At 43.1% G+C, this 143,433-nt stretch overlaps 8 protein-coding genes and 1 pseudogene across 15 annotated transcripts in view; 3 read left to right on the top strand and 6 right to left on the bottom strand.

The window, feature by feature from the left end:
• Positions 1-3,512, top strand: part of LOC148659688 (transmembrane protease serine 9-like) — a 19,791-nt gene extending 16,279 nt beyond the window's left edge. The window contains exon 9 of the mRNA XM_088637417.1: positions 1,008-3,512. Coding sequence (XP_088493543.1) covers positions 1,008-1,316 — 309 coding nt within the window. The 3' untranslated portion in view covers positions 1,317-3,512. The remainder of the gene's footprint in view (positions 1-1,007) is intronic.
• A 9,706-nt stretch (positions 3,513-13,218) lies between these two features.
• Positions 13,219-33,325, top strand: LOC148659687 (uncharacterized). Of its 2 annotated transcripts, none has more exons than XM_088637413.1 (9): positions 13,219-13,310; positions 19,952-20,114; positions 20,360-20,622; positions 24,292-24,452; positions 24,962-25,955; positions 29,358-29,526; positions 30,399-30,655; positions 31,284-31,381; positions 31,918-33,325. In XM_088637413.1, exons 1-9 carry the CDS (start codon positions 13,256-13,258, stop codon positions 32,209-32,211), a joined length of 2,454 nt encoding a protein of 817 aa, XP_088493539.1. In that variant the 5' UTR covers positions 13,219-13,255; the 3' UTR covers positions 32,212-33,325. The 2 variants fall into 2 exon arrangements, with proteins under 2 accessions (XP_088493539.1, XP_088493540.1); XM_088637414.1 differs by lacking the exon at positions 13,219-13,310 and adding an exon at positions 15,612-16,629.
• A 3,487-nt stretch (positions 33,326-36,812) lies between these two features.
• On the bottom strand, positions 36,813-41,766 carry LOC148659686 (serine protease 27-like). The gene is made up of 5 exons (XM_088637518.1): positions 40,489-41,766; positions 38,647-38,830; positions 38,188-38,474; positions 37,726-37,874; positions 36,813-37,249 (listed from the first exon to the last, which is right to left on the bottom strand). The coding sequence occupies exons 1-5, from the start codon at positions 40,538-40,540 to the stop codon at positions 37,085-37,087; spliced, it is 837 nt and encodes a 278-aa protein (XP_088493644.1). The 5' UTR covers positions 40,541-41,766; the 3' UTR covers positions 36,813-37,084.
• Positions 41,767-51,517: 9,751 nt separating this feature from the next.
• Positions 51,518-61,706, bottom strand: LOC148659685 (E3 ubiquitin-protein ligase TRIM39-like). Of its 2 annotated transcripts, XM_088637493.1 has the most exons (8): positions 61,504-61,706; positions 58,141-58,236; positions 57,767-58,000; positions 57,481-57,640; positions 56,880-56,939; positions 55,637-55,669; positions 55,296-55,322; positions 51,518-52,396 (listed from the first exon to the last, which is right to left on the bottom strand). In XM_088637493.1, exons 1-8 carry the CDS (start codon positions 61,561-61,563, stop codon positions 51,813-51,815), a joined length of 1,254 nt encoding a protein of 417 aa, XP_088493619.1. In that variant the 5' UTR covers positions 61,564-61,706; the 3' UTR covers positions 51,518-51,812. The 2 variants fall into 2 exon arrangements, with proteins under 2 accessions (XP_088493619.1, XP_088493620.1); XM_088637494.1 differs by lacking the exons at positions 55,296-55,322; positions 55,637-55,669.
• A 9,039-nt stretch (positions 61,707-70,745) lies between these two features.
• Positions 70,746-75,388, bottom strand: LOC148659684 (mast cell tryptase-like). The gene is made up of 5 exons (XM_088637547.1): positions 75,151-75,388; positions 74,330-74,495; positions 73,430-73,686; positions 72,572-72,714; positions 70,746-71,224 (listed from the first exon to the last, which is right to left on the bottom strand). The coding sequence occupies exons 1-5, from the start codon at positions 75,200-75,202 to the stop codon at positions 71,066-71,068; spliced, it is 777 nt and encodes a 258-aa protein (XP_088493673.1). The 5' UTR covers positions 75,203-75,388; the 3' UTR covers positions 70,746-71,065.
• A 3,587-nt stretch (positions 75,389-78,975) lies between these two features.
• Positions 78,976-90,319, bottom strand: LOC148659683 (E3 ubiquitin/ISG15 ligase TRIM25-like). The gene is made up of 8 exons (XM_088637419.1): positions 89,402-90,319; positions 86,497-86,592; positions 86,118-86,351; positions 85,832-85,991; positions 85,315-85,374; positions 83,503-83,535; positions 83,038-83,064; positions 78,976-79,855 (listed from the first exon to the last, which is right to left on the bottom strand). The coding sequence occupies exons 1-8, from the start codon at positions 89,990-89,992 to the stop codon at positions 79,272-79,274; spliced, it is 1,785 nt and encodes a 594-aa protein (XP_088493545.1). The 5' UTR covers positions 89,993-90,319; the 3' UTR covers positions 78,976-79,271.
• Positions 90,320-97,238: 6,919 nt separating this feature from the next.
• LOC148659682 (E3 ubiquitin-protein ligase TRIM39-like) lies at positions 97,239-108,678 on the bottom strand. Of its 3 annotated transcripts, XM_088637420.1 has the most exons (8): positions 107,992-108,678; positions 104,275-104,370; positions 103,896-104,129; positions 103,610-103,769; positions 103,093-103,152; positions 101,758-101,790; positions 100,743-100,769; positions 97,239-98,069 (listed from the first exon to the last, which is right to left on the bottom strand). In XM_088637420.1, exons 1-8 carry the CDS (start codon positions 108,580-108,582, stop codon positions 97,522-97,524), a joined length of 1,749 nt encoding a protein of 582 aa, XP_088493546.1. In that variant the 5' UTR covers positions 108,583-108,678; the 3' UTR covers positions 97,239-97,521. The 3 variants fall into 3 exon arrangements, with proteins under 3 accessions (XP_088493546.1, XP_088493548.1, XP_088493549.1); XM_088637422.1 differs by lacking the exons at positions 100,743-100,769; positions 101,758-101,790; XM_088637423.1 differs by lacking the exons at positions 100,743-100,769; positions 101,758-101,790; positions 103,093-103,152.
• Positions 108,679-115,855: 7,177 nt separating this feature from the next.
• Positions 115,856-121,837, bottom strand: LOC148659681 (E3 ubiquitin-protein ligase TRIM39-like; annotated as a pseudogene). The gene is made up of 5 exons (XR_015939742.1): positions 121,165-121,837; positions 118,397-118,492; positions 118,030-118,263; positions 117,744-117,903; positions 115,856-116,687 (listed from the first exon to the last, which is right to left on the bottom strand). The product of XR_015939742.1 is annotated as an E3 ubiquitin-protein ligase TRIM39-like (transcript).
• Positions 121,838-125,428: 3,591 nt separating this feature from the next.
• LOC148659680 (butyrophilin subfamily 1 member A1-like) overlaps positions 125,429-143,433 on the top strand; it is a 22,736-nt gene continuing 4,731 nt past the window's right edge. The window contains exons 1-9 of one of the 3 annotated variants that reach the window (XM_088637497.1): positions 125,429-125,572; positions 126,141-126,213; positions 132,641-132,919; positions 135,176-135,283; positions 136,402-136,419; positions 136,662-136,688; positions 137,485-137,517; positions 138,856-138,882; positions 139,828-139,854. In XM_088637497.1, the coding sequence (XP_088493623.1) occupies positions 126,141-126,213; positions 132,641-132,919; positions 135,176-135,283; positions 136,402-136,419; positions 136,662-136,688; positions 137,485-137,517; positions 138,856-138,882; positions 139,828-139,854 (592 nt within the window). In that variant the 5' untranslated portion in view covers positions 125,429-125,572. Of the gene's footprint in view, positions 125,573-125,796; positions 125,930-126,140; positions 126,214-132,640; positions 132,920-135,175; positions 135,284-136,401; positions 136,420-136,661; positions 136,689-137,484; positions 137,518-138,855; positions 138,883-139,827; positions 139,855-143,433 lie in introns of those variants that run through there. The other 2 variants (XM_088637496.1, XM_088637498.1) reach the window with 2 other exon arrangements.

The raw sequence follows: 143,433 nt of genomic DNA, 5'->3' as shown, positions 1-143,433 counted from the left end.
ACAACTGAAGGTGTGGGATAGCGGAGGGCTTTCAGAAATCTAAATCCCTAAGTGTTTAATTTGTAAATATTTTATATACATACTATATTGTATTGTATTGGGTTAAAACCATATTGTACCATAACATATTTAAAAGCAAATAAACATATACAGTAAAACAAATGGAGTAATAAGTTTTGATTTGAATGATTTTGTTCATCATGTACTGTACAGTAAGTTGCATTCCAGCTAATACAAGTCTGCAGTGCAATCAGATCATTATACTAACATTTTTTAAATCACATTTTACCACTGAGGTACTGTACGGTAAAATATTTATGCAATTCTAACAATCACTTGGAAAACAGTGGTGCCAGTTACAGCATATAGATGAAGGCATTCTGCAAAAACCATGATAACCAGTACTTTACTGTGGCTGATGTGCTGTACTGCTTGGATATCTGTAGATAAGACTCCCTGAGTGTGGCACATTGGGAATTGTAGTTTTTTTCTTATGTGTCTCATGTGGCTGGATTTTTAAAACTACAGTACATGGTGTGAAGGAAATGCTTCCTGTTATGTTTTAAATAGACTAAATCAAAATAGACAGAAAGAGTTGGAACACCTTTAATATTCTTTCATTGCACAAACAATGGGCTCCATATTGGCTGGTATGTGCCGCTAAAAGTCACATATGTACTGCTTCCAATCCTGACATATAGCACCCTTTTTTTAGGGGGTGTGTTTACCTCAGTGCCGTGAGAGCAGCACAGGAACCGAACCAGACTCATTCACTTGTGCTCCATTGGTGGTGGTTTGTACTATTGAAAGAAGCTTCCAAGCTGCTTTCCTTTCCGAGTAATAACCCCATTATTTTGTTAGTATTCAGGTGACTGTCTAAAAGTAACTTTGCCATTTGTAGCAGTCTGAATAGTTTAGTTAATGTACCTAATTACTAGATGTTTTAGCCTTACTCTGTCTCTCTCAGTGCAGTGTAGTTACTCATCTCTCTGTTTCTCTCTGTCCAGGGAGACTCAGGGGATCCCCTGGTGTGTCAACAGGACTCTCTCTGGATTCAGGCCAGCGTTGTTGCAGTGGACAACACTGTCCAACTAAAGGGGCGTGTGGCCCGAGCCCTACAGCAGGGGGTGTTCCCCAAGGTGTCCAGATACCAGAGCTTCCTGCAGAGCAACGTGGGCCCCACCCTGCCCCTCATCAACCCCAACACCGTGGTCACCACCACCCCCACCCCCAGCAGTGCCCCCTCCCTGGGACACACTGTCCTGCTGCTGGCTGTCCTGTCCCTCCTGCTGACTGCCTGGACCTCCGCACCCTGAGCCCTGTCCACTCACTGGACACTTCTAGAGCCTGGTATAAGGATGTGTCTCTCCCTACTGCAGGCTGGACTTTAGGGCTGACTGTCTTCTTTTTCTACTATTCATGGGTCTGCCACTTGTGTGAAACACATACAGGCCAGTAAAAATACTGTTTTGTTCTGAAATTGGGATTTTGATGTTTTTTGTTAAATTGTGCTGAAACCACAATTGTGCTGAGACAAGACTATCTCAGATGGCATTGCTTTTTGGTGACCAATTTTTATTTTTTCTTAAATTTTCCAAAAATTGAGCAAAAATCCCAATTTGTGACAAATTATACATACATGTAAGTAGACAACTCTACTATGCACACACATCATCAGGTTCATTCAGCTCATTCATTCAATCAATCAGCTCAGGTTTCTGAGTAGCAATGAAATGATTCTGAAAGTGTTTTGCTTCTTTTGCAGCTTTAAGCACTGCTGGGACTCTGCTGCACCACCGAGACAGGTTGCATCAGATGTCTCAGTATGTTTTCTTGATTTATTAGGAATTTTCTCTTCAGAATTATTTTTTTTTCATTTCCCTCCATTACAAATTAGGGGTTGGAGCAGTGGCACTGTGGCTAAGGATCTGGGCTTGTGGGTGGAAGGGTGTCGATTCTTACTCTGCAGCCAGCAGTGTGTCAGAGTAATGCGACAGGAAGAGCCTCTGCAGAAGATGGCCACTAGGGGGCATTCACCCCTGAAATGACTCTGACACCGATTCAGAAATCAGGAGAGGATAATAATAATAATTGCTTACACTTATATAGTGCTTTTTCTGGACACTCCACTCAAAGCGCTTTACAGGTAATGGGGGCTCCCCTCCACCCCCACCAGTGTGCAGCCCCACCTGGATGATGCGACGGCAGCCATAGTGCGCCAGAACACTCCACACACACCAGCTCTCAGTGGGGAGGAGAGCAGAGTGATGAAGCCAGTTCATAGAGGGGGATTGTGAGGAGGCCATGATGGGTAAAGGCTGATGATAAAGGCCGATGTTGGCTTTGTTTCAGCATTTGTGCAAAATTACAAAGAAACGCATTTAAATGATTTCTGCAGCACGACTACACCCTCGAACACAATCACTTCATTACATCAGAGGTGGCTGGTTAGCTCACTTGGACAGAACATGGTCCCAATAGTGCCAAGGGCGTGGGTCCGCTCCCTATATGGGCTGGTTGTTTAATTTAAAGGGAGGAGTGGTGGCACTGTGGTTAAGGATTTGCACCACTGGGTGGAAGGTTGCTGATTCAAATCCTGTGTTGGCAGAGGAATCCTACTCTGTTGGGCCTCTGAGCAAGGCCCTTAACCCCAACTGATCCAGGGGTGCTGTATAAATGGCTGACCCTGTGCACTGACCCCAAGCTTCTCTCCCTGGCTGTGTGTCTCATGGAAAGCAAGGTAGGGTGTGTGAAAAGACAAGATCCTAATACAAGAAATTGTATATGGCTAATAAAGTGATCTTATCTTCTAAAAAACAGTTTTATCACTTTTGTTATTTTTTAATATACTGTATATATTAAAAGGTCTAGCTACTGTTCGTACACATTTTTTTTTAATTTTTCGATCTGCAGCGTACAGAACTCGTGTTACCATACACACCATCACCATTGGCTAAACAATAAAATAGGGAAAAAATACATTCCCAAACCACTGTCCCACTGCTCCCATCATTGAACTCTTCTTTAATATCACACCACAGCTGCACATCCAGACAAGAACTTTATAACAGTTCTGAACTCAGCACAGATCTAATGCCTTCCTGCTGGGAAACTAAGTAACTAAATCAAGTTGCACTTCTACATAAACATTTTAACTTATTGTTATCATGTTACGTCTTGACCACTTGTCCCACATCATGCTTTGTACCAGTGGACTCAGCTCTGGTCTGTTCTCTGTCATGGGTATCCACGGTGATGAAGGCTCCTTCTTTACTGCATTGGGCTACTTTCTGTTTCTCTGTGCTCTGTAGAAGAAATGTAACTGAATAAACTTCTTTGATTGATGCATCAGACACCTGTTCTTGTTTCTTGTTCAGGGGACACATCAGTGGGGCACATGGGGGACCCCAAACCTCAAACCCCACCCCATTTCCAAGCTGCCTGGGAAGATCATCTATTGAAATGTAACGCATAGGTGACTATTCATTGTTATTAAAATGACTTAAATTCGATCATGTTGTGATATTTAGAAATATAAATTTGTTTGGTGCGAGTGAGGTTTTATTTATTCTCTGAGCCAGGGAAACGTTTATTTTTTCAAGGAAATGTTTGTTAAAACCAAAGTCACAGCTCCAGCAGGATTCAAACACCCGGCATGTGACATGGGAGTCAGGAACCTAACCCACAGCACCACCAGCAAGGTCACGTGAGGAGTGTTGAAAAAGCCCTACAAAACATTATCAACAGACATCGTACAGCGTGTACAATTTTTGTGTTGCGGTACATGAATATAATTATATCATTATTAATTTCTTTAGATATGTGATTCCATATTAAATTTCCTTTTAATCAAATTCTAAAAGTATGCTTGTTGACTCCGGTATCACGTTAGTTAAAGACTTCGATGCTTAAAATATTTAGGGAGAAATGGAATACTGGTGTGTGTTTTCTTTAAAGTACCGAGACCAGCCATATACTGTATGTTTATGTTCCAAAATTAATATCGTTTATGGCCTTAACATGCGTTACAGTATGCTCCTATTCTTTTTATGCTCAGCTACTAAGATTTCCCTTCAGTGGTAAAATTCCATATAAATATTCAATACTAAAACAGGCAGAGAGAGAGACACACCAAGGGGTGCGGAACCAGGGAACTATTTACATGGAAAATGGGCGATCTCCCCAGACTGTACGCCCGTTTCACTGTTACCTGGCTACAATACATTATTTTTAATATTTATGTGGTAAGAGGGAACAAAACATCAGTATTTACTGCTAGTAATTAGTGTACGATCTATAGTTGAAATTTGAGCCTAAATAAAAAGAAAAAGCATTTTCAGAGAGCAATTATGCTGTGTTTATGTAGAATAAGTGATTAGGTTTATGAGCAATCTAATTACTTCTTCATTTAAAACGCTATATAAAATAAAGTTTATTATTAATTTGCTGGACAGAGTGGTGAACATTATTATGCATAAGACAAAGATAACGATTTACATTAAAAGACATTTAATTAAACATGGGTTTGTGATTTAAATGGGAATGGGGGTGACAGGAACTCTTAATCTAAATAAAAATAAAATAAATAAAACAGGTTTCGATAGTTAATAACCACTTTTTATGCACGAAACACAGGAGATTTTTCTTCCTCCTGATTAGTTTAGAAATCTGTGTACGCTGTAAGGTTTTTACTTCTTAATTAAACTTTTAAAATACACGTTTCGAATAGAAAGAAATCCTCTTCCTGGTACAGTATGTATAGCAGACCAGCACGTCTTTTTTCTCCAATCAGAGGGATGTCAGATGATGTCAGCCAATTACCATTCTGAAGCCCTAACGTAATCTCTGGTATGGGGAGACCCCATAATTCTGTCCCATAGTTTAGACAGATGATAGATACTTTTATTGATCCTGTGAGGGAAATAAAGTAAATCATTTTCATTTTAGGAAATTATTAAACGCTCGGTTAAAAGCAAAGGAGATTGTCTGTTATAGTGGATGTAAAAACAAGAGTTTGCTGCGGCATTATTGGAGACCCAAATTTAACAAGAGTTCACTGGCATTATATCCTAGAAGACACAGACCGGCGCCAGACCGGGAGAATGCCCGCAGCGTAAAAGAAAATGCCTGATGAACTAGAGATTGGACAGTTTCCAAGTGCTTGTACAATCGATGGAAATGTTCAAATAAATTTGCAAAAGAAATAAACAAAATAATCATTTATTTCTTTATCATATTGGCTACCTAATGTCCTCTCTTTGCTAGTTAGTGGCTTTGTTTCTGCGTTGGGTAGCAACGGGTGACTGTTCTCAGGCGGAAGATGTAAACAGCTTAATTTTCGTGTTAAATAATTTTTTAAAATTAAAATTCATTCTATACAGCAATCACATATTTGGGTACCGTTTCATAAAACTTTCATGCTTAAAATGTTTAGGGAGAAATGGAAGACTGGTGTGTATTTTTTCTTTAAACTATCAAGACCAGCCATACACAGTACAGTTTACGTACATACAGTAATGTTTATGTTCCTAAATTAATATCGTTTATGACATTCAGATGCGTTATGCTCCTCTTCTTTTTATGCTCAGCTACTAAAATTCCCCTTTAGTGGTAAAATTCCATATATTCAATACTAAACGGATTAAAACGTGCACAGTAAAGAGATTAAATGATTAAATCTTTTCACTACCAACCAATACACCACGAGTGCCCCTGTCGGTCACTTACCGCGGTGCCCTGCGGTGGCTTGTGGGTAGTTTACCATACCGCGGGTTTGTACCATGCAATTTGAATGGCTGCATCTGTAGATGATGTTTTGTTTTCATTTTGATCCAACAGAATCAGGTTTGTGATACAATTTCCAAATGATGCATCCAGGCAGCCAAGAGTTTCCGAAAAAACAGTTTTCAAAAAATGACCAATAAATATACTTGTCCTAAAGCTGTCTTGGGCCCCAAAATCTGGTGCTGAGTGTTTAAAGTGTCTAAGTAGAGTTTGAACACTAATCCTAACCCAACCTGGGGCTTCAACTGAGCAATTTTACAATCCGTCTATGAAGCCCTCCTGTCATTGGATTTTGAGATATTCCTCAAAACAAACTGTATGAGTGAGAAACAGTTGAAGCCATTGAGAAAAACTTTTCCAAATGTATTAGATTTGATAAAGTTCTGTTCCCATTTTTGATCAGTCTCAGTTTTGTGATTCAGTTTTCGAAAGGGGCACCGTGCTATCCAGGCAGGCAAGAGTTTCCAAAAAAACATGTTTTAAAAACGACCAAAAAAACACTGGTCCTAAAGTTGTCTTGGGCCCCAAAACCCGGCACTAAGAATAAAAATTGTCAAAGTAGTGTTTGAATGCTAACCGTAACCCTGGCTGGGGCTTCACCTGAGCAGTTTCACAATCTGTCTATGAAGTCATCGGATTTTGATATATTCCCCAAAGCAAACTGTATGAGTGAGAGACAATCATAGCCATTGGGAAAAGCTGTTCCAAATTTACTAGATTCGATAATGTTTTGTTCCACTTTTTGAACTGAAAGATTCATTTTAGCGCTACAATTTCTGAATGATGCACCAGACAGACAGCCAAGAGTTTCAGAAGGTTTTTTTTTAAAAAATGACCAATAAAAGCACTCATCCTAAAGAAGTCCTGGGCCCCAGAATCAGGCACTGAGAGTTAAAATTGTCTAAGGAGTGTCTGAATGCTAAGCCTAACTCTAGCTGGGGCTTCAACTGAGCAGTTTCACAATCTGTCTATGACACCCTCCAGTCATTGGATTTGACGTGATGTTCCCACACTTTACTGCTGTTTCAAGAAGTGATGAGAGGAGGGTGCAGGAAAGATCCAGGTGAGGCACAAAGACAAACCTCTCAGGGGTCCCAGTTCTCATGAAGATGACAGTGTGGTTTTCATTCTTCTCAAACCTCACAAACCCCACACGCCAATTCTCAGAAGCAATCAAAGGTATGATTTTGAGATGAAGCATGTGTTGTTTATACAGTAGCAAACCTATTTTTTGTTTTGAATGCTCCAGCCCAGACACACGCACACCTGAGGACTCCTGTCCCTCCTGTTGTCACACACACACCTGAGGACTCCTGTCTCTCCTGTTGTCACACACACACACCTGAGGAATCCTGTCTCTCCTGTTGTCACACACACACACCTGAGGACTCCTGTCTCTCCTGTTGTCACACACACACACTTGAAGACTCCTGTCTCTCCTGTTGGTATACACGCACCCCTGAGGACTCCTGTCTCTCCTGTTGTTACACACACCTGAGGACTCCTGTCTCTCCTGTTGTCACAGTAGAAACTCCTGCTCCTCTTCCCTCAGGCCTGAAATGCTGAGTCTTTTCCTTCTGCTCTTCATGCTCAACCTCTCCTTGAGCAGCCCAAGAGTGACAAAGTCCCCCTCGAACCTCCAGCTGAGTCTTCCCTTATATGGTTTAATCTCAGGAGCGACCCTGTTTCTACATCACTGTTGGGTTTCCTGACTCAGAAACAGGTTCACTGCTTGCAGGAGACAGAGGCAAGTCACTATCACTCCTAAAGAGATAAAATTAACAAACTTACTCTTTAAAACTCACAGTCCAGTTTTTGTGGTTTCTACATTTATTTTTTTCTAATAACTATTTTATATTCTAGAGGCAAAAGCGGTTTCTGATGGTGTGGAGTGTTGTAAGTAGGTGTGGCTAGTGACAGAGATTCTCCAGTGGCTGTGACTTTGTCTCTGGTGGGAACATTCTTCTCAGCCACAGACTGGCTGTTAATCTGAGAGAGAAGAGAAGGAGAAGAGGGGGGAAAAAGAGAAAGAGAGAAAGAAAGGGAGTAAGGGAAGGAGCAGAAGTGGGAGGGGGGTTAAAATATTGTCAGTTTTTCTACTCATTAAGTACAGTGTGTCAGAGCATCAGCGGGTCAGTGGGTCAGTCAGTGTGTCAAGCAGTGTGTCAGTCTCTCACTGTATCAGTGCATCAGTGGGTCAGTACGTCAGTCAGTGTGTCAAGCAGTGTGTCAGTCTCTCACTGTATCAGTGCATCAGTGGGTCAGTGGGTCAGTACGTCAGTCAGTGTGTCAGGCAGTGTGTCAGTCTGTCACTGTATCAGTCCATCAGTACCGTTGCTCTCTTGCTGTCACCTCCTGAGAGGCCTTGGTGTTCTCCTTCGTGTCAGCCTGTCAGAGTGTAGAGCACATAGAGTTACAACAGATGCTCGTTAGAAGAGCAACGGGATAAATTCAGAGAGAAATTGCATCCCTGTTCAGGTAGAGTGGAGGGAACTCCAGCTCACTATAATTAATTCAGTGAGAAACAGCGCCCCTCTCCCTGTACAGGTCAACATGGAGAACTGCAGCTCACTTTAATTAATACAGTAAGAAACAGTACCCCTCTCACTGTACAGGCCCAGATGGAGAATTCCAGCTCACTTTAATTAATACAGTGAGAAACAGCGCCACTCTCACTGTACCGGCCAAGATGGAGAACTGCAACTCACTATAATAAGCTCAGAAATTAGCAAAAAAAGTAATTCCTTTATCGTACTGGCTAGCTAATGTCCTGTCCTCGGTTAGAAAGAATGTGGACCAGCGTAATACTTTGAGTTTACAGCTTGTCCAAAGTCATTCATTATTAATACTATCAGTAATATCTTCGGTAAAGGCTTTGATGCATAAAATATTTCTGCATAATTAAAATATTTCTGATAAAGGTAGGTTGTGTACTTTTGTCCATCTGAGCAATCTTGCTTTCATAAAATATACCAACTTTTTAATGACTGATGATTAACATGCTGTAATACACAGTTTAAATTTAAAAGCTCAAATGCTGTACATGAGAGGTTAAGCTTTATTGGCTCCTCCTGGCAGTTTTACAAGGTGATTCTGGATACTTTCCGGCATGACGTCAAATGAAGCGATACACTGCGTGATACTGCATTTTCATGCGACACGCCCACCGCGGTGTACTGCGAAATACCCCACGTGTTTTGAATGGCTGCATCTGTATAAAATAATGATTAACCTTTTAGTAGTGTACTGTATATTAAGCAATTTCAATAGAGATATAATGCACAAGATATATAAGACAAGTAAATGATCTGTATCTTTTTATTTAAGATGGCAGATGATAATTTCTAGCGACTTCATGAATATTTGTCCCATAATAGACAGTTTTGAGGAAAAAAAATCTCCTATCATGTGATCTCTTGCTCTTCAGATGGAAAGAGATGGCAATTGGTATTTTGTGTAATTAGATGGTAATTCTTTTATTTGTTCTGTCCTCTTGTTAAGTTGTGTTATATTAGGGAAACAAAGTATATGCTCGGTAGAGGGCGTCTAGTATCTTGTCTGTTAATCAAACATAATCAGCAATTATGAACTACCATTTTTTGCCAAGGTTGTGAATATTATAATGCCTCTGAAGTCACATCCAAACTTCCTGTAGAATTAGAAAACTAAGAAATACAAGCGGGCACTGGTTTGTATCCAGGATACTCTAAAGTAACAAATCCTGCCCCAGAAAGTATCACTTCTGCCCTTTTGAACCACTGCCCACCAAAAGGTCCCTGCCCATCTCTGTTCCCCATCCTTCTACACAGGAGTTATGAAAACATGGTTGTGGATGAGTATAACTCAATATCCATCATTACTCATCATTACTGCCCGTGGGAATTCACTCCTTTTAACACAAACTGATACCAATTCAATTCTTTTAAGTAACAGTTGTGAGTTATGAGCACCTGAATGTTGATTATGTTAATGAGACTGATAAGTGAGTTAGTGTAACTGATCTTATACTAAACATATTATTCTTCTTTTATGTATCGCTTCTTCATACTCACTATAACTTGATCATTCTCGTGGAACGAGCTGCTATCTGCATCCAGGCAGACTTTCATGTGGAAGTATCTACCCCACATGCTTTTATGTACACAGCAAACTATTCTGAAAAGCGATGCTGCCCACTGCACCAACATACAGGCACAAACCCCTAAAAGAAATTAATGTAAAGGGTAAGGAAAATAAGAACTGGGCAGACAAACTGCATCACGAAACATTGCAAAGAGTGAAGGAGTATAACTACAGTATATCCAACTGCTGTACAGGACACTCACTGACATGAATTTTGCAAACCCTGCTATTGACCCTGAGACCACACTCAAGAACAAACAACAGACCAACAGACAGATATAGAACAGAAGGCTGAGACTGACACTAGAAAGACACCGCGAAGAAGGAACTGTCTATATCACAAAAAACATCAGCAGACTGATTTACAATGTGACAGAGCCACTGATCTGCACATATTAGCCCCTGGGAAAAGTCACCCCTCTCTGGACGTACATTTCTCAACAATCACGTGATAGTGGGTGAGGCAATGGCCACAGCAAGCTAATAGAGAAAGAGGTGTTACTGCAGCCTGCTGATGTGCACAAAAACCAAAGACCTGCTGAAATCCCCTGGTTGTGCATTTGCAGTAACTGTAGATTGCACACAGGTAAAAGAACAGAGTTTTGCACAGTTTTACCCAGACAATCAAAGCCCTGTGCACTGACAGCAATTTTATCAGCTACAGGTTTGAATGTCTGCTAGTAGCTCAGATCATAATGAAGAGATTAAACACATTTGAGGTAGGATTTAGGAAGGTGAATATATTTGTCTCACAAGAGTGCCAGTTACATGGTCAAGGCATACAATGGGATTTTTGAGGTTTTTTGCCAAACAGTACATCTGACATGTATTTCAACTTCATACATGCTTCTATAATGACAGGCTCTACAAGCCCTGAGCCATGTGGCAGGAGAAAGGTTCCCACAGTCCCATGAATGTGATCAAGGACTCAGATCACAGATTCCAGGCTGACACGACCTTTGCAAATGCCATCGTCCCAGGTCATCTGCATTTCTCCTCATGGTGAGAGAGGGTGTGGCACAGCCAAAAGCAAGTTACTCGAGAAAGAACTATAGCCGGCTGCTTATGTGCACAAAAAACTGCATGAAAGACCCTTGGCCATACATCTGCAGTTACTGCTGGTTGTATAGGCTTCTCACTCATATTAAAAATAGTTTTTAGGAAAGACAGGACTGACATTAACTTCAGTGTTGTTTAGCCCAGCATTTCTCAACCGTGGTGACTTCAGACACTCACAGGTCAGTCTTTGAGTTTTGGAGATTTCACGTGGAGAGGTAGATCACACCCGACCCAGAATGAGACATCAGGCCAGAGCTGATCCTGGTCTCTATAGTGTGAAGTGAACAGGATGTAACGAACAGTTCTTTCTGGACCCTATGCGGACGACACAATCCGACGAAGTGGGGGAACACTGGGGAAACGTCATGCAGGAATACAGGGCTGAAGACAGGGGGGCGTGTCCAAGGTGCGCTGGTGCACGGGGGAGGTGTGGCCGAGGCGAACAATCCCAAAGAGTAGTCCTTAGGGAATATCCAAAACACAAGGGTAAGTCCAAAACCAGGAGATCCATCAGAACAAGGAATTAAAAACACGAAGGGAACAGGAACGGGAACCGAGATTAAAACCTTAACAGGACCAGGCGCTTCCAGGTCCTGGACTCGCACGATACGGAAATCAGATGCAGAGCCCGGATGAGCGTCAATGCCTGGCTTTTAAGGTGGGCTGGGAATAGGAATCAGGTGCGCAGAATAAAGTCTTAAGTGAAAGGGCTGGAGCACCCTTAAGGAGGGGGGACTATAATCGGGACACAGGAGTGAACAAGAGATCAGGACACCAGGCCATCACAGAGCCAAACCCTCAATACAATGGTCTCCATGCAGCTAGGTGAACTGGAGCCACGAGGCTGAAGTACCTCACTCATGTTACAGTGTCTGCAGCAGGAACTTGAACCCACAGCCTTCAGTCACAAGTCCAGAAACCTGACTCGTCCAGAGACTGGCCCACTATACTGTACATGTGCCACCTGGAAAAGGCACATAACAGAATGAAATGAATAATTCAGATATTGTTCATTTGTGTAGTAATCAAAGTGTAGTGTTGCACATTCCAGACAGACTATTCACTAGGAAAGGGCATGGAGGGACAATTCAGTGTTTTAAGATCCCTGGACATAAAATGCTGGAAGATCTTCATCATGTTCATATAAATTGCTATAGGCTGGAAAAAGACCTGGGAGACACATTTTGTGGCCTAACAGCCTGAAGTCAAGACACATTGAATCTGAATTTGTTTTTCCTTTATTTACACATTGTAGCAAAACATCTCCATGTGAAAGACAAACAATCATTCTGAGATTTAATTCCAAATGGGAATCTAGAAAAATAGCTTGGAGAAGTGTTCACACACCTTAGAGAGCAACACGAAATTAGTGTCTCTACTACTACTTTACTCTCGTGTGTAAAGTAGTGTAACCACTTGCCTTCTGAATCGCACAACAAGCTAACTAATCTCCAGCTGTGTTCACCTGTTGTGATTGTGATGATTTCAGAATAAACTCAGCTGGTCTTGTGGGTCTCCTCTGCTGGGCAGTGGATCTCCAAGTAAAGAGACAACTATGGGCAACAGGAAGTGATCAAAACACCTCCAGGATACAGCTGTGGAAAGACACAGAGCTGGAGATGGATATAAAACACTCCCTGTATAAATAATGGAAAAAATAATTCAGGCTGTTAAGTGACAAGATGTGTTACTTTAGAAAGAGTGTGTGGATTCTCTGTAGGCACTGTACCTGCAGAACTACAGGTGAACACTGAAACACACATTCCTCTGAACACACCACAGCATACAGTATAAGAGCTTCATGATCGTCTGTGCCATTAGACAACATTGTTATGCAGAAGTACTTTTGAGCAGTCCTACAGCTAACTCCCAGACTGGAATTACTGTGCTTGAATAAATAAGTACAGAATTTCTGCAAATTGTATTTGAATCTATAGATTGTGGAACAGTGAGATCAAGGTAAAAGAGAAGTGTAGTAAAACTGTGCAAATATTTAAAAATCAACACTCCTCTCTCTCACTGTGTTTCCTACCCTGTCCCGAGTGTTTATTTCTGATTGGTTCTTTGTTATAAATTCATTGAGCTGCAGTTTTACTGAACTCAACAGGGCATACCCAGTGAACCCCTGAGGGAGAGGAGGACAGAGAGACAGACAGAGAGAACAGAGGAGGGAGAGAGGGAGGGACAGGAGGTGTGTCTCTCCAGGTGTGTATATCAGAGCAGGAGACAGACAGAGGGAGAGAGGAGAGAAAGGAGAAGCTGGAGACAGGACACTGACACACTAGCAGTCATGGCGGTGGGCATCAGTCTCTGCGTGTTGGCAGCTCTGGTCCTGACAGTGAGAGGTAGGTGGTGTCTGTCTGGCCATTAAAACACTCTATTCTCTCAAGTAGGACATTATTTCTTAAATGAATCTGTCAATTGTCTATTTGTGCTCAAAAGTGCTTAAAATTTAGTAACACGTCCTTTGTGATTTTTTTCAAAATTAAAAATCACTCTGTTCTCTCAGGACACTAAATCTAAGAGCTTTTCTTCCACAAAAGTTCTTTATATAATAAGCTACAAGCCAGGTTTAGAGAAAACTCAAATTTTACTGAACATAATTATTCATAATAAATTTAGTAAATTGTAATAGGAGATACAAGATAATTATTTTAAATGATTAAATTCCTGAAATGTCTGCAACGTACAGGAATGTATTGATTTAATAAGAATCAATACATTTCCATAATAATAGGGGCCAGGACATGAAAACCTAAGTCTACAGTACTGTTCACATCCATTTTCTGTGTGATTACTGAGCGTTTAAGTTGAGAAATGCAATCCAAAGTACTTTTATCCCCAGGGGGGCAGTTCAAACAGCAGGTTTTTCCAACATTCAATACATTCCTAATAACATTTAGAAAAAAAGTATCACAATTCTTTGAAAACAATGAACAGTCAAACCTAAAACAGCAAAAGGTCCATAAAATGATTATGAAAGGATTAGAGTGGCTGTGCATTGTAGAATGAGTCTCAGTCCATTTGATATGTCAAAAAGTGTTAAAGTACATATAGAAGGGGGTCTTTCCAAGAGAGATCATATTGATAAAACTGCTTTATACTCATTGTCTGCAAGCTTGCTGGCCTCTGGAACAAGGCTACATAATTCAATATCCATCATTCCTTGTCATTACTGCCCGTGGGAATTAAGATGACACCAATTAAATTCATTTAAGTAACAGTTGTGAGTTATGAGCACCTGAATGTTGATTATGTCAATGAGACTGATAAGCGAGTTAGTGTAACTGATCTTATACTAAACATATTATCCTTGTTTTATGTATCACTTCTTCATACTCGTGTAGAAGTATTTACCCCATATGCTTTCATGTACAGATGCAGCCATTCAAAACGAGTGGGGTACGCCGCGGTACAACACGGTTGTTGTGGCGCATCTAAACACGTCATACCGCATCATTTTGCATCATACCGCACTTTAACACCACAGCATTTCGTTGATCTGATCACGTATTCGTTTCCAAACATACAAAGTAAGTTTTGAGATTCTCTCACGTTTTGGCGTGAGATTCTCAAGTTTTGAGATTCACCATGCCTTTCACATGCTCTTAAATGATATTAATTTAGGAACATAAACATATTAAGTAAACTGTGCTGTATATGGCTGGTCTTGGTAGTTTAAAGAAAAAATACACACCAGTATTCCATTTCTTCCTAAACATTTTAAGCATCAGTCTTACATGTGGTTATTTGGAAACGTTTTTACGTGCTCCTTCTGAGCATATTACTGTACGTTTATATACTTTGTGAGAAAAATGATAGCTTTAAGATTTTCTGCGAATACGCTCATCATAAGAGTAAACAAAAACATACTTTTAGACTTTGATTAATGTTTACTAGTTGTGTTTTTTTTATGATTAGCCATATGTTGATTTCAATATTGTATATAATGTGTAATTTGAACTACATATTTTTCAGGTGTAAATGATTGTATATTTTCAGAATAAAATTTTTAAGCCAAATCATTGGCTTTATTTACTAGTTTCCACGCCTATTAAACCTATCTTTGATGTATAATAGAACTTTAACCATATATGTATAATAGTCCTCTAAAGTTATCCATATAATAGAACTCCAACCATATATGTATAATGGACATATAATTATAGATGTATAATTGACGTATATCGATATACGTATATTGGAATTTCATTCTAGAAAATTTACGCACCACATTTATATGTCTAAGGTATGTGTTTAATAGACATATATTCTACATCTTTTGCCCACTGGGGTAGGTTCATAGTAAACCCCCACTTCTCACTGAGGGTGTCTCCTGTGCTGTTATGTGTGCTCATTACTGAGGGATTCACTGTGAAGAGCAGAATGGAGACACAGTGGTTGCCTCATAGCGCAATGTACACATTTCAGACAGGTGCAGCCCACACTGCAGGACTTTTCACTCAGGAATCACATGGAATGGCACTTTAATGTTTCAAGGTCCCTTGACGTAAAGCTGGATTTAAGTGTATCGTAGGAAGGAAAAGGATGCTGAGAAAGACTGGATTAACAGGTACTCTCTAGTAGTTTTGTGCTGCACTGTTTATGATGTGCAAATGTAAAATGTCCAGTTGTAAAACTCTTCCAACTCTTTTTGACTCTGTGAATCCATCTCTTCTTCATACAACTTAGTGGTCATCAACTCCAGGTTTTCTCATAAGGCTGGTCGTGAGGAAGCAGAGTTCTGATGTTTCCACTGGGTATTTCTAATCTATCAACGTCTTAGAGTAATCCAGTGAGGCCTGAAAGGGGACTAACTAGTCTCCACCTGTGTTCTCCTGTTGTTATTGTGATGATTTCAGAATAAACTCAGCTGTTCCTGTGGGTCTCCTCTGCTGGGCAGTGGATCTCCAAGGAAAGAGACAACTATGGGCAACAAGAAGTGATCAAAACACCCAGATAAAGTTGTGGAAAGGCGCAGACCAGGAGATGGATAGAAAAGATTTCACTTTGTAAAGGAAGAATCAATTATGACTTAATGTATCTTCATTGTTATTTTAGAAAGAGTGTGTGAACTCTGTAGGCACTGTACCTGATGAACTGCAAGTGAACACTGAAACATACATTCCTCTGAAGCACCACAGCGAATGAGAGCTTCCTGATTGTCTGTGCTGTTAGACCACATTTTTGCACAGATAATACATTTGAGCTGTCCTACAGCTAACTCACGCACTGTAATTACTGTTGTTGACTAAAAATGTACAGAATTTATTCAGTTTTTACTTGATGGAATGTGGAAGAGTGAGATCAAGGTAAAAGGGAAGTGAGGTACATCCCAGTGCAAATATAGTAAAAGTACACTCCTCTCTCAGTGTCTGCTGTCCTCTTCTGAATGTTTGACTGATTGTTTATGTGTTATAAAGAGGAGGGAGGGAGACAAGGCGTGTCTCTCCAGGTGTGTAGAGAGACTGGAAGAAAGAGAGAACAGATGAGGGAGGGAGGGACAGGAGGCATGTCTCTCCAGGTGTGTATATCAGAGCAGGAGACCGACAGAGGGAGAGAGGAGAGAAAGGAGAAGCTGCAGACAGGACTCTGACACACTAGCAGTCATGGCGGTGGGCATCAGTCTCTGCGTGTTGGCGGCTCTGATCCTGACAGTGAGAGGTAGGTGGTGTCTGTCTGGCCAGTGGCTGACCTGTGTCTCTCAGGGCTCTGACGAGCTCTACTGTCCTCATTTATCAGCACAGTTTATCCACAGGAGAGCTGAGTAACTGACGAGCTCTGAAAATATTGATATTATTTGTAAAATAAACTTTTGTCAATGGTGTATTTTTGCTCAAGTAGTCACACATCTTTTGTAATTATTAAAATAAAAAACTCTTTTCTCTCATGACACTAAATCTATGAGCTTCTCTTCCACAACTGTTCTTCACACAACAAGTAATTCTCAGCTGCAGATTAGGATTCTGTTACTAAGCACTCACAGTAGAACAAATACTTTTATTTCACTGAAGAAAATTCACTAGAGAAGATACTTTTTAAAAAAAGTATTAAATGTGTGGAATCTATGCTAGCCTTCTCAGTCATTTTACAAATTAATTTGACATCTAATTTTTAAACTCTTAAGCTATCAACAATGTAATTTCACAAAGTAATAGGTCTTGGATGAATTAAAAATACAAAATAGAAAGGTATATTCAAATGTAAATAAACCACTATAGTGCAACTCTACTGGTTTACAGATGCAGACATTCAAAATGCACGGTACAATCCTGCGCGAAATTACCCAAAGTTCACCGCATCGTACCGCGATACGTGATTTGGCCAAAATGATGGACAGGGGCACTCATGGTGCATTGGTTGTTATTGAAACAATTTAATCATTTAATCTCTTTTCTATGCATGTTTTAATTCGCTTAATATTTAATTTGAATATTTATATGGAATTTTACAACTAAAGGGAAATTTTAGAAGCTGAGCTTAAAAGGAAGAGGAGCATAACGCGTCTTAAGGTCATAAACGATATTAATTAAGGAACATAAATGTATTATGTAAAACATATTATGTATTATGTAAAAAATGCATACTTTTTAGAATGTAATTAATAAGCAATATAATATGGAATCACGTATCTAAAGAAATTGATAACAATATAATTATATTCATATACTGGAGCTCAAATTATCACAGTAGTACACTTTCTTTGGAAATGTCTGCATCACTTTAACTCCTTCCTCTGTGATTACATGTGTGATGTAATGGCTTAGGCTTGTGTCTTGTGTGTTAGAGGTTGGGGGTTTGAAACCGGCTGTCAACATGAATTATCTTTTAACAAATTAAAATATGTTTGGAAAAATAAAATTTCAAATATTATGGACATTATATTGACATTTTTTTTATATTTCTAAATATCATAACATGTTCAAAGCTAAGTCATTTTTTTAATAACAATGAATAGTTTTAAACTGCTACTATGCTGTCACTACTTTCATAATTACTGATAATAAATATTATTGACACTATATTGAATTTGTTGGTATTTCTAAATATAACAAAATGTTCAAAGTTAAGTGAGTTAACCTTTTCCATGAATACTTGCACTCGTTATCGCAGTTAAATAAACACATACTTGATAGAATTTAATTCTTAGGGAATATAATATGGAATCGCGTATCTAAAGAAATTAATAACAATATTAATTTAAGGATCTAAATATATGTATTTATACTGTATAGCTGGTAGTATTACTGTAATACACTTTCTTTGTAAACACATTTTATTTTTAATTTGACTCATTCGCGCATGATTCAATTCAATTCAACTATTTGTCATTATACTTACAGGGGTGCATAGTATAGTGAAAAGTGTTTCTCAGGTGCAGTATATAAATAGAACAGAAGACAAGACAATAGACAGTAACACAATAACAATGACAGTGTAATCAAAAACTGTGCAAATACGCAAACAGAGAAAAGTATACAAACAGGACAAAAACAGTGCAAAAGTAATTCAGCGAACCATGCAAAAATAATATGGTGATTAATACATTACAACTAGTACAGTTTTAAGTACCATTTCTTTCTGCTTACATTCAGTTGTCATGTATCTAGTGGTGTAGGAGCACAGTCATTGGGGGTATAGGAAGAAGTGAGGAGAGATCATAGTATGATGGGAGGGAGTGGGGGCATAACCAGCTTGAGTCTAGTTGTGTGCGACTGGAGCGTTTGGAACCTTCTGCCAGAAGGTAGGGAGACAAACAAGTTATGACTGGGATGAGTGGGGTCAGACATAATTTTGGTGGCTTTTTTCAGACTCCTGGCGTTGTAGATTTCCTGGATGGGTGGTAAGGCACTGCTGATGATGTTTGTGAGTGCCTTTGTGAAATTTGCCTGCGGCAGAATATACGCCACTGTGAGAACTGCGGATGTGAACTCCCTTGGGAGATAGAAAGGGCGACATTTTATTGTCAGATGTTCAAGATGTGTAGAGCATGATGTTGAAATAATCTCCACGTCTGTGCACCAGGAGTTGTTTAAGCATACCCCGCTGCCTTTGCTCTTACCCAAATCCGTTGTTCTGTCCTGACGGTGAATAGAAAATCCTCCCAGGAGGATAGCAGAGTTTGGAACAGACGGGTCAAGCCAGGTTTCAGTGAATGCCAGCACGTTGCAGTTCTTGATGTCCCATTGGAAAGCAAGCCTTGCTCTCAGTTCATCCAGTTTATTGTCCAGTGACTGAACATTAGCAAGAAGTATACTCGGGAGCGGGGCACGATTGCTGCGCTGCCTCAATCTTACCAGAACGCCTGCCCGTTTACCCCTCTTCCTACGACCCTTCTTCCCAGTACAGGTACAGGTGAGACACCACAGTCCAGATAGCTGTCAGTAATTATTGGTGTAGATTTAACTGTGCCAATATTCGATCTTATGTCTATAAGTGTTGCTCATATCTAATCACCGAGCGAACAGTACGTGCAGTTAGCAGTATGAAAAACAACAAAAAATTAAGAAATAGACAAGGACTGTCGGCGCCATCTTATGTCTTGCTTTTCTGAAATATACAGAATTTTTTATGTTTAGTGATTAACATGCTGTAATACACAGTTTTAAATTATTAAAAGTTGAAAGAGTATACAACTTAAATTCTTAATTGGAAAAAGCCTGTCCCTCAGCAGTGACCGGGATTTGAAACCGGTCGTTTTCAGGTGATAGCTCAAATACTGTACATGAGACCTTAAGCTTTATTAGCTCCACCTGACAGTTTTCCAAGGTGATTCTGGATACTATTATCATAAATTGCAGTGAATGCATTTGGATAATAATAATAATAATAATAATAATAATAATTATTATTATTATTATTATTATTATCATCATCATCTACAATGTTCAATCGAGTGAAGGTGCAAAACAAAAAAACAGACAAGATTTTCAAAAAGTCAAAGAACAGCTCACCCTCAGTCTTTCTCTCTGTTGTGTCTCTCCAGCCTGCGGCCAGGCGCCCCTGAGTCCCAGTGTTCTGCAGGGAAACTCTGCCAAGGAGGGGTCCTGGCCCTGGCAGGCCAGCCTGCACTGGAAAGGTCAATACTTGTGTGGAGGCTCACTGATCAACAGCAACTGGGTGCTGACAGCTGCAATTTGCTTCAATGGGTAAAGAACTAGAAGACATCTTCTCTATATCCACTCAGAGATACATCTGATGAATGAATTTCATTGCCTCTCAGTATTTTATGTTAAGTTTGATGTACAAGTGGCTGAGAATCATTGATTACAGGAAGTGCCACAGCAATGACAAATCCAATGAAAAAGAAATAACAGTAATGACCAATGAACCAGTTTACACATTATAACATGTGTCTTTGACACTAATGACCCCTCTCTCTTTGCAAGAGCAGTACCATTGCCAGTCAGTGGACAGTGTACCTGGGAAGACAGACACAGCTGGGCATGAATCCTCACGAAGTGACCAGAGGGGTCCAGACGATCATTCTTTACCCCTACACTTCCTATATTTTTTATGATAACATCGCCCTGCTGAAGCTGAGCAGCCCTGTGAACTTCACTGACTACATCCAGCCCATCTGTTTGGCCGATGTCAACAGCTCCTTCCACAACTGCACCAGCTGCTGGGTCACTGGCTGGGCCAACATGACAGACAGTAGGTTAATCTCCTCTCTCTGATTGTCCAGGATGAGCCTCGGTTCAATCCCCTTCAGTAGACCCCGTCTCTGCCTTTGCCTCTGCCTCTGCCTCCTGTGGACACTGATCTTAGGGCGCCGGAAAGATGGCGACGGTTTACAGAAAGCTCTCTCGTTGTGTGTCTGTTTTAATGTTTATTTATACGTTAATACTCTTGTTTTGTGTTGGACGCTCAATGTCTGTCATTACTTATGATAGACAAACGCTTTTAAACCTGAGGACAGACTCCTTAATGTCATCAAACAACTTTTTTCACGTACCGGACCCCACCTGCTGGATCGGACAAAGATGCGGCGAACAACAACAACAGGAGGGCAGCAGACGCCGGGGAAGACGAGGCGGCGTGCTGGTGCGACTACGAAGGTGTCCGCACAGACCACCACTGCCGTCTATTTTGTTAGCTAATGTTCAGTCACTGGACAATAAGATAGATGAGCTACATTGTCGGATCAACGCGGAAAGGGACCTGAGGGACTGCTGTGTTTATGCCTTCACTGAAACCTGGCTGAATGCAGGACACCGCCATCCAGCCAAAGGGGTTCACCGTTTACCGCATGGACAGAAACCACCAAGCAACTGGCAAACACAAAGGCGGAGGCGTTTGCTTCCTGGCCAACAGCAAGTGGTGCACCGACGTGAAGGTAATCTCTAAATCCTGCTCGCCGAATCTAGAACACCTGACCATAAAATGTCGACCCTTTTATTTGCCGAGGGAGTTTTCCGCCACTATTATCACAATCGTTTACATTCAACCTCAAGCCTGCGTGGAAGCAGCACATAGCGAACTCCACGACATCATCAACAAGCATGAAAACTCCCACCCAGAAGCCGTCTCAATTGTAGTTGGGGACTTCAACCACTGCAATCTGAGGAAAGTTCTGCAAAAATACATTCAGCATGTCACTGTACCGAGAAGAGGAGGCAATATTTTGGACCACTGCTACACAACAATAAAAGGGGCATACAAAGCGCTTCCCAAACCGAGTTTCGGTAAGTCGGACCACATCGCTCTCCTGTTGCTTCCTGAGTACAAACAGAAGCTGAAGACCTCCCCCATTGCGAACAGGTCAGTGCGTTGTTGGTCTGAGGAGGCGGAAAGCAAGTTAATAGACTGCTTTGATAGTACAGACTGGGACGCATTCAGAGCTACCGACACAGATTTAAATGAGTATACGGACGCGGTCACCAGCTATATTAAATACTGCACCGACGTTTGTGTACCAGAAATGAAAATTAGGTCATTTCCCAATCAGAAACCGTGGTTCAACCACGACATTCGCAATAAAATAAAAGATAGATCCACCGCGTTCCAATCGGGGGACAAAGAGCTGTACAAGAAATCACGGTATGCATTAGAAGAAGCCATAAAACGCGCCAAACGGAGCTACAGAGTGCGGCTTGAAATGCAGTGCGCTGACACCCGGAGGCTGTGGCAGGGATTACAGTCAATCACAGGCTACAAGGGCTGCAGCCAGGAGATTGACACGAACAGCGCACCCCTGCCTGACGAGCTGAACCACTTCTATGCCCGCTTTGATGCTCTGAACACGGGCACTGCTGAGAAGACCCCAAGTGTGCAGGGCGAGTTTGTTCTGAAACTCTCAGAGCAGGACGTGCAGAAGACTCTGAGCAGGGTGAAAATCCGTAAGGCTGCAGGGCCTGATGGGATACCACCTCGCGTCCTGAGGACATGTGCAGCCCAGCTGACCACAGTGTTTACAGACATCTTTAACTCCTCCCTGTCACAGTCCATGGTCCCCACCTGCTTTAAAAAAAACACTATTGTTCCAACCCCCAAAAAGACAAAAGTGACATGCCTGAATGATTACCGCCCAGTAGCATTAACATCTGTGGTGATGAAATGCCTGGAGAAGCTGGTGTTGTCACACATCAACTCCTCCATCACAGAGTCCCTGGACCCCCTGCAGTTCGCCTACCAGAACAACAGATCAGTGGATGATGCTGTCTCCCTGGCTCTGCATACAGCCTTGGAACACCTGGACACTAAGAACTCGTATGTGAGAATGCTGTTTGTGGACTACAGTTCAGCATTCAATTCCATCATACCCTGTCAACTGGTGACAAAGCTCAGGGGATTAGGTCTGTGCAACTCTGTCTGCAACTGGCTGCTGGACTTTCTTATCGAGAGACCACAGGTGGTGCGGATAGGCAATAAAACATCAACACCACTCACCCTGAGCACTGGAACCCCACAAGGCTGCTGTCTGAGTCCAAGGTTGTACTCCCTATTTACTCACGACTGCACAGCAAGACACAGCAATAACCGCATCATCAAGTTTGCCGATGACACCACTATAATAGGACTGATCAGTGATGATGACGAGTCCACTTACAGGGATGAAGTTGTACAGCTGCTTAGGTGGTGTCATAGCAATAACCTGGACTTGAACATAAAGAAAACGAAAGAGCTAATAGTGGACTTTCGGAGACACAGGCCACACACTCACAGCCCACTCAGTATTGATGGAACGGAAGTGGAAACAGTCACCAGCTTTAGGTTTTTGGGAATTCACATCTCTAAAGATCTAACCTGGACTGTGAACACTGACTCTATCATGAAGAAGGCTCAGCAGCGCCTTTATTTCTTGAGGTGCCTCAAGCGATGGGGGATGCCAATACATGTGTTGGTGAACTTCTACCGCTGCACCATCGAGAGCGTCCTCACCAACGGGATCACTGTGTGGTATGGCAACACCTCTTCGCGAGAAAGAAAGGCACTGCAGAGAATGGTCAATATGGCCCAGAAGATCATCGGCTGCGGTCTCACCGAGATTAAACAGCTCTATGAGGACCGCTGCCGTGGTAGAATTCTGGCCATCACAGAGGACAGTCACCACCCCGGGCATGAGCTCTTCACCCCACTGCCCTCAGGCAAGAGATATAAGAGCATACGGACACTTACCACTAGATTCTTCAATAGCTTCTATCCACAAGCAGTGAGACTGGCGAACACATTTAGCCATCCCCCTCGGACCACACCTACACCATCACCATCTACCTCATTGTAATTTATTTATTGTACGTCTCCAGTCATTGTTTACACGTCTGTATTGTTTACATTCAAACTGTCTGCATGTTTACTTGCACATTGTCTATTGTTTGTTTGTACATTGTCTTGATGCACTGTTTGTACTTTGTTTTGTTTTTTTTACACTTGTTTTACAATCGAGAGACTTTCTGTAAGTAAGAATTCCATTGTACCAGTACAGGTTACATATGGGAATAAAGTTCAAGTTCAAGTTCAAAAGTTCAAATCTCTGCCAGCAGACAGGGGGTCAGAGGTGACACAAGTCACTCTTGTCGTCTGTCTCCTGGTCACTTTCCATCAGCTCCCACACAGCTCACTGCTGCAGCACACTCTCACTCCACAGCTGTACCACTGGGTCCTTTAGGGCTCTACTGCAGGTCTCCACCTGTCCCTGCGTCACACACCTGTGAGCCCATGAGCCCATGGTCATCCTGCTGAGTGTCTGAGACCCTGAGGAGAGGGGGGGGTGTGGCTCTGAAGCAGGAGGTGTGAGACCTCAGGATCTCCACACTGTAGAGCTGCTGGGAGAGTCTGTCACTGACTGAGGGAAGGACACTGACCACCTGTCTTGTCTTTCAGACACGGCCTTGTCAGGGAACAAGACCCTACAGCAGGTCCAGCTGCCCATCATTGAGAACACAGACTGTGTTGATCAGATATACAAAATCTACAATTTTCCATATGTAACAGACAAAATGATCTGTGCTGGTGTGATTCAGAACAACATCTCATCTTGCAGGGTAACTGAAGTAGTTGTTTCTTTCCAACACCTGACACCAAACTACACAAACAAAATAAATAAAAAAAACAAAGCCTTATGATGTTATATAACTATACTATACATTAAAGGGAATATACAGGGAATTAGATGATCTTGACTGTGTGTCTGTATTTACCCATCTCTCTCAGTGCAGTGTTAATGTACTGGAGTGTCCAGCCAGTGTGTCTGTATTAACCCCTCTCTCTCAGTGCAGTGTTAATGTACTGGAGTGTCCAGTCATTGTGTCTGTATAATCCCCCCTCTCTCTCTCAGTGCAGTGTTAATGTACTGGAATGTACAGTCAGTGTGTCTGTATTAACCTCTCTCTTTTTCTGCATTAATTCCTTGTGGTATCTAGTCAATATGTCTGATTCTCATTTCTTAGGTAATGTACTATATTCTCCAGAGAGTCAGTTTGTCAATTAACCCTATTGTCAATGTACAGTAGTATCAAGGTTTGAATTAATATTTTTTTCCTTCTCATTTTAGGATCTATATTATCATTTTGCTGGAATCCTAGGGAGTCCACTGGTGTGTAAACAGGAGTCTTCCTGGATTCAGGCTGGAGTTGTAAATTTTAGAAACTTTTGTCCCACATATTTATTGGTTCAAGCAGGAGTGCCCAATTACAAATCCTGGATTATAGAACGAGTTGGTTCAAACAGTTCAAACTTTGTGCAATACAGTGTGAATTCCACATGTTATGCATCAGCTGTCTTACCAGTAACCACTACTCAGTTCAGTACCTTTAGTGGACCAGTGACCACTTCTTTCACTACAGGATCCACTGAAATAGTGACCACTGCCTCCTCTACTACTACAACACCAGTGTCCACTGCCTCCTCTACTACTACAACACCAGAGACCACTGCCTCCTCTACTACTACAGCACCAGTGTCCACTGCCTCCTCTACTACTACAACACCAGAGACCACTGCCTCCTCTACTACTACAGCACCAGTGTCCACTGCCTCCTCTACTACTACAACACCAGTGTCCACTGCCTCCTCTACTACTACAGCACCAGTGTCCACTGCCTCCTCTACTACTACAACACCAGTGTCCACTGCCTCCTCTACTACTACAGCACCAGTGTCCACTGCCTCCTCTACTACTACAGCACCAGTGTCCACTGCCTCCTCTCCTACTACAACACCAGTGTCCACTGCCTCCTCTGCAACCACAAGACCAGTGACCACTGCCTCCTCTACTACTACAGCACCAGTGTCCACTGCCTCCTCTACTACTACAACACCAGAGACCACTGCCTCCTCTACTACTACAGCACCAGTGTCCACTGCCTCCTCTACTACTACAGCACCAGTGTCCACTGCCTCCTCTACTACTACAACACCAGAGGCCACTGCCTCCTCTCCTACTACAACACCAGTGTCCACTGCCTCCTCTGCAACCACAAGACCAGTGACCACTGCTTCCTTTACTCCTAATATAGCTACATCTACCACTTCTGCTGCACTTCCTAGTGAGTTAATTTCTGGACCTATCTGTGAATGAGGCAGCTGTGTCTAGTGTTAATGTCAAAGAAGTGAATTGTTTGAAATGAAATGATTGAAGTCATATGCATATAGTGCATGTTATTTGTAGATTTATAAATTTTGTAGATGTGCCAGTGGCCATACACCCTGCAACTCACAACTGGCTAGCCACTGAAGGTGTGAGCCTGGTCAGCATATGAATGGGAAACACAAGGTTGCTGCTGGAAGAGGTATTTGAGGAGCAAATAGGGGACACTCACATTGAAGTCTACGTGGGTCTTGATGGCCTAGTATAGTGATGGGGACACTCTACTGCAAAAAGGCACCGTCCTTCGGATGAGACAAAAACCAAGGGTGTTTCTTGAAAATTATAGGGGTGTGACCCCGGCATCCTGGCCAAATATCCCCCCTGTCTTTACCAGTCATGGCTTCGCAATAATCGCCATCTCTGAACTGGCTTCATCACTCTGTTCTCCTCCCCACTGAGAGCTGGTGTGTGGGGAGAGTTCTGGCACACTATGGCTGTCGTTGCATCTATGGGGAAAACTTCACACTGGTGGTGGTGGAAGGGAGTTCCCATTACCTGTACAATGAATTCAGTGGAGTTGCAAGAAAAGTGCTATATCAGTGTAAAGGATTATTATGAAGACATTCACTAGTAAGGCATTCAATGTCTGACCCCTAAAATTGAATACTTCTAGATCTAAAGAATGATTTGAGAAAATAACAACATATACTGATTGATTATTCACACCCCTCATTCACACTCAGTGTTATGTGGAAGCCCCTTTGGCATACATACATAAATGAAATGTTTGTAATATGTATCATCAATCATCCACTGCATTCTAGGTCTGGCCTTGTGCTTTGGGTAATTACTTTACTAATTACTAGGTTTTCTTTTAAGCTTTGCCAGTATTTTACTTCATCTCTGTTCCTATCAGTCTCAAAAACCTTCCCAGTCCCTGCTGGGACTGATAAGAAGCAGAATTCAGTCATACAGCGGCCACCACTGGGCTAGACAGTAGGGTTGAATTGTGCTCTGTGATGAATCAGTTGATCAGGTAGATCTTTTGTTACCAACTCCTTGGGTGATGTGAGATAGGTTTTCCTCTGCTATACAGGCCAGATTGGTAAAGTGACAAATACAGCAGGGTCTCATAAACAGGAAATTTTAATTAATGATTTTGCTTATCTGTGATTCAGTCTCACCAGTATTCTGTTCTACGGCAAAAGAGTTGTTTATTTAAATGTTAAGACCCAGAGCCGAGAGGTGCTAACTGCAACTTTCAACATAGAGGCCCAACAGACTAGGACCGCGAGATGAATCGAGCTTCTCCCTGGCCCCTGCCTCATTACCCACGACCCAGCACCTGCATCTCAGCTGTCTGGTCTTTCTTCCAGTTCTCCCTGGACGTCTGGAACACCCACTGCTGTCTCCTGCCCTCTTTCACTCTTCTGCTTTCCACGTTATGACTGCAGCTCTGTTGTATCTCTGGGCCCATCGTTGCCCTGGAAGACTGAACATTGTCATAAGGATTCACGGATTTCCTGGGTTTGCCACTCTGACTCTTCATCCTCTTCACCTGATCCCATCTAATGATCTATTAGCACATAAACCTAAATTATTTTCTCTTTAATTTATATTCCTGAGGCACCTCTCTTGCAATGCTTCCTCGTGATTCTTCTCCCTCCCTCCCTGGCAGTACTGTCCCATCACAGTCTGTTCCCTCATTCCAAGATCTTTCTTCTGCCCTGGCACCCTGGACTCTTCGCCCCTGGGCCCAGAAGCTGAAAGAGAGCTAGAGGACTGGCATTAGTGAAACCATTCTAGGCAGATATGTCCCCTGGTTGTTCCAAGGGGGGCACTTGGTATGCCTACTGCACCCAGATTAATTCTGTCAGGGTTTCCTTGGTTGACAGCAAATAACCAGGCAGGTCTTAGGAAGAGATCCCCCACTAGGGCATTTGCCTTGAATCTACCAGCTTCTGGGTCCACCGACTGCACCTGTTTGTTGGAGTTCCATGACCCAACATCGCTGATCTGACCCCTCCATTCAGTGAGCCTTGAGGGTGTAGCACAGCTGTGGATCCTTCCCCTCCAGTGTGTCAATCTGTCAGTCTGTATGCATGCACCCCAGGCTAATCAGGTGGCCTGTGCCCTGGACCTTGTGACTCCCTTTATTCATGAACCTAACCATAGGGAACTGCTATAAAACTGAGAGAGCAACACCCCAAATGGCCTGACTGCTTGATTTTGGTCAGTCCCTGCCAGCCCTTCTCTTCCCCACCTGTGATGCAGTGGGCCTGCATCCCTCAAGACCATTGTGTCCGTTCCCCTCTTCTCTTCTTCCTCACCTGCCAGGGCTGCTCAACTCCACCACCCCATGTTGTCTATTTCTTTAATACCCCTGAAACACGAATACAGTCATGTTGTCACAGCTCAGTCTGCTCTCTCCTTCCGAAATCTTGGTGTCCAGCTGGAGGGGTGTTGGCCCTCGCCAAGTTTCAACCTGCTAATGAAGCAGATATTTCTTTGTCTTTTGGGGATTCAGCTTTGAATCTGTTCTTATGCATTCAGTTCCAGCAATTAAGTCTTGAGTAAGTTTATACATGATGGTTGAACTGCCTCCAGTTCACTGACTTGAGCCGACCATCACCTGCATCACATGTGCTTCTCCCTCCCTTGCTTATCCATCAGTGTTCCACTGAAACACTACGTGTCTGTATCTACCAATTCAAATAAATCTCACTCCCGCATCATTCACACTTAATATTCACTCCACTCATTCATTCTGAACTTTAAAAGGGCTGTCCTCAGTTAGCTGTCCTCATTTCCTCAGTTAGGCCAGTTAACACCAAATTCAAATTATAAGGTAGCTTTATATCTACCAGCTTATTTTGTCATAATCAGAATTACAGTTCTGGAAAAGGTGTTGTTAAACAACAGAAGATGAAGTATAATAAATACAGCTTTGCCGATTGATGAACAAATAAGAAATATTAATCCCTACTTCCAAGTGCCATAAACTGCAAGCTTTGGAGCAATGCATTGAAAATTAAAGCTGTACAAGATCTGAATACCTTTGTAAGGCACTGTACTCACCTAATCGGGTCTGTTTCAGTCAAAGTATTTTGCTGAGCTCAATTATATCCCAGTCTGCAATTTTACAAACTCACTGTAATCCCTTCCTCCCCTCTAATGGGTCCATTTGTCTTGCTAATTGGGCTCCCTAAGCCAGAATGTTTTTATCTTTATTTGGAATATGATTTCCCTGTGTCTTCTACACTGATTTGTAAGTGAATGTAAAAATCATGTTGTGCAGGGCTGCATGTGGGAAATGTGTCCAGTCCTCCAGGTGACTCTGCTGTCCCACTGTCTCTTTCAGTACAAGCCTGTGGGAGGCCCAAACTCAACACACCCCTCCTTGCTGGTCAGCCAGCTGCAGAGGGGTCCTGGCCATGGATGGCCAGCCTGCAGAGGAATGGAAGTCATGTGTGTGGAGGGACCCTTGTTACTGGTGACTGGGTGATGACAGCTGCACAGTGCTTACCCAGGTACAGACCAACCTCACCTGTCCCTCTCATCCAGGTACAAACCAACCCCACCTGTCCCTCTCACCCAGGTACAGACCAACCTCACCTGTCCCTCTCACCCAGGTACAGACCAACCCCACCTGTCCCTCTCATCCAGGTACAAACCAACCCCACCTGTCCCTCTCACCCAGGTACAGACCAACCTCACCTGTCCCTCTCACCCAGGTACAGACCAACCCCACCTGTCCCTCTCATCCAGGTACAGACCAACCCCACCTGTCCCTCTCACCCAGGTACAGACCAACCTCACCTGTCCCTCTCACCCAGGTACAGACCAACCTCACCTGTCCCTCTCACCCAGATACAACCCAACCCCACCTGTCTCTATCTGGGTGAGATGGACAACAAGACTCCAATTTACAGCAGGTTTTGAAATAGTCTTGAAGGAACCACAGTAATACATGAATATTAATAGAGAGTCTCAGGATCATAGTAATTTTCAGATACTGATACATTTGTGATTGGACACACCTTGAGACCAGGTCAGGAACATGACCAGAGCCAAAACGACAGGAATAATGTTACACAACAGAACAACCCCTTCAGAGAGCAACAATGATGACTTACCAAAGTAAGAGTCATGAGTTTTACTTTTAATTCACACACTTACAGTACACACTAGCTGATAAAATTCAGACCCAGAGAGATGGATTTAATTGGAACAGAGTCACATCAATGTGGTTCTTTTAAACAGTCTAACAGGAATCCAGAAAATGTTAGAAGTCTTTAGACTGAGTGACAATGAGGTCAACGTCACTTTTGTGTGTCTATGAGTTTCTCTTCACTATTGTGCAGTCCAGTGTATCTGTACTCCATCCTCTATATCCCTCCAGTCCAGTGATTGTCCAGGAGTGGACAGTAATCCTGGGAAGACTGAAGCAGAACGGCTCAAACCCCTTCGATAGATCCCTGGGGGTCCAGAGTGTCCAAACCAGCCAGCTTGGTGGCACCAACATCGCCCTCCTGAAACTGGACACCAAGGTCTCCTTCACTGACTACATCCAGCCCATCTGCCTGGCTGGGGAGATAGTCTCATTCCCCACTGGAGCCCAGTGTTGGGTCACTGGCTGGGGCAACGCAACTGGGACAGGTGAGTCTGGGATACGAGGTCAAGTTCTGAGGTCACAGAGTGGAACACAGATCCCCCAGTGTGGACAGTGCTTTTATCAAGGTTCTTCATACAAAATTATGCCTGGGGTTGGGGTTCCCAGTTCCCCAGTGTAGATGGCGCCGTTACTTTTGATAAATGTTTTTCACACAGACTGGCCTGGCTTGCACAACTGCCTGGATATAAATGTTCTTTGGCCTGGGGTTCCCCTGTACCCCAATGTGGAGAGTGGTGTTTCATTGTTTTATTTATTTACACTATTACATGTGTTTCTCTGTTTACTTATTGCAATTTACATTGAAGGACTAGATGACACTACAGCTTCCTTAATCCTTCATTTCCATCACTATGTCTCATTCTGAACTACACGGCTCACCCTTTGAATAATGTGCAGAACCTCAGCAGATAAAATTGCTCTTTTCTGAGTACTGGTAATATCAAATATCAAAACACGTTCCTTTCTTACACCTCTATCCTGGAGGCGGGGTGACAGGACCAAGATTTCTCCACACTCATTGCCAGGTAGATGAGTCAGGAAGTGGGAGAGGTTACATTGTCCCTCCACTTTCTCTTGAAAGCTAAGATCTCCCATGTGTCCCCATGCTGTCAGGTGAGAACACTCTCCAGCAAGTGTCCACAGCGATCACCGCGTGTGTGAACGTCTCTTCAGCTGACAACCTCTGTACCGGATCGCTGGACCTACAGCAGGTACCCAGACCTCCAGACACTGAAATCTCCTGCTTCTTCTTTAAAACACAATATTCAGGCAACAAAGCAAAACACAGTAACGGTCATTGAGGTGCTCTAGTGTCTTCATTCTGAGATACAGATCCCTGATCCTCATGAAGGATGGAACTGGGTCAGTGTTAATGTGCTGGAGTTTTCAGTCACTGTGTCTGTATTAACCCCTCTGTCTCTCAGTGCAGTGTTAATGTACTGGAGTGTCCAGTCAATGTGTCTGTATTAACCCCTCTGTCTCTCAGTGCAGTCTTAATGTACTGGAGTGTCCAGTCAGTGTGTCTGTATGAACCCCTCTGTCTCTCAGCGCAGTGTTTATGTACTGGAGTGTCCAGTCAGTGTGTCCGTATTAACCCCTCTCTCTCTCAGTGCAGTGTTCATGTACTGGAGTGTCCAGTCAGTGTGTCTGTATTAACCCCTCTCTCTCTCAGTGCAGTGTTCATGTACTGGAGTGTCCAGTCAGTGTGTCTGTATTAATTCTTGTCTCTCTGTTTCTCTCTGTGCAGGGAGACTCAGGGGATCCCCTGGTGTGTCAACAGGACTCTCTCTGGATTCAGGCCGGCATTGTTGCAGTGGACAACACTGTCCAACGAAAGGGGCGTGTGGGCCGAGCCCTGCAGCAGGGGGTGTTCTCCAAGGTGTCCAGATACCAGAGTTTCCTGCAGAGCAACGTGGGCCCCACCCTGCCCCTCATCAACCCCAACACCGTGGTCACCACCACCCCCACCCCCAGCAGTGCCCCCTCCCTGGGACACACTGTCCTGCTGCTGGCTGTCCTGTCCCTGCTGCTGACCACCTAAACCTCCACGCCCTGAGCCCTGTCCATTCACTGGACACCTGTAGAGCCTGGAGCAAGGACGTGTCTCTCTCCCTGCTGCAGGCTGGACTTCAGGACTGATATTCTGTCTTCTTTTCATACCTTTCATGATATTGTCTCTTGTGTGAACACGGACACAGGCTATAAAAATTACTGACTTTGATACCAGCACGATTCAGACAAGCTGCCCCAGAAGGCTTTGTTTTTCAGATATCCATTTCATCATGTCAGATTTTTAAGTTTTGCTTATTTTCCTAGCACTGGGAAAAAAATCCTAATGTGTGACAAAACTATACTCACACCATGATCAAGTCGGTCAACCAACCAACCACCAACCAATCAATCCAGGTTTCTCACCAGTAGTGAAATTATTTTGAAAGTCTTCTTGTTTTATCAGCTTTGAATCCTGTTGGGACTGTGTTCGCTGTCTGACAGTGTTTTGGTTCTTGGTTATTAATTTTCTCTTAGGAATTCTTTCATAGATTTTTTTCAATTTCCCTGCACTAAAAACTGGAGACAAAAAACAAACCTTCTCACAACCCACCACCTCACCTCTATAATACGTCTACATAATGTTCCCAACATCATACGTAAATCTATAATATTCCCATCAATTTTCCCAATCCACATCCCCTTCAAGCACTCGACTATTCAGTCTGTTATTTCATCCTGATAGCTAGTGAGATACATGAGAGGACAGAAGTTCTGTGAGACCAGCGGTATGGATCCCTTTCCGTTTTGAGAGCCCTTGATCCGAACTATTCGGGAGGGCAGATTGCGCGGAACTGAAGGTTTTCTTCCTTCTGAGGTCTAATCCGCAGTGGGGAATATCATCATGTTGAAGGGGGTGAAGTGGGTTGCAAACGTGAATATATATTTAAGCATTTTTAATCCTTTGGAAGACCGTGTTCAAATCTTTTACTCTGCTTTTTCGCAAAGGGTATTATGTCACACACAGCGTCAATTTGGGGCTCACGATGCTGTCGCGCTTAGGGTTTTGGGGGTTACTGCTTTATGGATCTTGGGTGCCTTGGAAGGGTTTTGCCATTTTGTGTCAGTTCTGACTTCTGCACAATAAAGAGCAGGCGTCTGTGAAATCTGTCCGCCTCAGTCCCTAGTCTTCCTCACTGTAACAGTCGTCATCTTCACCACCCTTCAACATGGGGCGTTAGAGTGTAGGAGACATGAGAGTGGCTCCAGGAAACTGGGCGCCGCCCCGTGACAGACGGGTGTCTGACAGGAGCCTCCTCAGCTCACACACACACACACACACACACACACACACACACACACACGCACCAGAGCCGCGACTTCAACTTGTGACACAGCAGGAGGAATGTTACCTTGCTCACCACTAGAGGGGCCCCTACCCCCTCCCCCAAGGCAGCCCTCTGACTGATCGCGTGAGAACGTCTCTTCAGCACCACCTGTAATGCTCATTCAGAGTGCTGCATCACAGTCTCACACCGTCGTTTGTCCTAGAATCACGCTGTCGGCTTCTGGCTCATGGCTCTCTTTCCATGTTTAAAACCCTTGAAGACATATCCATTCATTTTTCTCTCGAGTCTTATGGCTCCCTGCTTTTCTCATCTTGGAGTTTGACTCCCCTTCTCTACCTCCCAGTTTGTGTCCAGGTGACACGAGTGCATTTTCTCCTCAGGATCAGTTCTTAGTTCAGCCTAAGGAAACAAGGACGACTCGGTCAGGAGGGGCAGGTAGGGGATAAAGCCACCAGCTGTAACTGGTCTCCCTGGATTGTAGCCCATTGCAATATTCAATAGTCCCCCACATTAACACCCTGCCACAAGCATATGCAGGCGGCTTCCAAACTGCTATTTGTAACCTAGTTTTAGCACCGGAGTGATGTCATGATGGGAAGTAGCAACAGATTCCCTCACCCGGTCGATTCCTCTTATCAGAAAATACATTCACCCCTGTGAATGGGTCATGTTCCTCATCCCTCCATTAGAGGGCGCTCCAACACTTTTGTATTTTAGCTTTGTTCCGTACACTTGTCCCTGGTTTTTCCCTGCATTAATTCAATACGTGTCTCCGAAGCTCTGCTCTCAGCACTGGAAGACGGAGAGACCCGACAGCATAGGCTTCAGAACGGCATCCTGACCATCCGAGTCTGGGGCTCGGATCGCCTGGCTCCATTATGATATTATCTGCTGTGTTCCTGGATTCCTATTCCCTGTGTTTGTCTTTGAATCTCCCGGTATCGGATTTTGGACTGCGCCCTGTTTTTACCCAACTGGACTCCCCCCGGATCACTGCCGTCACCTCCCTGTCTGTCATCCCGTCCTTTTCCAGCTGTGTTTTCCCTGTTGTCCTTCTCCAGTCACTCTTGGATTATACTGTCTGCATAGGGTCCTAAACAACACACTTTCTGGGAGTCAGGACCGGCTCCCGTGACACAATGGTTGTGTTAAGAGGGCAGTGGAGATCACTTTCCTCTGCAAGACTTTGACAAACCATAAAAGTTGTCTTTGGCAATGATACGTGAAGCATTAGAAGTGAATATACATGTGTCATCAAATATGACTCTTGTTACGACCCCCTAATTTCGCTCACTCAGTCACTTGGGGATGAAGAATCCATGAACATAAAACATTAAGAAATAAAATTGATTTAAACACCAGGACCTGTTTCCCGGGAGGAGACATACGGTGACAAGATAACTGGGGGTGACACAGGTATTGGTTCATTTCTGTCCGTCATTAATACCAAAACAGCAAACACCAATTTAAAGGTGTATGAGATCTAATAGTGAGTCCCTGAAAAGAAAAACAAGAAAAGAAACTACACTGTCATAAAGACAAAGCAACTAACCTAACTGACTCCAGCCCAGAAAATAAAAGTGGCAGAGCCAAAGAAAGGTCTTCCGCAATCTAACTCACTCCCCTACTCTAAACTATCTCCCATCAATTACAACACAGGGACACCACCACACTGACTGACAGAAGGGCATCTAATGAACCCCAAGAGAACATGAAGACAACACAAGAACACCCAGTAAACAAGACAAACCACTGGAGCACATAAGCAGTAGCTGCCTAACAAAAGCCCACACTCACATCTGCATTAATTGGTTACAAGTGAGCAAGAACATACCCCAAACTCCACACAACAAGGCCAAGAGAGACGCTCCGCTTCTACATGGTTGTAAAGTGGGAGAGAAGCTCCGACGTCAAGGCAGAGGAAACTGGAATGTATTTAGAGATGAGAGCTGGGGCCAGCACCTCAATATCCAATAGCAAAAGGGGAAGTGCTTTCCACCCAGATTAATCCAATTAATCAAACAAACTATGGCTCGAAACACAATCCTGATGTAGAGAGAGAGAGAGAAAAGGAAAAAATAAACATGGCCAACCTAGGGCCGTGACGCTCTCATAGACTAAAGAGTGTCAAGTGTCTTCCCCACACGGAGAGGGCCTGTCCCAGCCTGCTTTGTCCCAGTGGACTCAGCTCTGGTCTGTTCTCTCTCATGGGGATCCTGTCTTTGTCACGATGATTAAGGCTCCTCCTGTTCTGCTCTGGGCTGCTCTCTGTTTCACTGTCTTCTGAACACTTCATTGATTGTTGCATCAGACATCTGTTCTCTCTCCACAGCAGTGGGACACATGGGGGACCCCAAACCTCAAACCTCACCCCACCCCCAAGTTGCCTGGGAAGATCTATTAAAATGTTCACCTTCTAGAACCCCTGGTCTTGTAGGGGCTGTGGGGGCGTCTCCTGTTTGTTTCCACATGAGGCTGAACTGACTGGAACTCCTTCCCCTCACATGTGATCAAGGGGTCCCCCTGTCTCTGAGTCGCCAGCAAAGAGCAGGGCAGCTCCAGACACAGTGAGGGGATCAGGAACAGGGGCTCCCAGCACTGGTCCTGGGGGACCCCTGTGTCTTCTGTTCCTCCTGTTCCACTGATGGTCTTCCTTGTAAGGTCATTGATTTCAGTTCTTTTTTACTGCATCCTGGGCAATGTTGCCACCGCATTCCCCCCAGCGTCCGCCCCGTTAACCGCCTGGCCGGGCGTCACGGGGGTCAGCTCTGGCACGCTCGCCCCGACACCCGCGGCTCCGACAGGCCCCGGCGACACCCGCCGTTGCCGCCTCCGCTTCCCGCTCCAGTCAAACCGCAAGCCCTGGACACCTCCAACCCCACCCGCCGCGAGACTGATTCGTTCCCCCTGCCCCAACAACTCTCGCCGGCCCAAGTCAAGGCAACCAGCCACCTGCTGCAACCAGTCCAACCCCAGGATACAGTCCTCGCGGACTGGGGCACGGTACTGTAGAAGGGGTGTTTCACCCTCGCAGCCCCAAACCGCACGGTGAGCACCCGCTTGCTGAGGACCTCTGCGTACTGCCCCGTCACCGTCCTCAGGGGCAGGCAGGTGGTTTCCCATCCACAGCAGGGTGATGGTCGAACCGGTGTCGACGAGGGCCTGGCAGGGTCTGCCTCGATGAGATTTAAAAACTCCATCGAAGTCCCTTCCGAATGTAAAACTTGGGAGAGTCAGTTGAGAGACGGAAAAACCTACAAACAGACCTGGACCACAAGACCAATAAAATCACTGCGGACAGGAGTGTGAATGACTGGAGCTTTATTGAGTGTCAGTACAAGTGATCTCTTACAGCAGGCAGAGCAGAGCCAAGAGTCTCACCAGAGTGAGGACAGGAGACGCAGTGAGAGAGGAGATCACAGAGAATCGCTCAGTGATCAACACACACAACAGGACAGGAGGCACACATAGATAGGAGATAGCACAGCGTGGTAATATGGTTACATTAGAGCACAGCAAAGCCTGCAATTATTCAGGAAGACACCAGGGGGCGCTCCCCTAGCCTTAGGAGAAGTCTCAGACTTTGGTGTGTTTTTTTATCCAGGCCCTGTAGCTGGAGACCTGGATGTAGATTCCAGGGGAGTCACGTAGCCCACAGCCCCAGCCGAAACTCACTATCCCAGCTTGGATCCAAGGACTCTTCTTGTCTTTCCGACAGACCAGGGGACCCCCAGAGTCTCCCTAACAAGAGAGAGACAGAGTGAGTGTTCAGCATGTTAATAGTTCTTTGGAACCACTGAGCCTCTGACTGGCTCTGAGACCAGACATCAGAGCAGGGTTAAGAGCTTTGAGACTGTAGCTCACTGGACATCACAGCAGGGTTAAGAGCTTTGAGACTGCAGCTCACTGGACATCACAGCAGGGTTAAGAACTTTGAGACTGCAGCTCACTGGACATCACAGCAGGGTTAAGAGCTTTGAGACTGCAGCTCACTGGACATCACAGCAGGGTTAAGAGCTTTGAGACTGTAGCTCATTGGACATCACAGCAGGGTTAAGAGCTTTGAGACTGCAGCTCACTGGACATCACAGCAGGGTTAAGAGCTTTGAGACTGTAGATCTGTAGCTCACTGGACTGGACATTACAACAGGGTTATGGGCTCTGAGACTGTAGATCTTTGGTTGGCCCCTGATCGAAAGGGGCACAGGCAGACTCACCTGGCAGGCGTCCTTTCCTCCCTCTGTGTACCCAGCGCACAGCATGTCTGATTGGATTCTGTAGCGGTTCTTGTAGATGTCCTGACAACGCTTGTTCTCTATGATGGACAGCAGGACTTTCTGTAGTGTGCCAGGAAAAGGCAGTCTGACTGGGGGCACAGAAAGAGAGAGTAGATACTGTCAAACATTTACGCCCTCCCTGAGATGAGCAACACAAGACAGTTCCTCTTCCTGGCTCTCTCTGGAACTCAGGTGAGCCAAGCTAAGGCAGCCTGGGGACACACTGCTGCTGGGACAGCTCTGAGCTGCCTCTGAGTGGGCTGACCTTCAGGCCAGATCAGTGTTATCCTACACCAGGTGCTGAGGGGGCACAGAGTCAGCCCACAGCCCTTGACATCAAGTACAAACCCAGTCTTGTCCTCCTCCACCCCAGCCTTCAGAAAGACAGACATTGTCTCTTACCTCCGTTGTCAATGTCCCCCCAGCCTGTACCCCAGCACTCCCATTTGACAGTGAAGCGGTCAGAGCTCTGCCCCAGGATCACAGGCTGGATGTACGCGTTGCCACTTGTTGACACTGGCCTGTCCAGCTCCACCAGGGCGACATCAGACCCTTGAAGGACGCTGTGGGTTTTCTGGAAGTTCTTATGTATGATAAAGTTCTTCATCCGGCGTGTCACATTGTGTTTATTAGATATGTCCAGCTTGTACAGTCCCAGGACCACCTCAGATTCCCACCACTTAAAGGCACTGAGAAGAAAAGCTGCTGGTTATTATTATTAATACTGCAGATTTGATACTAATAGTGACAGGGTTATCACTATTAAATGAGGAGCTTTCATGTACGTCTTTCTCTTTCCAGAAGGCAGAGAGATTAACAGCTTTCATCATCTAAACTCTAAACTGTTCTGCCCATACTCACTCTTCCAGGCAGTGTGCAGCTGTAAGAACCCAGTGATTACTGATCAGAGAGCCGCCACATTTAAAATACTCTCCAGGTCTTCCATTGACAGGAATGATCTTGAGATAAGCCATCCAGGGCCACTCTCCCTCTGATGCATTCTGACCACCCACTATAGAGCTCCTGGACAGAGGAGAGCTGGACACTGGAGAGACACAGAGGGATTCATACAGAACAGGCTTGAGATCAGTCATCCAGGACCACTGTCCCTCCTTCACACCCTGACTGACCACTACAGAGCTCCTGGACAGAGGGGAGCTAGACACTGGAGAGACACAGAGGAGAGTCAGTAACTTGGAGGGGAGAACTGCTGAAAGGATCAGCTGTCTGAAGTGTGGACTAATAGTAGAGAAAAGAAAAATATATCCTAAATAGTCACATTTATGGCATCTTGAATTGTGAAATTCTGTAGCTATGAGGACACAGATAATATGAAGTAGAGACAACAGGTTTCAAGTGTCAACTGATACAGATCAAAAGAAGACAAGAGATCATTTACCAGTGCTGGGTTAAGCATACAGGGCCAAACATTTAAAACGGAAAATGTCTTTACACAGAGGGGGGTGAGGGTTTGGAACAAGCTGCCCATCCACATTGTAGAAGCCATATACCCTGACTTCTCCCAACACACAGCTGGATGAGACACCAGTCAGAACAGTAGGCTTGTCTTTACACACAGGGTGGATGGGGTGTGGAACAAGCTGCCCAGCTGTGTTGTTGAAAAGCTGAAGCTCTTCTTTACACACAGAAATTAGGCCACAGCATCAGCTACACAGGCCAGATGAGCAGAATACTAATTATTCAGCCATTAATTTTAAAGACAAATTGGTTGTTTTAATAATGATGGATTATTTTAAGAAAATAGTATAATTGATCATGATATATTATATCTGTTAACGATATATCATATCTGATCATTATATATATTATATGTTAACTCAAATTTAAAATAAAAAATTGTCCCAATATCTTCTAATGGTAAAACAGATATTGTAAGTTGTGACAGCAAATTACCACTTGAACGTTTGGAATCAGGTCAGTTTTCTTTTGGACTGAATTTTGAAGCAAATCAGGCAATTGCTTTAACAAAGACTGCAGTTTTATTGTGCTCTCTGTCAATACATACACAATTACACATCATCTCCTTCTGTAGCCAGGACAATGCTAAAAAAAGAGAATCACTAGAGAGAGAAGAGATCACAGAGAATCCCTCTGTAATAAACACACTGTCACGGATGTCGGAAGGGACAAACCGTGGAGAGGCAGGAGAGCGAAAAAGACCCAATGAGAAGCGGCAGAACTGGGGGGTTAGTGCAAAGAGTTCTGGAGTGCTGTATAGAAAACTGTGCCCTCAGGCCAGGGACGGAGCGGCGACCTGGTGCTAGGCGGGTCTCAGGACATCCGAACGTCAAGGCGTTATATCCCCAGAAAGAGAGACACCAGAAGGCAGCAAAGCACAGGAAACTAGGGACAGGACAGAGTAGGAGCTCCCTCTGGCTACCGAGGGCGTGACACACACACAACAGGACAGGAGACACAGTGAGAGAGAGAGGAGATCACAGAGAATCCCTCAGTGATAAACACACACAACAGGACAGGAGACACAGTGAGAGAGAGAGGAGATCACAGAGAATCCCTCAGTGATAAACACACACAACAGGACAGGAGACACAGTGTGATGCAAAAAAGTTCACAGGTATTCCTCAAAAGGAAACAATATAATAGGTCAGAAGACAGTAATATTATTGATATTCCCTTGCTGTTTTGCTACAAAGTTTCCAAATCGTGCTCAAACTCATTTACCTTCAGATACATTCATGACCAGAAGCCCAAACAGCAACGGCAGGAAAGTCATTTTCACCTCCTGGTTTTCTCAGAATGGGTCTTGATCTGTAAAGTCTTTATCTCAGTGTGTGATGGAACAGGTCTCTGGAATGATCAGTCCAGAGCTCTTCAGATGTCGGTGTTGGTCAGTCCAGAGTCTCAGTGTGTGATGGAGCAGGTCTCTGGGATGGTCAGTCCAGAGCTCTTCAGAAACTCAGATGTTGATCTGTACAGAATCTTAATCTGTCTAATCAGGTAGCACTTATTTAGACAAACAGTCACCCGCTGTCTCAACAGGAAGTGATCTGGAAAGGACCATATATAGCTAATCTCTCTACTTCAGCAGTCTCATAACGGGATCAGTGTGGTTTTTATTCTTCTCAAACCCCCAAAGCCACACAAATGCTGATTCTCAGAAGCACGCAGGGGCCAATATGATTTAGAAAAGAAGCGCATGCATTTTTAATCTAGGGCAGATTTATTCCTGTTGTTAAACCTGAGGACTCCTGTCTCTCCTGTTGTCACACACACCTGTAGATTCCTGTCCTTTTAAGAAAATAGTACAACTGACCTAATTTTTCCCTATGAAATCTGTAAATTCAACTTCAAAATGTCCCTTCATTTGTGACAGCAGAGATCCACTTGAAGCAGATTTTACATAAAAGTAGCCAATAACTGTATCAGTAGGTCAGTAAATACCTTAAAACTCCTGATGATTGGAGTTTTATTATTCTGCCTGCAAATACAAACTAAATTACATCATCTCTCTTACAGCAGACAGGGCAAAGCTAAGAAAAAAGATTCACCAGATATAGAGGAGAAAACAGAGATATCCTCAGTAATAAACACACACCAAAGGACAGAAGACACAGGGAGAGACAGGAGGAGGAAACAGAGAATCCCTCAATACAAAGCAATAATAAGTCTGGAAAATCAGTACTGTAAGTGCTATTCTTTCAAAGATTTATGAAACCCTACAGAATATTTGTACTTATTCATTACCTTTAGGCACATTTAGGTTAAACCTGAAGATAAATGAGAGCAGGTCTCTGGGACGGTCAGTCCAGAGCTCTTCAAATGTTGGTGTTGGTCAGTCCAGAGTCTCAGTGTGTAACGGAGCAGGTCTCTGGAATGGTCAGTCCAGAGCTCTTCAAATGTTGCTGTTGGTCAGTCCAGAGTCTCAGTGTGTGATGGAGCAGGTCTCTGGGATGTTGGTCAGTCCAGAGCTCTTCAGAAGTTGTCTGGTGGTGTCTGTGGAATCATGTCAGCTCTTATTTAGACATAGTTTCCTGTTGACTTAAGATAAGATGAGACTGTTTCTGACATGAAGCCGTTCCTCTCTATATCAGTGGTCTCAGTTCTCATATAGGTATCAGTGTGGTTTTTATTCATCTCGAACCCCCCAAAACCACAGGGGCTGATTCTCAGAAGAACACAAGAGCCGCATGACTTTGAGCAGAAGCTTGTTGTACTTAGAGAAATTTTATTTTAGTGTTTAAATCAGATTTGCCCAATGTTTTTTAATGCAAGATCTACTTTTTCATTTGCCAGTCCAGCACGATCTACAAGTGTGATTTTGAAGCTCTGATATAGGAAAATCAGACTGTGGGCACATCAGTACAAGAACAATACCCATTACTAAAATGACAGCAAATAAAAGCAAGTGACTCAGGCTACAGTGAACAACTCATATTCCCCATTTTAGAAAAAAGAATATCCTACCTTAATGCGAGCATTGGCACTGAGAAGCTTACTTGAGAACACTTGTAATTTTTCTTTAACGTGTTGACACTGCTGATCATGTCGATGACATTTTTATTGTGTCCCTGCAGCTCGACATTCAGCTCATTCAGCAGTTCAGTCAGGTCTGTGAGGAAGGCTAAATCCAGAAGACACTGGTCATATCGGGCGTATTCACCATGTTTAGACAACTTGAGAAACTCTTTGATTTCAGGCAACAGCTGTCTGAACCTCGACAAAAATGTTTGTTTTGAAATCTCCAAACAGCAAGTCAGCAGCCTCAGCAAACATTTTTTTTATTACTTCTGGATCCCTGAATGACTTTGTGTTGAGCCAGGACGTGGCTCGCGTGGAGCGATGCGATGAGTGCCGCTTTCTCTCTTGTATGAGGCCTCATGAAAACCGACTGCTGCTAGTTGAGATTAAATTTTTCCACTTTTCTTTTCCGTAACTTACTTTTAGCGGGAAAGTCCACCTCATCCGTTTTGTGTGCAGTTTTGAAATGTTGTTCTATATTTCCCTTTTTCGCGTAGATGCTAGCATTGCAGATTCGAATGCGAAAGTACAAAAAAATAATCATGCTCCCATTCCTTGTGGTAATGGTAAGTTTTCAGTCTCTTTGCTTCATCATTTTCACTCATGACGAAGCTATCAATAGGCAATCAAACTTATCAAACTGTTGGCAAATTTGTCACAGCCAATCTGTTTTGCTCCATTATGCGCTGTAGCGAATTTCGGGGTTTGTGCAGCAATAACCAGAGAAAGTTATTGGGTAGAAATCTGTATTTACGGAGCTCCGGTAGCCTTTTTCCGGTGTCACCCAGCATTCAGGGAAGAGACTTTTTCAACACATTTGACAAGGGTTAAACACACACAAGGGCAGTAAAATTTATGACATTACATGCTCAGATCTAAATACATTTTTAGACTAACAAAAAAAGTAAATAGTCAAATAGGCCATTTATTTTTTATTTATTTTTTGCGATTGATTGACTGGTAGATTGCAATCGATTCATTTGGCACCCCTGTTTTATATGATTTTAGCTGGAAAAATAAATGTCACAATTTGAAAAAAAAAACAACTCTTACTCATAAACAGGATCGAGGTGGCCTACATATTCTTTTAAAACTTCAAAATTATGTTTTTTAAATTAATTGGATTAAAATTATCTTTAAAAAGGCATAATCCCTAAATTTGTTATTGAGAGGGTGGGTGGACTTGAGTTTTTACTAAATTAGACTAAATTACTAAATGAGAATGACATATAATTAAATGTTTCAGAATTTTTGGAGACCTTTAAGGTTCCTGTTACACCCCAAGAATATGCAATAGTGTTTGATGCTGTTCCTAGAGGTGTTATTACTCTCATTAGGGGCAATAATGGCTCATGTAATTACTTCACCAATCACTTTACATCTATTGTCTTATTGGGTGGTGTTAACAGTTTAGAAAATAAATGTAATAATAATTATATAAAGAACATATGTTTACCAAAATATAATCCACCTGCAAAGACTTACTGGAATTCTAAATTTAATAATATTAATTGCCAGAAAGTATGTAAAATGGCGAACATATATTGTCTTATCAATAAAATTACAGTCATATATTATTATTCATAAAATGTATCTTGTTAAACAAACATTATCCAGATTTAAAATCAACTTAAATGATCAATGTGAATATTGTAACATGAATAAGAAAACCAGGTCATTTGTTTTATCAATGTGTTCAAACCAAAAAGTTCTGAAGTGATTTGGAATATTTCTTATTAAAATCTTTACATATTCAGGTTTCTTTTAATGGGTTTGACACCTTACTTTATTTTACACACCCGGACATTGATCAAAGACTTATATTTACAATAAATCTATTACTAATTATGGGGAGATACCATATCTATAAGATGAAATGGACAAAGTCCACTCTAAATATTAACATCTTTAAAATAGAAATGGAATTTGGGTTTGTTGAGGACGAACACAGAGACTCAAACTTGTGGAGTTAAAAACTGCGCTTTATTTCTTCTCCGTCACCACCCGCCAGCACCACTCCTACGCCCAGACGAGAGAGAGACACAAGACAAGCCCGTCAAGAAAGAGAGAGAGAGAGAGAGAGAGACAAGACAAGCCCGCCAAGAGCGCGGGCCAGAGAGAGAGAGAGAGAGAGACAGGAGAGAGACAGATAGAGAGAGAGAGAGAGAGACCAAGAACCAGGGAACTATTTACATGGAAAACGGGCGATCTCCCCAGACTGTACGCCCGTTTCACTGTTACCTGGATACCTCTTGGGGGATTTCCTCTATATCCTCTTGGGGGATATTCTAACAGCAAGTGATTATAAGACGATCTGTCAAAGTGCAATGAAAATACAATATGCTGGACAGTATTCTTCTCAAAGCGCTTTACAGGATAACAACAATAACAACAACAATTTTACAAGTCCTGGGAGGAAGAATATCATCAATATTAATAATAATAATAAACTTTATTTTATATAGCGCCTTTGAAGGTGGCTTCTTAAAGCGCTTTACAGGATAACAACTGATGAAACAACAGTGGCTGGGGGTTGAAAATACCTGTGAAACCAGTTTGTTTACAAACAGTGTAGACACAGAGACTCAGACGGTAGAAATAGCAATTGGCAATAGCAAAATATCAATATTATGGACACTCAATTGATTTAAAAAAAAAACGTTTTTTGACAGCTGGTACAGCACCCCACCGCGCCCGCGCGCCAGCATTATATTCTCATGTACGGGTAGAATATGTTCATTGTCTTCCAATGAAAGACGGGTTCTGAAGTCGCCTTTTGCCGAAGTCGGGAGACATTAGAAGCTTGCCACACCCGGACTGTTACACCAACGCATTAGCAAGTTAAAGCAATTCCATTGAGGAGCCGAGCACGATAATTGTTTTGTTCCTTGAATTTCTGATCTGCAAGGCCATTTGGCTGCAGGGAATGTTAATTCTGTCTGGCATTGCCAGATTCTGAAAAAATAAAAGTATTTTAATCAAGATCGGGGTAAGGGAGTCGTCTCTATGACACTCTCCCTTATAAAATTAACGTGAAACAAAAATAAAACTAAAAATAAGATACAATCTTCAGACATTTACAACATAAACATATCTTAAAACATTTACATATATTGTTAAATTATTACTTTAAATATATACTTTAAGTTACTGAAACAGCCAGTTAATAAAATTGTTGCAGTTTTGTTCTTATTTGGAGGTGGGAATATTCTGTGAATAACAATTGATTTAAAGACAATCTGTCAAAGTGCAATGAAATACAATATGGTTGTCATTGTTTTTATCCTGTAAAGCACTTTGAGAAGCCACCTTTAAAGGCGCTATATAAAATAAAGTTTAGAATTAATTTGCTGGACAGAGAGGTGAACATTATTATGCAGAAGACAAAGATAACGATTTACGTTGCATTGTCAGACATTTAATTAAACACAGGTTTGCGATTTAAATGGAAATAGGGGTGACAGGAACTCTTAATCTAAATAAAAATCAAATAAATAAAACAGGTTTCAATAGTTAATAACCACTTTTTATGCGCGAAACACGAGTGATTTTTTGTCCTCCTGAGCAGTTTAGAAATCTGTGTACGCTGTAAGGTTTTTACTTCTTAATTAAACATTTAAAATACACGTTTCGAATAGAAAAAATAATCTTCTGTTGTCTTCCTGGTATGTAGGACAGATTAGCAGGTCTTTTTTCCCCAATGAGAGGGTGTCAGATGGTGTCAGCCAATCACCATTCTGAAGCCTACCATAATCTCTGGTATAGGGACACCCCAGAATTCTGTCACATGGTTTAAATCATTTTTATTTGAGGAAATTATGAAATGCTCGGTTAAAAGCAAGGGAGATTGTCTGTTATAGTGAACATAAAAACAAGAGTTTGCTGCGGCGTTATTGGAAACCCAATTTTAACAAAAAATTGCCGGCATTATATCCTAGAAGACACAGACCAGCGCCGGATCGGGAGCATGCCCGGAGGATAAAAGAAAATGCCTGACGAACTAGGGATTGGACAGTATCCAAGTGCTTGTACAATCAATGGAAATGTTCAAATAAATGTGCAAAAGAAATAAACAAAAAAATCATTTATTTCTTTATCATATTGGCTAGCTAATGTCCTCTCTATGTTAGTTAGTGGCTGTGTTTCTGCGTTGGGTAGCAACGAGTGACTATATTCTCAGGGAGAGGAACGTAAACAGCTTAATTTTCGTGTTAATTTTAAAAAAAATTAAAATTCATTCTATACAGCAATCGCATATTTGGGGACTGTTTCATAAAAGTAGTCACTGACTACATAAACTTCTGTGTTGACAGTGCAGTGCCCACCAGGAAAGTGCGCTGCTTCCCTGGGTCAAATAGGAAAAGAGGGCTTTCCAGGCAGGTGACAAGGAGGAGCTGAGGAGAGTGCAGAAAGAGCTGAAGGTGAGAGTTAGGGAGGAGAATGGAGGACAGGCTGATGGAGAGCAATGTGAGAGAAGTGTGGAATGGCGTGAGGAAGATCTCCGGATACAAGTTGTTCGGCGGCCAACAAAGTGAGGGAGGCCTGGAGAGGGCCAATGAGCTGAATCTTTTCTTTAACAGATTCGATACAGGGCCCACTGTCCATTCACCCCAGACACCCTCTTCATGTCCTCAGTCACCCCATCATGTGATCCCTCCTACTCCTACTCCATCTTCCCCTGCCCTCCTCGGCCTATCCATCACAGCTGACCAGGTCAGAAGGGAGCTGAGGAGACTCCATGCAGGGAAGGCAGCAGGTTCTGACGGTGTCAGCTCCAGGGTGCTAAAGATTGTTTTCCCACCGACAGGGAGAAGGTAGCTTACCTGGTCTCTTACCTCACTGGACGAGCCCTGGACTGGACAGCCGACTTCGTCGCCCGGGACCTCCCTGTGACCGGCGATGTCAGCTCTGCAGTCCGTCTTCGGTCAGTTTCCTTCTCACCACCTGGCTGTCTCACAGCTCACTTCCCTCACTCAAGGAGCCCCTTCTTTTCAGGAATACGCTTTAAATTCCGTCCCCTGGCCTCCCAAGTTTCCTGGAATCACGACGCTCTTATCCAGCAGTTCCGGCGAGGATTATCCAACGAGCTAAAGGATCAGGTCACACACCTGCCCTTTGATTTTCCTTCATCTCGCGTATCTTCAAACTGGATATTAGACTCCGAATATCAATCCCTCCCTTTCCAGCCCTGTTCAGGCAGACAGGACCCCTCACTCTCTGTGTCGGCGCCACCCGCCTGGAGGTCATTCAATTCCGACTTCCAATCACCTTCGCACCCATTGGTTCTTGGTTACCCCTGGTTACAGAAGCACAATCCTCGCATTTCCTGGCCTCAGAACGAACTCACAGCCCTGATGAGACATTTCTCTGTGTGTCTCCCCAGTGACTGAAGTCTACAGTCTGCTGACTCCAGAGCCCGGGTCCAGAGCGCAGCTTTTACACTGTGAGTCTGTTTTCACAACACTTCCCCTCTGAAATATACCTTCAGCTCAAACACACAGGAGGAACAGTGATACATAAACTGGTACACACTCTGACACACACACTGATACACACTCTGACACACACACTGATTCACACTCTGATACATGCTGATACACGTCTGAATTCAGAAAGTCAAGCTTGCAGACTGTCACTCTGTGTGGATCAGAGACACAGTGTAAGAAACATACAGATGAACACAGACAGAAAACCCAGTGGGGGTCATTATTTTTAGAAAATGCACTTTATTACAACGGTGTGTAATGCACAGTTCTTACAAATAATACAATTCTAACTTCACTCTTCAACATTTTGCAATCATCAGCTTCAGTCCTGACCTGACTGTTCACTCACACACTGCTGGATCTGACTGATCTCACTGTCACTCCAGCACACAGCAGCTTCAGTCCTGACCTGACTGTTCACTCACACACTGCTGGATCTGACTGATCTCACTGTCACTCCAGCACACAGCAGCTTCAGTCCTGACCTGACTGTTCACTCACACACTGCTGTACCTGACTGATCTCACTGTCACTCCAGCACACAGCAGCTTCAGTCCTGACCTGACTGTTCACTCACACACTGCTGGACCTGACTGATCTCACTGTCACTCCAGCACACAGCAGCTTCAGTCCTGACCTGACTGTTCACTCACACACTGCTGTACCTGACTGATCTCACTGTCACTCCAGCACACAGCAGCTTCAGTCCTGACCTGACTGTTCACTCACACACTGCTGTACCTGACTGATCTCACTGTCACTCCAGCACACAGCAGCTTCAGTCCTGACCTGACTGTTCACTCACACACTGCTGTACCTGACTGATCTCACTGTCACTCCAGCACACAGCAGCTTCAGTCCTGACCTGACTGTTCACTCACACACTGCTGGACCTGACTGATCTCACTGTCACTCCAGCACACAGCAGCTTCAGTCCTGACCTGACTGTTCACTCACACACTGCTGGATCTATCTGATCTCACTGTCACTCCAGCACACAGGACTGTTCACTCACACACTGCTGTACCTGACTGATCTCACTGTCACTCCAGCACACAGCAGCTTCAGTCCTGACCTGACTGTTCACTCACACACTGCTGGACCTGACTGATCTCACTGTCACTCCAGCACACAGCAGCTACTACTCTGACTCTACCCATGCACTATAAAGAAAGGAACAGCACTTTATTTGACAATACAATGTGTGGAAATATAGCAGGGTTTCCTCTTCACCCTCTATACTTCGGACTTTAAGTACAACTCAAAGTCATGCCACCTGCAGTAGTTCTCAGATGACTCTGCAATTGTGGGATGTATCAAGGGTGAGCAGGAGGAGGAGTACAGAGGACTGGTCAGCAGCTTTGTGGAGTGGTGTGGGGTGAACCACTTGGAACTGAATGTTACAAAGACAAAGGAACTGGTGGTAGATTTCAGGAGGAAAAAGGTCAAACCTACTCCTGTCTACATCCATGGGAGTGGCGTGGAGATGGTGGACTCGTACAAGTACCTGGGAGTGCACATCGACGATAGACTGGAATGGTCTAAGAACATCAAGGCCATCTATAAGAAGGGACAGAGCCGACTTTACTTCTTGAGGAGGCTCAGGTCCTTCAATGTGTGTAGTAAGATGCTACACATGTTCTATCAGTCGGTGGTTGCGAGTGCCATTTTCTACGCAGTGGTGTGCTGGGGCTCTGGGATTAGAGCAGTGGATTCTAAAAGGCTGAACAAGCCCTCTATGACAGGCTTGCAGGAATGAAGAGCACGTTCAGCAATAGACTGATTCATCCAGGGTGCGACAGGGAGCGCTACAGGAGGTCATTCTTGCCGTCTGCCATAAGACTGTACAACTCATTCACTGTGTGTCTGGGCAGAGGCAACATCGACAGTGACCTGTTTCTGGACTAAATGCATCTACACATCTACTGCTACATCTGTTCTCTTTCTTTTTCTATTCTTTTTCCCGTTTACAACCATTTTTTGTGCAACATATGCCAGGGACCTGTGCAATACATTTATATTTATATCTATAGTTACATCTATATTTATATTCATATGTGTGATACGATTTTCTGTGTACTGTTCTGTTCTAGTTTGTTCTTGTGTGTCCGGAGTGTGAGTAACTCTTGTATTGTATTGTATGTATTGTACTATTATTATATAATTCGTTACACTGTGGCTGTGTTGTGTGTGTTAAGCTGCCGTTGCACTGCAATTTCCCTCACGGGATCAATAAAGTATCTATCTATCTCCTTTTACAGATGGACGATAACACTTACGTTCACCTTTTTCTATACATACATTGTCATTGATCTCTGCAGTACTAAACACATCATACTGAATTAAACCTACAAGTTTCAGAAATATATATTTCTTGTCTTCTTACACAGCTAGACAATAAAAAAGCAGATTTACACTCACCTGTTTTTAAACAAACAGGATGTTTACAGTGTTAATTACAGTCCAGATTCAGAGCGAATTTTTACACACCGATATTTTACACAGAAGACTGACACAGCTTTGCGTTGTGAATCTCTTTCTCTCGTGGTTTTATTGAAAGTGGCACTATTAGACAGGCAATGCACTGGGATAGGGGGATGCTGTTCACGAGCCAATAGCATTTAAACACCCACACTGCTGCAGCTAAGTGTTTTACACACCAGGGTTTGTGCGGCAATAACCCAGAGAGCGATCTTGGGTAGCACACACACAACTCCTCACTTACAGAGCTCCTGCAGCCTTTCTTCAGTGTCAGCCAGCACTCAGGGAAGAGACTTGTACAACCCTTTCGACAAGGGTGAAACACACACAAGGGCAGTAAAGTGTATGACATGACATGGACTGATCTGAATGAAATTTTTGGCTATCGAAAAAAGTAAATAAATAGCCCATTTATTTTTTGCCAAACATTCTTGCGATCGATTGACTGGCAAGCACTCCGTGATCGATTGATTAGGCACCCTGGTTTATATAAATTAAACGTTAAAGGTTAAACAAAACACCAGGAATGCGTTTAACTTCACTTCTTACATGAACAGTTATGAAGCAGCTCAGCCATCTTCTAACTCGCCTGCTCTAGGGAGTGTCTCCCAATAACCACACTAACCAGCGCACAAGGGAGTGTGTTAAAACTACCTCACTGCCACCAAACAGATATAAAATCCAGGGTTCGGTTTAGGGTTTTGGGCTTTCATATGAAGGAAAACAGAGCTTTCAACGGGCGGTTATCTCAATTTATTGGGAACTAAAATAAAGAAAAGAGCAGGAAAAAGTAGTAACGGGCACAGCACGTCCACACCACACTTTCCCCTAAGACACATGTCAAATAAAACAGATTTTATTTAAATGTTAAACATAACTCTAAGGGGAGCCATGTACTAGACTGTCAGGGTCTGTAGCTGCTCACACACGCAGTGCTGGTTGTAAACTACAGCTCCCATAAACACCCTGAGCCACTTCCTGTCTGCGTCACAGTCCCTATTCCTCCTGGAGAACACAACGTTTCGGCCGTGGAGCCTTCTTCCACACCTGAAGAAGGCTCCACGGCTGAAACGTTGTGTTCTCTTTCTTCTATTTTTTCAGCATGGAATAAACCTATTACTTGTTCCTTTGCAGCCTACGCATGCTGACGCAGCTACCCACCTGAACTACAACCTGTTCCTCCTGGCTGTGGTGACGTCAGCGGGTCCCTCTCCGTTCTGGCAGCTTCACAGTCACCGGCGCGTGCAGGAGAGACTCACACGGGATTTCATTTTTAAAAGTTTATTTTCTCAAAATTAGAAAAAAAACACGGGAGGGTTTCCAGAGATATTTACAAGTCAGGAGTACAGCAGGCTGGTAGCGCGTTATCTCGCCCTCTCTCGTACATGTTATTTTCCCCCGTTTAAACATTTTGCTGTAATATAACATATTTAAACACGACACAACATCGTCATCATCTAAAATTACTATTATATTGATGACATCATTTCACTACCTGTCAGTAAACCCGTCTCCCAGTGTGAACAGTGGACAGAGAGCTGGGAGAGAGTCAGCCTGTGTTCATGAGTCAGTGACGGGTTTAATCTCCACACTGACAGCAGGCAGCAGCTCAAGGTCTTTATCTGAATCCCAGGTCCAGAAGACAGGATAGATCTTCTCCCCCTGAGTGAAGACCATGTCAGTGAAAGTGTAGAGATGAGCTCTGGACTCCACTGTGTAAAAGGAGACCTTCCTCTCCTCAATATCCACACACACCCCCAGCTTCCTGGGCCGCTGACTGAGGGGGAGACGGGTCACAGGGTCAGTGAGAGCAGAGAAAACAGAAGAGTAAGAGTACAGACACCAGTAACCCTGCTGGGGAGAGAGGCTTAACCTCCCTTTCCTCTTTGCAGACTCTCTGGTCACTCCTATTCTCCAGCTGTCATTCACCTCCACCTCCCAGTAGTGTCTCCCTGAGGTGAAGGCCTCCCTGCTCACGACACATGTATAAAGATCAAATCTGTGAGGATTGTCAGAGAGACTCTGTTCCTCCTTATCACCATCATCACAGTCATCGCTATCCTCCTCTCTCTGTTTCACTCTCTTCCCATCCTCAGACAGGCTGAGCTCACAGTGAGCTGTATCAGGGTCCAGAGTCACAGCAGCTGGGGAATAAAACACAAACATCACAACAGGCTCCTGCTGATTACAGTCCAACTCAACTCCATTAGACTGTGAAATGTCTTTGTCCCCAAACACACCGAGAGTGAAAAACAAGTCAATTACTAATGACTTCTCTTCCCTCCCAGAGAAACGACATCTTCTGTCATTGTATCACTAGTATTACACATGCAAGTGATCCCCAATATCCTCTAAATACAAACATTAAACATTTGTTTTTCACAGCGATGAAAGTTTATTTTTTTAAATGACATTATTTATAAACACAGGACCGACCGGACTGCAGGAGAAACTACAGCCCGACCACTCGCTTTCAAACACTTCACAACCCAACACAACGACCTGTATACTGTAAGAAACTGGACAGCCTGTCTGTTAAACCGGTTTATTTCAAATCCCAGTTCAGCAGCTTGTTCATCTTCTCTAAGACCATTTTCCTGACGACGCAGAATAAAAAAGTGCTGAATTCAAAGACTGCATAATGCAAGTTTTTACAGAAAAAATATAATAGAAACAGAAAAAACGTTCTGAAATATAAGAATACTATCACACTTAATTTGAAAATGCCAAGCAATATCCAAAGTGTTCAATTGAAAGCAGAAATAACACATCCAGAAACCCGGAGAGAAAGACGAGAGAAACAGAGGCGCTCATACTGACTTCAGACTGCTCGCGCTCAGCTGTCCACCTCTCTGGTAGGAGACACCAGCTGTCAATCAGTGAGCTCTGACCACTGAGAGACGGGAGGCGGGGCTTATACATGTTTAGAGCGAATGGGGGTTTTAATCAATTCAATTCAAGAAGCTTTATTCGCATTACAAATGTATACTGACTTAATACTCTTCTGATACTTCATACTTAAGTATAAACTCTTAATACTTAATACTGAATTCATACTCTCCTTCGTTTGTCTGCCTGACAATCTAGTGAAAAACAAGATTCTTAGTTCTCAGTTTTTTTTTTATCTAGCATAGAAAGGCTGTAGCTCAATTCCACTAATAATGAAGTAGCAGATATACTGGACATGGCCTGGAAATAATGGGTATCTACATGTGCTACAACTTGAAAAAATTATATTTGAAAAAAATGTTACTCTTTTTTTGGGGGGGGGGGTTTAGGGGGTGGGGGGTGGATATTTCTTCCTAGTGTGTGTACTGAGTAAGATATATAAAAATAATGAGAAAAATCTTTGTTTCAAACTTGCTGTCATGGCGGTTGCCAGGCCTGTACACTCTATATAAGATGTTCAGGACACAAACAGTCTAGGTTCAAATGACCTTTGAGGGGCTGTTTTTTGGAGGGGTGGATATTTCTTCCTTGTGTGTGTACTGAGTAAGATATATAGAAATCTGATGCTCCAGACTTGATGTCCAGGTGGTTCCTTGAATTCAGACCCTGAACCAGGCCTGGACTCTCTACAGTGTCCAATATATTGCAAGATGTTCAGGACACAAACACTCCAGGTTCAAATGACCTTTGAGGGGCTGGAGGTTAAAGAGGTTTAGCTCCCCAAACTTTAAAACAAGTAAATCCTGACTGAATCACAATTTTAAACACAAAAAGCAACAACATGAGCTGTTTAGCAATAAAGTTTATCTGCCTGATAATATTTATTATTCCCACAGTCTAAATGTACTCTTTATAGAAGCACAACCTGCCTGTACTGTGTTTGTATGAACATCCTATTAACACAGAGGAAAGAGGGAAACAGAAGAAGAAAAGGTGATTTTATAATATTTCTTCCTGCTGACCCATCAGCCTGGTTGACATGTGAAGAGAAGCAGCCATTTCTCAGACAAGAGAGAGGCCTACAGGCCCCAGAGGAGCCCCTGTACCAGAGTCACACTGCTGCCTCTCACAAGAGGCTGTGTGTCTGTGAAACTGCAGGGGAAGAGTACTCTGATTATACCATCCTTTAACAGTGTTTCTCCTTAGGATTTGAATGGCTTGTTATTATGAGACTGGCTCTGCCCCTGATTCCTCCTATATTCCCAAATCCAGGGTCACTGGCTCTGCCACATTCAGCCTGTAGACCCTCAGTCAGGAGTGAGCAGAGACCAGAGCACATGGCCTTCAGGGAAAATGAGTTTTCCACACTGTCAGCCCCTCCAGGAGAGACTCATACTGGCCATTAGACTGAAATACATGTGACAGTGTGGGACAGAAGTACCGTGTGAGTATGAGGTGAGCAGGGACCACAAATAACACAAACACAAATAGAAAGTCAACAAAAAGTCGTAAAGAAAGTATACCGCTGTACTGCGTTACCTCCAGACTGGGCTGACCCTATTTAGAGGGGTCCAGTCTGGTAGAGCCGAGCGTGTAAGAAAAAAACAAAACAACAACTTTGTGTATGAAAAAAGGTGTGTGTGTGTGTGTCTCTTCCCCAGTGAAAATACACAATAAGACAGGCAAAAAAAAAGTAAAAGAACACCTTATGCGGGTGCAATCCCCTCTGGGAGTGGCGGTGTAAACTCCCCCTTCCGGGGTGTCCCTGTTCGTCCCATTGGGGGGTGTCCAGTGTGCCTTTATAGGACCCAACCAGCTAGGTCTCATCAGCTGGAAGCCAGGACAGCTGGACTACCAGAGCTCCGCCTCCACACTGGGTCAGGGCTCCGCCTCCAATCTGGATACGCCCCATCGTAATGCCGCATACAGGATAGAGACAGAAACTCCCCCCATGAAACTTTGATTGACCTTCACAGCTCACTGAGATTACTTGTAGGATGTTACAGAAACATGAGATTGAAATACATCTCTTTCTGTTTACACACCAGGAATGATCATCTCACTCTAAAGAGACCTTCTGGACTCAAGACCCCAATAACCGCAGACACTAGGGTTTAAAACAGCATCTCTGTCATCAAGAAGAGACAGACCTACCTGCAGCACTGCACAGCCACTGCCATTCTGAAACAGAGATACAGACACTGTTAATCACAGTCACACACTGGAACGCAGAGATACAGACACTGTTAATCACAGTCACACACTGAAACACAAAGATACAGACACTGTTAATCACAGTCACAGGCTGGAGCTCAGAGATACAGACACTGTTAATCACAGTCACACACTGGAACTCAGAGATACAGACACTGTTAATCAAAGTCACACACTGGAACATAGAGATACAGACACTGTTAATCACAGTTGTTCACTGGTAATAAGACTTTAGTAAAGTCAGTACTGTCAGTCAGCAGAGTTTCACACAGTGTACATACGTGATTTCGGGATAGGAGCTCGCTTCACAGGATCTGCAGAGAGAGAGTTGATTTTTATTGTATTAAAGTTCATTATTGCTTCTTACCTGTTATTATAGCAGAGTTTATACTACAGTCTGCAGTCAGTTCATTTCAGGATCCCCAGTCTCCACTGCAGTGTGGATCAGAGTGTCAGTGAGTGTGAGAAGCAGTGGCCATAAGACTGGAGTCTCACTCAATAAGACTGAGCAGCACAAGGCAATAAGACACACAGACACATCACAGGACACCCTGGAGTCTGGTGCTTGATCCATTGAGAGAGATAAGAAATAAACAGAGTCTATCCACAGCAGTGAGCAGTGATTTCATAAAGAACCAGCAGTGATACTGAGAACTGATCGTTGCTCAGTTATCATTGTCCTGTACCCACAGTGACCAGTATCACTGACTGAGAGACCTGTACCCACAGTGACCAGAATCACTGACTAAGTAACCTGTACCCTCAGTGACCAGTAACACTGACTGAGTGACCTGTACCCAAAGTGAGCAGTAACACTGACTGAGATACAGGGATGTCCTGCTCACTGGTCACACTTCCTGATCTCTGGACATCAGCTGGACAGCGAGAGGTGTCAATGATCCTGTCCAAGCTACTGGCCAGCAGACTGAGGACCGTCCTGCCCCACATCATCAACAGCGACCAGAAGTGTGGGGTGGGACAGCGATCCGTCAGCTTGAACCTCCAGCATAATGGAGCCATATAGGATGAAGCTATTTAACAAGGTAGCCAGGTGGGGTTTCTCCACGGTAAAAGTGCACTGGACAGGACAGAGGGCTCTGTACAGGGGATGAAAAACTGTTTCTTAGTGCTCCTGTTGAGAAATGGACAATCGCAGTTTCAGAGCCAGGACTGCAGCCAGTGGTAAAACCCAGAAAGCTTGGAGGGGCTCTTATTGTGTGAACCAGCCTCACCGTGATTGTGTGGACAATCACTCACTTTGAGACGATTTGAATTCTGTTGAAGTGTTGTTGTTAGAATTGTATTGTCTGTATGCATCTGTGTGTTTCTTACACAGTGTGTCTCTGATCCACACAGAGTGACTGTCTGCAAGCTTGACTTTCTGAATTCAGACGTGTATCAGCATGTATCAGAGTGTGAATCAGTGTGTGTCAGAGTGTGTATCAGTTTATGTATCACTTTTCCTGCTGTGTGTTTGAGCTCCAGGTATATTTCAGAGGGGAACTGTTGTGAAAACAGACTCACAGTGTAAAAGCTCTGCTCTGGACCCGGGCTCTGGAGTCAGCAGACTGTAGACTTCAGTCACTGGGGAGACACACAGAGAAATGTCTCATCAGGGCTGCAGTAACAGAGTAATAGGAATAACAGAGCTGTTCTACTGTACGAGGAGTGTAGCTCCTAATGTAACAGGATTGATCTACTGTACTGAGACTGCAGCCCCTATTATAACAGGACTGAATCTACTGTATTGGGACTGTAGCTCCTATTGTAACAAGACTGTTCTACTATACTGGGACTATAGCTGTTATTGTAACAGGTATGTTGTACTGTACTGAGACTGTAGCCCCTATGTTAACAGGACTGTTCTACTATCCTGGGACTGTCACTCCTATTAAAACATTCCTGTTAAACTACATACAGCACAATATTACAATACAGTTACTGTCATAAAGATTTGTGAGACTAGAGCTTTTAAGATGTTTCTCCTAGAATTTGAACCATTGACTGATAAGCTGCCCTGATAAATACAGTCACTGAACAGAAAATCCATTAACAATACAAGAGAAAAACAGGAAATATACAGTATAAGATATCCAGAAAGATATCAGTGTGTTTCTCCTCTTACCTGTCGTGGAAATCTTTAATGATTCCTTCTTGCAGAGATCCTCCAGTCGCTCTTTCAGTCCAGAGACAACTCTCCTCACTGCCTCAAGAGAGAAGTGTGGATGGACAGGGATGCTGGGTGCGTCTCCAGCTCCAGGAGGAACACAGACAGACTGGACATTCTGCAGCAGGGAAGAGAAAGAGGAGTTTCCAGTCAAACACAGCACACATTCCTGGGGAGAAGCCAGGAGCAGCTCTGTGTGAGAGACACCCTTCTGTACTGCAGAGTCACAGAGCAGTGATGTTACCTGGAGGAAATGGATGTGATTCTCTGTGTGTGAGAGCTGGTTCAGCTCAGCATCTCTCCTCTTCAGCTCAACGATCTCCTTCTCCAGTTGCTCTAGACGTCCTTCAGCCTGACTCACTGCAGCCCTCTCTTGATCTCTGATCAGCTCTGTGACCTCAGAGCGTGTTCTCTCAATGGAGCGGATGAGCTCAGTAAAGATCCTGTCAGTGTCCTGTACAGCTGTGTGTGCAGAGCTCTGAGGGAGGAGACACACACTGGATTATTACACAGGAAAACACTCAAACTACAATATGCTGTATGCTGTGTTTACAAAGGGTCCAGTGTCCAGCTGTGGAAATGTGTGTCAGTGTGTCCACTCCTCTGGTCAATACCCACTCTGAGTGACTCCACAGCCTGTCTCAGCTCCTGCAGCTCCTTCTCTCTCTCCTGGAGTCTCTGCTGGGTTTCTGTCTTTGTCGCCCCCAGCTGCTTCTGTTGAGAAACAGAGACACTCAGGACATTTCTGCTGTAAGAGAATCACATCACAGAGACACCCCTTAGAGTCACCCTGGAAAATTCACACTCTCTATCCCTGATGTCTAATCCACACGAGATGTGTTTCCTGGTCCTGTCTGACACACTCCTGTTTCATATCTAATCTATACCAGTAGCATGTGCAGCGCAGCAGAGCACGAGTCTCCACCTCCTGCTCGAGTTTTACACCTCGCACCTGGGTCTGCAAATCTATATGTGAAGTGAAATATAAAAACACAGAAATTGTATTTGAAACACAATCTAGAGCATTCAGTTTTCATTCTAACAGCTCAATACTGTGTCCTGACTGCTCTCTGCACCTCACAACAAGTGATTTCATCAGTGCTGATGATCCCGTTGGCTGCAAGTTTCAGGATGGCCCCGGGGCCAAAAGGTATACAGTGTCCCGTGTTGAAGATATAAAGTCCAGCTTTGAATTGTTTCTGCCAAAGGCTATTGAAAGGCCAGTCCTAGATATGACAAACCTGTAGGGGAGAAGTGTGCATAGCGATAGCTGGAGGGAGGTGGACTGAATAGACTCTCAAGCATACGTGGATCTGTTGATTCTGTCTGGCGTGTACAGATCAAGGAATGAGGCCACCACCAGCCTATGGCATGCCCATTTTTCAGGCTACTATGTCAATCCTTTCATATTCTCTCAAGAGCCATTCGCTTTGACAAGCGGGACAGAAGACCTGTACGACGTCAAGGAGACGAACTCGCTGCACTGAAGATCTCTGGGACAAGTGGGTTGAGCCCCTGCCACTCATTTACAGTCCTGGGCTGGAAGTCACTGTGGATGAGCGCCTGGTTCCCCTGCGAGGTCGCTGTTGTCACGACCGCCAGTCATCAGAGATCGACCCACAAACCACAGACCAGTTCCAGCAGCGGACTAATCATAACAGGTGCTGCCGCTGCATGTGTTAAACCATCACCACCTGCTGTACCGTTCTGCACTCAGCTCTATAAAACCCTCTAAACTGGCTACTCGCCGCTCGCTATTGACTGCTCTCCTAGCGAGCTCCTACCTCGCTCCTTTTCTGGAAACCTCTCTTGTACGACTCAACAAACTCAACAAACTTTCGGCTTTTTGAACTTACCTTTGCTCTTGACCACGAACTCGCCCGTCGATTCGGATTGGACACCTGTGTTGTTTCTGCCTCTACTCTCTCTCTCGTCTGCATAGGATCCTACTACTTCATCACTTGGACTCGTTACAGCTGTCTTTTCCCAACAATACATGTCGAGTAAACCAGGCAAATATGGCATAAAGATCTGGGCAGCTCTACCTGCCCCCGACAAAAGAACAGACAACAGGAAGAGGCGCCAGCTCTGTGCCCCAAGGGATGTAAAAACCAGCATTGTACACCACAACTATAGGCACACGTCAACATTACCACCCGCTGCACTCATGTGTGTGAGCACACACACACAAACACACACAAATGGGACAGTTCATTTTATCTTATAACCTGGTTGAATTTGTGATGTTTGCAAAATAAAGGGTCATTTGAACACATTTTTTTACACTCTTTGTAGATAAAATCATATGGTCAGTTTTGACTGGAAACAGATATAACAGATATAATTATGTGGCACCTTGCAAAATTTGAAATCTTGGCCAAACATTGACACATACGAGTCTTTGATAATCACTCAACATGTTTTCCTCTGGTCTTTACTGTAGTCAAAATAACACATAGACTGTGCTTATTTTACTCAAAAACGAGTAGCATAACTTCAGGTAAATGATGTCTTTATAACATAAGTTCCAAAAAGAAGTGCAGAACTTGTGATAATGACTAGGAATGATGTTGGTCAACTTAATATATGTTTTATAATTACTTTATAAACAATAATATTGGACACCCATTTTTGGGTGTGAACATCACCAATAGAAAGCTGTCTTTTACATGGGCTCAGAGTTAATGTTCCTGGGGATAGAAGGGGTGTTAGGGTGGTAGGGAAGCACCAATGACATGCACTTGTGAGGCCAGGAGATCCTAATCGAGTTAATGATACTTTAACGCTCTGTAACTCTAACGCTGTGACTATTGTAACGCTCCGCTCGCTGGGGTATCTAAACCAACAATGAACAAACTACAGTATGTCCAGAATTTGGCAGCCAGAGTCCTCATCAGGTCTAGTGCAAGTGATCACATTACTCCTGTCTGGGAGTCCCTGCACTGGCTTCCTATCAGGTTTCAGGTCGACTTCAAAGTCCTCATGCTCCCCTAAAAGTCTCTGCATGGCTTGACACCTCCGTACCTGTCTGAGCTACTATCATCCTACTCCCCACCTCACAACCTTCACTCTTCTAATTCTGGTCTCCTGTCTGTCCCCCAAGCCAGCACTCTGGGTGACAGGGCTTCTCCTGCTGCAGCCCACAGCTCTGGAATTCTATCCCTATGGATAGAATAGAGTCACCTTCCCTGAGCTCTTTCAAATCCAGACTCACAACTTTCTGATTCATTAAGAGCTTTAATTTAACTCCGTCTGTTTCTGCCCCTTTGCTTTTCTTCTGTTTGATCAAACCCCTTTCTACCTTCTCTTCTCAGTATGCATTTTTCTGTAAAGTGCTTTGAGAAGCCATTTTAAAGATACCATATACAAATAAACTTTTTTTTTAATATTAATAATCCTATTGTGGTGAAATTAAAGAAGGACGTCATTAATGAGGATGCAGTCTGTTCTAGAGGTGTTGAGTGTGTTGTGCATTAATGAGGGTGCAGTCTCCTCTAGAGGTGTTGAGTGTGCTGTGCATTAATGAGGGTGCAGTCTGTTCTAGAGGTGTTGAGTGTGTTGTGCATTAATGAGGGTGCAGTCTCCTCTAGAGGTGTTGAGTGTGCTGTGCATTAATGAGGGTGCAGTCTGTTCTAGAGGTGTTGAGTGTGTTGTGCATTAATGAGGGTGCAGTCTGTTCTAGAGGTGTTGAGTGTACTGTGTAGTTGTACAGGTTCATCGGTGCTACATGAGTACAGTAAAGAGGGAAACAGTGAAGGTGAGGAGGAGGAGATAATGAACAACAGACAGAAGAACAGGAGACACTTCAGAGACACAACAGTGTGGATCACAGCTGAGTACATGAGCAGGACTCAGCAGTGGAGATCCAGCATTACAGATACAGCAAATACAGTCCAGAGATCAGTTAAAGCCCCAAATATGCAACAAATCCTTTTTTTCATCTTTTACTTGAGAGCTTGATTACAGTTTCAAAGTCCTCACCTGTTTCTCTGTCCTTCCTGCCACAGCTGAGACAGTATCATGGCCTCTGTGTTCATCCATTACACAAAGATGACAAACACACTTCTTATCAGTACGGCAATAGAACTCCAGCAGTTTGTGATGAGTGGAGCAGATCTTCTCCTGCAGTTGTCCTGTGGCATCAGCCAGTTTGTGTCTCTTCAATGGAACAGCTTCATGGTGAGGCTGGAGGTGAGTCTGACAGTAAGAGGCCAGACACACCAGACAGGATTTCACAGCTCCCCTCTTTCTCCCAGTGCAGACATCACACAGCACATCTCCAGGGCCAGCAGGACTGTGAGCAGGAGGAGGGCCACTGCATCCTGTCTCCTTCAGTTTCTCCACCACTTCAGCCAGGATGGTGTTTCTGTGAAGATCAGGTCCTGGAGTGAAGGTCTGTCTGCACTGGGGGCAGCTGTAGATCCCAGTCTGATCTTCCTGATCCCAGCAGTTCTTAATACAGCCCTTACAGTAACTGTGTCCACAGAGCAGAGCCACTGGATCCTTCAGCAAATCCAGACACACTGAGCAGCTGAACTGGTCCTAAGTAAAAACTGCACAGAGAGGAGCAGACTGAGCTGCAGTGAGGCTGTTTCTAGTGAAATGAAACTGATCTCTGAGTTTCACTTTCTGGATCTGCACAGAGCAACAGGGCTGTGAGTGTTAGGGGGTGTGGTTGCTAGGGGTGTGATTAAGGATATTAGAGGCATTGGTTAGAAAGAATTGTGATTTCTTGGTGGCTGTTGTTTAAAAGAAGGAGGTGCCGTTGTAGGGGAGGTGACTTATGTTGTCATTTTGGAGATTAATGTGAAGTTAATCCAGTGGTTTGTGTTCCCAGTAATCAAACCAAAAAAATACTAACTCACTCACACACCATGAGAAGATCAGAGCATGATGGTGAAAACAAGAGGAGGCCAGCTGGCCCATCCAGCTGTTTTAACAAACCCCTGATCTCTCTGTGAGATTGACAACACCCTGCGTATCTGATTATTATTAGAAACTGATTAATCTGACTATCTCATCTCATGTTACTCTAAAGTGTTGTGGAACCTGTTTCATACTCTCACCACTGTTTGTGTAAAGTAGTACTCCTGTGCTGTGATAGAAACCCACTTTCTTGTCAACACCTCTGAGAAGTTAATCAGTCTGGATACAGTAAGTCCCTCCTGTACCTCCTACAGCTGAGATTCACTGGTGTTCAGTGTGACGTTTTCAGAGGTTGTCTGGTCACAACCAACCGGGATCTCAAGGCTGTACTCCTGAGAAAAGCCGGGATTTTGTCCTCAGGTCTTTAACACCAAAGGCATCCAAAGGCACAAGCAAACTCCTTCTTTTAGGAAGAAAAATGAAAGCAAATGGAATCCTTAATACAAACACCAAACTGCAGAATTACTCGCTTTGTCCAAGACAAGCCATCACAAAAAACAGACTTTCAAATCGCTCTCAGACAAAAGACCCCTAACTCCAGATTCAGGCACTCAGAACACATAGTATTTCTTTCTAATACAGTAAAGGTCGTGCGGTGTGTTGCGGTATGCAGTTCGCTGGCCAAAGATGATCAATAAGTGGCACTTGTGGTGCGTTAGATGTTAGTGAAACCTGAATCTCTACTGTACATTTTAAATCCACTTCATATGGAATATTAATGTGGAATTGTACAACTAATTGTACAACTAAAGGGAAATTCTGGTGGATGGACATAAAAAAGTATAACATAATACTGTTTATACCTAATGTAATGCAAATTTCGGCAACAAGTAATCAGGAAACAATTTAACTTTACATTTTTATAATAAAAATGTATTTCACACATACTGTACTGTAGTAGCTTACAATTAAAATTATACACAGAATTCCACCATAAAGTTTATATACTTCATAAAAAGCTATAAAGTTTTTTTTTATTTTCAAAGGATATGTAATAAAAACACTTGTCATTATTGTTGTAAAAAAAGGTGCAATGTTGATTTAGTACCACATGATAAGGAACATTATTCCACCCGGGCGGAGCAGTGGTTCTGTGTCTCCGGATCTGCCCCTGTGACTGGAAGGTTGCTGGTTCAAATTCTGTGGCTGGCAGAGGAATCCTACTCTATTGGGCCCCTGAGCAAGGCCCTTAACACCAACTACTCCAAGGGTGCTGTACAATGGCTGACCTTGCTCTCCAACCCCAAGCTGCTCTCTCCCTGTCTATATGTCTCATGGAGAGCAAGCTGGAGTATGCAAAAAGACAAATTCCTAATACAAGAAATTGTATATGGCTAATAAAGTGATCTTATCTTAGTAGTGTGAGCTGAGGTCCTGCTGTAGTTTTGTCCAGCTGAGCAGTTTGAGATGTGTGCGAGCTGTGTGCAGTTCTCTGGTTCAGGTGCTGGAGAGGTTTATGGGGAGAACGTGACCAGAGCAGGAGAGAACGTGGAGTAGTACAGGTGGCTGTTCAATAATAAACTGCAAATATATATACATATCTGTCTCCATCCAGTTCCCATCCATACCTGCAGAGTGTTTAACCTCCATCGCATGAACCCTACAGTTACATTAGTATGGAATCGTGCAACTAAAAAAACTGGTAGATAAAAATATCATTTCTGGATATTTTGGAAACATTTTGACATTTTTTTATTGTCCTTAGAGTGGTAATGGACATTGAAATGATGATAGATATTACTGTAGAACTTTACACACAAGTGGCAGTTTAGCACAGCAGTTAAGACTAACTGAGGAACGTTCTGAGATAAATAGTTCAGATCCTTGTCAGAGCAATCCCTTTGGCTGTAATTTTTGCATTGTCTATATTTTGTCTTAATTCAAATTTCAGCAATGAAAAATCAGCAATTAACTTTAAATCATGATTATGAAAAATATTTCACACATACTGTACTGTAGTGTCTTTAAAATCAGTATCATTATGTATTACAGTTATACAATCACACTGATGTTCATTGCCCTGTGCTGTATATCTGTGTATCTGACTTCATGGGATTGGCCTGTCTGGAACAGCTGGAGATGAGACCCAGCTGGGGGGTTTGTTTAATTAAACTATGAATGAGTCCCTGAGGCAAACCATCCAAGTTTTGAAATTATAAAAAAATAAACCTTTTTTGTTGAGTTTGCTTGAGAGACAAAGGGTATCTTTTGAGAAGTTGTGTACTGCTTGCAAATTAGCTGATTTTGACTGAGTTAATTTTGCTTAAAGAATTTAAAATCTATCTGATTGTAATGTAGCTTTCATTTTCACAGCTTTCACGCAGATTCTAAGCTAATCATGATGAATGAAAATCAAACTCTTTTCATGCATAATAAGTTGTTTATCTAAACCTATTTCTATAGTCATACAATGTCTGTTTTAGGCAGGGACATGTTATTGTTTCTTATTTTTGATGTTCTTTAAAGTACAGTATAATGTTAACTTTTTATGTTTTTGAGAGACTTTAGAACGCTTTTACTGATGCATAAAAAATGTAGCATTGTCACGGATGTCAGAAGGGACGAACTGTGGGGAGGCAGAAGAGCGAAAAAGACCCTATGTGTAGCGGCGAGACAAGGAGTTAGCCCGGGCTCAGCAGTTCATGAGTCGTATAGAAACCTATGCCATCAGGCAGCGGACGTGGGGCAACCTGGTGCTAGGCGGGTTTCAAGACATCCGAACGTCAATGCTGAGCCAGAAGCAGAGCAGAAGCAGGAAGTAAATAGGCTACACAACAAGACACGCCAGAAAGTCATGAATTATCACAGGAAACTAGGAACAGGAGAAAAGTAGAGCTCCCTCTAGGTGTACAGGGCGTGACAAGTATAATGTGTGCTGTGGTGATAAAAGGTATTTAGCACAGAACATGTAGTGGCTTTAAAACCATACAGTATCATGCTGTATTACAGTTATATACAGACGCAGCCATTCAAAATGCACGGTACAAACCCAAACCGGACGCAACTACCCACAAGCCACCGCAGTCTACCACGGTAAGTGATTGGCTGGCCAAAATGACCGACAAGGGCACTCGTGGTGCATTGGTCGGTAGTGAAAAGATTTAATCATTTAATCTCTTTACTGTGCACGTTTTAATCCGCTTAGTATTGAATATGTACATGGAATTTTACCACTAAAGGGAAATTTTAGTAGCTGAGCATAAAAAGAAGAGGAGCATAACGCATCTGAAGGTCATAAACGATATTAATTTAGGAACATAAACATTACTGTATGTACATAAACTGTACTGTGTATGGCTGGTCTTGGTAGTTTAAAGAAAAAATACACACCAGTCTTCCATTTCTCCCTAAACATTTTAAGCATCAAAGTTTTATGAAACGGTCCCCAAATATGCGATTACTGTATAGAATTAATTTTAATTAAAAAAATGATAAAGGAATAAATGATTTTTTTCTTTCTTTTGCACGTTTATTTGAACATTTCCATCGATTGTACAAGCACTTCAAAACTGTCCAATCCCTAGTTCGTCTGCATTTTGTTTCTGTGTCTTCTAGGATATAATGCCGGCGATTTGTGTTAAAATTGGGTTTCCAATAATGCCGCAGCAAACTCTTGTTTTTATGTCCACTATAACGGACAATCTCCCTTGCTTTTAACTGAGCATTTAATAATTTCCTATAATGAAAATGTGACAGAATTCTGGGGTGTCCCTATACCAGAGATTACGGTAGGCTTCAGAATGGTGATTGACTGACACCATCTGACACCCCTCTGATTGGAGAAAAAAAAGCTTGCTGATCTGTTCTACATAGCAGGAAGACAACAGCATATGCTGATTCTATTCGAAAAGTGTATTTTAAAAGTTTAATTAGGAAGTAAAAACCTTACAGCGTACACAGATTTCTAAACTGATCAGGAGGAAGAAAAATCACCCGTGTTTCACGCATAAAAAGTGGTTATTAACTATCGAAATCTGTTTTATTTATTTTATTTTTCTTTAGATTAAGAGTTCCCGTCACCCCCATTTCCATTAAATCGCAAACCCGTGTTTAATTAAATATTTTTATTGATTCATAATCTGGCAATGCAACGTAAATCATTATCTTTGTCTTCTGCATGTTCACCTCTCTGTCCAGCAAATTAATAATAAACTTTATTTTCGTCGTCTCTGCTTTAAAGGTACCCCCGTAATATTGTATTTCATTGCACTTTGACAGATTGTCTTTAAATCAATTGTTGTCAGAATATCCCCACCTCCAAATAAGAACAAAACTGCAACAATTTTATTAACTGGCTGTTTCAGTAACTTAAAGTATAAATTTAAAGTAATAATTTAACAATATATGTAAATGTTTTAAGATATGTTTATGTTGTGAATGTCTGTAGATTGTATCTTATTTTTAGTATTTGTTTTGTTTCACATTAATTTTATAAGGGAATCTTGATTAAAATACTTGTATTTTTTCAGACAGAATTATCATTTGCTGCAGTCAAATGGCCTTGCAGATCAGAAAATCAAAGAACAAAACAATTATCGCGCCCGGCTCCTCAGTGGAATCGCTTTAACATGCTAATGCATTGGTGTAACACTCTGTGTCTACAGTACATTGTAAACAAACCAGTTTCACAAGTATTTTCAACCCTCGGCCACTGTTGTTTCATCGGTTGTTATCCTGTAAAGCGCTTTGAGGAGCCACCTTTAACGGCGCTGTATAAAATAAAGTTGCTTTGGGCTTATTAGTGCTCCACTTACAGCAACCTAATGTAAATACATTTAGTCTCCAAATCCACCACCACTTGTAGCCCTGCCAAACGATGCAAATTCCGCTGCAATGGTTTTATTCAGTATGGCATCTCCATGTTCAAGTAAACACCGCGCTGTGTGCAAATGTAAATGCATTTAAAAAAAGTTTTTTTTTTTAAAAAGCCACCTTTAAAGATGCTACATAAAATAAAGTTTATTATAATTATTAATATTGATGATATTCTTCCTCCCAGCACTGTCCAGCATATTGTATTTCATTGCACTTTGACAGATCGTCTTATAATCACTTGCTGTTAGAATATCCCCCAAGAGGATATAGAGGATATCCCCCAAGAGGTATCCAGGTACAGTCTGGGGAGATCGCCCGTTTTCCATGTAAATAGTTCCCTGGTTCTTGGTCTCTCTCTCTCTCTCTCTCACTCTCTCTCTCTCTCTCTCTCTCTCTCTCCTTCTCAGGCCCGCACTCTTGGCGGGCTTGTCTTGTGTCTCTCTCTCGTCTGGGCAAGCAGTGACCTCACCACTGGAGGGCAGAATAGAATTTATTAGCACAATTTATTACAGTGCTAAATTTAATTTTATTGATTACTAATAGTTTATGCTAACACCTATCTTTCTTAACGCGAAAAGTACTAGTGTAAGTAGTACTACTGTAAGCAAAAAAAAGGGGGTTTTGGAGGGGGGGATATTCTGAAAACAAGTGATTATAAGACGATCTGTCAAAATGCAATGAAATACAATAAGCTGGACAGTATGCTTCTCAAAGCGCTTTACAGGATAACAACTGATGGAACAACAGTGGCTGGGGGTTGAAAATACCTGTGAAACCGGTTTGTTTACAAACAATGTACTGTAGACACAGAGACTCAGACAGTAGAAATAGCAATTAGCAATAGCAAAATAGCAATATTATGGACACTCAATTGACTTTTTTTTAAAAAAAAACTTTTTTTGACAGCTGGTTTTTGTTGACAGCTTGACACAAGTTTATCAGTAAAAAGACCATGGGCATTCTTCCTCCCCCCAACATTCTCAGAGGAGAATAGAATTTATTATTAGCACAATTTATTACAGTGCTAAATGTAATATTATTGATTACTAATATTTTATGCTAACACCTAACTTTCTTAACACGAGAACTACTACTATAAATAAGTACTGTAAGTACTTACTTACTGTACTGTACTTAAGTACTACTGTAAGCAAAAAAAGAGGTTTTGTGGGGGGGGAGGGTGTCTTTTGCTGGAAGACTCATCCACTTCTACTTTGAAAATACCTGTGAAACTGGTTTAATTCGTCACAGCCAGAACTCCCGTAGAGAGTGATGAAAACCGCACAACGCCAGGTGAATGCATATTAATATCGGGTGGGTAGCTGCGTCAGCATGCGTAGGCTGCAAAGGAACAAGTAATAGGTTTATTCCATGCTGAAAAAAAAAAGAAAGAGAACACAACATTTCGGCCGTGGAGCCTTCTTCAGGTGTGAGAGAGACAGGGCAGTAGGCAAAGGTAAAGTAGCGGGAGAACAAAGGCTGGGAGGGAGGAACTTGAACTTGAACTTGAACTTGAACTTTATTGCCATATGTAACCGGTACTGGTACAATGGAATTCTTACTTACAGAAAGTCTCTCGATTGTAAAACAAGTGTAAAAACAAAACAAAGTGCAAACAGTGCATCAAGACAATGTGCAAACAATAGACAATGTGCAAGTAAACATGCAGGCAGTTTGAATGTAAACAATACAGACATGTAAACAATGACTGGAGACGTACAATAAATAAATTACAATGAGGTAGATGGTGATGGTGTGGGTGTGGTCCGAGGGGGATGGCTAAATGTGTTCGCCAGTCTCACTGCTTGTGGATAGAAGCTATTGAAGAATCTAGTGGTAAGTGAGGAGTGAGAGGCGGGAGCAGGGGACAGAAAGAGAGGCCAATCAAGAGGTGTGAAGTCAGAATGGGTGCAGAGAGGTGTGAAATGAAACTTCCAATGAATGGAGAAAATTTAAAAGAACAGTAGTCTGTCGTTAAGAGAAGGGAGAATGTGTGATCCTAGCTGCAGAATAATTTTAGTTTCGGTGGTCTTTCTGATGTATGAGTTCGGAAAACCGTCTTGGAGAACACAGACGGAGAGATTAGAGTGGTCGTGGCCGTCAGAGGTGAAATGAGAAACAATGGGCTTGGAGAGATCTTTAATCTTCACAGCCCTGACGTGTTCTCTGAAGCGGTCTCCGAGTCTCCTTCCTGTTTCTCCAATGTAGATGGCTGGGCATTTACTGCAAGAGATACAGTAAATAAAGTTGCTGGAGGTACAAGATGCTGTCCAGGGCTGCAGCACCACAAGAGCCTAGTCTCACGTTCCATGTGATGCTTTTACTGCAATAAAAACTCTCTCTCTTTCGTAGCGTTAATCCCGCAGGGTCCGCTTGTCGGCACACCAGTCTCCATTTGGTGGTTTGAACCAAATCTTTGAGCTGACGTTGCCATTAACTGCGACCGAGAAATACTCCAACCGGCGCGTCGCTCCGCCTGCCGACCAGTGGGGGGGAGGAGAACAAAGTAATGGAGCCAGTTCAGAGAGGGGGGTTATTAGGAGGCCATGATGGGTAAGGGACAATGGGAAATTTGGCCAGGACGCCGGGGTGACACCCCTACTCTTTTCGAGAAACACCCTGGGATTTCTAATGACCACAGAGAGTCAGGACCTCGGTTTTACGTCTCATCCGAAGGATGGCGCTTATTTACAGGATAGTGTCCCCGTCACTATACTGGGGCATTAGGACCTGCAATAAAAACTATGAATCACAAATTAAAAATATATAAGCAACTTTAATTTCATTTTTTTTAACCTACAGTACAATATTAAACTACATCATAAAAGAAAAAAAAAACGTGTTACTTGTTTCATCCATCATTTTCCAGTCCGCTTTATCCAGTCCAGGGCTGTGGGTGCAGCCAAGCCTGTTTCAGCAAGAAACGGCCCCAGGCAGGGCACGCCCTGGGCAGGACACCAGTCCAGCTCAAGACAGAGGGACACACAGACCCAACAACAGCTCTGGCAGCAGCAACACTGAACACTGCGCCACTGTGCTGCCCTGAACTTGGTTTAATAGTTTGGAAATTCAGAAAAAGCTTAATCATTTTACACATTCTGTTTGACTACCTAAACAATTGTAGCTTCTTACTGCACTTTGACAAAAAAGCCCACAGCAGTGATCAGTGCAGCAATGCTGTAAATGGCCACAATATTTGACATGATCGGTCAGGGACAAATTTAACTCTAATTCTGCATTTTGAGGAGTTTAAGTCATGTCCACATCAGATTTTCCAGTGACTCACAAAACAGATGTAGATTCGTGGGCCAAATCTGTATTATAATCTAAAATTCTAGCAGTATAATCTTGATGATATAGAAGTTTATTTTCAAATGTCATTTAAAAACCCCTTCAGAGTCTCTTCTGCATTTCTGAACCTCATAGTAGCCAGTTAAAAGGCTGAAATAAACTACAGATCAATAATTACTGCAGACCAGGAATTTGAATGCTTGGAGCTTTATTGAGTCACAATACAAGTGATCTTTCACAGCAGGCAGAGCAGAGCCAAGAGTCTCACCAGGGAGAGAGGTCAGAAGATACACTGAAAGGAGAAAACACAGAATCTCCAGGTAATAAAATCCAACAACAGGACAGGAGACACAGTGAGACGGAGAGAGGAGAGACGAGATTAATCCCTCAGTAATAAACACACACAACAGTAGAGAGAGGAGCTGGTGAATTGCTGGCATAAGCAACAATCAGATCTGGAAGCTCCAGGTCTGAGACAGGAGAGGGAGCTGCTGGGTTTCTGAGGTCAGACTCAGACCCCAGATTTGGTCTGTATCCAGTCCCTGAAGCTGGAGACCCGGGTGTAGACTCCAGGAGAGTTGGGTTCAGCACAACCTCTTCCAAAGCTCACAATCCCAGCCTGGACCCAATCATCCCCCTTCTTGAAGACCAGAGGACCTCCAGAGTCTCCCTGTAGAGAGAGTCTTTGTGTCACAATGGTTAAGGTGTTTATGACTTAATGAGTTTATGAGTTGGGCTTCAAGTCTGCAAATCAGATTTTTTATATTTCAAACTCTTACGCAGCTCAAACACTAGAAAGAAATATAAAAAAATAAAAGCAAAAAGAAACAATGAACACTTTTAATTTTCTGTCTTCAAAAAGTCATGTTTTTCCCAAAACGAGCACATTGAAAGGCTCATTTTTTCCCCAGTGCTTCTGCAATGTGTCTACTACTTTAGACAAAACTGTGAAACTGATCAAAGACAAAAATAAATCTGCATGAAGATTTGTATATAGTCAGGTCCTGGTATGGTTCTCTTTCACAATAAAATGATCAAATTATAAAAATAAGACTAAAAGGTCCATTAGTTCTATTATTATTGTTGAGCTCCAAGCAGTTCTGGAGGACGTTTTGTAGTTTTTAGTCTGTAAAAACAGACTGACTAGCTTGCAGGAAGCCAGCTGATTACAGGCAGAGATAAACTGATAACAGTCAGAGTGTTTGTCTGCTTCTCTCACCACTGACAGGCACAGGCAGGAAAGAGCTGGTTTCACAGCCAGGCAATAACCAGAGCAGCTGTAAACCTCTGACTGGGCTGACTTCCCTGACTGACAGACCAGCCAGACTCGCAGCAGGATAGTGTGAGTCTGACTCCCCGCTTGTTTCCTGGAAAAGGGTTTTTTCCAGGAAACATGATGGAAAATGAAGAAATGATGGCTATGAATTCTGGTTTTCTGTATTTTGACAAGGTTTTGCTTTGGGGATGATATTTTTCCCCATGATATTGTTTCTTGATAGAGCTATAAAGGCTTGGAACAGAACTTGTGTATTTACAATCCTCAGAGTCATGACAAAGTCAACCCAGATGACTTCTTCAGAACACACAGTGCACAAACAAAATAAAGGGAAGAGAATTTAAAACCATGAAAAGGAGGCACTATGTTACACAAAGGGAGGTGGGAGTGTGGGACAAGCTTCCCAGCCATGCTGTTGTAGCCAAAACCTGGATTTCTTTCAAGAAATGATTAGACCCTCGGCACAGGTTCCACTCATTTACCAGACATGTTGAGTGTTACCCCAGGTCTCCTCCTGTTTGTGACCTGTCTTACATTATTCTGTCTGTCTTACAGTTCTGATCATGATCTGTGTCTGGGGACTGTGTGAACAAGACAGCTGACTGCTGGAGACAGGAGGAAAGACTGAGCTGAGGTCCAGTTGGCAGGAGTCCTTCCCTCCCTGTTTGTACTACTGAATATAGTCTTGTACCTGCTGAAAGGGTTAGAGAGCCTCATCAGCTCACAGGCAGTCTGACTCACCTGGCAGGTGTCCTTCCCTCCCCAGTAGAACCCAGCACACATCATGTCTGGTCTAATGATGCAGTTGTACATCTGATTACATTGCTGGTTGTCTACAATGGGGATCTGGACTTCCTGTAGAGTGTAAGGATATTTCAGGCTCACTGGAGATATAGAGAGATTGAAAGACAAGACACATTATTATGTACAGTCTCATGCCCATCAGGACACAAGGAAGCTTCATTCTCACTTGAACTGACACAATGTAACACCTGGATTCAGAGGACAGGAGATCCAGTGACACTGATATCTGAACTGCTGGGAATCTGACATTTTCACAATTTGAATAGTTTATTCAAATTCAACACTTTCGAATACCAGCTTAGCTCTTACTTTGTTAGTGTAGCATTTAATTCTGTTTCATTCACTGGTTTAATTTCTCTGTATGTCTAATGTTTCACTGTAACTTGAAATGATATATCACAAAAGACACAATATAAAACTATTAAAACTGAGAAGTCTGATGCTGTTCTGTTTTTTACATCTTTTCACAGCTGAATCCAGTCCTGGGACTGTTATCTGACAGGTTTCTAAAAAAGAAATATTCAAAAGGAAATATATTTATATTGCTTATAGACACACCTGCCCCCTCTTTCTGTACTGAAAGCATTGTCTTTATTTCACAATATGTATAAACTGATAACTAACAGTAAAGTCAGATCAGTAATAACACAGACACAGATATTGTTCAGTAACAGACAGATATTTCCCCCAGTGAACTATAGTCTGTAACTCACTGTAAAGACATTTTCCCTGTTTCTCTCCTCCCTCTATTCTACCCACAGAACCATGACTGAGACACAGAGGTCAGTCTCCTACCGTTTTCTCGAATATTCCCCCAGCCTGTAGCCCAGCACTGCAAGCCTGGACTGATGTTTTCAGAGCATGAGGGCAGATTCACAGGACTGATCCTCTGACTGAAAGACACCTTGTCCTCAAGCTCCACCAGGCCGATGTCAAAGCCCCTTGTAAACTGAGTGTAGTTCTCATGTGTGATGATCCTTTTCGCAGAGCCCTGGTACTCTGGTGTCTTTACCAGCTGTAAAGCTCCCAGGGACACCTTCACCACACTGGTACTAGAAAACATTGAATTATCAGAAATATTAGCACTTATAGTAACAGTATTATCAATATCAGAAGAAAGCTCTTCATACGAGTGTATCAGAGAACAGTAGATGTAAAAATAGGAAGGGTAGCGGTAAAGGTTACATTAGCTTGAATAGAACTGGCAGTAGATACTACAGTACATGAGAACTATCACTACTCCAGTTAGCTGCACTAGCAACAGAAACAGTAGCAACAGTAGCACTGTTATAGTAATAGTAATATCTAGAGTTATTACTAGTTTTCTAAGTTAACGGACAGGCCCACTGTTTTCAGAGGGCTATAGGTCATGGAGGATTAGGAGTTAGACTTCAAGTAAAGCTTGAATATTAGTGTCAACAGAACTCAGATACAGAAATCAGGGCTCCAGGTGGGACACCTGCTGTGGTTTGTGTTAATAGAGGTCAGATACAGAGATCAGGACTCCAGGTGAGACACCTGCTGTGGTTTGTGTTAATAGAGCTCAGATACAGAGATCTGGACTTCAAGTGGGACACCGGCTGTGGTTTGTGTTAATAGAGCTCAGATACAGAGATCTGGACTTCAAGTGGGACACCTGCTGTGGTTTGTGTTAACAGAGGTCAAGTGAAGTCAAATGAAGTTGTAAATGCTCACTTTTCTAAGCAGTGTGCAGCGGTCAGAATCCAGCGACTACTGATCAGGGAGCCACCACACGAGCTATACACTCCATTTGTCCTGAGACGAGCCATCCAGGGCCACTCTCCATCCTGTGCATCCTGACCGCCCACTATAGAGCCCCTGGACAGAGGAGAGCTGGACACTGGAGAGACACAGAGGTGTTCATACAGAACAGTCTAGAGATCAGTCATCCAGGACCACTGTCCCTTCTTCACACCCTGACTGACCACTACAGAGCTCCTAGACAGAGGAGAGCTGGACACTGGAGAGACACAGAGGGGTTCATACAGAACAGGCTTGAGATCAGTCATCCAGGAGCACTGTCCTTCCTTCACATTCTGACTGAAAACTGACCATGTCCAGGATCACATATACATATTATCCTGCACAGAGGAAAACATGAAATATTCATGGCTCAGTCTTAAAACAGTGAAGCTGCTGTGAAATCTTGTAGCCTTGAGGACGCTGGTGATATAGATGTGGAGACAACAGGTTTCATATGAATCTCAAAACACATGAGAAGAGAAGACAGGTAAAAAAATGAGAGGTGACCATTCAATCTATGAAACTGATGTGAAAGTAACTAATGATCCAAGTATCAAGTTAGCTGTGACACAGCGAGAGAGAGAGAATATAAAGAAACACTCAGTAATAAAAGCATGACTAGAGAAACAGAGAGGAGATGACAGAAAATTCCTTAATAAGAATCATAGTGGGTCAGGAGACACAGTAGTGTTTGTGACATTCTCTCAGAGTTGTAAAAACCTTACAAAATATAATTATTCAAACTCGCTTACCTTGAAATAAGTTCAAGATCTGGAGCCCAAACAGTAACTGCAGGAAATTCATTTGCGAACTCCTGGTTTTATTAGAACTGGTGTTGCTCTATACCGAGTCTCAGTGTGTGACGGAGCAGGTCTCTGGGATGGTCAGTCCAGAGCTGTTCAGAAGTTGGTGTTGCTCAGTCCAGAGTCTCAGTGTGTGATGGAGCAGGTCTCTGGGATGGTCAGTCCAGAGCTCTTCAGAAGTTGTCTGTGGAATCAGCTCAGGTCTTATACAGACACTCAGTTTCCTGCTGACTCAAGATGAGATGAGAAGGGTCTAGAAAAGGACCATATATGTCATGAAGACTGATCTCTCCATCTCGGTGATCTCAGTTGCTATGAAGATAACAGTGTAGTTTTCATTCCTCTCAAACCCCAAAGCCACACAGTCTGTTTCTCAGAGGCAATCAAATATATGATTTTGCAAAAAAAAAAACATGTTTATTATTTGTTTTTTTAAAAACACTCAATCTCTGAAGAACAGAGGAACTTGTCTCAGTTCTCTCTCCACAGTATCACAGTTCTGCCATGAGCCTCAGGATCCCTGTCAGCCAGTGTGTGAGAAGATGAAAAGTGGAGCTTCACACTCACTGTCACTGTGGGAGAGATAATAAAGCCTTTCTTTCATTTTTGACTTGGTGCTATACTGTGTCCTATAGTACTCTGTACCAGTTTTACAATCTGGGTCTGAGGACTCCTATCTCTCCTGTTGTCACACACACATCTGAGGACTCCTGTCTCTACTGTTGTCACACACACACACACCTGAGGACTCCTGTCTCTTCTGTTGTCACACACACACACCTGAAGACTCCTGTCTCTGCTGTGAGCCACAAACATGCACCCAGCAGGCCTGAACTACCCCTTTTCCATCCTAAAGCAAGACTCCCAGACACTGGGCGAGCTCACCAGAGCCGTTCAGCGTTTGGTTGACCACGTTACTCGTTCACGCCCCCTCAGCCAGTAGCGCCCAGCCACCTTTCCTCTCCCTCTCCCAGCTCCACAAACATTTGATGGAGATCCTGTGACGTGTCAGGGCTTTTTGTCACAATGCTGGATGGCCTACCACCTACGTCCGGAGTGTTTTCCCACCAACAGGGAGAAGGTAGCTTACCTGGTCTCTTACCTCACTGGACGAGCCCTGGACTGGGCAGCCAACCTCGTCACCCGGGACCTCCCTGTGACTGGCGATGTCAGCTCTGCAGTCCATCTTTGGTCAGTTTCCTTCTCACCACCTGGCTGTCTCACAGCTCACTTCCCTCACTCAAGGAGCCCCTTCTTTTCAGGAATACGCTTCGAATTCCGTTCCCTGGCCTCCCACATTTCCTGGAATCACGACGCTCTTATCCAGCAGTTCCAGCGCGGATTATCCAACGAGCTAAAGGATCAGGTCACACACCTGCCCTTTGATTTTCCTTCATCTCGCGTATCTTCAAACTGGATATTAGACTTCGGGAGCTCAAGTTCAAATATCAATCCCTCCCTGTCCCCCTTTCCAGCCCTGTTCAGGCAGACAGGACCCCTCACTCTCTGTGTCGGCGCCACCCGCCTGGAGGTCATTCAATTCCGACTTCCAATCACCTTCGCACCCATTCGTTCTTGGTTACCCCTGGATACAGAAGCACAATCCTCGCATTTCCTGGCCTCAGAACGAACTTGCAGCCCTGATGAGACATTTCTCTGTGTGTCTCCCCAGTGACTGAAGAGCCCGGGTCCAGAGCAGAGCTTTTACACTGTGAGTCTGTTTTCACAACAACAGTTCACAACAGTTCCCCTCTGAAATATACCTGGAGCTCAAAAACACAGCAGGAACAGTGATACATAAACTGACACACACTCTGACACACACACTGATTCACACTACATGCTGATACATGTCTGAATTCAGAATTCAGAAAGTCAGAAAGTCAAGCTTGCAGACAGTCACTCTGTGTGGATCGGAGACACACTGTGTAAGAAACACACAGATGAACACAGACAGAAAACCCAGTGGGGGTCATTTTATTTAGAAAATGCACTTTATTACAACGGTGTGTAATGCACAGTTCTTACAAAGAATACAATTCTAACTTCACTCTTCAACATTTTGCAATCATCAGCTTCAGTCCTGACTTGACTGTTCACTCACACACTGCTGGACCTGACTGATCTCACTGTCACTCCAGCACACAGCAGCTTCAGTCCTGACCTGACTGTTCACTCACACACTGCTGTACCTGACTGATCTCACTGTCACTCCAGCACACAGCAGCTTCAGTCCTGACCTGACTGTTCACTCACACACTGCTGTACCTGACTGATCTCACTGTCACTCCAGCACACAGCAGCTTCAGTCCTTACCTGACTGTTCACTCACACATTGCTGTACCTGACTGATCTCACTGTCACTCCAGCACACAGCAGCTTCAGTCCTGACCTGACTGTTCACTCACACACTGCTGTACCTGACTGATCTCACTGTCACTCCAGCACACAGCAGCTTCAGTCCTGACCTGACTGTTCACTCACACACTGCTGTACCTGACTGATCTCACTGTCACTCCAGCACACAGCAGCTTCAGTCCTGACCTGACTGTTCACTCACACACTGCTGTACCTGACTGATCTCACTGTCACTCCAGCACACAGCAGCTACTACTCTGACTCTACCCATGCACTATAAAGAAAGGAACAGCACTTTATTTGACAATACAATGTGTGGAAATAGAGCAGAGTTTCCTGTCTCCCTTTACAGATGGGAAATAACCAGATTCACACTCACCTTTTTCTATACATACATTGTCATTGATCTCTGCAGTACTAAACACATCATACTGAATTTAACCTACAAGTTTCAGAAATATATATTTCTTGTCTTCTTACACAGCTAGACAATAAAAAAGCAGATTTACACTCACCTGTTTTTAAACAAACGGGATGTTTACAGTGTTAATTACAGTACAGATTCAGAGCGAATTTTTACACACCGATATTTTACACAGAAGACTGAATCTCTTACTCTCATGGTTTTATTGAAAGTGGCACTATTAGACAGGCAATGCACTGGGATAAGAGGGTGCTGTTCACGAGCCAATAGCATTTAAACACCCACACTGCTGCAACTAAGTGTTTTACACACCAGGGTTTGTGCAGCAATAATCAAGAGAACGATCTTGGGTAGCACACACACAGCTCCTCATTACAGAGCTCCTGTAGCCTTTTTTCAGTGTCAGCCAGCACCCAGGGCAGAGACTTACAACCCATTCGACAAGGGTGAAACACACACAAGGGCAGTAAAGTGTATGACATGACATGGACAGATCTGAATGAAATTTTTGGCTATCGAAAAAAGTAAATAATTAAATAGCCAATTTATTAAAACTACCTCACTGCCACCAAACAGATATAAAATCCAGGGTTCGGTTTAGGGTTTTGGGCTTTCATATGAAGGAAAACAGAGCTTTCAACGGGCGATTATCTCACTTTATTGGGAACTAAAATAAAGAAAAGAGCAGGAAAAAGTAGTAACGGGCACAGCGCATCCACACCACACTTTCCTCTAAGACACATGTCAAATAAAACTGATTTTATTTAAACGTTAAATGTAACTCTAAGGGGAGCCATGTACTAGACTGTCAGGGTCTGGAGCTGCTCACACACGCAGCGCTGGTTGTAAACTACAGCTCCCATAAACACCCTGAGCCACTTCCTGTCTGCGTCACAGTCCCTATTCCTCCTGGCTGTGGTGACGTCAGCGGGTCCCTCTCCGTTCTGGCAGCTTCACGGTCACCGGCGCGCGCAGGTGAGACTCACACGGGATTTCATTTTTAAAAGTTTATTTTCTCAAAACTAAAAAAAAAACACGGAAGTGTTTCCAGATATATTTACAAGTCAGGAGTACAGCAGGCTGGTAGTGAGGTTTATCTCCCTCTCTCGTACATGTTATTTTCCCCCGTTTAAACATTTTACTGTAATATAACATGTTTAAACACGACACAACATCGTCATCATCTAAAATTACTATTATATTTATGACATCATCTCACTACCCGTCAGTAAACCCATCTCCCAGTATGAGCAGTGGGACAGAGAGCTTGGAGAGAGTCAGCCTGTGTTCATGAGTCAGTGACTGGTTTAATCTCCACACTGACAGCAGGCAGCAGCTCAAGGGCTTTATCTGAATCCACAGTACAGAAGACAGGATAGATCTTCTCCCCCTGAGGGAAGACCATGTCAGTGAAAGTGTAGAGATGAGCTCTGGACTCCACTGTGTAAAAGGAGACCTTCCTCTCCTCAATATCCACACACACCCCCAGCTTCCTGGGCCGCTGACTGAGGGGGAGACGGGTCACAGGGTCAGTGAGAGCAGAGAAAACAGTAGAGTAAGAGTATAGACACCAGTAACCCTGCTGGGGAGAGAAGCTGAACCTCCCTTTCCTCTTTGCAGACTCTCTGGTCACTCCTATTCTCCAGCTCTCATTCACCTCCACCTCCCAGTAGTGTCTCCCTGAGGTGAAGGCCTCCCTGCTCACGACACATGTATAAAGATCAAATCTGTGAGGATTGTCAGAGAGATTCTGTTCCTCCTTATCACCATCATCACAGTCATCGCTATCCTCCTCTCTCAGTTTCACTCTCTTCCCATCCTCAGACAGGCTGAGCTCACAGTGAGCTGTATCAAGGTCCAGAGTCACAGCAGCTGGGGAATAAAACACAAACATCACAACAGGCTCCTGCCGATTACAGTCCAACTCAACTCCATCAGACTGTGAAATGTCTTTGTCCCCAAACACACCGAAGGTGAAAAACAAGTCAATTGCTAATGACTTCTCTTCCCTCCCAGAGAAACGACATCTTCTGTCATTGTATCACTAGTATTACACATGCAAGTGATCCCCAATATCCTCTAAATACAAACATTAAACATTTGTTTTTCACAGCGATGAAACTTTATTTTTTTAAACGACATTATTAATAAACACAGGACAGACCGGACTGCAAGAGAAACTACAGCTCGACCACTCGCTTTCAAACACTTCACAACCCACCACAACGACCTGTATACTGTAAGAAACTGGACAGCCTGTCTGTTAAACCGGTTTATTTCAAATCCCAGTTCAGCAGCTCGTTCATCTTCTCTAAGACCATTTTCCTGATGGAGTAAAAAGTGCTGAATTCAAAGACTGTGTAATGCTCGTTTTTACAAAAAAAAAATATAATGGAAACAGAAAAACCGTTCTGAAATATAAGAATACCATCACACTTAATTTGAAAATGCCAAGCAATATCCAAAGTGTTCAATTAAAAGCAGAAATAACACATCCAGAAACCCGGAGAGAAAGACGAGAGAAACAGAGGCGCTCATACTGACTTCAGACTGCTCGTGCTCACTGTCCGCCTCTCTGGTAGGAGACACCAGCTGTCAATCAGTGAGCTCTGACCACTGAGAGACGTGTTACATGTTTAGAGCGAATGCGGGTTTTAATCAATTCAATTCAAGAAGCTTTATTCGCAATACAAATGTAAACTGACTTAATACTCTCCTCATACTTCATACTTAAGTATAAACTCTTAATAATTAATACTGAATTCATACTCTCCTTCGTTTGTCTGCCTGACAATCTAGTGAAAAACAAGATTCTTAGTTCTCACTTTTTATTTTTTTTATCCAGCATAGAAAGGCTGTAGCTCAATTCTACTTATAATGAAGTAGCAGATATACTGGACATGGCCTGGAAATAATGGGTATCTACATGTGCTACAACTTGAAAAAATTACATTTGAAAAAAATGTTAATGTTTTTTTGGGGGGGGGTTTAGGAGGTGGGGGGTGGATATTCCTTCCTAGTGTGTGTACTTAGTAAGATATATAAAAATACTGAGAGAAATCTGATGTTTCAGATTGATGTCCAGGTGGTTGCCAGGCCTGTACACTCTTTATAAGATGTTCAGGACACAAACAGTCCAGGTGGAAATGACTTTTGAAGGGCTGGAGGTTAAAGAGGTTCGGCTCCCGAAAATTGGAAACTAGTAAATCCTGACAGAGTCACAATTTTAAACACAAAAAGCAACAACACGAGCTGTTTAGCAATAAAGTTTATCTGCCTGAAAATATTTATTATTCCCCCAGTCTGAACGTACTCTGTAATGAAGCACATCCTGCCTGCACTGTGTTTGTATGAACATCCTATTAACACAGCCAGAGGAAAGAGAGAAGAAATTGTGATTTTATAGTTTCTTCCTGCTGACCCATCAGCCTGGTTGATATATGAAAAGAAGCAGCCAGCAACTAAGCATCACTAAGGTTGCTGCTGGAAGAGGTGATTGTGGGGCCAGCAGGGGGCGCTCACCCTGTGGTCCATGTGGGTCCTAATGCCCCAGTATAGTGACAGGGACACTATACTGTAAATAGGCGCCGTCCTTCGGATGAGATGTAAAACCGAGGTCCTGACTCTCTGTGGTCATTAAAAATCCCAGGGCGTTTCTCGAAAAGAGTAGGGGTGTCACCCCGGTGTCCTGGCCAAATTTCCTATTGGCCCTTACCAGTCATGGACTCCTAATAATCCCCGTCTCTGAATTTGCTTCATTACTCTGCTCTCCTCCCCACTGAGAGCTGGTGTGTTGTGAGTGTTCTGGCGCACTATGGCTGCCGTCGCATCATCCAGGTGGGGCTGCACACTGGTGGTGGTGGAGGGGAGTCCCCATTACCTGTAAAGCTCTTTGAGTGGAGTGTCCAGAAAAGTGCTATATAAGTGTAAGCAATTATTATTATTATTATTATTATTATTATTATTATTATTATTATTATTTCTCAGACAAGAGTGAGGCCTACAGGCCCCAGAGGAGCCCCTGTACCAGAGTCCCACTGCTGCCTCTCACAAGAGGCTGTGTGTCTGTGAAACTGCAGGGGAAGAGTACTGTCATTATACCGTCCTTTTCCCCAACCTTTAACAGTGTTTCTCCTTAGGATTTGAATGGCTTGTTATTATGAGACTGGCTCTGCTCCTGATTCCTCCTGATATTCCACAGTTATTCCCAAATCCAGGGTCACTGGCTCTGCCACATTCATCCTGTAGACCCTCAGTCAGGAGTGAGCAGAGACCAGAGCACATGGCCTTCAGGGAAAATGAGTTTTCCACACTGTCAGTCTCTCCAGGAGAGACTCATACTGGCCATTAGACTGAAACACATGTGGAAGTGTGGGACAGAAGCACCGGTGTGAGGTGAGCAGGGACCACAAATAACACAAAAACAAATAAAAATTCAACAAAATGTCCAAAAGAAAGTATAGCGCTGTGCCACGTTACCTCCAGACTGAGCTGACCCTATTTAGCGGGGTCTAGTCTGGTAGAGCCGGGCTTGTAAGACAAAAACAAAACAACAACTTTGTGTATTTAAAAAGGTTTGTGTGTGTGTGCCTACCCCAGTGACAATATGCAATAAGACAGGCAAAAAGAAAAGTAAAAGAACACCTTATGCGGGTGCAATCCCCTCTGGGACTGGTGGTGTAAACTCCCCCCTCCAGGGGTGTCCCTGCTTGTCCCATTGAGGGGTGTCCACTGTGCCTTTATAGGAGCCGCCCAACTGGGGCTCATCAGCTGGAAGCCCTTCAACCAGGGCTCCGCCTCCACACTGGACACACCCCCACGAAATGCCACATACAGACAGAAACTCCCACAAGGAAACTTTGATGGATCTTCACAGCCCACTGATATTACTTGTAGGATGTTACAGAAACATGAGATTGAAATACATCTCCTTCTGTTTACACACCAGGAATAACCATCTCACTCTAAATAGACTTTCTGGACTCAGGAATTCAATAACCCCAGACAATAGGGATTAAAACAGCATCTCTACCATCCAGAAGACACAGTCCTACCTGCAGCACTGCACAGCCACTGCCATTCTGAAACACAGAGACACACTGATAATTACAATCACACACTGGAACACAGAGATACAGACACTGTTAATTACAGACACACACTGGAACACAGAGATACAGACACTGTTAATCACATTCACACACTGGAACACAGAGATACAGACACTGTTAATCACAGACACACACTGGAACACAGAGATACAGACACTGTTAATCACATTCACACACTGGAACACAGAGATACAGACACTGTTAATCACAGTCACACACTGGAACAGAGAGACACAGACACTGTTAATCACAGTCACACACTGGAACAGAGAGATACAGACACTGTTAATCACAGTCACACATTGGAACACAGAGATACAGACACTGTTAATCACAGTTGTTCAATGGTAATAAGACTTAAGTAAAGTCAGTACTGTCAGTCAGCAGAGTTTCACACAGTGTACATACGTGATTTTGGGATAGGAGCTCGCTTCACAGGATCTGCAGAGAGAGAGAGCAGATTTTCATTGTATTAAAGACCATTATTGCTTCTTACCTGTTATTTACCAGAGTTTATACTACAGTCTGCAGTCAGTTCATTTCAGGATCCCCAGTCTCCACTGCAGTGTGGATCAGAGCAGTGATTTCATAAAGAACCAGCGGTGATAGTGAGAACAGATCATTGCTCAGTCATATGTTTTACATTATTGACTGATCTCTCACAGCATGAGTGACCTGTACCCATAGTGACCGGATCACTGACTGAGAGACCTGTACCCATAGTGACCAGATCACTGACTGAGTGACCTGTACTCACAGTGACCATAATCACTGTCTGAGTGACCTGTACCCACAGTGACCAATATCACTGACTGAGTGACCTGTACCCACAGTGACCAGTATCACTGACTGAGTGACCTGTACCCACAGTGACCAGATCACTGACTGAGTGACCTGTACCCACAGTGACCAGTATCACTGACTGAGTGACCTGTACCCACAGTGACCAGTATCACTGACTGAGTGACCTGTACCCATAGTGACCAGATCACTGACTGAGTGACCTGTACCTACAGTGACCAGTATCACTGACTGAGTGACCTGTACCCACAGTGACCAGTATCACTGACTGAGTGACCTGTACCCATAGTGACCGGATCACTGACTGAGAGACCTGTACTCACAGTGACCAATATCACTGACTGAGTGACCTGTACCCACAGTGACCAATATCACTGACTGAGTGACCTGTACCCACAGTGACCAATATCACTGACTGAGTGACCTGTACCCACAGTGACCAGTATCACTGACTGAGTGACCTGTACCCATAGTGACCGGATCACTGACTGAGAGACCTGTACTCACAGTGACCAATATCACTGACTGAGTGACCTGTACCCACAGTGACCAGTATCACTGACTGAGTGACCTGTACCCACAGTGACCATAATCACTGTCTGAGTGACCTGTACCCACAGTGACCAGTATCATTGACTGAGTGACCTGTACCCACAGTGACCAGTAACATTGACTGAGATACAGGGATGTCCTGCTCACTGGTCACACTGAATGATCTCTGGACATCAGCTGATCATCAACAGCAGCGAGCAGACGTGTGGGGTGGGACAGCAATCCGTCAGCTGGAACCTCCTGCTCACAAAGCATAACGGAGCAATGTAGGATGAAACTATTTAACAACGAAGCCTGGTGGGGTTTCTCCACAGTAAAAGAGCACTGGACAGTACTGAGGGCTGAAGAAAACCCAGAAAAACCTGTTCCTTAGTGCTCCTGTTGAGAAATGGACAATCGCAGGTTCAGAGCCAGGACTGCAGCCAGTGGTAACACCCAGGAGGCTTGGAGGGGCTCTTATTGTGTGAACCAGCCTCACTGACCACTTGCAAAATGGAGTGATTGATAATGGACAATCACTCTCTTTAAGAAGTTTTAAATTCTGTTGAAGTGTTGTTGTTATAATTGTATTCTCTGTAAGAATTGTGCAGTACACATTGCTGTAATAAAGTGCATTTTCTTAAAAATGACCCCCACTGGATTTTCGGTCTGTGTGCAGCTGTGTGTTTCTTACACAGTGTGTCTCTGATCCACACAGACTGACTGTCTGCAAGCTTGATTTTCTTTATTCAGACGTGTGTCAGCATGTATCAGAGTGTGAATCAGTGTGTGTGTCAGAGTGTGTATCAGTTTATGTATCACTGTTCCTGCTGTTTGTTTGAGCTCCAGGTATATTTCAGGGGGGAGTTTTTGTGAAAACAGACTCACAGTGTAAAAGCTCTGCTCTGGACCCGGGCTCTGGAGTCAGCAGACTGTAGACTTCAGTCACTGGGGAGACACACAGAGAAATGTCTCATCAGGGCTGCAGTAACAGGAATAACAGAGCTATTGTAACAGAACTGAATCTACTGTACTGAGACTGCAGCCCCTAATGTAACAGGACTGTTCTACTGTACTGGGACTATAGCTGTTATTGTAACAGGTATGATGTACTGTATTGAGACTGTAGCCACTATGGAAACAGGACTGTTCTACTATACTGGGACTGTCACTCCTATTAAAACATTCCTGTTAAACTACATACAACACAATATTACAATTCAATAACTGTCATAAAGATTTGTGAACTAAAACTTTAGAGATATTTCACCTAGAATTTGAATAATTGACTGATAAGCTGCTCTGATAAATACAGTCACTGAACAGAAAATCCATTAACAATATAAGAGAAAAACAGGAAATGTATAAGCTATCTAGAAAGACATCAGTGTGTTTCTCCACTAACCTGTCGTGGAAATCTTTATTGATTCCTTCTTGCAGAAAACCTCCAATCGCTCTTTCAGTCCAGAGACAGCTCTCCTCACTGCCTCAGGAGAGAAGTGTGGACTGACAGGGATGCTGGGTGAGTCTCCAGCTCCAGGAGGGACACAGACAGACTGGAAATTCTGCAGCAGGGAAGAGAAAGAGGAGTTTCCAGTCAAACACAACACACATTCCCGGGGAGAAGCAAGGAGCAGCTCTGTGTGAGAGACACCCTTCTGTACTGCAGAGTCACAGAGCAGTGATGTTACCTGGAGGAAATGGATGTGATCCTCTGTGTGTGAGAGCTGGTTCAGCTCAGAGTCTCTCCTTTTCAGCTCAGCGATCTCCTTCTCCAGTTGCTCTAGAAGTCCTTCAGCCTGACTCACTGCAGCCCTCTCTTGAGCTCTGATCAGCTCTGTGACCTCAGAGCGTGTTCTCTCAATGGAGTGGATCAGCTCAGTAAAGATCCTGTCAGTGTCCTGTACTGCTGTGCGTGCAGAGCTCTGAGGGAGGAGACAAACACTGGATTATTACACAGGAAAACTCTCGAATCACATTATGCTGTATGTTGTGTTTTCTCAGGGTACTGTCCAGTGTCCAACTGTTGAAATGTGTGTCTGTGTGTCCACTCCTCTGCTCAATACCCACTCTGAGTGACTCCACAGCCTGACTCAGCTTCTGCAGCTCCTTCTCTCTCTCCTGGAGTCTCTGCTGGGTTTGTGTCTGTGTCGCCCCCAGCTGCTTCTGTGGAGGAACAGAGACACTCAGGACATTTCTGCTGTAAGACAATCACATCACAGAGATGCCCCTTAGAGTCACCCTGGAAAATTCACACTCTGTATCACTGATGTCTTATCCACACAAGCTGTGTTTCCTGGTTCTGTCTGATACCATGTCCCTGTATACCATGTCCTGTGTTGAAGATATAAAGTCCAGCTTTGAATTGTTTCTGCCAAAGGCTATTGAAAGGCCAGTCCTAGATATGACAAACCTGTAGTGGAGAAGAGTGCATAGCGATAGCTGGAGGGAGGTGGACTGAATAGACTCTCAAGCATACGTGGGTCTGTTGATTCTGTCTGACGTGTACAGATCAAGGAATGAGGCCACCACCAGCTTATGGCATGCCCATTTTTCAGGCTACTATGTCAATCCTTTCATATTCTTTCAAGAGCCATTCGCTTTGACAAGCGGGACACAAGAGCTGCCCGACCTCAACGAGACGGACTCGCTGCACTGGAGATGTCTGGGACAAGTGGGTTGAGCGGCTGCCACTCATTTACAGTCCTGGGCTGGAAGTCACTATGGATGAGCGCCTGGTCCCCCTGCGAGGTCGCTGTTGTCACGACCGCCAGTCATCAGAGATCGACCCACAAACCACAGACCAGTTCCAGCAGCGGACTAATCATAACAGGTGCCGCTGCCGCATGTGTTAAACCATCACCACCTGCTGTACCGTTCTGCACTCAGCTCTATAAAACCCTCTAAACTGGCTACTTGCCGCTCGCTATTGACTTCTCTCCTAGCGAGCTCCTACCTCGCTCCTTTTCTGGAAACCTCTCTTGTACAACTACTTTCAGCTTTTTGAACCTTTTCTCTCGTCCCCGAACTCGCCTGTCGATTCGGATTGGACACCTGTGTTGTTTCTGCCTCTACTCTCTCTCGTCTGCAGTGGATCCTACTACTTCATCACTTGGACTCGTTACAGCTGTCTTTTCCCAACAATACATGCTGCCTCACCAGCAGCTGCCCCCGACAAAAGAACAGACAACAGGAAGAGGTGCCAGCTCTGTGCCCCAAGGGATGTAAAATCCAGCATCGTACACCACAAATATAGACACACGTCAACATTACCACCTGCTGCACTCATGTGTGTGAACACACACAAACACACACAAATGGGACTGTTCATTTTATCTTAAAGGCTGGTTGAATTTGTGATGTTTGCAAAATAAATGGTCATTTGAACACAATTTTTGACTCTCTCTCTTTTCTTAGTAAATAAAATCATTTGGTCAGTTTTGACTAGAAACAGATATAACAGATATAATTATGTGGTACCTTGCAAAATTTGAAATGGTTTTAAAACTAGTATCTTGGCCAAACCTTGACACATACCAGTGTTTGATAATCACTCAACATGTTTTCCTCTGGTCTTTACTGTAGTCAAAATAACACATAAGCTGTGCTTATTTTACTCAAAAACGAGAAGCATATGTAACCGTGTGGTTACGGAGTGGATATTTGAAATCTGACACTGAAATCGGTAGCTGTCGCTTTAAGACACGCACATATGAGTGACGTCAGTGTGCCAGTAATTGTGAGAGTGGACATCATATATAGAGCGTGGTGTGTGGCTATGGGTGATGTGAATGCGGAGGTAAATGTTCAGAATTTAGTTGATATAGCTATCAAAAATGAAGTTTGGAAATCCTTAAAAGAGATGTATATTGTTGATATATAAGGGGAGGGTTCGCGGGAATAATGTCCGTAACGGTAAATGGTCATACATTTTTGTTAGATGTTTGCATTTCTTTAACCACTGTTTGTGGAGGAAATGATGTTTTAGTAGCACTTTGTGCATCCTGGTGTGTGTATATCTCCATGTATATCTATGTGAATCCTTCGGGTTAAAGGTTAAACTGCATGCAATCTAAGTTCTGTAACATGATTTCATGTAGATCCAGAATAAAAATAATCCCCATTTAAGTTTCTTGTAGTAGTGTGTGTTCTTTCCCGGGCTACACATAACTTCAGGTAAATGAGGTCTATATACCATAAGTTCCAAAAAGAAATGTATAACTTGTGATAATGACTCATGACTCATGATCCCCTAAAAGTCTCTGCATGGCTTGGCACCTCAGTACCTGTCAGAGTTACAATCATCCTACTCCCCACCTCACAACCTTCACTCTTCTAATTCTGGTCTCCTGTCTGTCCCTCAAGCCAGCACTCTGGGTGACAGGGCTTCTCCTGCTGCAGCCCAGAGCTCTGGAATTCTATCCCTATGGATATCATAGAGTCACCTTCCCTGAGCTCTTTCAAATCCAGACTCACAACCTTCTATTTATTAGGAGGGTGGAGTCTCCTCTAGAGATGTTGAGTGTGCTGTGCCTTAATGAGGGTGCAGTGTGTTCTAGAGGTGTTGAGGGTGCAGTCTGTTCTAGAGGTGTTGAGTGTGCTGTGCATTAATGAGGGTGCAGTCTGTTCTAGAGGTGTTGAGTGTGCTGTGCATTAATGAGGGTGCAGTCTGTTCTAGAGGTGTTGAGTGTTCTGTGCAGTTGTACAGGTTCATAGGTGCTACATGAGGACAGTAAAGAGGGAAACAGTGAAGGAGAGGAGGAGGAGATCATGAACAACAGACAGAAGAACAGGAGACACTTCAGAGACACGACCAGTGTGGATCACAGCTGAGTACATGAGCAGGACTCAGCAGTGGAGATCCAGCATTACAAATACAGCAAATACAGTCCAGAGATCAGTTAAAGCCCCAAATATCCTAAATATCTATTTCACATATTGTACAAGACACAAAATACAGACTGAAAGTCCTCACCTGTTTCTCAGTCCTTCCTGCTGCAGCAGAGACAGTATCATGGCCTCTGTGTTCATCCATTACACATAGATAACAAACACACTTCTCATCAGTACGGCAATAGACCTCACATAGTTTGTCATGAGTGGAGCAGATCTTCTCCTGCAGTTGTCCTGTGGCATCAGCAAGCTTGTGTCTCTTCAATGGAACAGCTTCATAGTGAGGCTGGAGGTGAGTCTGACAGTAAGAGGCCAGACACACCAGACAGGATTTCACAGCGCCCCTCTTTCTCCCAGTGCAGACATCACACAGCACATCTCCAGGGCCAGCAGGACTGTGAGCAGGAGGAGGGCCACTGCATCCTGTCTCCTTCAGTTCCTCCACCACTTCAGCCAGAATGGTGTTTCTGTGAAGATCAGGTCTTGGAGTGAAGGTTTGTCTGCAGTTGGGGCAGCTGTAGATCCCAGTCTGATCTTCCTGATCCCAGCAGTTCTTAATACAGCCCATACAGTAACTGTGTCCACAGAGCAGAGTCACTGGATCCTTCAGCAAATCCAGACACACTGAGCAGCTGAACTGGTCCTGAGAAACTGAAATACTGCCTTCTGCCATTTTTCTGACAAGTAGAAACTGCACAGAGAGGAGCAGTAGAGAAGGAGCTGCAGTGAGGCTGTTTCAAGTGAAACGAAACTCATCTCTGAGTTTCACTTCCTGGATCTGCACAGAGCTACAGGGCTGTGAGTATCGAGGGATGTGAGTATTAGGGGGAGTGGTTTAGAAACAGCTGTGATTTCTTTGGTGGTTGTTTTTTGAAGGAAGGTGTGGTGCTGTAGGAATGTGACTTATGGTGTCATATTGCACTTTTTTAATGTTTTTTTTTTAGGCTGTCAGTAGCTACTCATGTACAGAGATTAATGTGACGTCAATCCAGTGGCTTGTGTTCCCAATAATTGTGTGCCCTGCAGCGCGTGGGTCAGCAGGGTACGGCCAGGGCTTCGTGCTTCACCTGCGCAGTGACCCCTCTGTGAGCCACACAGACCTGCGGAGCGCTGCAAAGAATCACAAGCCCATCTCTCCACAATTCAATAGCTCAAGAGTTTTAGAAATGGAGCAGGTGTTACTTTGAAATGAGCAAACAGAAAAAAGCGAATCGTGACCAGACATAGTGCTGAGGAGGAATGCAGGACCACCTGTTAAAGCTTCGGTATACAAAAAATCACAGAAAGCTGTGTTATAAAAGAACATGTGAACACTGTTCAGTGATTACATAGATACAGATGCAGCCATTCAAAACAAGCGGGCGATACTGCATTATTTTGCGGTGCGCTTCTCGCGGTGTAACGCAAGTTAACCATATATTCTCGTATAGTACCGCATGTCACCGCAAATAATCCGGAATTTCCACAAGGTGGAGCTAATAAAGCTCAACCTCTCATGTTTGAGCTGTCGCCATCAAAGTCTTTAATGAAGATATTACTAATAGGATTAATAATGAATGACCTTGGACAAGCTGTAAACTCAAAGTATTGCCCTGGTCCACATTCTTTTTTTCATTGACCGTCTTTGTAAAAGTAACACCACAGCATTTCGCAATTACACATTTGTTTCCAATCATGCAAAGTACAGTAATTTTTTAGAATTAGCGATTTACCATTCACATGCTCATAAAAGATACTTATATACAGTAGGAACATAAACATATTACTGTATGCAAACTGTACTGTATACAGTATGTATATGTATATTTAATGTCTTTACTGTGCCCGTTGGAATTTAACCACTGAAGGGAAATCTTAGTAGCTGAGGATAAAAAGAATAGGAGCATAACGCATGTGAAGACCATAAACTATATTAATTTTGGAACCTAAACATACAATATTACAGTATGTTAACTGTACATGGCTGGTCTCGGTACTTTAAAGAAAAAATACACATCAGTATTCCATTTCTCCCTAAACATTTTAAGCATCGAAGTCTTTAACTAACGTGAAATAACGTGTATAAAAAGTGGTAGTTTTAAGCATTTCTGCGAATACGCTTGATACCGGAGCAAACAAGCATACTTTTAGAATTTAATTAATAGGGAATATAATATGGAATCATGTATCTAAAGAAATTAATAACGATATAATAATATTCATGTACTGCAACACAATAGTACATGCCGTACAATATCTGTTGATACTGTTTGTGTAGGGCTTTTTCAGCCCTATGTATGCAACCTTGCAAGTGGCACTGTGGTGTAAGTGCTGGACTTGTGAATGGTAGGTTGGCTGTTCAAATCCAGCCACTGCCATGACTTTTCTTTTAACAAACATTTCTTTGAAAAAATAAAATAGCAATATTATGGACAATTAACTGACTTTCTATATTTCTAAATATCACAACATGTTCGAATCAAAGTCATTTTTTAATAACAGTGAATAGTCACCTTCTTTCCTTCTGACAACTGTCCCTGCTTCTGCTTCCTGCTTCTATCGTGTGGGGAACCCTTTAGATCTCCCTTCAGATTTAAAAGGTTATTAATAATATCTTCGGTGTTGCATCTTCCCAGTGTAGCTGATATTTTGCTGCCCACACATGCTTACACAGCTCCCTGGGTAAACTATCACAAAGCTTTAGAGAACTTAACATTTTTATCATCAACAAATTGTAAATACAACGTTTAAATTGGCATTATTAATTTTTCACTTGAGTGTATGGAGAATTGTCAGCTGTCACTGAGAGCAGACCCCCCCCTCTTAGGCAGCGCAAACAATTTGTTAAATTTTTATACAGAAATGGAGGCTGTATGCGTTACAATATAAACATTTACTGTCAAACTTTAAATCAACAATTGATTTAAAGACGATCTGTCAAAGTGCAATGAAATACAATATTGTTGTTGTTGTTATTGTTGTTTTTATCCTGTGAAGCGTTTTGAATCTTTAAAGGCGATATATAAAAGCGCTGATTCTTATGGAATGTGTTTTCTTTCTTCTTTTTTTCAGCATGGAATAAACCTATTACTTGGTTCTTATGGATGCCCGGTTCCGCCGGGGAATCAAAACAAATCATGGAATCGCGTATCTAAAGAAATAACAGTATAACTATGTTCATGCACAAACAGTAGCATGTTACATTATTAATTTGGGTGTCTCCTCTTGCCAGAAAGCTCTAAATTTTGAGTGTGGGTTTTTACCACAAAAATTACAACCCATAAATTAAGCTGATACTGTTTAGACTTTTAATTATTTTAAACTGTATTACAGCAGCACAATGCACATTCCATATTATATTCCCTATTAATTTAAATTCAAATAGAATGCTTTTGTTTTTACACCGATAATGAGCGAATTCATAGAAAAGGTTAAAACTATCACTTTTCACAAAGTATGTAAACCTAATATTGTTTTAACAAAAAGAATAAATTTCTGGATCCCGAGATGAAGTTAAACAGGTGATTTTATTGCATGCAAGGAACAATAAAGCCGAAGTCTTGTTTCCCGCAAGAAACAACAAAACCAAAATATTGTTCAAAGTGCTGGTACAAACTTTAGGTTTATATATCCTTTCCTTTCTGCTTCTGACATCACTCGTTATTATGGTAAAGGGGGGAGGTCACGTGTTTGGCCAGTTTACAGCTATTTGGCCAAATGGTCAGGGATTAAATCCCCAGGGTGTTTCCCAGCTGGCATCTGGAATCCTTATCAGTTAACCCCCTTCCTGCCATAAACTCCAGCCTTAGAAGTCTGATCTTCATGCAAAAAGGACTTAAAATTAACCCTGTCTTCACATCTTACTTCAATATGTGCAGAAGGAGCACATAAAAACGTTTCCGAAATAAACATATGTAAGACTTTGATGCTTTAGGGATGCTTGATGTTTAGGGAGAAATGGAATACTGGTGTGTATTTTTTCTTTAAACTACCAATACCAGCCATATACAGTTTACATAATATGTTTATGTTCCTAATTAAAATCGTTTATGAGCATGTGAAAGGCATGGTGATAACTTTGGTAATACTTGAGTTTACAGCTTGTCCAAGGTCATTCATTATTAATACTATTAGTAATATCTTCGTTAAAGACTTTGATGCATAAAATATTTCTGCATAATTAAAATATTTATGATAAAGTTGGTAGGTTGTGTACTTTTGTCCAACTGAGCAATCTTGCTTTCATAAAATATACCAACTTTTTAATGTATAATGATTAATATGCTGTAATACACAGTTTAAATGTAAAAGTCTAAAGAGTATACAACTTAAATTCTTAATTGAATAAAGATTGTCCCTCAGCAGTGATCGGGATTCAGAACCGGGTGTTTTCTGGTGACAGCTCAAATGCTGTACATGAGAGGTTAAGCTTTATTAACACCACCTGGAGGTTTTACAAGGTGGTTCCGGATACTATTAACATATCCTATTTGCTTACTGTAAAATGCAATTGAGGTAAAAACGTGTATTGATTGCGATATACCCATTGTGTGGTACCGCAGTGTACCCCACTGGTTTAGGGTGGCTGTATCTGTTTACTGCACTTCATAAAAAGTTACTGTATAATGTGTTGTCCTTTTCTCAGAATACATACAGTAGTAAGAACACACCTTCCTGTTATTGTAAAAAAAAATGTTGTACTGATTTAATACCACTTGAGAATAAAATTAATATGGAATTGTGTAACTTAGCAGCTAAAATATCACAAGTGGCTGTTTTTTTAAACATTTTGACATTCGTTTTTTAAACTAAAACCTGTATTGTACTTATAGTGGCAGGACAATGGAACGCTCATGGACTGTAATGCAGCGCGGTTTACATCCTCAGAAAGAACATCTATATTTTGTCTAAATATAAATTTCAGCAATGAGTAACTAAACTTTAAATTAGGATTAAGAAAAATATTTCACACATACTGTATTGTTGTAGAGTCTTTGAAACCATACAGTCTCACACTGTATATACAGTATATTTGTACACTATACACCACACTGCCGTGTGCGCTACTGTCTCAGTATATCTGTGTGTCTGACTTCCTGTGATTGGCGGGTGTGGAACAGCGGGAGGCGAGACCCACGGGGGGCATGTCATCCAACTTTCGGAATGATCAAAAATAAACCTTTGTGCACGAGAGACAAAAGGTACCTTTAGAGAAGTTGTGTACTGATTGCAAAGTAGCTGATTTTGACAAACAGCTCATTTTGTTTAAAAAATGAAACAACTGTCTGTTCCATAGCTTTATTTTTTTATGTACTTGAGCAGAAAGTAACCTTGCTCTTGTTTTTAATTATAACGGGGGTTTGAAAATTGACTGAGCACCGGGGCGCACAGTGAGATTACTGAGATGGATAATTTTAGTAAATTAAGTAATGTTGATATGTCTGGATTTTGTTGATATGTCTGGATTTTCGGTTTCAGGAGGGAAGATAAAATTGTATCCAGCCGTGATATAGATACGTGACGCTGCCCCGTGAAGTCGCAGTGTGGTGCCCATAGAGTGTTAGTTTTATTATAGCAGTGGATTACTGTGATCTTGCACGTACAGTTTCAAACGTTTGTAGTCGCTATTCTTGCCAATACATCCTGTATTGTTATTCAGTTTGTCTGCGTGCTGGTGGGCAAACGTTCGACGTGAAAAGTCTTCTGCAAGGACGGTACCTTTAAAGCAGAGAAAACGGCACCAGACCTTTTCGGCTATGTTTGGCTTATGGCTTAAGCCATTCCTCTTCGCACTTTAGTCATAGAGGCTACATTTACAATCATGTTACATTTTTATGTTTTTTTGAGAGACCTCAGAAGGGTTCAACTGATGCATAAAAAATGTAGCATCATGTGTTCTCACGTTATGAACTCGCTTACACCTGGGATACGCTTTATTCAAACTCAGGTTCCTAAATATGCAGCCAGGTACTGGGTATTGTTTAAATAAAAGCTGCGACAATTTTCACAGATCGCGATCTCTTAAATGCGTGTGGTTTGAAGTATCTTGAACTTGAACTTGAACTTGAACTTTATTGCCATATGTAACCGGTACTGGTACAATGGAATTCTTACTTACAGAAAGTCTTTCGATTATAAAACAAGTGTAAAAAACAAAACAAAGTGCAAACAGTGCATCAAGACAATGTACAAACAAACAATAGACAATGTGCAAGTAAACATGCAGACAGTTTGAATGTAAACAATACAGACGTGTAAACAATGACTGGAGATGTGCGATAGATAAGAAATCATAAAGAGGTAGATGGTGATGGTGTAGGTGTGGTCCGAGGGGGATGGCTAAATGTGTTCGCCAGTCTCACTGCTTGTGGATAGAAGCTATTGAAGAATCTGGTGGTCAGTGTCCGTATGCTCTTATATCTCTTGCCTGAGGGCAGTGGGGTGAAGAGCTCATGCCCGGGGTGGTGACTGTCCTCTGTGATGGCCAGAATTCTACCACGGCAGCGGTCCTCATAGAGCTGTTTAATCTCGGTGAGACCACAGCCGATGATCTTCTGGGCCATATTGACCCATATTGCTTCTCTGAATCTGGACTGTAATTAACACTGTAAACATGATCTTCTGGGCCATGTTGCTATATTGTAGTTCAGAGTCATTTTCGCAAAGTTATTGACATCTGAAAAATCATGGTCTCAAAAATAGGCATTTTAATAAGCGAAGGTTATGAAAACCGGAGAAAACAAATGACTCTGAACTACAATATAGCAGGGTTTCCTGTCTCCTTTTACAGATGGACAATGACATACCAGATTCACACTCACCTTTTTCTATACATTGTACATTGTCATTGATCTCTGCAGTACTTAACACATCATACTGAATTAAACCTACAAGTTTCAAAAATATATATTTCTTGTCTTCTTACAGAGCTAGACAATAACAAAGCAGAATTACACTCACCTGTTTTTATACAAACGGGATGTTTACAGTGTTAATTACAGTCCAGATTCAGAGCGAATTTTTACACACCGATATTTTACACAGAAGACCGACACAGCTTTGCCTTGTGAATCTCTTTCTCTCGTGGTTTTATTGAAAGTGGCACTATTAGACAGGCAATGCACTGGGATAGGGGGATGCTGTTCACGAGCCAATAGCATAGACTTTTACAACTCATTCGACAAGGGTGAAACACACACAAGGGCATTAAAATATATGACATTACATGGACAGATCTGAATGAAATTTTAGGCTATCAAAAAAAGTAAATAATTAAATAGCCCATTTATCTTTTGCCAAACATTGTTGCGATCGATTGACTGGCAAGCACTCCACGATCGACTGATTGGGCACCCTGGTTTATATAGATTAAACAAGGTTGAACACAACACCAGGAATGCGTTTAACTTCACTTTTTACATGAACAGTTATTTAGCAGCTCAGCCATCTTCTAACCCGCTTGCTCTAGGGAGTGTCTCACATTTACCACACTAACCAGCGCACAAGGGGGTGTGTTAAAACTACCTCTCATGACACAGTCCCTCTGTGGACAGAGAATCGTCCACATGAAATGTCCAAACAGCTGGACGGAATACAAGGCTGACACGGAGCCAAAGTTTCTGTCCATTAAGAAAAAAACTCACCGCTGCCACCAAACAGGGTTTTGGGCTTTCATATGAAAGAAAACAGAGCTTTCACTGGACAATTGTCTCACTTTACTGGGAACCAAAATACAGAAAAGAGCAGAAAAAAAAGTACTAGACTGTCAGACAGTGTCTGTAGCTGTTCACAGACACAGCTCTGCTTATAAACTACAACTCCCATAAACACCCCGAGGCACCTCCTAATGTCTGCGTCACAGTCCCTATTCCTCCTGGCTGTGGTGACGTCAGCGGGTCCCTCCCCGTTCTTGCAGCTTCACAGGAGAGACTCACACGGGATTTCATTTTTAAAAGTTTATTTTCTCAAAAATGAGAACAAAACACGGGAGATATTTACAAGTCAGGAGTACAGCAGGCTGGTAGAAAGGTATATCTCCCTCTCTCGTACATGTTATTTTTTCCCCATTTAAAACTTTTTCTGTAATATAACACATTTAAACACGACACAACATTGTCATTTCTAAGATTACTATTATATTTATTACATCATCTCACTACCCGCCATTAAACCCATCTCCCAGTATGAGCAGTGGGACAGAGAGCTGGGAGAGAGAGCCTGTGTTCATGAGTCAGTGACGGGTTTAATCTCCACACTGACAGCAGGCAGCAGCTCAAGGGCTTTATGACGATCCTCAGTACAGAAGACAGGATAGATCTTCTCCCCCTGAGGGAAGACCATGTCAGTGAAAGTGTAGAGATGAGCTCTGGACTCCACTGTGTAAAAGGAGACCTTCCTCTCCTCAATATCCACACACACCCCCAGCTTCCTGGGCCGCAGACTGAGGGGGAGACGGGTCCGAGGGTCAGTGAGAGCAAAGAAATCAGACCAATAAGACTTCAGACACCAATAACCATGCTGGGGAGAGAACATGAACCCCCCTTTCCTCTCTGCAGACTCTCTGGTCACTCCTATTCTCCACAGATCATTCACCTCCACCTCCCAGTAGTGTCTCCCTGAGGTGAAGGCCTCCCTGCTCATGACACAGGGCCAGAGATCAAATCTGTGAGGATTGTCAGAGAGACTCTTCCTCTCTCCCAGTCTCACTCTCTTCCCATCCTCAGACAGGCTGAGCCCACAGTGAGCTGTATCAGGGTCCAGAGTCACAGCAGCTGGGGAATAAAACAGCTAACATCACAACAGGCTCCTGCTGATTGCATTCCAATTCAACTCCATTATACTGTGAAATGTCTTTGACTCCCAAGAAAAACAAGTCAATTATTAACTACTTCTCTTCCCTTCCAGAGAAACGACATCTTCTGTCATTGTTTCACTAAGTATTACACAAGAAAGTGAACCCCAAATATCATCTAAATACAAACATTAAACATTTGTTTTCATAGCGATGACATTTTATGATTTTAAACGACATTATTAATAAACACAGGACCGACCGGACTGCAAGAGAAACTACAGCCCGACCACTCGCTTTCAAACACTTCACAACCCACCACAGCGACCTGTATACTGTAAGAAACTGAACAACCTCATACTTAAGTATAAACTCTTAATACTTAATACTGAATTCATGCTCTCCTTCGTTTGTCTGCCAGACAATATAGTGAAAAACAAGGTGATTATTAGTTCTCAGTTTTTATTTTTTTACTCCAGCATAGAAAGACTGTAGCTCAATTCTACTAATAATGAAGTAGCAGATATACTGGACATGGCCTGGAAATAATGGGTATCTACATGTACTACAACTTGAAAAAATAACATTTGAAAAAATGAACTGTTACTGTTTTTTGGAATTTGTTTTTGGGGGGTGGGGGTGGATATTTCTTCCTAGTGTGTGTACTGAGTAAGATATATAAAAATACTGAGAGAAATCTGATGTTTCAGATTGATGTCCGGGTGGTTGCCAGGCCTGTACACTCTTTATAAGATGTTCAGGACACAAACACTCCAGGTGGAAATGACTTTTGAAGGGCTGGGGGTTAAAGAGGTTCAGCTCCTGAAAACTGGAAACTAGTAAATCCTGACAGAGTCACAATTTTAAACACAAAAAGCAACAACATGAGCTGTTTAGCAATAAAGTTTATCTGCCTGATAATATTTATTATTCCCCCAGTCTGAACATACTCTATATAGAAGCACATCCTGCCTGCACTGTGTTTGTATGAACATCCTATTAACACAGACAGAGGAAAGAGAGAAGAAATGGTGATTTTATAGTTTCTTCCTGCTGACCCATCAGCCTGGTTGATATATGAAAAGAAGCAGCCAGCAACTAAGCATCACTAAGGTTGCTGCTGGAAGAGGTGATTGTGGGGCCAGCAGGGGGCGCTCACCCTGTGGTCCATGTGGGTCCTAATGCCCCAGTATAGTGACAGAGACACTATACTGTAAATAGGTGCCGTCCTTCGGATGAGATGTAAAACCGAGGTCCTGACTCTCTGTGGTCATTAAAAATCCCAGGGCGTTTCTCGAAAAGAGTAGGGGTGTAACCCCGGCGTCCTGGCCAAATTTCCCATTGGCCCTTACCAGTCATGGACTCCTAATAATCCCCGTCTCTGAATTGGCTTCATTACTCTGCTCTCCTCCCCACTGAGAGCTGGTGTGTGGGGAGCGTTCTGGCACACTATGACTGCTGTCGCATCATCCAGGTGGGGCTGCACACTGGTGGTGGTGGAGGGGATCCCCATTACCTGTAAAGCGCTTTGAGTGGAGTGTCCAGAAAAGTGCTATATAAGTGTAAGCAATTATTATTATTATTATTATTATTTCTCAGACAAGAGAGAGGCCTACAGGCCCCAGAGGAGCCCCTGTACCAGAGTCCCACTGCTGCCTCTCACAAGAGGCTGTGTGTCTGTGAAACTGCAGGGGAAGAGTACTGTCATTATACCGTCCTTTTCCCCAACCTTTAACAGTGTTTCTCCTTAGGATTTGAATGGCTTGTTATTATGAGACTGATTCCTCCTGATATTCCACATTTATTCCCAAATCCAGGGTCACTGGCTCTGCCACATTCATCCTGTAGACCCTCAGTCAGGAGTGAGCAGAGACCAGAGCACATGGCCTTCAGGGAAAATGAGTTTTCTACACTGTCAGTCTCTCCAGGAGAGACTCATACTGGCCATTAGACTGAAACATATGTGGCAGTGTGGAACAGAAGCACCGGTGTGAGGTGAGCAGGGACCACAAATAACACAAAACAAATAAAAATTCAACAAAAAGTCCAAAAGAAAGTATAGCGCTGTGCCACGTTACCTCCAGACTGGGCTGACCCTATTTAGCGGGGTCTAGTCTGGTAGAGCCGGGCTTGTAAGACAAAAACAAAACAACAACTTTGTGTATTTAAAAAGGTTTGTGTGTGTGTGCCTACCCCAGTGACAATATGCAATAAGACAGGCAAAAAGAAAAGTAAAAGAACACCTTATGCGGGTGCAATCCCCTCTGGGACTGGTGGTGTAAACTCCCCCCTCCAGGGGTGTCCCTGCTTGTCCCATTGAGGGGTGTCCACTGTGCCTTTATAGGAGCCGCCCAGCTGGGGCTCATCAGCTGGAAGCCCTTCAACCAGGGCTCCGCCTCCACACTGGACACACCCCCGCGAAATGCCACATACAGACAGAAACTCCCACAAGGAAACTTTGTTGGATCTTCACAGCCCACTGATATTACTTGTAGGATGTTACAGAAACATGAGATTGAAATACATCTCCTTCTGTTTACACACCAGGAATAACCATCTCACTCTAAATAGACTTTCTGGACTCAGGAATTCAATAACCCCAGACAATAGGGATTAAAACAGCATCTCTACCATCAAGAAGACACAGTCCTACCTGCAGCACTGCACAGCCACTGCCATTCTGAAACACAGAGATACAGACACTGTTAATCACAGTCACACACTGGAACAGAGAGATACAGACACTGTTAATCACAGTCACACACTGGAACACAGAGATACAGACACTGTTAATCACAGTCACACACTGGAACAGAGAGATACAGACACAGTTAATCACAGTCACACAGTGGAACACAGAGATACAGACACTGTTAATCACAGTCACACACTGGAACACAGAGATACAGACACTGTTAATCACAGTCACACACTGGAACAGAGAGATACAGACACAGTTAATCACAGTCACACAGTGGAACACAGAGATACAGACACTGTTAATCACAGTCACACACTGGAACACAGAGACACAGACACTGTTAATCACAGTCACACACTGGAACACAGAGACATGGACACTGTTAATCACAGTCACACACTGGAACAGAGAGATACAGACACTGTTAATCACAGTCACACACTGGAACAGAGAGATACAGACACTGTTAATCACAGTCACACACTGGAACAGAGAGATACAGACACTGTTAATCACAGTCACACACTGGAACACAGAGATACAGACACTGTTAATCACAGTCACACACTGGAACAGAGAGATACAGACACAGTTAATCACAGTCACACAGTGGAACACAGAGATACAGACACTGTTAATCACAGTCACACACTGGAACACAGAGACACAGACACTGTTAATCACAGTCACACACTGGAACACAGAGACATGGACACTGTTAATCACAGTCACACACTGGAACAGAGAGATACAGACACTGTTAATCACAGTCACACACTGGAACAGAGAGATACAGACACTGTTAATCACAGTCACACACTGGAACAGAGAGATACAGACACTGTTAATCACAGTCACACACTGGAACACAGAGATACAGACACTGTTAATCACAGTTGTTCAATGGTAATAAGACTTTAGTAAAGTCAGTACTGTCAGTCAGCAGAGTTTCACACAGTGTACATACGTGATTTTGGGATAGGAGCTCGCTTCACAGGATCTGCAGAGAGAGAGAGCAGATTTTCATTGTATTAAAGACCATTATTGCTTCTTACCTGTTATTTACCAGAGTTTATACTACAGTCTGCAGTCAGTTCATTTCAGGATCCCCAGTCTCCACTGCAGTGTGGATCAGAGCAGTGATTTCATAAAGAACCAGCGGTGATAGTGAGAACAGATCATTGCTCAGTCATATGTTTTACATTATTGACTGATCTCTCACAGCATGAGTGACCTGTACCCATAGTGACCAGATCACTGACTGAGTGACCTGTACCCACAGTGACCAGTATCACTGACTGAGTGACCTGTACCCATAGTGACCGGATCACTGACTGAGAGACCTGTACTCACAGTGACCAATATCACTGACTGAGTGACCTGTACCCACAGTGACCAATATCACTGACTGAGTGACCTGTACCCACAGTGACCAGTATCACTGACTGAGTGACCTGTACCCACAGTGACCATAATCACTGTCTGAGTGACCTGTACCCACAGTGACCAGTATCATTGACTGAGTGACCTGTACCCACAGTGACCAGTAACATTGACTGAGATACAGGGATGTCCTGCTCACTGGTCACACTGAATGATCTCTGGACATCAGCTGATCATCAACAGCAGCGAGCAGACGTGTGGGGTGGGACAGCAATCCGTCAGCTGGAACCTCCTGCTCACAAAGCATAACGGAGCAATGTAGGATGAAACTATTTAACAACGAAGCCTGGTGGGGTTTCTCCACAGTAAAAGAGCACTGGACAGTACTGAGGGCTGAAGAAAACCCAGAAAAACCTGTTCCTTAGTGCTCCTGTTGAGAAATGGACAATCGCAGGTTCAGAGCCAGGACTGCAGCCAGTGGTAACACCCAGGAGGCATGGAGGGGCTCTTATTGTGTGAACCAGCCTCACTGACCACTTGCAAAATGGAGTGATTGATAATGGACAATCACTCTCTTTAAGAAGTTTTAAATTCTGTTGAAGTGTTGTTGTTATAATTGTATTCTCTGTAAGAATTGTGCAGTACACATTGCTGTAATAAAGTGTATTTTCTTAAAAATAACCCCCACTGGATTTTCGGTCTGTGTGCAGCTGTGTGTTTCTTACACAGTGTGTCTCTGATCCACACAGACTGACTGTCTGCAAGCTTGATTTTCTTTATTCAGACGTGTGTCAGCATGTATCAGAGTGTGAATCAGTGTGTGTGTCAGAGTGTGTATCAGTTTATGTATCACTGTTCCTGCTGTTTGTTTGAGCTCCAGGTATATTTCAGGGGGGAGTTTTTGTGAAAACAGACTCACAGTGTAAAAGCTCTGCTCTGGACCCGGGCTCTGGAGTCAGCAGACTGTAGACTTCAGTCACTGGGGAGACACACAGAGAAATGTCTCATCAGGGCTGCAGTAACAGGAATAACAGAGCTATTGTAACAGGACTGAATCTACTGTACTGAGACTGCAGCCCCTAATGTAACAGGACTGTTCTACTGTACTGGGACTATAGCTGTTATTGTAACAGGTATGATGTACTGTATTGAGACTGTAGCCACTATGGAAACAGGACTGTTCTACTATACTGGGACTGTCACTCCTATTAAAACATTCCTGTTAAACTACATACAACACAATATTACAATTCAATAACTGTCATAAAGATTTGTGAACTAAAACTTTAGAGATATTTCACCTAGAATTTGAATAATTGACTGATAAGCTGCTCTGATAAATACAGTCACTGAACAGAAAATCCATTAACAATATAAGAGAAAAACAGGAAATGTATAAGCTATCCAGAAAGACATCAGTGTGTTTCTCTACTAACCTGTTGTGGAAATCTTTATTGATTCCTTCTTGCAGAGATCCTCCAGTCGCTCTTTCAGTCCAGAGACAGCTCTCCTCACTGCCTCAGGAGAGAAGTGTGGACGGACAGGGATGCTGGGTGAGTCTCCAGCTCCAGGAGGGACACAGACAGACTGGAAATTCTGCAGCAGGGAAGAGAAAGAGGAGTTTCCAGTCAAACACAACACACATTCCTAGGGAGAAGCCAGGAGCAGCTCTGTGTGAGAGACACCCTTCTGAACTGCAGAGTCACAGAGCAGTGATGTTACCTGGAGGAAATGGATGTGATCCTCTGTGTGTGAGAGCTGGTTCAGCTCAGAGTCTCTCCTTTTCAGCTCAGCGATCTCCTTCTCCAGTTGCTCTAGAAGTCCTTCAGCCTGACTCACTGCAGCCCTCTCTTGAGCTCTGATCAGCTCTGTGACCTCAGAGCGTGTTCTCTCAATGGAGCGGATCAGCTCACTAAAGATCCTGTCAGTGTCCTGTACTGCTGTGCGTGCAGAGCTCTGAGGGAGGAGACAAACAGTGGATTATTACACAGGAAAACTCTCGAATCACATTATGCTGTATGTTGTGTTTTCTCAGGGTACTGTCCAGTGTCCAACTGTGGAAATGTGTGTCTGTGTGTCCACTCCTCTGCTCAATACCCACTCTGAGTGACTCCACAGCCTGACTCAGCTTCTGCAGCTCCTTCTCTCTCTCCTGGAGTCTCTGCTGGGTTTGTGTCTGTGTCGTCCCAAGCTGCTTCTGTGGAGGAACAGAGACACTCAGGACATTTCTGCTGTAAGACAATCACATCACAGAGATGCCCCTCTGATACCTGTCTGATACCATGTCTGATACCATGTCCCTGTATACAATGTCCCGTGTTTAAGATATAAAGTCCAACTTTGAATTGTTTCTGCCAAAGGCTATTGAAAGGACAGTCCTAGATATGACAAACCTGTAGGGGAGAAGTGTGCATAGCGATAGCTGGAGGGAGGTGGACTGAATAGACTCTCAAGCATACGTGGATCTGTTGATTCTGTCTGGCGTGTACAGATCAAGGAATGAGGCCACCACCAGCTTATGGCATGCCCATTTTTCAGGCTACTATGTCAATCCTTTCATATTCTTTCAAGAGCCATTCGCTTTGACAAGCGGGACACAAGAGCTGCCCGACCTCAACGAGACGGACTCGCTGCACTGGAGATGTCTGGGACAAGTGGGTTGAGTGGCTGCCACTCATTTACAGTCCCGGCCCGGAAGTCACTGTGGATGAGCACCTGGTCCCCCTGCGAGGTCGCTGTTGTCACGACCGCCAGTCATCAGAGATCGACCCACAAACCACAGACCAGTTCCAGCAGCGGACTAATCATAACAGGTGCCGCTGCCGCATGTGTTAAACCATCACCACCTGCTGTACCGTTCTGCACTCAGCTCTATAAAACCCTCTAAACTGGCTACTCGCTGGTCGCTATTGACTTCTCTCCTAGCGAGCTCCTACCTCACTCCTTTTCTGGAAACCTCTCTTGTACTTTCAGCTTTTTGAACCTTTGCTCTCGTCCCCGAACTCGCCTGTCGATTCGGATTGGACACCTGTGTTGTTTCTGCCTCTACTCTCTCTCTCGTCTGCAGTGGATCCTACTACTTCATCACTTGGACTCGTTACAGCTGTCTTTTCCCAACAATACATGCTGCCTCACCAGCAGCTGCCCCCGACAAAAGAACAGACAACAGGAAGAGGCGCCAGCTCTGTGCCCCAAGGGATGTAAAATCCAGCATCGTACACCACAACTATAGGCACACGTCAACATTACCACCTGCTGCACTCATGTGTGTGAACACACACAAACACACACAAATGGGACTGTTCATTTTATCTTAAAGGCTGGTTGAATTTGTGATGTTTGCAAAATAAATGGTCATTTGAACACAATTTTTGACTCTCTCTCTTTTCTTAGTAAATAAAATCATATGGTCAGTTTTGACTAGAAACAGATATAATTATGTGGTACCTTGCAAAATTTGAAATGGTTTTAAAAAAAGTATCTTGGCCAAACCTTGACACATACCAGTGTTTGATAATCACTCAACAAGTTTTCCTCTGGTCTTTACTGTAGTCAAAATAACACATAAGCTGTGTTTATTTTACTCAAAAACGAGAAGCATATGTAACCGTGTGGTTACGGAGTGGATATTTGAAATCTGACACTGAAATCGGTAGCTGTCGCTTTAAGACACGCACATATGAGTGACGTCAGTGTGCCAGTAATTGTGAGAGTGGACATCATATATAGCGCGTGGTGTGTGGCTATGGGTGATGTGAATGCAGAGGTAAATGTTCAGAATTTAGTTGATATAGCTATCAAAAATGAAGTTTGGAAATCCTTAAAAGAGATGTATCTTGTTGATATATAAGGGGAGGGTTCGCGGGAATAATGTCCGTAACGCTAAATGGTCATACATTTTTGTTAGATGTTTGCATTTCTTTAACCACTGTTTGTGGAGGAAATTATGTGTTTTGTTCTTTGAGAATGACCTTATTCTGCTTAACTTGTTCAGAGCATGTTAAAAGAAGACTGTGATATTCTGTGCATCTTGGATTAGACGAGATTAAAGTGAGTAGTTTTGTTTTTATATTTCTGTGATGTAATGGGACTAATGAAGAATGTGGCATTCAGACTAATGTGGAGTATTTCTTTCCTTAGGGAAATTGCCACTACCGTATTATTTTCTTTGTCTTTGTTATTTTAGTAGCACTTTGTGCATCCTGGTGTGTGTATATCTCCATGTATATCTATGTGAATCCTTCGGGTTAAAGGTTAAACTGCATGCAATCTAAGTTCTGTAACATGATTTCATGTAGATCCAGAATAAAAATAATCCCCATTTAAGTTTCTTGTAGTACGGTGTGTTCTTTCCCGGGCTACACATAACTTCAGGTAAATGAGGTCTATATACCATAAGTTCCAAAAAGAAATGTATAACTTGTGATAATGACTCATGACTCATGATCCCCTAAAAGTCTCTGCATGGCTTGGCACCTCAGTACCTGTCAGAGTTTCTATCACCCTACTCCCCACCTCACAACCTTCACTCTTCTAATTCTGGTCTCCTGTCTGTCCCCCAGGCCAGCACTCTGGGTGACAGGGCTTCTCCTGCTGCAGCCCAGAGCTCTGGAATTCTATCCCTATGGATATCATAGAGTCACCTTCCCTGATCTCTCTCAAATCCAAACTCACAACCTTCTATTTATTAGGAGGATGGAGTCTCCTCTAGAGATGTTGAGTGTGCTGTGCCTTAATGAGGGTGCAGTGTGTTCTAGAGGTGTTGAGGGTGCAGTCTGTTCTAGAGGTGTTGAGTGTGCTGTGCATTAATGAGGGTGCAGTCTGTTCTAGAGGTGTTGATTGTGCTGTGCATTAATGAGGGTGCAGTCTGTGCTAGAGGTGTTGAGTGTGGTGTGCATTAATGAGGGTGCAGTCTGTTCTAGAGGTGTTGAGTGTGCTGTGCATTAATGAGGGTGCAGTCTGTGCTAGAGGTGTTGAGTGTGGTGTGCATTAATGAGGGTGCAGTCTGTTCTAGAGGTGTTGAGTGTGCTGTGCATTAATGAGGGTGCAGTCTGTTCTAGAGGTGTTGATTGTGCTGTGCATTAATGAGGGTGCAGTCTGTTCTAGAGGTGTTGATTGTGCTGTGCATTAATGAGGGTGCAGTCTGTGCTAGAGGTGTTGAGTGTGGTGTGCATTAATGAGGGTGCAGTCTGTTCTAGAGGTGTTGAGTGTGCTGTGCATTAATGAGGGTGCAGTCTGTGCTAGAGGTGTTGAGTGTGGTGTGCATTAATGAGGGTGCAGTCTGTTCTAGAGGTGTTGAGTGTGCTGTGCATTAATGAGGGTGCAGTCTGTGCTAGAGGTGTTGAGTGTGGTGTGCATTAATGAGGGTGCAGTCTGTTCTAGAGGTGTTGAGTGTGCTGTGCATTAATGAGGGTGCAGTCTGTTCTAGAGGTGTTGAGTATGCTGTGCATTAATGAGGGTGCAGTCTGTTCTAGAGGTGTTGAGTGTGCTGTGCATTAATGAGGGTGTAGTCTGTTCTAGAGGTGTTCAGTGTGCTGTGTGTAGTTGTACAGGTTCATCGGTGCTACATGAGTACAGTAAAGAGGGAAACAGTGAAGGTGAGGAGGAGGAGATAATGAACAACAGACAGAAGAACAGGAGACACTTCAGAGACACAACAGTGTGGATCACAGCTGAGTACATGAGCAGGACTCAGCAGTGGAGATCCAGCATTACAGATACAGCAAATACAGTCCAGAGATCAGTTAGAGCCCCAAATATCCTAAATATCTATTTCACATATTGTACAAGACACTAAATACAGACTGAAAGTCCTCACCTGTTTCTCAGTCCTTCCTGCTGCAGCAGAGACAGTATCATGGCCTCTGTGTTCATCCATTACACATAGATAACAAACACACTTCTCATCAGTACGGCAATAGACCTCACATAGTTTGTCATGAGTGGAGCAGATCTTCTCCTGCAGTTGTCCTGTGGCATCAGCAAGCTTGTGTCTCTTCAATGGAACAGCTTCATAGTGAGGCTGGAGGTGAGTCTGACAGTAAGAGGCCAGACACACCAGACAGGATTTCACAGCGCCCCTCTTTCTCCCAGTGCAGACATCACACAGCACATCTCCAGGGCCAGCAGGACTGTGAGCAGGAGGAGGGCCACTGCATCCTGTCTCCTTCAGTTCCTCCACCACTTCAGCCAGGATGGTGTTTCTGTGAAGATCAGGTCTTGGGGTGAAGGTCTGTCTGCACTGGGGGCAGCTGTAGATCCCAGTCTGATCTTCCCGATCCCAGCAGTTCTTAATACAGCCCATACAGTAACTGTGTCCACAGAGCAGAGTCACTGGATCCTTCAGCAAATCCAGACACACTGAGCAGCTGAACTGGTCCTGAGAAACTGAAATACTGCCTTCTGCCATTTTTCTGACAAGTAGAAACTGCACAGAGAGGAGCAGTAGAGAAGGAGCTGCAGTGAGGCTGTTTCAAGTGAAACGAAACTCATCTCTGAGTTTCACTTCCTGGATCTGCACAGAGCTACAGGGCTGTGAGTATTAGGGGGAGTGGTTTAGAAAAAGCTGTGATTTCCTTGGTGGTTGTTTTTTGAAGGAAGGTGTGGTGCTGTAGGAATTTGACTTATGGTGTCATATTGCACTTTTTTAATGTTTTTTTTTTTAGGCTGTCAGTAGCTACTCATGTACAGAGATTAATGTGAAGTCAATCCAGTGGCTTGTGTTCCCAATAATTGTGTGCCCTGCAGCGCGTGGGTCAGCAGGGTACGGCCAGGGCTTCGTGCTTCACCTGCGCAGTGACCCCTCTGTGAGCCACACAGACCTACGGAGCGCTGCAGAGAATCACAAGCCCATCTCTCCACAATTCAATAGCTCAAGAGTTTTAGAAATGGAGCAGGTGTTACTTTGAAATGAGCAAACAGAAAAAAGCGCATCGTGACCAGACATAGTGCTGAGGAGGAATGCAGGAGCACCTGTTAAAGCTTCGGTATACAAAAAATCACAGAAAGCTGTGTTATAAAAGAACATGTGAACACTGTTCAGTGATTACATAGATACAGATGCAGCCATTCAAAACAAGCGGGCGATACTGCATTATTTTGCGGTGCGCTTCTCGCGGTGTAACGCAAGTTAACCATATATTCTCGTATAGTACCACATGTCACCGCAAATAATCCGGAATTTCCACAAGGTGGAGCTAATAAAGCTCAACCTCTCATGTTTGAGCTGTCGCCATCAAAGTCTTAAATGAAGATATTACTAATAGGATTAATAATGAATGACCTTGGACAAGCTGTAAACTCAAAGTATTACCCTGGTCCACATTCTTTTTTTCATTGACCGTCTTTGTAAAAGTAACACCACAGCATTTCGCAATTACACATTTGTTTCCAATCATGCAAAGTACAGTAATTTTTTAGAATTACCGATTTACCATTCACATGCTCATAAAAGATACTTATATACAGTAGGAACATAAACATATTACTGTATGCAAACTGTACTGTATACAGTATGTATATGTATATTTAATGTCTTTACTGTGCCCGTTGGAATTTAACCACTGAAGGGAAATCTTAGTAGCTGAGGATAAAAAGAATAGGAGCATAACGCATGTGAAGACCATAAACTATATTAATTTTGGAACCTAAACATACAATATTACAGTATGTTAACTGTACATGGCTGGTCTCGGTACTTTAAAGAAAAAATACACATCAGTATTCCATTTCTCCCTAAACATTTTAAGCATCGAAGTCTTTAACTAACGTGAAATAACGTGTATAAAAAGTGGTAGTTTTAAGCATTTCTGCGAATACGCTTGATACCGGAGCAAACAAGCATACTTTTAGAATTTAATTAATAGGGAATATAATATGGAATCATGTATCTAAAGAAATTAATAACGATATAATAATATTCATGTACTGCAACACAATAGTACATGCCGTACAATATCTGTTGATACTGTTTGTGTAGGGCTTTTTCAGCCCTGTGTATGCAACCTTGCAAGTGGCACTGTGGTGTAAGTGCTGGACTTGTGAATGGTAGGTTGGCTGTTCAAATCCAGCCACTGCCATGACTTTTCTTTTAACAAACATTTCTTTGAAAAAATAAAATAGCAATATTATGGACAATTAACTGACTTTCTATATTTCTAAATATCACAACATGTTCAAATCAAAGTCATTTTTTAATAACAGTGAATAGTCACCTTCTTTCCTTCTGACAACTGTCCCTGCTTCTGCTTCCTGCTTCTATCGTGTGGGGAACCCTTTAGATCTCCCTTCAGATTTAAAAGGTTATTAATAATATGCATCTTCCCAGTGTAGCTGATATTTTGCTGCCCACACATGCTTACACAGCTCCCTGGGTAAACTATCACAAAGCTTTAGAGAACTTAACATTTTTATCATCAACAAATTGTAAATACAACGTTTACATTGGCATTATTAATTTTTCACTTGAGTGTATGGAGGATTGTCAGCTGTCACTGAGAGCAGACCCCCCCTCTTAGGCAGCGCAAACAATTTGTTAAATTTTTATACAGAAATGGAGGCTGTATGCGTTACAATATAAACATTTACTGTCAAACTTTAAATCAACAATTGATTTAAAGACGATCTGTCAAAGTGCAATGAAATACAATATTGTTGTTGTTGTTATTGTTGTTTTTATCCTGTGAAGTGTTTTGAACCTTTAAAGGCGATATATAAAAGCGCTGATTCTTATGGAATGTGTTTTCTTTCTTCTTTTTTTCAGCATGGAATAAACCTATTACTTGATTCTTATGGATGCCAGGTTCTGCCGGGGAATCAAAACAAATCATGGAATCGTGTATCTAAAGAAATAACAGTATAACTATGTTCATGCACAAACAGTAGCATGTTACATTATTAATTTGGGTGTCTCCTCTTGCCAGAAAGCTCTAAATTGTGAGTGCGGTTTTTTACCACAAAAATTACAACCCATAAATTAAGCTGATACTGTTTAGACTTTTAATTATTTTAAACTGTATTACAGCAGCACAATGCACATTCCATATTATATTCCCTATTAATTTAAATTCTAAAAGAATGCTTTTGTTTACACCTATAATGAGCGAATTCATAGAAAAGGTTAAAACTATCACTTTTCACAAAGTATATAAACCTAATATTGTTTTAACAAAAAGAATAAATTTCTGGATCCCGAGATGAAGTTAAACAGATGATTTTATTGCATGCAAGGAACAATAAAGCCGAAGTCTTGTTTCCCGCAAGAAACAACAAAACCAAAATATTGTTCAAAGTGCTGGTACAATTTTTAGGTTTATATATCCTTTCCTTTCTGCTTCTGACATCACTCGTTATTATGGTAAAGGGGGGAGGTCATGTGTTTGGCCAGTTTACAGCTATTTGGCCAAATGGTCAGGGATTAAATCCCCAGGGCGTTTCCCAGCTGGCATCTGGAATCCTTATCAGTTAACCCCCTTCCTGCCATAAACTCCAGCCTTAGAAGTCTGATCTTCATGCAAAAAGGACTTAAAATTAACCCCGTCATCACATCTTACTTCAATATGTGCAGAAGGAGCACATAAAAACATTTCCGAAATAAACATATGTAAGACTTTGATGCTTTAGGGATGCTTGATGTTTAGGGAGAAATGGAATACTGGTGTGTAGTTTTTCTTTAAACTACCAATACCAGCCATATACAGTTTACATAATATGTTTATGTTCCTAATTAAAATCGTTTATGAGCATGTGAAAGGCATGGTGATAACTTTGGTAATACTTGAGTTTACAGCTTGTCCAAGGTCATTCATTATTAATACTATTAGTAATATCTTCGTTAAAGACTTTGATGCATAAAATATTTCTGCATAATTAAAATATTTCTGATAAAGTTGGTAGGTTGTGTACATTTGTCCAACTGAGCAATCTTGCTTTCATAAAATATACCAACTTTTTAATGTATAATGATTAATATGCTGTAATACACAGTTTAAATGTAAAAGTCTAAAGAGTATACAACTTAAATTCTTAATTGAATAAAGATTGTCCCTCAGCAGTGATCGGGATTCAGAACCGGGTGTTTTCTGGTGACAGCTCAAATGCTGTACATGAGAGGTTAAGCTTTATTAACTCCACCTGGAGGTTTTACAAGGTGGTTCCGGATACTATTAACATATCCTATTTGCTTACTGTAAAATGCAGTTGAGGTAAAAACGTGTATTGATTGCGATATACCCATTGAGTGGTACAGCAGCGTACCCCGCTGGTTTAGGGTGGCTGTATCTGTTTACTGCACTTCATAAAAAGTTACTGTATAATGTGTTGTCCTTTTCTCAGAATACATACGGTAGTAAGAACACACCTTCCTGTTATTGTAAAAAAAATGTTGTACTGATTTAATACCACTTGAGAATAAAATTAATATGGAATTGTGTAACTTAGCAGCTAAAATATCACAAGTGGCTGTTTTTTTAAACATTTTGACATTCGTTTTTTAAACTAAAACCTGTATTGTACTTATAGTGGCAGGACAATGGAACGCTCATGGACAGTAATGCAGTGCGGTTTACATCCTCAGTAAGAACATCTATATTTTGTCTAAATATAAATTTCAGCAACGAGTAACTAAACTTTAAATTAGGATTAAGAAAAATATTTCACACATACTGTATTGTTGTAGAGTCTTTGAAACCATACAGTCTCAGACTGTATATACAGTATATTTGTACACTATACACCACACTGCCGTGTGCGCTACTGTCTCAGTATATCTGTGTGTCTGACTTCCTGTGATTGGCGGGTGTGGAACAGCGGGAGGCGAGATCCGCGGGGGGCGTGTCATCCAACTTTCGGAATTATCAAAAATAAACCTTTGTGTACGAGAGACAAAAGGTACCTTTTGAGAAGTTGTGTACTGATTGCAAAGTAGCTGATTTTGACAAACAGCTCATTTTGTTTAAAAAATGAAACAACTGTCTGTTCCATAGCTTTATTTTTTTATGTACTTGAGCAGAAAGTAACCTTGCTCTTGTTTTTAATTATAACGGGGGTGTGAAAATTGACTGAGCACCGGGGCGCACAGTGAGATTACTGAGATTTTGTTGATATGTCTGGATTTTCGGTTTCAGGAGGGAAGATAAAATTGTATCCAGCCGTGATTTAGATATGTGACGCTGCCCCCGTGAAGTCGCAGTGTGGTGCCCATAGAGTGTTAGTTTTATTATAGCAGTGGATTACTGTGATCTTGCACGTACAGTTTGAAACGTTTGTAGTCGCTATTCTTGCCAATACATCCTGTATTGTTATTCAGTTTGTCTGCGTGCTGGTGGGCAAATGTTTGCCGTGAAAAGTCTTCTGCAAGGATGGTACCTTTAAAGCAGAGAAAATGGCACCAAACCTTTTCGGCTATGTTTGGCTTATGGCTTAAGCCATTCCTCTTCGCACTTTAGTCATAGAGGCTACATTTACAATCATGTTACATGTTTATGTTTTTTTGAGAGACCTCAGAAGGCTTCAACTTGATGCATAAAAATATGGCATCATGTGTTCTCACGTTATGAACTCGCTTACATCTGGAATACGCTTTATTCAAACTCAGGTTTCTAAATATGCAGCCAGGTACTGGATATTGTTTAAATAAAAGCTGCAACAATTTTCACAGATCGTGATCTCTTAAACGCGTTTGGTTTGAAGTAACTGTGTCATTTTTGCAAAGTTATTGACATCTGAAAAATCGTGGTCTCAAAAATAGGCATTTTAATAAGCGAAGGTTATGAAAACTGGAGAAAACAAATGACTCTGAACTACAATATAGCAGGGTTTCCTGTCTCCTTTTACAGATGGACGGTAACATACCAGATTCACACTCACCTTTTTCTATACATACATTGTCATTGATCTCTGCAGTACTAAACACATCACACTGAATTAAACCTACAAGGTTCAGAAATATATATTTCTTGTCTTCTTACACAGCTAGACAATAACAAAGCAGATTTACACTCACCTGATTTTAAACAAACGGGATGTTTATAGTGTTAATTACAGTCCAGATTCAGAGCGAATTTTTACACACCGATATTTTACACAGAAGACTGACACAGCTTTGCATTGTGAATCTCTTTCTCTCGTGGTTTTATTGAAAGTGGCACTATTAGACAGGCAATGCACTGGGATAGGGGGATGCTGTTCACGAGCTAATAGCATTTAAACACCCACACTGCTGCAGCTAAGTGTTTTACACACCGGGGTTTGTGCGGCAATAACCCAGAGAACGATCTTGGGTAGCGCACACACAGCTCCTCATTACAGAGCTCCTGCAGCCTTTCTTCAGTGTCAGCCAGCACTCAGGGAAGAGACTTTTACAACCCTTTCGACAAGGGTGAAACACACACAAGGGCAGTAAAGTGTATGACATGACATGGACAGATCTGAATGACATTTTAGGAGGCCATGATTGGTAAGGGCCAATGGGAAATTTGGCCAGGACACCAGGGTGACACCCCTACACTTTTCGAGAGACTCCCTGGGATTTTTAATGACCACAGAGAGTCAGGACCTCGGTTTTACGTCTCATCCGAAGGACGGCGCCTGTTTACAGTATTGTGTCCCCATCACTACACTGGGACCCACATGGACCACAGTGTGAGCGCCCCCTGCTGGCCCCACTAACACCTTTTCCAGCAGAAGCCTTAGTTTTTCCGAGGAGGTCTCCCATCAAGGTACTGACCAGGCTCACACCTCCTTAGCTTCAGTGGGCTGCCAGTTGTGAGCTGGCTGCTGGAAATAAATATTATTAAATAATATTTAATAAAAGTAATTAATTCAATAGCCCATTTATCTTTTGCCAAACATTCTTGCGATCGATTGACTGGCAAGCACTCCGCGATCGACTGATTGGGCACCCTGGTTTATATAAATTAAACAAGGTTGAACACAACACCAGGAATGCGTTTAACTTCACTTTTTACTTGAACAGTTATTTAGCAGCTCAGCCATCTTCTAACCCGCTTGCTCTAGGGAGCGTCTCACAATTACCACACTAATCAGCGCACAAGGGAGTGTGTCAAAACTACCTCTCATGACAAAGTCCCTCTGTGAGCAGAGAATCTTCCACATGAAATGTCCAAACGGCAGGACGGAAGACAAGACTGACAAGGAGCCCAAGTTTCTGTCTGTGAAGAAAAAAACTCGCCACTGCCACCAAACAGATGTAAAAACCTGGGCTCGGTTTAGGGTTGTGGGCTTTCATATGAAGGAAAACAGAGCTTTCACTGGCCAATTATCAAACTTTATTAGGAACTAAACTAAAATAAAGAAAAGAGCAGAAAAAAAGAGTAACGGACACAGCGCGTCCACACCGCACTTTCCCCTGAGACAGAGATCAAATATAACTGCTCTCACACTAAACAAACCACCACAGGAAAAATAAACCCCATAAGAACATAAAATACACAATACTGAATATGCTGATGTAATCCCGTCTAAGAGGAGCCGGGTATTTAGACTGGCTGTAGTTGCTCACAGACACAGCGCTGCCTACAAACTACAACTCCCATAAACACCCTGAGCCACTTCCTGTCTGCGTCACAGTCCCTATTCCTCCTGGCTGTGGTGACGTCAGCGGGTCCCTCCCTGGTCTGGCAGCTTCACAGTCACCGGCGCGTGCAGGAGAGACTCACACGGGATTTCATTTTTAAAAGTTTATTTTATTAAAATTATAAAAAAAACATGGGAGGGTTTCCAGAGATATTTACAAGGCAGGAGTACAGCAGGCTGGTAGCGAGATATCTCGCCCTCTCTTGTACATGTCACTTTCTCCCATTTGATATAACATGTTTAAACACGACACAACATCGTCATCATCTAAAATTATTATTATATTAACGACATCATCTCACTACCGGTCATTAAACCCGTCTCCCAGTGTGAGCAGTGGACAGAGAGCTGGGAGAGAGTCAGCCTGTGTTCATGAGTCAGTGACAGGTCTAATATCCACACTGACAGCAGGCAGGAGCTCAAGGTCTTTATCTGAATCCCCAGTACAGAAGACAGGATAGATCTTCTCCCCCTGAGTGAAGACCATGTCAGTGAAAGTGTAGAGATGAGCTCTGGACTCCACTGTGTAAAAGGAGACCTTCCTCTCCTCAATATCCACACACACCCCCAGCTTCTTGGGCCACAGACTGAGGGAGAGAGGGGTCACAGGGGCAGTGAGAGCAGAGAAACCAGATTGGTAAGAGTACAGACACCAGTAACCCTGCTGGGGAGAGAAGCTGATCCCCCCTTTCCTATCTGCAGACTCTCTGGTCACTCCTATTCTCCAGCTGTTGTTCACCTCCACCTCCCAGTAGTGTCTCCCTGAGGTGAAGGCCTCCCTGCTCACAACACAGCGCCAGTAATCAAATCTGTGAGGATTGTCAGAGAGATCCTGTTCCTCCTCTCCCAGTCTCACTCTCTTCCCATCCTCAGACAGGCTGAGCTCACAGTGAGCTGTATCAGGGTCCAGAGTCACAGCAGCTGGGGAATAAAACACAAACATCACAACAGGCTCCTGCCGATCACAGTCCAACTCAACTCCATCAGACTGTGAAATGTCTTTGTCCCCAAACACACCGAGAGAGAAACACCAGTCAATTACTAATGACTGCTCTTCCCTTCCAGAGAAACGACATCTTCTTCACTGTTTCACTATTATTACACATGGGAGTGATCCCCAATATCCTCTAAATACAAACATTAAACGTGTTTTCACAGCGATGAAACTTTATTTTTTTAAACAACATTATTAATAAACACAGGAACGACCGGACTGCAGGAGAAACTACAGCCCGACCACTCGCTTTCAAACACTTCACAACCCACCACAACGACCTGTATACTGTAAGAAACTGGACAGACTGTCTGTTAAACCGGTTTATTTCAAATCCCAGTTCAGCAGCTTGTTCATCTTCTCTAAGACCTTTTTCCTGACGACGCAGAATAAAAAAGTGCTGAATTCAAGAAGAAGAATTGTTAGAATTGTGTGCTACACATTGCTGTAATAAAGTGCATTTTCTTAAAAAATGACCCCCACTGGGTTTTCTGTCTGTCCATCTGTGTGTTTGACACAGTGTGTCTCTGATCCACACGGAGTGGCTGTCTGCAAGCTTGACTTTCTGAATTCAGACGTGTATCAGAGTGTGAATCAGTGTGTGTGTCAGAGTGTGTATCAGTTTATGTATCACTGTTCCTACTGTGTGTTTGAGCTCCAGGTATATTTCGGGGGGAGGTGTTGTGAATACAGACTCACAGTGTAAAAGCTGTGCTCTGGACCAGGGCTCTACAGTCAGCAGACTGTAGACTTCAGTCACTAGTAAGCCTGTAGACCCTATTAAAATGTTCTTGTTAAGTTATATACTGTAGAGCCCAATTTAACAATTCTGTTACTGTCATAAAGATTTGTGAGACTAGAGTTTTTAGGATGTTTCACCTAGAAACCGACTGATAAGCTGCTCTGATAAAGACAGTCACTGCAAGAGAAAAAAGGAAATTTATAAGCTATCTATAAAGACATCAGTATGTTTCTCCACCAACCTGTAATGAAAATCTTTATTGATTCCTCCTTGCAGAGATCCTCCAGTCGCTCTTTCAGTCCAGAGACAGCTCTCCTCACTGCCTCAGTAGAGAAGTGTGGATGGACAGGGATGCTGGGTGAATCTCCAGCTCCAGGAGGGACACAGACAGACTGGAAATTCTGCAGCAGGGAAGAGAAAGAGGAGTTTCCAGTCAAACACATCACACATTCCTGGGGAGAAGCCAGGAGCAGCTCTGTGTGAGAGACACCCTTCTGTACTGCAGAGTCACAGAGCAGTGATGTTACCTGGAGGAAATGGATGTGATCCTCTGTGTGTGAGAGCTGGTTCAGCTCAGAGTCTCTCCTCTTCAGCTCAGTGATCTCCTTCTCCAGTCGCTCTAGAAGTCCTTCAGCCTGACTCACTGCAGCCCTCTCTTGAGCTCTGATCAGCTCTGTGACCTCAGAGCGTGTTCTCTCAATGGAGCGGATCAGCTCAGTAAAGATCCTGTCAGTGTCCTGTACTGCTGTGTGTGCAGAGCTCTGAGGTAGGAGATACACAGTAGATTATTACACTGGAAAACACACAAACTGCATTATGATGTATGCCATGTTTACAAAGTGTCCAACTGTAGAAATGTGTGTCAAAGTGTCCACCTCTCTGGTCAATACCCACTCTGAGTTACTCCACAGCCTGTCTCAGCTCCTGTAGCTTCTTCTCTCTCTCCTGGAGTCTCTGCTGGGTTTGTGTCTGTGTCTCCCCCAGCTGCTTCTGTGGAGAAACAGAGACACTCAGGACATTTCTGCTGTAAGAGAATCACATCACAGAGACACCCCTTAGAGTCACCCTGGAAAATTCTTATCCACATGAGATGTCTTATCCACATGAGATTTCCTGGTCCTGTCTGACACGCTCCTGTTTCATGTCTAATCTACACTGGCGGCGTGTGCAGCGCAGCAGAGCACGAGTCTCCACCTCCTGCTCGAGTTTTACACCTCACTCCTGGGTCTGCACATGTGTATGTGAGGTAAATGTAAAAACACAAATTATATCTGACACAGAATCTAGAGAATTCAGTTTCTATATTGTGTCCTGACTGCTCTCTGCATCTCAAAACAGAGGATTTCAGCAGTGCTGATGAGCCTGGTTGCTACTAGTTTCCCCTTTAGTCAGTGGAGACCCTGTGGCTGATGTGCTTGACCAGGCAAACCATGTGTCCGACCACATCTCACATCCTGTCTGCTTCCGGGAAAATTCAGATCATTTCAGAGAACAAAAGGAAACATGTTCTGTGTCAGATTGACTCCAGCAGAGCCCAGCGTGAGTCTTGTATTTAATAAAGCAGGTGAAGGTATTATACCACAGTTAACTGGTTTATGTGTCTGAGATCCACCACCTGCCTATTAGATCCCCTTCCCAGCACTTTATTTCAATCCTGTTTCTCTGCTTTCTGCCCCATAGTCCTCAGTATAATAAATGAATCCTTGAGCACTGATGTGGTACCAGTGGCTTCACAACTGCTGCTGTTACCCCTGTGTGAGAAAGAGAATCATGGCTCTGGACAGCCTAAACACAATTCACCCTATATGCAGCTTATCCTTTTTTTTTTGCAAAAAGATCAGAATGTGCTGTTAGATTTAAGTGAAATGATCCTCTTTGAACTCCAATTTGATTTCAACCAACCTCACTAACAATCTTCTTATGGCTTCTGACTCTCATTCTCTTTCTGTCCTCATTCTTACTGAACTCAGTGCTGCTTTCGACACTGTCAGCCATGACCTCTCACTTTCTTGTCTTGAGACGGTGTTTGGAGTTTCTGACACTGCTCTTCAATGGTTTCAGTCTTACCTCACTGATCACTTTCACTTTGTCTCTCTCTGCGATTGTAGCTCTGAAATTGGACTCATTAAGTCTGGTCTTCCTCAGGGGTTGACACTGGGCCCCCTACCCTTCAGCATGTATGAGTTCTGATGATACTCACATCTACAGTACAGTACGTCCATACTAAACTGACACTGACATGTCTCTGCTCTAATTGCTTCTCTGACATAAACACATGGATGACTCACAATTTCCTTCATTTAAACTGCTACAAGACAGAAGTCATGCTTCTTGGCACACCAACGCAGTATCCTTATCTGTGGATGACACTGTACTGGAGTCACAGTCAACTTGGGGGTGATATCTGATCCAGGCTTGACATGTAAAACAAATTGTCAAAACATCAGTCTTCTGCCTCAGAAGTAACTCCAGGCTACAAACTCTAGAAATTGGCAGCCAGAATTCTGACCAGGTCTAGTGCAAGTGATAATATTTATCCTGTTCAGGAGTCCCTGCACTGGCTTCCTATCAGGTTTCATGTCGACTTCAATGTCCTCATGATCCCCTAAAAGTCTCTGCATGGCTTGACACCTCAGTACCTGTCAGAGTTACTATCATCCTACTCCCCACCTCACAACCTTCACTCTTCTAATTCTGGTCTCCTGTCTGTCCCCCAGGCCAGCACTCTGGGTGACAGGGCTTCTCCTGCTGCAGCCCAGAGCTCTGGAATTCTATCCCTATGGATATCATAGACTCACCTTCCCTGAGCTTTTTCAAATCCAGACTCACAACCTTCTGATTCATTAAGAGCTTTAATTTAACTGGGGCTGTTTCTGCCCCTTTGCTTTTCTGTTGTTTTTTTTTTGTGGTGAAATTAAAGTAGGAATTTAATTAATGAGGGTGTAGTCTATTCTAGAGGTGTTGAGTGTGCTATGCGTTAATGAGGGTGCAGTCTGTTCTAGAGGTGTTGAGTGTGCTGTGCATTAATGAGGGTGCAGTCTGTTCTAGAGGTGTTGAGTGTGCTATGTGTTAATGAGGATGCAGTCTGTTCTAAAGGTGTTGAGTGTGCTGTGCATTAATGAGGTTGCAGTCTGTTCTAAAGGTGTTGAGTGTGCTATGCATTAATGAGGATGCAGTCTGTTCTAGAGGTGTTGAGTGAGCTGTGCATTAATGAGGGTGCAGTCTGTTCTAAAGGTGTTGAGTGTGCTATGTGTTAATGAGGATGCAGTCTGTTCTAGAGGTGTTGAGTGTGCTGTGCCTTAATGAGGGTGCAGTCTGTTCTAGAGGTGTTGAGTGTACTGTGCATTAATGAGGGTGCAGTCTGTTCTAGAGGTGTTGAGTGTGCTGTGAAGTTGTACGGTGCTACATGAGGACAGTAAAGAGGGAAACAGTGAAGGAGAGGAGGAGGAGATAATGAACAACAGACAGAAGAACAGGAGACACTTCAAAGACACAACAGTGTGGATCACAGCTGAATACATGAGCAGGACTCAGCAGTGGAGATCCAGCATTACAGATACAGTAAATACAGTACAGTGCGGTGATCAGTTAGAGCACCAAATATCCTAAATATCCATTTTACATCTTGCACTAGACACTAAATACAGACTTAAAGTCCTCACCTGTTTCTCTGTCCTTCCTGCTGCAGCTGAGACAGTATCATGGCCTCTGTGTTCATCCATTGCACAAGCATAACAAACACACTTCTGGTCAGTACGGCAATAGACCTCCAGCAGTTTGTCATGAGTGGAGCAGATCTTCTCCTGCAGTTGTCCTGTGGCCTCAACCAGCTTGTGTCTCTTGAAAGCAGGAGATTCATAGTGAGGCTGGAGGTGAGTCTGACAGTAAGAGGCCAGACACACCAGACAGGATTTCACAGCTCCCCTCTGTCTCCCAGTGCAGACATCACACAGCACATCTCCAGGGCCAGCAGGACTGTGAGCAGGAGGAGGGCCACTGAGTCCTGTCTCCTTCAGTTTCTCCACCACTTCAGCCAGGATGGTGTTTCTGTGAAGATCAGGTCTTGGAGTGAAGGTCTGTCTGCACTGGGGGCAGCTGTAGATCCCAGCCTGATAGTTCTGATCCCAGCAGTTCTTAATACAGCTCATACAGTAACTGTGTCCACAGAGCAGAGTCACTGGATCCTTCAGCAAATCCAGACACACTGAGCACCTGAACTGGTCCTGAGAAACTGAAATACTGCCTTCTGCCATTTTTCTGACAAGTAAAAACTGCACAGAGAGGAGCAGTAGAGACCGAGCTGCAGTGAGGCTGTTTCTAGTAAAACAAAACTGATCTCTGAGTGACACTTCCTGGATCTGCAGGGTTATTAGCGGATGTGGTTTAGAGCTGTAGTCAATAAAACGGCTTTGGTAGTTTTTGTTTAAAAGAAGGTCTGGTGTTGTGGGGGAGGTGTCTTACGGCATCATTTAGGACTGACAGAAAGAAGTTTTTTTAATAAACTTGGATGTTAATAGCTGCTCATATGGAGTCAATCCAGTTGTTTGTGTTCCCAATAATCAAAACAATCAAATCCTAACTCACTCACACAGCATGAGAAGATCAGAGCATGATGGTGACAGACAAGAGGAGGCCAGCTGGCCCATCCAGCTGTTTAATCGTTGGGAGTTATCTGGCTCCAGGATCTCCTCCAGCTGTGTTTTGACAGAGGGGTGTCACAGCTCCACATGGTGCAGAGGATTTCACTGTCCGGGTGTGAGCTCTTACTGCGAGCAGTCCAGCCTGCTGTGTCTCTCTCTCCAGGCCAGTGAGCCCAGCCTGCTGTCTGGCTCTGCCCTGCAGCGTGTGGGCCAGCAGGGTACGTCCAGGGCTTCGTGCGTCACCTGCGCAGTGACCCCCTCTGTGAGACTCACAGACCTGCTGTTCACCAATCTGGACCTGAAACAGGCCTACCAGCCTCAAGAACTGTGTTTTGTGGGGTTGCCGTGTGGTGATTCTTGAGTTGGCAAGAGATGGAGTTCTTAGAGTTCTCCATATGAGGCACATCCAGAGACAGTGCACAATGCAAGACGTTATGTGTGGTGGCCTGGTCTGGACACTGAAGAAGAGTAGGTGGTAAGGGGTTGTGCAAATTGTCAGCAGATACACCGTGCATCACTAAAGACACCTCCGCATTCCTGGTCACGCTGACACCTGGACTTTGCAAGTCCACTGATGGGCAAGATGCTGTTGGCCATAGTGGATGCCTATTCAAAGTGCCTAGAAGTTGTTATAACATCATCCACATCTTCAAAGGCCATGACAGTGACGTCAATTATCTGCGACACACGGTACCGGAAACAATTGTGTCAGACAACACCGCGTCTTTCACATCAGAGCAGTTTAAGGAATTGATACAATAGGTGTATTTTACAATGAACTGGAATTAATCACACAAAGACAAGAAGAGCCTTCTGCCAATGCGGAACCTGTGTTTGTATATTTACTGTGTGCCGCCCTTGGAGTTGGTAAATGTCACGGATGGTGACCTCTAATTGCAGGACCTGCTTTTGACTTGTAGCTGAGAGTTTTATTTCCATTAAGCTTCATTTCCTTAAGTTTCATCAGCCTGTCAGTGTGGGACACTCCCTTCAGACTAAAGAGACTCAGTTCCTGCAGCCTGCCAGTGTGGGATTGTAGACATATGAGAGTCAAATACATTCATCCATTACAGAGCAGAATGTTTGGAGTTACAGTATCAGTATTAATTATTTTAGGAAAAATAACAAAGTTCTTATGTCACGTGATATCAGTTATTTTAACATTGAACATAAATTTCTTGATAATATTGAAATGTTGTTCTTGAATGTTACTCTTGAGTCCTGTTCACTCTGTCAGGGAGCTGGGCTGGGCTCTTGTCAGTAACACATGGTGCCAGTTTCACTCCACACTTAACTGTCAGTGGTTTTCCTGGAGGTTTTGTACTGCGTGGTAAAAGACAGATTCACCTAACCAAAGTTTTCCAGAGCAAGAGTTGATTTCCAAAGAGTCCTATTTGATAAATTGGAAGGCACAAAATTCTATACACTTACTGTATATATCAAAGAGGCCAGATGATTGACAGACTCTCAGGCTAATCAGAGAGCAGAAGAGACATGAGTGGCAGATGCATTTAGCCAGTTCAGAGCGGAATGATTGGCTGGTCACAGTTCAGTGGGAGGACCAATGAGGTGCCTGACACTGATCAGAGTGAAAGCAGACAGAGGGGTGAAGTCAGAGGTACAGGCCTGCTGTGATTTTAAATTGACACCCCAGGAGTATTAGACGAGCTGGTATGGGACAATATTACCTGGATTCCTTAATTGTTTATCATACAGCAGTCATTTCATCGCCAGAGTTGTGGCAGTATGGAATGTGCTTCCTAGCCTTCCATTGAAGGTGATACTCTGGCTGCTTTGAAGAAATTGCTGGATGAAATCCTCAGATCAATTAGTTCTTGAAAACGCTTCTAGTTTCCAACCTTCCTGATGTTCTTGTCTACTTATATATTAATATGTTTTAATGGGTTTTAAATTGCTCTTAAATCTACATGAACGAAACACAGAGCTTCTCTTTCCATTGTGAACATTTGCAGCAGTGACACAGACAGTGTGTCCCTCAGTGCTCACAGGACAGCAGTGTCCTGACATTTCTTTACTGTTCATATACTATTATTCTCTCAAACCCTTGAACACCTCCGTTGTTACAGCAGGTACTCTTCTAGATGCTTTGGATGAGCTGGAGAGAAACTACAGGGCTGCCCAGACCTTGTTAAATTCTGCTCTCAGCTCTAAAAATACCTCTCATTGACTAAAGACACAACCATGTACATAATTGTGTTCAATGTGATGCCATACATACTGTAAATACTGCTGACTGAACATGCATCTAGATCATGTCAACTAAGTTTAAAAGGTTAAAGGAGGCCAGGAGGGACAGAGAGACGTAGTTCAGTGACGGAAGAAGAAGGCAGAGAGCAGGTAGACTGTACACATCACACAGCCACAGGCCTGTAGATCTGTGTTCCTGCATGTCCTCACAGTCCTCATACTGCCTGAAGGACTGTCCTCTCGCAGAAACACGCGTGTGCCTTGACAGCTCAGGCCCCTGACTGGTGCAGACTGGGTGAGTGGTCGCTCTTACATCCTGATCTGGAACCTGTGAGCGTGTGAACCTGCAGAGTGACGGGAGAGAATCAGGTGAACTGATGGAGGGTTAATGAACTGAGAGAGGTGACTAGAAATTACAGAAGGAAGAAGACCTGATATGAGAAACACCTGGGTGTTAGATCAGCTGATAAGAGACTTGTATTAACTCATAGTGTATAACAATATTAAATGTTGGAGTGGCATTGGGGCTCAGGATCTGCAGATGTGGCTAGAAGGTTGCTGGTTCAACTCCCATGGCTAGGAGAGTAGATTGCTACTCTGTTGGGTGCCTGAGTGAGGCCCCTAACCCCAAATGCTCTAGGGGTGCTGAATAAATGGCTGTGCTCTGACCCCAAACTTCTCTCTCCCTGTCTGTGCCTCTCATGGAGAGCGAGCTGGGGTAGGCAAAAAGACAAATTCCTCATGCAAGAAATTGTATATGGCCAATAAAGTGATCTTATCTTACCTTATTATTATAATAATGGTTTCTTACCCTTATATAGCATTTCTGTGGACACTCCACTCAAAGTGCTTTACATATAATGGGGATCCCCTCCACCATCACCAGTGTGTAGCAACACCTGGATGATGCAACGGCAGCTAAAGTGCAGCAATACACATACCATCTGTAAGTGGCTAGCAGAGCAGAGTAAAGCCAATTCAAATACAATCTGGACACGCTCTGCAGCAGCTGCCCAGTTACCCGGAATCCCCTCCTGCCTCTTTCCTGTCGCAGCAGTAAACGGAAGTGAAAATAGGTCATGACTAAGATAAAAAGAGAGTCAGATGTAAAGTGAGATGAATATTTTTTCATATATAATTAACAAGAAGCTTCTGAAATTGATATAGTTATTTCAGACCAACAGAGTGGAGCTCAGACCAGTATGGACAGAGTATCCAGACTGTAAGTATCCTGCTGTTAACAGCACAGGGTGCTGCAGGGTTAGGAGCCATCCTGAAGCAGTCAGACAGTACAGTTATTCAGACAGCAGATTAATTATTAGTGTGTGTCTGAAGGTGTATAATATCACAGTTTTTGCCGTATTTTCATTGTATCAGCTCTGATTGCAGACAGACAGTAAATTTCATAGCTCCTCCTGCAAAGTTTTATTTCACTTCCTGTGATGTAATGGCATCTCTCTCTGAACGACATGTCCATCACTCTCCAGTCCCTCGTGCTTCATTCTGCATGATTCTGACCAGACACACCTGTGGATCGATGTAGAGCTGCGTTATAACAACATACAGATTTGGCAAAAAAGTATGAAAGATCGGGGCTTCTGTTAATGGCGATATGGAACAGTGACAAGTCAGGGTGACAGTGTGGTTCAGTCAAGTATGCTGCCTATGTCTATCAGAGACATTTGATCTCTGTCAGAGTGTTTCTTTATTTTAGAGACAAAGTTTAACTAATAAGTGTATTTATTTCAGGGAGAATGTGTAAATAATAAGTGTGTTTCTTGATTTCACAGATGGAGTTTGACCAGTCACAGTGGCTCTTTTTGACTCTGCTGTTTCTCCACCAGTCCTGTGTCTCAGGATCAGGTACAGTGAGACTCTTATTGGTGTTTTAATCTATAACCTGACCGGAACACAGATTTCTCTCTGATGACTAATAATTTCAGTACAGTTTCCAAGAATCAAATTTCTGAAGCTCATAGATTAAAAATTATATAATTTAATATCTGCTTTTTTCATCTCTTTCATCTCAACCAGTTTCAATACTGGTTCTGATGTGATGCTGTTCCTCTGGTCACCATTGTCATACAGATGCAGCCATTCAAAATGGGTGGGGTATTTCGCGGTATACCCCGGTGGGCGTGTTGCGGTATCACACAGTATCACGGGGTTAATCGCGTCATTTGACATCATGCTGGAAAGTATCCGGCATCACCTTGTAAAACCGCCAGGAGGAGCCAATAAAGCTTAACCTCTCATGTACAGCATTTGAGCTTTTAAATTTAAACTGTGTATTACAGCATGTTAATCATCAGTCATTAAAATGTTGGTATATTTTATGAAAGCAAGATTGCTCAGTTGGACAAAAGTACACAACCTACCTTTATCAGAAATATTTATGCATCAAAGCCTTTACTGAAGATATTACTAATAGTATTAATAATGGATGACTTTGGACAAGCTGTATACTCAAAGTATAATTTCTTTAGCACATTTGTACAAGCACTTGGAATCTGTCCAAGCCCTACTTTGTCAGGCATTTTCTTTTACTGCAACGGACATAAAAACTCCCTTTCTTTTAACAGAGCGTTTCATAATTTCTAACTATGAAAATTATTTAAAATGCGACACTTATCATTCAACTAGAGCTCAAAATATCACAAGGATCCTCAAGAGCACAGCAAAGACTGTATTAAAAGATACTTGTATCAGATACATGAGAATCCAGGCTTTTTTATCAACGCTTTCTTTTCCGTATACCAGATATTTTGGAACCACTTCAGAAGGGTGTCAGCCAGTCAGATTCCGGAATCAGTACTTAAAAGGAAAAATACACACCGGTATTCCATTTCTCCCTAAACATTTTAAGCATCGAAGTATTTAACTAACATGTGAAAAAGCGTGTGAAAAAGTGATAGTTTTAAGCTTTTCTGCTAATATAATATGGAATCGCGTATCTAAGGAAATTAATAACGATATGATTATATTCATGTACTGCGACAGGGCTGTGTAGGGCTGTTTCACCTCTCTCTTCATGTGACTTCCCTTGTAGCCCACTGGTCTATGTGCCCGATTACCAAGTCATGGGTTGTGTGTTCAAATCCAGCTGGTGCTGTGATTTTTCTTTTATCAAACATTTCTTCGAAAAAATAGTATAGCAATATTATGGACAATCAATTGACTTTTAGATTTCAAAATATCACAACATGATCGATTCTAAGTCATTTTTGATAACAATGAATAGTCACCTTCTTCCCTTCTGACAACGGTCCCTGCTTCTGCTTCATGCTTCTATAATGTGTGTGTGTGTGTGTGTGTGGGGGGGGGATCCCTTCAGATCTCCCTTCAGATTTAAAAGGTTATTAATCATATCTTTGGTGTCGCATCTTACCAGTGCAGCTGATCTTTTGCTGCCTGGGTGGGTCAACTATCACAAAGCTTTAGAGAACCTAACATTTCTATTATCAACAAATTGTAAATTTGTAATAGAGTAAATTTTTATAGAGAAATGGAGGCTGGACAGTATGCGTTACAATATAAACATTTATATTGATTTAAATCGTGTTTTGATTTAAATCGTGTTTTGATTTAAATCGCAAACGCGTGTTTAATTATATGTGTTTTTTTAATCATAATCAGACTAATGCAACATAAATTGATACAGTATCTTTGTTTTCTAAGTATCTTAATAAACTTTCAGCATAGCTTTCTACCCGTTTAGATTTATTTTTCTTGGGATTTTGGGATCAAATGTGGAAGGATTAGATTGTAATCGTTTTTATTTTTCAAATACATTTTAGAAAAGTGTAATCTATACCTGCCCAGACTGTACGCCTTCCTAAACCCCGCTCTTCGGCCTCTGCCCGGGACGAATGTATATTTTGATATTTAGACCCGGCGCGGCACCGAGGGAGCGTCTGCATTTATAACTTAGTTTTTAAAATTAGTCAAGCAATATGAAGCATCTCCTTTTACTTTTAAGTCCCTTAAATACATTGAGCACAGCTTTCTTACTACTTAGATTACTTTTTGATACCATCCTTACACAAAGCAGAAACTTCTTGTATTTTCCGATGACATACAATACAAGTGGAAAGATTACAGATTTTAATCATCTTTTTTCTGAACCAGGGAAAATCTGATCATGTTTCTCTATAACAATAATAAAAAACTTTATTTTACATATCACCTTTAAAAGTGGCATCTCAAAACAATACAGTAGATGTAAACCACAGATTACAAAGTAAATACCCAGACAAACGCAAACGCGTTTTTAATAAAATGCTTTCATTCATTCAGCAGAGAGAGAGCGTAAAACCTGGGTGCAACAGCTGTTCCTTTTTCTGATCACTCGCTCTCTGGATAAACGTTTCACCTGTCCTGTTCTTTGTTTTCCTAATTTGCCGATTATGCCTGCTGTGATCCACTCCTACCCTCACACCTAAAGAAGTATATTTTAAATTTCTTTGCGCGGTCCATTGTGCAATTAACCCTTGTTTGTGCTGTCCTTAAGGTGATATCACATAAAGGTGATATGTAAAATAATGTTTTTTTATTATTGTTATAGAGAAACATGATCAGATTTTCCCCGATTCAGAAAAAAAGATCTAAAGTATAAGTGATCCTTGTGATATTTTGAGTTCTAGTTGAATGATAAGTGTCACAGTTTAAATAATTTTCGTAGTTAGAAATTATGAAACGCTCTGTTAAAAGCAAGGGAGTTTTTACGTCCGTTGCAGTAAAAGAAAATGCCTGACAAAGTAGGGCTTGGACAGATTCCAAGTGCATTTTTGCAATTTACATTGCATTGTCCATTGTGCTGCTATAATACAGCTTAAAATAAGTCTAAACTTTATTTCTGGGTTGCACTTTAGAAAAAGTCAAAAACCGCACTCAAAATGCAATTTAGAGCTTTCTGGCAAGAGGAGACACCCAAATTAATAATGTAACATCCCACTGTTTGTGCATGAACAAAGTTATACTGCTATTTTCCTTAGATACGCGATTAAAAAAAATAAATGTTTTGAATCCCCGGCGGAACACATTCCATAAGAATCAGCGCTTTTATATATCACCTTTAAACACATATATTTAAACACGCATTTACGATTTAAATCAAAACGCGATTCAAATCAATATAAATGTTTATTTTTTAACACATAGGTGGCTATTCATTGTTATTAAAAAGACTTAAATTCGATCATGTTGTGATATTTAGAAATATAAATTTGTTTGGTGCGAGTGAGCTTTTTTTTAATTTCTGACCAAGGGAAATGTTTCACTTTTTCAAAGAAATGTTTGTTAAAAAATAAAGTCATAGTTCCAGTGGGATTTGATCATAGCCCATGTGACATGTGAGTCAGGAACCTAACCCACAGCACCACATGCAGTGTGCTGAAAAAGCACTACAGTAACATTATCGACAGACAATGTACAGCGTGTACTATTCTTGTGTTGCGGTACATGAATATAATTATATCGTTATTAATTTCTTTAGATACGCGATTCCATATTATATTCCCTTTTAATCAAATTCTAAAAGTATGCTTGTTGACTCCGGTATCTCTTTAGTTAAAGACTTCAATGCTTAAAATGTTTAGGGAGAAATGGAATACTGGTGTGTATTTTTTCTTTAAAGTACCAAGACCAGCCATATACTGTATGTTTATGTTCCAAAATTAATATAGTTTATGGCCTTCACACGCGTTACAGTATGCTCCTATTCTTTTTATGCTCAGCTACTAAGATTTCCCTTCAGTGGTAAAATTCAATATCTACAACGGGCACAGTAAAGACGTTTACAGTAAGTCTTTCTACAACAGACCAACGGACCATGAGTTGCCCCTGTCGGTCAACCAATCACGTACCGTGGTACCGCGCGTCATCTTGCGTCAATATGCGTGACGCCGTAGCCAATTACCTCCGGTACGTGTCTGTACCGCGCACTTTGAATGGCTGCATCTGGAGGTGTATCATGAGATGCTTGGTTGCTGACATTACTCATTAATGGAAAGAGGATCACTTGGAGATGTTCTTAGTGTCCTGGGATGTGAGCTGCAACAGTGAGAAACTAATTGATAAGAGAGCTATTGGAGCAGATGGAGGTGGAGGACTAGGGACTTTGATAACAGGAGCTGAGCTTGTAACAGCTGAAAAATTTTTAAACACATCTTATAAGAATGACGGCCCATTCTAGTTTTCCAAAAATCACCAAAACAGAAGCTTTGCTCTGTAATTTGAAGTGTGGATTAATTGATGTAATCTGATGAGATGAGATCTAGATAATGCAAGTGGATGGTCAATCCTGTGGAATGATTTTCATAAGAATTGTTAGGTTATCCCAGCAAGAGAAGAGTTTCTTTTTTTTGTGTAAGACCTACAGTAGTGGACGAGTTAGTAGAAATATACAACTGAATGCAGTCAAGCTTATTGTGAAGGAGGCAAAAATCTTCAGATCTGAATAATTCTACAGAATTCAGTGATGGTAGGGGGACCAGATATTTTATCCACAGTGAGCTGAACTCCTGTTTTTTGCAAATAGAGATCACAGAAGATATGGATCTTGCTGCACTGGGCTGCTGTCAACGTTTCTGGCTTGGAAGGAGAAAGTAGAGTGAATGAGGAGACGTACAAGACTAATTTGTGCTCTTTGTTTGATTTGTTACTGAAAGAAGAGGGAATATTGCATGCTTTGGGGAAAAGAGTTTTTAAATGTGAGGGAGCTGGGAAAATATGGGCTATCACTAAGCTGTGTTCAACTTTAGGGCACAAGGAAGAGAGAAGATGTGGTAGGACTCTTGATTACTGTTCCACAGGAAGGACATCGGATAGACCTGGGCCTCTGGAGGTGGCATTAGGAGCAACAGGTGGCAGAATGAAAGAATCCTAATATCTCAATATATCAGGCCACACCAAGAATGAGCCAGGGAAAAGGCCCGGGGACAGAGGAAGGGGAAGTGCAGGAAAAAGCAGGAGTTAGTTTATACTTACAAGAAGATCTGGAGTCTGAAGCTCACTGACTTGCAGTTTTTGTAGAATGTGCAGGTGTTGTGTAGGAAAAGCAATTTGTGGATAAGGAAGGAGTTCCTTCCTGACCATGGAATCATAATGAACACCATTGACTGAGAATTATGTTGAGATTTATATTTTGAATTTTGTGAATATTTAGAATCCAGTTAGATTCTGTGGTCACAGACAGAGATAAAATGTAGTGAAACAGTAAGGTGGTGACCAGGGCCCTGAGATGTGGATGAAGATTGGATGGATAATGGTTCTGCAGGCAGAGGAATTGCAGCAGCAGGTCTTGCTCTTCAGTGAGGTGGAGAAGCTCAAGAGAACAGACTGGGTGAGGTAGCAGGTTGGGACTGAGAAACAGCTGACTGGGCTGGAGAAATGGCTGATGGAGAAGATGACTGTGAACAGTGATGAACTCTTCCTGGAGTCCAGAAAGACCATTATCAGAGCAGAACATCTGGAGATCTGTGGAAGAGTGGCATACTACATACAGCATGTGGAATATGATGCAATATTTATAATATATTAATATATTTCTGGGAAAAGTCAGCAACAAAGCTGGTAGAACACATTTTCAAAGCTGATGGGAAGAATTTTGTTTGGAGATGAAACATGCACAAGATAAATATGATTTTCAAGAAATAATGAATGATTATGTGTTAAGACAGCTTGGGTGAAAGCCACTAGGTTTTCATCTTTGCTCCTGAGCTCAGAGTTAATTTACACCAGTTAGATACCAGATGTTAGATACCATTTTGTTATAAACTAATGAAAAGTGGTCCAAGTAAGTAGTTCTGTTTTCGACCATATACTGTAAAACCACAAACTCTCATCACTCTGTCTTAATCCCTGAGAAACTGAGAGATTAAGGAGCATTTAATGCAGGTAAAGGCAGTAATTATATTAAAATTGTGATTCAATTAATTGCAGAGTATTATAAATAAGTTACTAATCATTAATCAACTATGACCCTCCTTCTAGGGGAGAGAGAAGATCAGCAGACAATAGATTTCCTCATAGTGTGTTTTAAGAGCTCAGTCCAGACATTGACTTTAACACAACACAACTGAACACAGTACAGAACAACCCAGCCTCACATCACTCCTGTTCTTTCACACAGATAAGATGATCACCTTGATTACAGACATGATGACCTTTTAGACAGATGTGATTCTGTGAATACTACAGTTACTTGACAAATTAACTTTGTGTTTGTGTTGTTTGAGTCATCATTTGTTTTATCAGATTTGAAATGTCTCCTGTTTTGTCGAATCCACAGCCCTGGGCTCCCAGCCCTCAGTGTCTCTCCACTCCCCTGGAGGAGATCAGACCCAGCTGCTGTGCAGATCAGAGGGCTGGTTCCGTCAACCTGCAGTGATCTGGACAGACAGGGATGGAAACGAGGTGACATCACAGCCCCCCACAGTGGACACGGACAGTCAGGGGCTCCTCAGTGTCAGCAGCTACATCCCAGTCAAACAGGAGTCCAACATCTTCTCCTGCCTGGTGAGAAGTGCTCTTCCTGAGCCAGACTGGGGATCTCAGCTCCACATAGCAAGTGAGTATTAAACATGAACACTGGAGCTCACCTGTAACACAGCTGAGGTATAACACACACCCAGGATATAACACACCTGGGACACTGAGCACAACCTGCACTAGAGACTTATTGTGAAAGGACTCTACTCAAAACCCATTAGAAAGTCCTACATCACTAGTCAATCTGAGACACACTTTACTTCCTTGTAAATGTTTTCTCTGATTATGAGGAAATGAAGTATAAAACCAGAAAAAATCAAGAATAATTCAAGTGAACTGCAATTATTAGATGTTTCAGGACTAAGCTTAAAACATAACGGTAAAACTTTAAAATAAAAAGTTCCTCAAAGGTTTGTCTTCAGTTTCTTTCTACTAAATATTTTTCTAGATATTTATTTGGTACTTTCTCTATCTTCCTCACACCTGAAACACTGTGTTTCTTATGTTTTCCTTTCAGCAGGGAATAAACCTTTACCTGTTCTTTTTCAGCCAACACATGCAGCTCCCTACTCACATTTCTGCATAAAAGAACCTTCATAACTAACTTCTTACTACATGTCAGGTGCTGACAGTGAAGCTGAACACAGCGTGTGCAGTAAACACACAGGAGTGAGGACAGGCGGCGTGGTGTGTGCAGTAAACACACAGGAGTGAGGACAGGCGGTGTGGTGTGTGCAGTAAACACACAGGAGTGAGAACAGGCAGCCAGACACAGTGATACGTGACACGTGAATGTAGAGCAAGGAGAATCCGAATCCGAAGTCAAGGAGGGAAACCGAGTCCGGAGCCAAGAGCAGATGGGCTCCAGTGTGTCTGTAGTCTGTTTTCTCAAAACCACAGGTCCAAGGTTATTGCTCATCACCCAAAGCAAGATTCACTAATTGGGGGTCTGCAGGGTGGGTACCTGATAGCATCTCAGCAAATCCCCACCTTAAAAACAAGAACCCAGGTCATTTTCACTGGTTAACTCACTGGCTTCCAACTGAACTGGTCATCTGACTTTTATATCAAGTGACTTCAAGGAGTCTGAGTCAAGACTCGGGACTGAGGAGAACTTTTCTCCAAGAGCCTGTAACGAACAGTTCTTTCCGGACCCTATGCGGACGACACAATCCGACGGAGTGGGGAAACACTAGGGAAAACGTCATGCAGGAAAACGGGGCTGAAGACAGGGGGGCGTGTCCAAGGTGCGCTGGTGCACGGGGGAAGCGTGGCCGAGGCGAACAATCTGAGAGTAGTCCTTAGGGAAAATCCAAAACACACGAGTAAGTCCAAAACCAGGAGATCCATCAGAACAAAGAATTAAAAACCACGAAGGCCGGGTCGGAACCGGTGGACAGGGAACAGGGACGGGAACCGAGGTTAAAACCTTAACGGGACCAGGCGCTTCCTGGTCCCGGACTCGCACGATATGGAAATCAGATGCAGAGCCCGGATGAGCGTCAGCGCCTGGCTTTTAAGGTGGGCTGGGAAAAGGGAGCAGGTGCATAGAATAAAGTCTTGAGTGATAGGGCTGGAGCACCCTTAAGGAGGGGGAACTAATATCGTGACAGAGCCCAGGCCAAGAGAGTGACTCAGTAGAGTACATAATTCTGCCCAAACTATTCTCTCTGAAACAAAAGAGATGTTGTGTTTGCAAACCCACTGTTATTTTCACCTTATCAATGAAATAAGACAGTTGCACTCTACAACATCCAGAATAACCAAAGACATTCAGAAGCTATAGCCAGGATGAGCCTAGTTCTTCTCATCTGTGTACCTTGCAGCCCCAGCAAAGAAGACAAAGTGTGCAAAGACTATTATTGCAAGACTGAGGTTCAGCAACATGCTGTGATTTAATGATATGAGTCTGATAAAACCTATAAGGTAAACAATAACACATTTTGGTCTCTGACCTTTGTCCCTGAGTGAACAATTTGCCTTTTGTATCACAGTGGATCATCACTGATATATTCTATTACATTTCTTGCTTGTTTTGTGTGTTGGTCTTTTATCAATAAACTGTATTTTTGTAAATTTAGAAATGGTATGTTGAAACTGTACATTATAATGTTTGATTGGTTCATAAAAATTGACAAGTACTCTTGCAATTTACCATCACCTACACAGGCACGATCAGAATTTGTCCAGGTGATCCAGGTCTCCTGTCTTATTGAATATCCATGGAAACCAGTACTGATTGACAGGAGAGAAGGGGAGAGGTTGGCTGCCATGGAAACACTACAGAATGACACTACATTTATCGAATTTATTCGTAATTTATTCTGTTTTCCAGGAGATTATTTCCCTGCTCCCTCTGGATGGATGGTGGCTCTCTTCTTAACAACAGCTGTTACTATAGCAGCATCAGTACTTCTGGTGATCCAGTGGAGAAGAATGGACAGTATGTGATCTATTAAGAAATCTGCCATTTTTAAATAATCTGCTATCATAATTTTTTAATAACACTTAAGACTAAATTAAGACTAAACACTTGATGTAGTGATATATTCACTATGCCAGTCATATATTCTTGTCACTTTGTGGCTGATATCACTGATCTTCCTGCTGGATGGGGACTCTTTGTCAATCAGCTGTTACTGCAGGATCCACTGTCTTACTGACGCATGTGGTCAAGGGTCAGGATGTGTCCACTGTGTCAAAGTCAGATCCTTACAGGGCAAACCTGGAGCACAGGGAGAGGAGGGGCAAGTGGCTACATATATATACTCTGTTTACAGTGGATAGGAAATATCTTCATTTTCACCATTGTCAAGCCAATTCTAACACACCCCTCACCAAGTCTTCCTGACCATATTACCCCCTGATGTCAGTGATTTTCTTTCAGTCTGTCAGTCATGAGCTCTGCTTTCATCGGTCAATCATGACCATGTGACAGAAGGGGGGTGGGGTGACTCTTAAAGGATAAATCACAGTGAACTGTAGAGAGGCAGACCCTCTAATCTGTCACAGAAATAACAGATGTACTGTAGAGAGACAGACATTCTCATCTATCAGAGAGAACTGAGGTAAGAGGGGTCAGTTCTGTGGCTGTTCACAGCAGAGTGGGTTGAATCCTCTGGTGGCTCTGCGTCTAAGGATCTGTGGCTGGAAGGTTGCTGGTTCAAATCCTGTGGCTGGTAGAGGAATTGTATTCTGTTTGGGCCCCTGAGCAAGGCCCTTAACCCTAGCTGCTCCAGGGATGCTGTACAATGGCTGATGCTGTGCTCTGACCCCAAGCTTCTCTCACTGTCTGTGTGTTTCATGGAGAGCAAGCTGGGGTATGTGAAGAGACAAGTTCCTAATGCAAGAAATTGTATATGGCTAATAAAGTTATCTTATCTTATTACCTTCGAACATATGGCTAGATGGGCAGAATGACCTGGTACTCTTCTGTCTCTCATGTTCTTTTGTTCAGTGAAATATAGAATATTTTTAAGAGAAAACATGGCTAAAATTATTTTCCAGCTTCTGCAGCCCTGGTCCTGTGTCACTGACTGTCCTGTCTGTGTTTCTTTACAGGGGAGGAGAAACTCAATGGTGAGTAAATCAGTCAGACTCTCTGTGCTGTGTCCTGTAGTGATTTCAGCAGGAGCTCCTCTGTAAATGATCCTGCATCAGTTTTCCAACTGAATTGTAACAAAAAGTTTTTGCTATTCTGATGAAAAGTCCACATATAAGATTTTTGTTACATGTTTCTTAATGTTGATAGTTTAAACCAATTTGAGCGTCATCAGACACTGACAGCTCTGATGGTCTAAATCATGTCTTATTATTTCCAGCCATTCCTGTCATCCTCGCAGAACTGGGTAAGTGATCTTGTGTATCTGTGAGATCAAAGATCCATAAATACAAACATTTATTATGTTTTACTACATTTAATACACTAAATTTTACTGTACTCTCTGTAATGAAATGTATTAAAATTTCAGTTCTAATAAATGAAAGCAGTGAGTGAAAGAAACTAATTGGCAGTATAAACTACAAATAATTTTTTTGTAAGAAATGCTGGTTGAGTACATACTGATGGAAAAAAGAAACGCAACATGAGTCGTCTTTGCTCTGTGCTTATGTGTCAACTCTTATCTGAAGAGCCTCCTTTCAGACTGACAACAAGCCATCAGCCCCCTGTCCTGAGTGAACAGTCTGTATCTTGACACTGTGGGGGTCCTGCCTGTGTCCTGCTGTTACACACAGTGTCTGTAGTGCTGGAACAACACAGCTGCTCTGACTGCTTGTGTTCAGCCAGCTGGGCCCCTGTTGATACTGTCTGTGTGTCAGTCTGCCTGGATCAGGCCTGGTGTGGAGATGTACTCACCATGGTGTGTGACTGGTCATCTCTCACTGTCCAGCTGATGTCCAGAGATCAGGCAGTGTGACCACTGAGCAGGACGTCTCTTTATCTCAGTCAGTGATACTGGTCGCTGTGGGTACAGGTCACTCAGTCAGTGTTACTGGTCACTGTGGGTACAGGTCACTCAGGCTGTGTGAGAGCAGTCTATATTGTTATTCATCTGACTTATTGAGTAAGACTTACTTTAACCTGCATTACTAGATGAACTGTAGTGTAATAACAGGTAAGATTCCACCTCTCTCTCTCTGCAGATGCTGTGAAGCGAGCTCCTATCCCTAGATCACGTATGTACACTGTGTGAAACTCTGCTGACTGACAGTACGGACTGTACTGACAGTGATTAACAGTGTCTGTATCTCTGTGTTCCAGTGTGTGTCTGTGATTAACAGTGTCTGTATCTCTGTGTTCCAGTGTTTGTCTGTGATTAACAGTGTCTGTATCTCTGTGTTCCAGTGTGTGTCTGTGATTAATAGTGTCTGTATCTCTGTGTTCTAGTGTGTGACTGTGATTAACAGTGTCTGTATCTCCATGTTCCAGTGTGTGTCTGTGTGTCAAAGTGTCATTCAGACAGTGGACCCATGTCTGTGCTAAACTGACTGAGGTATAAAATCACTACTTCCTAAATGACTAAGTTTTTTTTTAATTAAAAAAAAGTTGTCAAGGGTACAGATTGTGACTCAGTGGTGTGGGAGTCCATACAGTGGAGTATTTTACTAAATAGAGATTACAGAACCCTTAATTGCAATAATTACACAACTAATGAAAACTGATCATCAAGGGCACGTTAGACAACAGTAACAACACTCTCTCACTGCTGACCTCATGTTCCTCATGCAATAGTAATCATCATCGTCATCATCCTTACAGCAGCAGCAGTGTTGATCCTCACCGGTGTGCTCACATACAGCAGCTCTCAGTGGAGGAGAGCAGAGCGATGAAGACAGTTCAGAGATTATTAGGGGTTATTAGGAGGCCAGGACTAGTAAAGACCAGGGGGAAACTGGGCCAGGACATCGGGGTAACACCCCGACTCTTTTATTGAAACACCCCAGGATTTGTAATGACCATGAAGAGTCAGGACCTCCGTTTTACGTCTAAGCTGAAGGAAGGCACCTTTGTACAGTCTAGTGTCCCCATCAGCGTACAGCCATACTCTTTTATAGTTAACCCATCACTGTACTGAGGCATTAGGACCCCCACAGACCGCAGGATGAGCACCCCCTACTGGCCCCACTAACACCTCTTCCAGCAGCAGCCTCAGCTGTCCCAGGAATCTCCCCTCCAGGTACTGGCCAGGTTTACATAGCTGGACTTCAAGAGAAAATAAATCTGTTACAGAGCCGTATCTCTCGCTCTTAAACTCAGATAATAAAGGAACTACAGCAGAGCAATTTCACACTGGTGCTCTATCTCCTTCAGAGATATTTGACAGAATAAAGTCACCGAACAGCACAGCTTATAATCCACCCACTGTCACACTATAAACTATATCCTAAAATGCCCTTTTCACCTGTCCACAACACCACATCACACTGGCCATAACCCCAGTATTGTCTGTGCTGGACTCAGTGTCCCCCAGGACACTACAGCTCAGTACTGACCCTGTCCTTTCTTCTGTACAGGTGAAGGCAGCCCCATCCCTGACCTGCGTAAGTCCACTGTGTGTAAAGTCACAGCTCCTGCTGGGCTCCATATCTCTCCTTCAGTGTGTGTGGAGGACAGAGGGGTATTTAAAGGTGACGAGGTGTTAATGGGGGCTGTGTGTCTGTGATTAACAGTGTCTGTATCTCTGTTCCAGTGTGTGACTGCGATTAACAGTGTCTGTGTCTCTGTGCTCCAGTGTATGACTGTGATTAACAGTGTCTGTATCTCTGTGTTCCAGTGTGTGACTGCGATTAACAGTGTCTGTGTCTCTGTGCTCCAGTGTGTGACTGTGATTAACAGTGTCTGTGTCTCTGTGCTCCAGTGTGTGATTGTGATTAACAGTGTCTGTATCCCTGTGTTTCAGTGTGTGTCTGTGATTAACAGTGTCTGTATCTCTCTGTTCCAGTGTGTGATTGTGATTAACAGTGTCTGTATCCCTGTGTTTCAGTGTGTGTCTGTGATTAACAGTGTCTGTATCTCTGTGTTCCTGTGTGTGACTGTGATTAACAGTGTCTGTATCTCTGTTCCAGTGTGTGACTGCGATTAACAGTGTCTGTGTCTCTGTGCTCCAGTGTGTGACTGTGATTAACAGTGTCTGTATCTCTGTGTTCCAGTGTGTGACTGCGATTAACAGTGTCTGTGTCTCTGTGCTCCAGTGTGTGACTGTGATTAACAGTGTCTGTGTCTCTGTGCTCCAGTGTGTGATTGTGATTAACAGTGTCTGTATCCCTGTGTTTCAGTGTGTGTCTGTGATAAACAGTGTCTGTATCTCTCTGTTCCAGTGTGTGATTGTGATTAACAGTGTCTGTATCCCTGTGTTTCAGTGTGTGTCTGTGATAAACAGTGTCTGTATCTCTCTGTTCCAGTGTGTGATTGTGATTAACAGTGTCTGTATCTCTGTGTTCCAGTGTGTGTCTGTGATTAACAGTGTCTGTATCTCTGTGTTTCAGAATGGCAGTGGCTGTGCAGTGCTGCAGGTAGGACTTTCTCTTCTTGATGACACAGGGTCTGTTTTAGGTCCTGCTGTCAGGGGTGATTGAGTCCAGTCTCAGATTACCTCTTTAGTGTGAGAGGGTCATTCGTGGTTGAATGAATTTCTACATTATGTTTATGTAACAAAATCACAATGGGAGCCTTTGAAGGTCTATCAAAGTTTCATGCTGGGAATTTCTATCTCCATCCTGTGTTTCAGTCTATGGCCAGTATGAGTGTCTCCTGAAGGGACTGAAATGACAGCGCCTCAAAATCAAAGCGTGGCGAACTATTGTGGAATGAATATTTGGCTTAACCCGCTTGGCTGAGGGCCGACCTCCTGGCCATAGGACAAGGAGGACAGGATCCCCAAAAGAACCAAGCGGGACCCCAAACCACCAATGCAGAATTTGGAAGAGCTTGAAGAAGGAAAGAAGGCATGATCTGTGGCGCGTGGATCGTGCAGCGGTTGGGCAGTCGGAATGCCTGTCTGCATTCTGTATAGGTTTGCTGTAGGGAAGTCGCTTCTGTTGGCCTGGCGAGTCGCTTATTATGGATACACGTTGAGGCGTTGATGGAAGGGAATTAGAACTGACGCGAGGTCTAAGTGATGAGGAACTGTGTAGGCTCTTCGTGGATGGGAAAGGAAAATCGCTGCTATTATTGGATTGGGTTAGTGGTGCCAGAGTTATCTGGATGTGTACAGGCCCGTATTTGTGATTGTGTCCCCCAAAAGTAGCAGTGGAAATTGAAGACTCCTCCACTTGATTGGCACGGTGATCGGGAGGAGGAATGGAGGTAGACAGTAGTGACTTGGCCTTTTATAGCCGTTGTTGATGAGGGTTTCCTGGATGGAAAGAGTGGCAGGCTTGAAGAAAGTGTGGAGGCTTGTAAACCTTATGGCAAGTGATACCTTACTATTGGACGGTAAATTGAGTATAAGGATCTGACTGCTGGGACTCTTCTGGAACTGGATGGTGAGCATTGATGGCCTTATGACAGATCCATGTGTGCGCTGTGGAGAGGAAAACAAAAACTCCCGTTGGGAGAAAATAAACCTCTGGGGGTCCCAGCCAAATGGATGCCCCCCCTCCGGGCAGCTAAGCATTTTTTGGATAGCTCCGGGCTCAAGCTGTGGTACTGTAGCTCATGGAATTTACGTGAAGTGAGAGCAGTACTGGATCGGAGAACAAGCGGTGCGGAGTGGGAGAGATGAGCCCGGTGCTGGATTGGACGTCAGGGGGTGGTTGTTGAGTAGGCAGGGGTAGGAGGCTGGGTGGACCCAGGGCTGAGAGGTGGTGGCTGAATTGAACGCCGGGTACGGGGACACGAGACGGCTGCTGACTGGGCCGGTGGTAGGACGCTGGACAGACCTGGGGCCGAGGAGATGGCCGCAGTAGCAGCTGAGACAGGAGGGATGAGCCCGGGGCTGAATTGAACGCCGGGTACGGGGACACAAGACGATTGCTGACTGGGCCGGAGGTAGGACGCTGGACAGACCCAGGGCCGAGGAGATGGCCACAGTAGCAACAGAGACGGGGACCGGGGACTGAATTTGCGAACGTGGTGGTGAGCATGCATGTACCAAGAGCAGCTCATTTTGTATTAACAGGAGAAGTATCTGGATGTTCAGATGCTAGGTGTTTCGAATGAATGGGTTGGGAATGCCGGGTTCTGGTCTTGGGAAAGGCATGGCTGTTTAATGCAGGGCGTGCGAGGATGGCGGGGGCGTGCAAGGATGGCGGGAAGGGGACAGCGGGGGCAGGGGGAGACGTGGTGCCAGAGTTGAGAGAGGAAGCTGGGTAAGAGCGGGGTGAGGGCACAACCAGCACTCTCCCGGTGGGAGGAGGCAGTGGTGGCTGTCGTGAGTGACGAGGAGGGTTCCCTAAAAAAGCTGTGTAAGATGGAGGTTGAGGGCGACGGCCGGGGAGGAGACAACGAGCTGGAGCGCCTCTCCATGGATTCGTATGCTTCTGACGAGTGATCTGAAGAGGATGGGCACCCGAGGGTGTGCTTGGGCTTGGACGCCGTTGACAGCGGGTTTGCAGGATCGGACTGCCGTTGCCCGGTGAAGGCGAGACGCAGACGGATGTGTAGCGGGACGAGACGACGGAAGACGAGGGGCGGAGGCATGGGCAGCTTAGCTTCTTTTCTCTTGCGTTTTCACGTTTTGTTCTTTCTTTCTTTCTTTCTTTCTTTCCTCCTCTCCTCCTTTCCTCCTTTCTTTCCTCCCCCCCTTTTTTGTGTGAAAGCGGGCGTTTTTAGATGGATGCGATTGATGAACCCATGTAAAACTGGGTTAATGAAGCCGTTTAATATCCCAGAAGTGAGAAACCGACTGGCGGTCTCCAGTCTGGGCTGGAGAATGGTTGCGCGGATGACGTCAGCAGAGGGCGCCGGAAAATTTGGAAGCGTTTCTTTTATCTGGACTGTCGCAAGCCTTCTCGCGGGAGAAACCGGAGAAAAAGAGGAGCGGATATGCGAGACTGCGGTGGTAACGTTTACGTATGAGGCAGGGGCTGCTTGGAGAATTCGCCGCGGAGGAAGGAGAGCTGGATTCGTGGTGAGGCGAGGGCGACGATTGCAGAATGTGAACTTGAGCGAGGAGTTGAGTCTTGAGGGAGCTGGCCGGAAATGAGCGCTGCTGGTAGGAAGGCAGGGGATGGAGGCGACAGGGCACAGGAGGAATGTGCTGGTCAAGGAGTGTAGGGGAATCCTCTGTGCTGCCAAAGGTTCTTCGTCGGAGCTGAAAACTTACAGGACCGAGGGCGATCAAAACGCAAGAGAAAAAGCACGGGCTTGTGCAACGCGAAAGACGCACCCGAGTGATTGCTAATCGCTGATGGCTGGGGATGATTGAGCGTGGTTGCTGTCATCCCTCCCGAACTTTAGTTAAATAAACTCAATTTTCCCTGAAAGCAATGTGCTCTGGTCTCTGCTCACTCCTGAAAGAGGGTTTACAGTCTACAAATCTTTTTGGGAAGAATGTCTGAACAGTGGACTGTGCAGGCTTCTACTAAAGGGGACCAGCAGGAAATTTGGGAGCCTGGAGGGGTTCCCTCTGCCAGAATTAATTACAGGGCACTCGGATGTGCACATTTTAATGTGATGTGTTTACGTAGAGCTGTGAATTGAGGTTCATAGGCTGTTGTCACCACACCAGTCTGGTTTCAAGGGGGTCTGGGGCACATGTCTCTCAGTCAGGGGGTAATTATCTAGGAATGAGGGGCTCTTCCCAAGACAGGGGGCATATCTGTGGACTGTTTCTCACAGGGCAGGGAGAGTAAGTTTAGTTTCTTTCTTTCCATATCAGACCGGTCTTTATCTTCTTAGAGTGACACAGTGACTGTGTGTCTACGAATGTACAGTATGTGTGGAAACAAATGACACTGTGTCCTGAGCTACATAGAATAAGATTGAAATATCAGTGGAAGATGTTGCCATATCGGTTTCAGAGCTGCAGTTTCTACCATTCTCCAGCAGAGGGCGCCCTCTCTCATCACTGAACTAAAGGCAGTGTCCAGAAATAATAATAATAATAATAAACTTTATTTTATATAGCGCCTTTAAAGGTGGCTTCTCAA

The sequence above is a fragment of the Lepisosteus platostomus genome, chromosome 6, assembly GCF_059453375.1.
Source record: "Lepisosteus platostomus isolate fLepPlt1 chromosome 6, fLepPlt1.hap1, whole genome shotgun sequence".
Classification (NCBI taxonomy): domain Eukaryota; kingdom Metazoa; phylum Chordata; class Actinopteri; order Semionotiformes; family Lepisosteidae; genus Lepisosteus; species Lepisosteus platostomus.
Note: the sequence above shows the minus strand (reverse complement) of the source record. Positions and strands in the feature narration are given on the sequence as shown.

Bases quoted from the DNA above. Each gene is read 5' to 3' on its own strand.
- LOC148659687 (XM_088637413.1), top strand. From the start codon at position 13,256: ATGGCGGTGGGCATCAGTCTCTGCGTGTTGGCAGCTCTGGTCCTGACA. The intron at 20,115-20,359 runs GTAAAGAACTAG...TTGCAAGAGCAG, and splicing joins GCTGCAATTTGCTTCAATGG to TACCATTGCCAGTCAGTGGA. The intron at 25,956-29,357 runs GTGAGTTAATTT...TGTCTCTTTCAG, and splicing joins CACTTCTGCTGCACTTCCTA to TACAAGCCTGTGGGAGGCCC.
- LOC148659686 (XM_088637518.1), bottom strand. From the start codon at position 40,540: ATGACTTTCCTGCCGTTGCTGTTTGGGCTTCTGGTCATGAATGTATCT. The intron at 38,475-38,646 runs GTGAGTATGGGC...TTTTCTTCTCAG, and splicing joins GCTGCACACTGCCTGGAAGA to TGCCTTTAAGTGGTGGGAAT. The intron at 37,250-37,725 runs GTGAGTCTGCCT...CTCTCTTGTTAG, and splicing joins GAGGAAAGGACGCCTGCCAG to GGAGACTCTGGGGGTCCCCT.
- LOC148659685 (XM_088637493.1), bottom strand. From the start codon at position 61,563: ATGGATGAACACAGAGGCCATGATACTGTCTCAGCTGTGGCAGGAAGG. The intron at 58,237-61,503 runs GTGAGGACTTTG...GTTTCTCAACAG, and splicing joins CAGGAAGGACAGAGAAACAG to AAGCAGCTGGGGGCGACAAA. The intron at 55,670-56,879 runs GTGAGTCTGTTT...CTCTCTCTGCAG, and splicing joins CAGAGCAGAGCTTTTACACT to ATCCTGTGAAGCGAGCTCCT.
- LOC148659684 (XM_088637547.1), bottom strand. From the start codon at position 75,202: ATGAATTTCCTGCAGTTACTGTTTGGGCTCCAGATCTTGAACTTATTT. The intron at 74,496-75,150 runs GTAAGCGAGTTT...GTGTCTCTCCAG, and splicing joins GATCTTGAACTTATTTCAAG to TGTCCAGCTCTCCTCTGTCC. The intron at 73,687-74,329 runs GTGAGCATTTAC...AATGTTTTCTAG, and splicing joins GCTGCACACTGCTTAGAAAA to TACCAGTGTGGTGAAGGTGT.
- LOC148659683 (XM_088637419.1), bottom strand. From the start codon at position 89,992: ATGGCAGAAGGCAGTATTTCAGTTTCTCAGGACCAGTTCAGCTGCTCA. The intron at 86,352-86,496 runs GTGGGTATTGAG...CTCCTCCCTCAG, and splicing joins AGGCTGTGGAGTCACTCAGA to AGCTCTGCACGCACAGCAGT. The intron at 85,992-86,117 runs GTAACATCACTG...TCCCTGCTGCAG, and splicing joins ATCACATCCATTTCCTCCAG to AATTTCCAGTCTGTCTGTGT.
- LOC148659682 (XM_088637420.1), bottom strand. From the start codon at position 108,582: ATGGCAGAAGGCAGTATTTCAGTTTCTCAGGACCAGTTCAGCTGCTCA. The intron at 104,130-104,274 runs GTGGGTATTGAG...CTCCTCCCTCAG, and splicing joins AGGCTGTGGAGTCACTCAGA to AGCTCTGCACGCACAGCAGT. The intron at 100,770-101,757 runs GTATGTACACTG...TCTGTGTTTCAG, and splicing joins AGCTCCTATCCCAAAATCAC to AATGGCAGTGGCTGTGCAGT.